Source organism: Euprymna scolopes, chromosome 19 (genome assembly GCF_053919585.1).
Source record: "Euprymna scolopes isolate OS-2025 chromosome 19, ASM5391958v1, whole genome shotgun sequence".
NCBI classification, from domain to species: domain Eukaryota; kingdom Metazoa; phylum Mollusca; class Cephalopoda; order Sepiida; family Sepiolidae; genus Euprymna; species Euprymna scolopes.
Window position 1 is genome coordinate 116,236,143 of NC_136500.1, and position 144,179 is coordinate 116,380,321.

Here is a 144,179-nt window from a genome sequence, read left to right on the forward strand (position 1 = left end):
GTGGACAACCAGACTTTGATGCGAAAGTCGAACAATTCATCAATTGTGACTTCTATATCAATGACTGTTTGAAATCTTTACCTAGCATTGGTGGTATAGTGTCCCTACTTCAAAAAAACTCAGAATATACTTGCCGCTTCTTAATTGAGGCTACACAAAATCATCTCAAATAAGAATGAAGTAATTACTGCCTTCCTTTTTGAAGACCTCAAGAATTGGACTAAAGCAAAGATGTCCTTCACACTCAGTGCAATATTTGCCTTAACTGGGACATCAAATTGAATATCTTTATCCTACTACGAGTGTCAGATATCAACAAACAAATGACAAGACAAGACATATGGTCAATCCTGAACAGCCATAATGACCGACTAAGATTTGCTCTCCAATAAACAATTGAAAGGAAACAAGGAAAGTTAATCTTAAGAAAAATCAACACAAAGAATAGGACGTTCCTCTAACTAAAAAACGAGAGGAACTCTGGGTCATGTGGAAAGCATTCTTAAAGGCCTTCAATAACACTGCAATTCTAAGGGTTCTCACAAAATTTTCCCCTTTAAGAGCAACACACAAAAATTATATATCTTTTCTGATGTTTCCACAAAAGTCGTGACCGACCTTAGAGTAATGGAACTGTGGTGTGACTGCCTCAGGGAGTGATATAGACCCCCTAAAACACTGAGTAAGGCTGGGTAATTATGCTGATATTGTCTGCTAAGGATTATTTGGATGCTCAGACAACGGCGGGTAATCTATCTGAAGGGATGAATTTATTGTGTTTCTGTAAAACAGGCATATATTTTATTGTTTGAGAAAAATGACAAAAGATGCCGTTTAGGAAAGCTATGATATCAACTTGGCTTAGAGAAACGTTTGGCTTCTGAGTACAAGAGGTCAAAGTATCAACCTTTTGGGGTGTGTGAGTGGATTTGAGTTCTGATCTCAGATCCGCAAGCCTTGCAGGTTTGCACACACGCAAGGATTCAGGACTTTCCCGAATAACGTGTTGAGTTATGATTGGTCTGGGGGACAGCTTACCCTACCCCATCACCTTTCAATATAAGTAAATGCCCAGGCCAAAATTAGCAGATTGGAGCTAGATCTCAATGCCAGAACACTCACCCAAGAGAACGCCACCCAACCCCCCTTTTTCATCATGGTCACCATCATGGAGAACGAAGAATAAGATTTCAGACTGTTTTCTGGTGTAATCGAACTGAACAATTGTACATATGTAAAACACCTGTAATTTTCATGAATTAACTTTTAGTAGACTAGAAACCTCTAAGTTTTTTTTCTTTTGATCTGCATGAGAAGCTAATCAAATTTCAGTGGATGCCGGCATTGGGAACCGACAACGAGGCCTGCGATACGAAAGAATCCTGTAAAGGATTCCTGGAAGAAGATGATCACAGCCATTGCAGTTTCGACAGGGTCAGAGGCCATATCTGCTGACCTGCGGCGGGAGTTCTTACAGAACTAATCAAATACAATTCATAACGAGAAGAGCAAAATTTACACCTCAGACTGAACACTTGATTTTCAGACTGGAACTTTGCGCAGTCAAACTAGTTACTTCAGAAGTCGATTAAAAAGACAGATGGCACCACATTTTGCACTAACAGTAAAGTGGTTCTCATCTACATTCACAATGAAACTAGACGATTTTATGTCTACATAAGCTATAGACGTTCACAAATCTGAAAATCTTCCTAATCAATGTACAGATTTAAACTTTGCAGATTGTGCAACCAAATCAGTCTCTGATGCCGACCTCAAGCATAACTTAACTTAGCGGCCCCACTTTCCTCCAAGACCCTCTTTTAGAACGCTGTGCTAAGACAAGCTTTGATTTCATAGAACCTTCTCATAGATGCCTCTAGGTGTCCACCCTAAGTACATCTTTTTCGGTACTTGTGCATTTAACGAACCAGACGTAACTCAGCATTTGCTCGGCTTTGTCGACGCATGACGTCAACAGCCGGATATAACCGAGCGAGCAGACGAGAATTTCGCTATCAATTGGAAGAGTGTCACAACTCAAGAAACGCTGAATTGAAGAAGGTGAAAAAAAGTTTTGTAAAAAGAAGCGACGAAAAATATGAATATTATAAATCTTGCGAACCAGCTCCAGACCCCAGAAGCTGTACTAAACTTTTGCCAGAAACGGAAATTGTTGGCAGAAGTGAAAAGGTGTTTCCACTGCGGCCAGGATTGTTTACTTGCCAAGAGAACAAGCCTTTCTGCCGGGTACGGTTGGCGGTGTTGAAATGTAAAATACTGCCGTTGGACCTCCATCAGGATTGGGACCTTTTTCAAAAAATTGAGACTAACTATCGCATGTATCATAAAGCTAATATATTTATGGGCATTCGAGATGGCCTTGACAAAAAATCTCCATCGAGAATCTGGGTTACGTTCTCGACACACAATTGTGGACTGGAAAAATTTCCTGCGTGATATATGCAGGGACTATTTTCTCAGGAATCCCCAGAAGATTAGAGGCCCAGGCCATACAGTAGAAATTGACGAATCTGTTTTTAACCGCAGAAAACACAATGTCGGCAGACTTCTGACACCGGTCTGGGTCTTCGGTGGCTACGACCCCGCCGAAAAGGAAGGTTTCTTGGTCATTGCACCAAATAGGAACGCGGAAACCCTCCTTCCACTAATAAAAAAATACATTTTGCCGGGGACCACGGTCGTATCAGACTGCTGGAGGGCTTATAGCAAAGTGGGAGGAGAGGGGTATCTCCATTTGACAGTGAACCACAGCCTGAATTTTGTTGATCCCATAACATAGGCAACCACAAATCATGTGGCGCGGATGTGGAAGGAAGCTAAGCAACGAAATAAACGAGAATGCGGTACCAACCGGGAACTTTTGGACACATATCTTATTGAGTTTATGTGGAGGCAGCCTTTTGACTCCATATTGACCTATATTATGACGAAAGCTACGTAATTGGAAAGGAGGAGCTTCGGCAGGATTGCAGTTTACAGGGAAATCAAGGGATGCAACTCCTGCCAAACTAAAAAGGACGCAAACAGAATCACCGGGGGGCACCTGTTTCAATTTTTAAATTACGAATTTTAACCGAACCTACTACACGTGGAATAATATAACAAGTTTTAAGATTTCTTTTGAATAGTTCATTTCTTTCTAATTCCTTTGTTTTTTATTCGTTTTACTTCTAAATTATTTTCTTCTTTAATTTTTTGTTTTTACAATCTTTTATTATACTTTTATTCTTTACGTTTTTATTTTTTTTACCAAAATGAGAACTACTATCGTTGACCACGTTATGTCTACGACTGAAGTGGAAGAGCAGAAGTGGACCTATGAGCATTTGTATAATTTGCTGCCACCAAATAACGAGGTACAGTTACAAACAGCGGCCTCATTGGGACTCATACCGAATAGGAGTTTCTGCAGCTCGTGTGAGAGAGATCGAATTCTCTATAAAAACGGAGCCAAAGGGGATGGTTTTGCGTGGAAGTGTCCTGTCTGTAAGAAGGGTGGTTTGCCAAGGATGGGTTCCTTCTTACAGAGAAGTCATCTGACAATAAAGCAGATTTTAGTTATTTTGCTCAGTTGGAGCATGGAGATGCCGCAGATTAAAATTAAACAGGAAGCAAGTGTGAGTAACCATACAATCCTAGATTGGATGTCATTCATAAGAGAAGTCTGTGAACAGGACATGCTGGACCATCCCATCATGTTAGGTGGGAGAGACAAACATTCGACACCTAAAGAAGTGGAGGTGGATGAGTCATATTTTTTCCGACGAAAGTATAATAGGGGACGTGTGAGGAAGGGCGTTTGGCTTTTTGGCGCAGTAGAAAGAGGCTCGAATTTGTGCAATTTCGCAATAGTGGAAAATAGGGATCGAGATACCCTGTTTCCAATCATAAATTCATGGTGCCTGCCAGGAACAAGAATTATTTCTGACGGTTGGGCGGCTTACCAAGGACTTGATCGACTCGCTCAAGGAATTTATGAGCACGACACTGTCGTCCACGAAAACAACTTCGTTGATCCGTTGGACCCTTCAGTGCACACACAGACTATTGAAGGACTATGGTCACACGCCAAAAAACATATACGAAAGTTCGGGAATCGACAAAATATGTTCGGCTTGCATCTGATGGAATTTTTATGGCGAAAAAGAGAGAAGGGTGAATGTTTTCCACGAATCATCAGATGCATCCACGAACAGTATTCGTTTTAAAAATTAACTGTTTAATAAAGTTCTATGTTCTTAAAATAATTCTATGTTCTTCAAATAATTCTTTCTTAAAATAATTCATAACTGTTTTTCGTTTTAAAAATTAACTGTTTAATAAAATTCTATGTTCTTCAAATAATTCTATGTTATTAAAATAATTCTTTCTTAAAATAATTTATAACTGTTTTATAAAGTTCTATGTTCTTCCTTTGTTAAAAAAAATAACTTATTCAAACAGTTCATTTAAATTAACAAGAAAAAGAAAAATTGAAACAGGTGCCCCCCGGTGATTCTGTTTGCGTCCTTTTTAGTTTGGCAGGAGTTGCGTCCCTTGATTTCCCTGTAAACTGCAATCCTGCCGGAGCTTCTTCTCACAATCGCTACCTCTTCTCCGTCTACTTTGTCATCTGAAGCCCTCTAAAAGTCTGAGGAAAATATATCCTCCTAAAAAAAAATAAATAAAATATGGAGGAAATCCTTGTTCCTGGCCCCCCCCCCAAAAAAAATCAACAAATAATTCTTGTTCCTGCCTCTCCCCCAAATGTTTTTAGTGTCTTTTTTTTTAAGATTTTTTTTTTTTTTACGTGTTTAACAAATAAAAAATGTTTTTGTTCGTTAAAAACTAAAACAAAAAAAAAGGTTCATAAAATGGAAACAATTTTGTTTTGTTAAAACTGAAAAAAGAAAATTTACTGTTAAAAAAAAACTGGCTTTATATGTATTTATTTTGCAAAGAGAAAAAAAATTCAAACAATAACACTAATTAAAAAAAAAACATAAATGAACAGTAGGTTTTTGTTTTTATTTATTTTTGGATGTTTCTACATTTTACAATTTCATTTTACAGTTATTTTGTTGTAGTGTTGATTTTATTTTATCGGCAACGCTCGGTTTTATCCGGCTGTTGACGTCAGACAAAGCCGAGCAAATGCTGAGCTACGTCTGGTTCGTTAAATGCACAAGTACCTCTTTTTTAAATATCCAATTTAGCACTCAGTTTCAGTAGATTTTCAATTTGAAGATTGCTCAACCTGATCGTATCATGTCTGATCTACATCAACCTCACCTATCAAAAAACTGATACAACATTGGCATGGCAGCACAAGAAATAGCATCACTGCGAACATACACCATCACAGAACTCACCCAGCCAAAGAATGCTATTATATGGGCAGTACAGGAGGAAACATATACCCAAGAAATTTTGAGCATCAAAATTCGCACAAAGATTCAAAACTTTGGACCTTTCTATTGATGCGAGTTGATGGCCAGATTAAAAGAGCCAAGCTCAAAGACAATGAAAGACATCCTATGGTCATCTCAGACAAACATCACCTAGCCGCTCTACTGATAAGACATTGCCACAAAGAAGTCTGACACCAAGGCAACTTTCTTACCGAGGGGGCTATCCGCATGGCAAGATACTGAATAATTGGAAGCAATAGGCGTGTACGTACATTCACCATTGCTTCAGATGCAAGAGAAACATGTAAGGTAACCATACTGAGAGGATTTTATTTGGACAACAAACACGTTATTCTAAATATTTAGTCAAGGTTTACTTGTAGGAAGGTATCCTCATGACAATCTACCATGAGGATTCATATGTACAGAGACTTTGAACGTTCATGGACAGTGTCTAGTAGGTGACCAAGTATACATGTGCATGTGCACCCACATAATAAAAAGTAAACAAATTACAATGTTGATTAATATTAAAATGGAGAAATCCCAAGGTGTTCAATAAGGGCTGGTAAGTAAACGACAACTACATTCCCCTTTCACTCTGAAGAGAGAGAAAGAGTTGCCTGCAGGAATAATTATATATATATATATATATATATATATATATATACTCTATAATACTGTTATTATCAACAATTTGGCTTTGCATTAGAGGAGCAAACCAACTGCTGTGGACGGAGATGAAACACCTAAAGATATATCTCCTTTTCATTATTTTTTTAAAATCCTATTTGAATTTATCTGTTGTACAGACATGTATTTAAGAAAACAGAACATTATGATACGTTCAGTATAGTGTGTTTGGCTTACAGCAGACATACATGGGAAATGCTTTCATTGGTAAAAATGTAAAGTCAGTATTTTCTGCTTTGATTTAGGGGAAACAAGGAAATGCATAAGGAAATTGAAACGGATCAAGAGAAAAATATGTAGACATAAGTTGTCCATCATATTTAATGAAACATGTTTACAGAAAATACTGCCTAGATATACACATTTTAAACCGCACAATCCTGCAGCAGCTTCCCAAGATACTGGATGTCGTCTCGTGAAGAAAGAGATAACAGTCAGTAAAGGTCAGCTTATCAATTTATACGGATACACGTGGGAAATGAAATTTCTCGGCCAACAGACACAAAATTGTACTCTTAAGCTAAACACAGTTATCGTCCTTTAACTCTGGTAACACACCTTGCCACCAGAGGGCAATGCAATTACATCACTTTCTTTTTTTTTTTTTTTTTATAGATTTCTTCCTCTTTTCGCTGGACTCTCAACAAGTAAAGATGTGACAATGACGTGCTCCGGTTGGCATAGCCAGCTTGCTTCCCTTACCGTGCCGTCAGCCTCTCAAACAAACACGATAATGCAAGTAGTGTTACTAATCAATGAAGCCGATAGGTCTCTATGATGGTTATAGTCTTGGGAAAGTGTCCGAGGAGTGCTTAGAAGAGATTCACTTGTGAACAGTCTAACCCTGTAGTGCATCAATTTGTCACTCAGTGACAGACAAAAGAGTATTATACTGAATGTGGTGCTAATGATCAAATCTCATTTTAGATATCTTAATCTGCTTAAAAAATATGATAAAAGAAATTTTTCGACATTGAGCTTACTTATGGCTTGAATATATTGGTGTTGATGATTCCTGCCTCAAACCCAAATTTTTTTATTTGAATTTTTATGGTTTTCATAAATTTGTCTTAACCACATTCTTCCAACAAGCTCTCACCACATTCCAATCTTTGTCCAAACTGAAAGAGCAATTATTTTTTTTTTTTTTGCACTTTACGATAAGGAAATCTGACCCACAACCCAAAAATTTTGAAAAATTTCAACTTTTATAATTTCAATAAATTCATTCCAACTATATACTTCCAACAGACTCTCAATTACTTATCAGAAACAAATCTGGATTCAGTTGTATTTCCAAACTTATACTCCTCTGCATCCACTCACTTGAATTATCAGGTTTATCCTCTCATAAGTTGATTCTAAAAAAAAAAGAATGTGCAATCCTATGTACAAGAAATATGGATTCTTCATATTTATGAAATGACATCAGACCGAGTGTTGAAAAATCTGATAACATTGTAGCAGTTATAGAGAACTATTTTCTGTGGTGAATCTGAGTTCTTTGGCCAGAGGCTGACCTATCAGCTAACAGAGCGCATTGATTAATCTCCCTAAAAAGTCTTGAGGGAACGTCAGTCAGTCGGAACCAGACCTTCAGCCAAGCAACACCTATCCTCTTGTGCCTTGTCCACCAGACATCTTGCTTTAGCATCAACGGCCTCCACTGGAGACAACTGCTGTTAGCTAATTAGATATATAACCTCTACAAACTAACCCTGTAACATTAACTAACCACGCGGGGTCGCAGAAATACCTGAATTAGGACCCAGGCGCAGAGCAAACCCTCTCAGGGCTGATGGACCCAGTAGATCTTCCCAGATCATCCGTCTAGGAGAAGGAAAACTCTGAAACTAAACCTAAGGGGAGGGAGGCCTCTCCAGTCTTGGATGACAACCTTCCTAGAACTGGTGACTCAAACAAATTACCGGTCTGCAAACCTAAACTGCTTAAGGAGTAGATAGGCTCTGTCTATCGCCCGGCTTCCATACTCCTTTGCCTATTTATTCAGGTGCAGAGACGCTATCACAGTTTTGGCAAAGCATTCAGTGGTAGATCTTGTTTCTTGACTAGGGCAATGAACACCGTTTTCCCCACCCCGACACATCCCACCCCTCAAAACTAGGCACTTGGGAGTGCTTGAGTACCACATATGCCTGTGCAATTAGATTGGGTTGACCTTCTGATGGGTTGAGGGTACCGGATTGACAGTTCCTGGCTGTTGTTTTCGACTGGTAGTACAGGCGTCCTAACTTTTAGCGGCTGCTCCATCAACAGTTGTATAATATCGGGATGCTTGTAGTGCCATGTCGCGCATAGAAAGGAACCCTGCACTCATCCCCGATGGGCTTTCCTGAGGCCACAGTCCTAGTTGAAGAAAGGTTAGCTGATGGTCTACTTGTGTTGCATGTCTGATACTCTGCATAACCTCTTATTCAGCTCCCCCTTACCTAACTGAAACTCTTTAAAAACATGACAGTACAATCCAAAAATAAGCTTAAACCAGGTGTAGGATCAAACAAATCCAACTTGCCTCCTCCCTTGAGGCTTGCATTCACGAACATCTGTGGGCTTAGAACTAATTTAGCTGATGTTGACGCATTTCTCCTAACAAACACCCCGGATATCTTAGCACTAAGTGAGACTAACCTACACTCCTCCATCCCCTCTAACGACTTTAACATGCCTGGATATCTCCCACTCTGTCGTAAGGATTCTGACAGACATGCCTGGATATCTCCCACTCTGTCGTAAGGATTCTGACAGACATATGCACGGACTTGGAGTCTACATTCGTAACACTCTCCCCTTGACTAGAGAAACAAACCTAAAATCGGACAATCAAGCCTTTATGTGCTTTAGACTAAACATGCCACATAACATTAGCTACTTTTATTTTCTCTACCGCTCTCCCTCGACCCAGGACTGCACCATAATAAACAAAGTCTTTGATAGCATAAACACAGCACTCTCCCTCAACATTGGCGCACAAGTACATGTATTTGGCGACTTTAATGTCCACTACAAAAACTGGCTTGGATTCTCTACTAACACAAATTCAGCGGGAAGCACGACACATAGCTTCTCTATATCTCACTCCCTATCACAAATCATTATGTTTCCAATCCGTTTCCTTGACCAGCAAGAACAACACGCATCACTTCTAGATCTGTTTCTGACCACAGTTCCCGATGATTATATAACAAATGCTGACAGCCCACTCAGGCACGCTGATCATGCAGTGATAATGGTCGAAATTGCCCTAAACTCTAGACCTAAAACTGCAGAGCCAGTGCTCAAAACAACAAGATATTATAAAAAGGCTGACTGGGAAGCCATCAGAGATCTTATCAGAGATGCCCCATGGGGAAATATTTTTTCTCTTCCTGCTGAACAGTGTGCAAATGAGACCACTGAATGGTTCAAAATGGCAATTGAAGCATATGTTCCCATGCAGAAATTTTATAGCAAGCCCCACTTTCCCTAACTTCTACTTGCGCAACTGCCATTGCTCAAAGGCAGCATGCATACCGCAAATTTAACCGACATAAGTCCTGTTCAAACAGATAGAAGTATATAGAAGCTAGAAGTAACGTTAAGAAAGAAATAGCGACAGCTAAGAGAGAATTTACTGAAACCACTAAAAAACGCATCGAAGCACAAAAATTAGGAACTCGTGACTTCTGGAAAAGCTACAATAGTGTAGTAAATAATGAGCAATCAACAATTCCCCAACTATCCAACAATCATGAGGTTGTTTGCTCAGCAACTGAGAAGGCTAACATGCTTGCCAGTTGGTTTGCCTCAAACTCCACACTGGAACCTCCAACCACCCCCTACCTGACCTTCCCTTGCGGACAGATGCCACGCTAGACGATCTGAAAATCACCCCTGCTCAGGTGCATGCTATCATAAAAAACCTTGACACTTCAAAAGCATGTGGACTCGATCTCATCCCAGCTGTGCTATTAAAAAAGTGCTCAGCTGAAGTAGCTCCAGTTCTCTCCAAACTCTACAACAAATGCCTTAATGAATCTTGCTTTCCAGGCTGTTGGAAAACTGCTTCTGTGGTACCAGTATTCAAGAATTCTGCCGAAAGAACTGACTCATCAAATTATCGCCCCATTAGCCTCCTCCCACTTTTTGCAAAAATATTTGAGACCATAATTAACCATGCTCTAGTCCATCACCTTACAGATGCTAAAATTCTGACTGACCAACAATATGGATCTAGACAAGCCTGTTCCACAGCAGACATCCTCACTGTAATCTCTGAACGTATATACTATTCACTAGACAAAGCGGGGGAGGGCAGAGCGGTAGCCCTAGATATATCTAAGACTTTTGACAGGGTATGGCATGAAGGTCTCTTTAGGAAAATTAGATCATATACATTGGACAGGCTTGATTTATTGGGAGAAACCACGGTAAGTTATGTTGTGTGTCAAACAGAAAGAGAATGTTGTAAACCAAGGTAGATGTACAAAACATAAAAATGTTCTGAATTAATGGTTCACCATCCTCAGTTAAAAAATTATATAGTTGATACAGTGTTAACATTAAAAAATTATATAGTTGATAATATACATAACAACTACTCATCCAATGGGTCACAGTTTTGTTTAGTTGTTAATAAAAGTTGTAGAGGAATATTATTTCCAATGTTATGCTGTGAAGTAAGTGATTTTATTCTATGAATTGTGAAGAAAAAACCCCCCACAAAATAAACAATTCAATAAATCATGAAAGTGATGGAAGAATAAACTGGCCTAATAAAGGAATACAAAGGATACAATAGTCCAGTTAATCCATGAAAGTTATGCCTCGTTCTTAAACTGATGTACCTTGAACAAGAACAGTGAATTCAGGAAGAAAAATGTTAGAAAATTAAATCAGAATAAGAATCTGTACTGTTTTCAACCGAAAAGAAATTCAACTATGATAATCCAAATGGATATTGATATCACCAGAGTGATCCTGGTATTGATTCAGAAACTTTCTACTTGAGAAAGTGGAGAGCAAGTGCAATGGTGGTGGCCAAGATGGAGGTGCTAAAGAATCATCCACACACCTTGGAGGAAGCATAGAACATAGCAAAGAACCATGCTTGGTTGCAAGAATGAATAGTGACCGGGGGGCTCCCAAAATAGAAAGGACTCCCTCTTTGAAAGAATAAGTAGATTCCCAAGAGTGACTGGGGATTACTACCGGCCAAGGGAGTTAAGCGATCTCTTTACCGAACTCCAAGCAGTCAAAGAGGATGGTGATCTTCCCGGGCTTGCCTTCCTGGATACCGCGCGTGGCATCAGACCAATAGTAGAGAAGCTGCAAGACCAGTGAATCTCCCATGGCACGCTTATAAACAGAAACATCAAGTACCGTTTCTCCCATTCTTTGTGTTCACAAAATTCATTAAACAACAAGCAGACGATAAAAACAACCTTAGTTTTACTCTGATAACAAATACTTGGCCTTTGGAACCTCAGCTCGGAAGGAGGTTTCAGCGCATAAAACCAAAGCTGCAGCTAAAATGTGTTCTATCTACAATCTGCCTCACCCATTTCGCAGCTGTCGAGTTTTCAGAAAGAAAACTTTTCCTGAACGACAAGCCTATCTATGGCAAAACCATATTTTGATCGTGATTGTAGATCCCAACTGAAATGTGCGGAAGTGGCTGTCACAACACTGCCCTTCACTCCGAACCTGTTATGCAAGCTCTACCTCAAAGAGCCATGCAAAATTATGACGGGGAGAGTAACAGGGTTACGACCCACTGCACACAGGTTTGTGCGGGTAACTTATTTGCTAAATCTTGCTCGAAAATTTGTCTGATCAGTGTGCTCCCCGAAAGAGAAGCACACAAGGGATATCAGGTACCCAAAAAGTCTTTGCCAATTTCTGTTGACTTAAATTAGGCCCTCTTTTTCATTACTAACAAGCATAGTTATGCAGAAACCAACTTGTATTGACAAGTATATTTTTGAATGGTTTCAGTTTTTATAATTTTTCATTACTAATGTTATTTTATTTCTTATTTCAAACCTTAAATATAACTGATAAAAAATTGATAATTTGTGCTTGTCTATTGCATGAGTTTAAACTTGGCACAAGTGTTTCATCTGCTTCTCGCAAGCTATGCACAGTGTTTGGTGAAGGTGCAGTAAGTGAAAGAACTGCACGAAACTGGTTTCAAAAGTTTCGTTCTGGCAATGAAACCTTTGAAGATGAGCCTCGAGTTGGACGACCAATATCTCAAAACAATGACGATTTAAAAGCAGCTATAGAGTCAGATTCATGTCTGACCTGTCTTGAACTAGCTTCGAGGTTTCATGTAAGTGATGAAGCCATAAGATTTCATTTGCACCAGCTGAGAAAGAGATGGAAAATAATCAGATGGGTAGCATATGAATTAACGCCAGCAAATAAACTGCAAAAGCTTGCCATATGTTCTTCTCATCTCAGTAGACAAAAAAAAGGAACACGTTTTTGATCAAAAGATGACGTGATGAAAAGAGGGTAATGTATACGAACTTAAGAGGAAACATCACTGATCATCGTCGGGGGATCCTTTGCCATAAACTTAAAAAAAAACACTATTCAAAAAAAAAAAAAAAAATGCTCTGTTTGGTGTACATGTTAAGGAATAATTCACTATGAGTTCTTAAAAACGGGAGAAGCCATTAATGCTAACAAATATTGTGAACAACTTGTAATAGTTCAATAAAATTTGCTGAAAAAACAGCCCGCATTAGTAAACAGAAGACAAGTTTTGTTTCCCCAAGATAATGCTTGACCACACGTTGCAAAAATTACCCTCGCCAAGATAGCAGAACTAAACTGGGAGATCATGCTCCACCCACCATATTCACAAGACCTCTCTCCAACAGATTTCAACTTGTTTTTGAGCTTAGATAATCATATGAAGAACAGGGCATTCAATATTGAAGATGACTTGAAAATGGAGGTGCATAACTTTTTCCAGGGTAGAACAAAACTTTTTCAGAAATGGAATTACTAAGCTGCTGAACCGTTGGGAGAAGGTCATAGAATGCTAGGGTTCATATTTTGATGAATAAATACACCTAATACTTAAACTGTGAATGCTTAATTTCCTTCATAAAAATCGGCAAAGACTTTTTGGGGCACCTGATACAAAATGTATGCTATTATTGATGAGCATAGCAACAGGTCACTTGCTCACCCCAAGTTCTTCGACATGTTTTACGACCATGGTCCCCCATCTTATTCACTCAGAAAATGTGCAGGTGTCATGGAGATGGTCGGAAGAAGAACCCATGGATACAGAATCGAATCTATGGATGGATGCATCAGTTTCCCGCTTCCCACACTCGTGCCGAGGTGCCCAGCAACCATTTGGAAATCTCAACGCCTGAAGCGACGCATCACCACAAACACTTCGCTAGCATAGCAAAGGACATTTCTGAGTGTGACAATATTAGGGTAGGACCCTGATCTGGAAGAGTTAACAGACAGTAATTACTTGGCTGGGTGACTAGGTTCAGAACAGAATTTGGATGGCGGTAGTCATTGCCAATCCTGGGTAAATAAGATAAGAAAATTGAGATGAATGGCCAAGGAAATGGAATTTGACGAGACAGATGCTGAGTTAGCCAAAGTTATAGATAATGACTGTTTTGAAAAAGGTCTTTTTCGTTCTTCCTGGGACATATGTTCCCGTGTTGATATAATTAATGGCCGGAGGGAAGCCATTGCAATAATGTTATTTTGGAAAGATATTTTGGAAAAAGATTTGTCGGTCAGAAGCTGCAATAAGCAGCCGCGTGTTGACAGGTAATGGCCATATGTCGGCCACCGAATAAGGTTGTTTGGAGGAACTGTATTTCCCTGTAGAAATCAGATAAGGAAATATTAATTAGTATTAATATAGACCCCCGCCTGTTCGCCCACACGATCCGAGGATCTAGGGTGGAAGTAGAGAATCGCCAGGGTGACGTCACTGGGAATAGTGAGAGGATTAATTCCAAGGTGGTTGGAGAACCAGGACCAGCCCCTAGCATACGTCACCGGTGATAGTAAGAGGATCGACTCCACGGTAGTTGGAGGTGAGGGGACCGCCCCTAGGGTTATGACGTAAATAGATATTAAGAGGGAATTCCCCCTCGTACCGAGAGTTTTGGTTACCTAAGCAGATCTATATGATAAGAGCCCTGAGTAATGTAATTTGGCAAGAAAATGACATCTGAAAGGAATTGCCAGGCAGGGTTTTCTTATTTAAACAAACCGTTTTTCGGATCTGCGCGCACTTTCAAACTGGTCAGCCAGCCTCCCGGTCGGTTAGATTGAGAAAACGAATTTACCATCCTAATCGTTGCCGATCATTCCCGAAGATAAGCTGCCCTGATATCGGAACCACAGCCAAGTCGTCATATTACCAGTTAGACACTCACTCCCTTCGTTTGACTGTGCAGTTATTTTGAACATTGGAAACAGGATAAAGATTTTTATTATCTATATATAGAAAACAGTGTTCTGTTTTATTTTACAAGTGTGCCAGCGTCTCCGGTCGTCCGTGTGTTTAACCTTTTCCTTGCAGGGGTGAGACGTTGCTGCCTTATCACTTAAAGAAACACAATGTGGCGTGGGGCAGTGTATGGTCACTTCACTGGAGGAACTCGAGCTGTCTGGCGCCTGCGTTGCGGACGGCGAAGGCAGACCGGTGGACGATTGTCGACGAGTCAACGCCAAAGATGATCAACGCTGACCACTCGACCAGAAGAGAACAACAACAACTTCCACGCGGAGATGGGGGTGGTACATTTTGGTGCCGTGACCAGGATTCGATCCTTGGGGGAATCCGACGCGAGACAGTCAGAGAATTCGACCCTTGAGATAATCAACACTTGAGACATTCAACAGTTGAGACGTTCAACAGTTGAGACATTCGGCCAATGAAAAGATCCAGCACGTGAGGAGCACAATCCACAAGAGGACAGTGACAGGTAGAACACCTTTTGGTTTCCCCTTTGATTCTTTTTTTTATTTTCGTTTCATCTGGGACAGAGCTCGCCGTGTCTTGTCACTTGTTTGTTTTTTAGCTATTGAGAAAATCGTGTTGTTTCTTTTTGATTATTGTTGTTAGGAAAATTTTGTTGTTGTTTTTTTTTATTATTATTGCAAATTGAAGGCCTTATTACTTGTTGTTTTGGATATTGTTGCTAAGGGAATCTTATAGGAACAATGAGTAGGGAAGGGTCGATAGAGACAGATGTGCCTGGGGTGGAGGAAATAACCAGGGAGTTTAAGACGATACCAACGAATGTGAGAATGTCCTTGTTTGGGGGGGACCTGTTGAAGTTAAACGATTGGCTAAAGGCCATTAGAAAAAAAAAGTATATAATCTGTCGGAAAGAGAGTTGGTTCTGTTGGCCTTTGAGACAGCAGAGAGGTTAGTGTCCGATTTCATAGACAAGGAGCTGAGTGAGGATCCAGGGATAACCTGGACTCAGCTTCAAGACAAACTGAAGATGGAGTATGCAGGGGAGCCGTCCGCAATTCAGGCCATGAGGAGCCTGGGGCAGGTTAGGCAAAGAGAGGGAGAATCGTTTGCCGAACTGGCCAAAAGAATAAAGGGATTGAGATTGTTGGCCTTCCCTGAAGACGAAATCCGGGCGAAACCTGCGCTTCAAACCCGGATGGCTGACTGTTTCATAGATGCCCTCTTAGATGAGGACATCAGGAGAGAGGTCTTAAAAGATAGACCTGACGATGTGGCCAGATGTGTGCAGATGGCCAGACAGAGTGTGAGTGTGATAGAGAGGGCACGTGATGGGGGTTCGGGGGCAAGGAAAACCCCAAAAGATAGGCAGAGAGTTTACAAACCTCCAGTAAGGAAGGGGGTAGGATATAGGCGGCAGGAAAATTGGGAGGAAGAGGCTGACCCAAGGCGCCAGAATTGGTCAAGATGGCGTGGGTTCCATGATCCACCCCAGAGACGCTCCGGACTGATATGTTGGCAGTGTCGGGGAGAGGGTCATCGCTCCATGGAGTGTCCATCGAGGGACAATGGAGGAGGAAGATTAGTAAATAGATCCCCTGAGAGAAGGAGAGAACCTTCCTCAATTAAGCCCCTCTCTAAACAGAGAAACCAGGGAAACGGGAAGGGGCTGTCCCCCCAGAACTAAAAGGGAGGGTAGCCCAGTGTAATATAGTCAGAAAGTGTTGGTCTTGTGGTCAGACTGACCACGTAGCCAGAGTTTGCAGAGAAAAGAGATGTTGGCAATGTCGAGGAGTGGGTCACCTGAAAAAGACTTGCCGTGCAAAAGAAAATTGGGAGAAATTCTTATTGCCAGCTCCTACAGTTGTTCTCAAAATTATTCATACCCCATACAAAAAAAATTTCTTGTTTTGATTATTCATTTCTGAAAGGTATTATGATGGTACTTCCTTTGTATCTTTTGTCTACTTGTTATTGCACATAAATCCACATGTGAGTTGGCTAAACCTTATTTTCATAATAATAGATAGGGACCAAAGTTATGTTTTGCACATGTTCAGATCAATCATACCCCTGCCAGTACCTAAACAAAAATGTACTTTTATGATCAACCCCATTCTTTTTACTTCCTATTAATGTGCTACCCCTTGTAATCTTTGTCTTGTAGTTATTTCAAGATGTTTCAATTGAATGAATACCTTTTTCGATGTCAATATAAATAGATTAAAAAAGTTTCTTTGTCCACAGGTTCTGATCATCATGGGGAAGAAAAAAGAACTTAGCGAAGACCTACGTCAACGTATTGTGCAAGCCCACGGTGAGAGAAAGGGTTACAAGGCTATTGCTAAGCAGTACAATGTTCCTGTGGCAACCGCCCAGAGTATAATTAATAAGTATAAGCGGTTCAACACTGTTAAAAACCTCAGTGGGCGTGGCAGGAAGCGTAAGGTTTCAACCAAACTTGCAAGGAAGATCTGCCGAGAGGTCAGCAAAGATCCCCGAACCACAACCAAGGTCCTACAAAAAGAACTTCACCAGGCAGGGACGATGGTTTCAAGGTCCACTATCGAGAGAGTTTTGCACAGAGGGGGTCTCCATGGATGCAGGCCTCGAAAGACACTGCTGCTCAAAAACAATCATGTGAAGGCTCGCCTGGCCTTTGCTAAAGGCCATATACAGCAAGATTCCAGCTTCTGGTCAACCATCCTGTGGTCTGATGAGACGAAGTTGGAGTTGTTCGGCCACAGAGATACTGCATACATATGGAGGAAGACAGGAGAAGCATACAATCCAAAGAACACAGTGCCAACCGTCAAGCACGGTGGTGGAAATATCATGCTATGGGGATGCTTCTCTTCCCACGGTACAGAGAACCTCGTCAGGATCCAGGGAGTCATGAGAAAGGAGAACTATATCCAGATCCTTGATGAAAACCTGAAGGAATCTGCAGAGAAGCTCAAACTTAGCGACAACTGGAAGTTCCAGCAAGACAATGACCCAAAGCATACTGCTAAAGTAGCCCAGAAATGGTTCAAGGATAATGATATCAGCGTCCTGGAGTGGCCTAGTCAGAGTCCTGACCTCAATCCCATAGAGAACTTATGGCGGGACTTAAAGACCCGAGTGATGGCCAGGAAACCAACTAACCTGACCCAGCTTGAGTCTTTTGCAATGGAAGAATTGGTTAAAATCCCACAGGAAACATGTAGTAAGCTTGTGGACACCTATAAAAACCGACTAGAAGCAGTCATAAAGAACAAAGGCTATGCTATTGACTATTGAAGAAAGAAAATGGACACTGTAAACATAGGGTATGAATAATTTTGAACATGACTTTTTTTAAAGATCTTTGAATAAAATACGCCTGAATATTTTTTAATTTGCCTATTGCTGTTATGCTTTCACCTGTTGGTTGCACATAAATCATAAACAAACTTAACAAAATGCTTTCATTTCATCACAACAATGAATTATGTCAAAAATCAACGAGGGTATGAATAATTTTGAGGCCAACTGTATGTCACGTGTATGGAAATATAGGAAAAGGAAGAATACAGTGCGTTACTTGCTTTATTGCAGATCATATTTTATTTAATAACTTTCTTAATACTAAACATAATTCAAATTTATTACAGCCATTGAACACACTTTGACAGGTTAGTCTATAAAATTTTATCCAAATATTCTTACTAGTTCAAAAGTTATACCAATTTTTGAAAAAGATGAAATTTTTACTGTTTCTCGCTTTATTGCAGGAGTTCTAAAAATGCCTAAAAATGGACGATTGACTGCACCAGAGAAGAACAGGATAACCGCAGGTCTTGCAGAGGGTCTTACAATTCTCCAGTTATCAGAAGAACTTGGTAGAGATAAGAGAACTGTGGCATCCTTTGTGGAGAAGCCAAAGATTTCACCACGTAAGGATAAGGGCAAAAGAAAGGTCATTTCTCCTCGTGACATGCGAAAAATAAGCAAAGAAGTCAATAAGGACCCAAATGACACCAGCAGGTCTATTTTTATAAAAGCTGGTGTTGCTGCAATGTCAAGAAAAACAAGATGTAGTATTTTAAACGAAATTGCAAGAAACATAAAACCCATTTCAAAACCTCCTTTGAACCAAACCAACATGAAAAAACGCATAGCTTAGGCACAAAAATACATGAAAACAGACTTTCAACAAGTTTTATTCACGGATGAATCGAGAGCCATGCTGGATGATCCAGATGGATGGGCTAAAGTTTGGAGTCCTAAGGGAGATCCTATGCCATATCGTATCAGGCGTCAACAAGGAGGGGGAGGAGTTATGTTTTGGGCTGGAATCGTTGGAGATGAACTCTTAGGACCCTTCAGAGTGCCTGACGGCGTTAAACTTACCAGCCAAACATACATCCAGTTTTTGGAGGAGCATTTGTCACCTTGGCTGGACGACCTTCCACTTCTTCGTCGTAGACGCCTTACTTTCATGCACGATAACGCTCCATCTCACGCTGCAAAAGCTACCAAATCCTACCTTGAGTCTCTGTGGATCAAAGACGAAACTCATGACCTGGCCGCCTTGTTCTCCTGACCTGAACCCAATAGAGAACTTTTGGTCAATTCTGAAAAGAGGGGTTTATGAAGGAGGGCGGCAATTCACATCAAAAGATGCCCTTTGGAATAAAATTCTTGAAGTGTCTAGGACCATAACACCTTCTCAAATAAAAAAAACTAACCTCATCTGTTGATAATAGACTGTTTAAGTTGATTGCAAGGAAGGGAAATTATGTTGATAAATAATTCGTTTTTCGTTAAAATGTCACGCTTTGTGGGTTGTATTTGATTTCTATATGGCTATATATCTGTTATTGTTACTAATTTGAATTAAATTAACAAATAAATTCATACTTTTATTACCTTCAAACTGTATTTTCAATACGTTGCAATAAAGCGAGAAACAGTAAAAATTTCATATTTTTCAAAAATTGTTATAACTTTTGAACTAGTAAGAATATTTGGATAAAATTTTATGGACTAACTTATCAATGTGTTTTCTATAGCTGTACAAAATTTCAGTTAATTACGTTTAGTAATAAAAAAGTTATCAAGGAAAATGTGATCTGCAATGAAGCAAGTAACGCACTGTAGAGCAACGGTCTATTCGACACTGACAGAGCTGAGCGAATTAAGTTGTGAAGCCTATGTTCAAGGTTTTAGGGCAAAGGCCTTGATCGATACGGGCACTTCAGTCTCGCTAGTGAATAGTGAGGTGATAAAGAGGTTGAGAGTTAAACAAACTCTGTTACAATCTGATCTGGATGTTAGCCAGGCCGATGGCAGCCAGATGAGGCTAGATGGGAGGATAGTATGTCCCATAAAGGTAGGGGGTGTGAAAGTTGATCACACCCTGTATGTGGCTCCAGATGTGTGTGAAGAACTAATCCTAGGAGAGGATTGGTTGAAAGCCCGAAGGGCTCGGCTGGAGTTTGAACCAGCAAAGCTAATCTTGGATAAGATAGAAGTTCCTTTGGGAGGACAAGAAAATGGTACTCTGGTGGTAGTAGCGAACAGAGATACAAAGATACCCCCAGGGTGGTGGTATCCTGTGAAGGTCAGATAAGGGGTATGGGGTTGGATGGTGAGACCCATCAAATAATACCCGTAGATAAATACAGTGATAATGAAGAAGGAATAATGCTGTGTGAATCGGTGGTGCAGGGGGAGGAGATAATCCCTGTGCTGTTAGCTAATACGTCCGGTAAAACCGTAAAGATACTGAAGGGTGAGGAGATGGGGTACGCCTTACCACTACGTAACATTAGTCAAATACGGTGGGACAGGAAGGGAAGAAAAGAATTGACAGAACTTAGGGAAGAGGAGATACTAGTACCTGAGAGATATCGAAATAGAGTGAGAGATCTGTTAAAAAGAAATCGGGATGTGGTGGCTAATGATGATAGAGAATTGGGACAGACTCAGACTGTCTCAATGAAAATCGATACTGGTAATAATCAGCGCATAAGGTTAAAGCCTTATAGGACTCCCATTCATACGAGAGAAGTGGTGGAAGAAGCCGTAAAGGATATGTTAGAGGCAGGTATAATTGAGAGGTCCAAATCACCTTGGAGTTTCCCGATAGTGGTAGTGGAAAAGAAGGATGGGGGACATAGGTTCTGCGTAGATTTTAGGAAATTAAACACTATCACTAAACCTGTGGCCATTCCCCTGCCTTTAATTGACGATATATTGGCATTGTTGGGCAAGTCAGTCTGTTTCTCAACATTGGATTTGAGATCCGATTACTGGCAAGTGGCCTTAGACGAAGTAGACAGGGAGAAGGCAGCCTTTACCTTTCACTTAGGGCTGTTCAATTTTAGGGTGATGCCCTTTGGCTTATCTAATGCTCCAGGGATATTCACCCAATTGATGTCTATTGTTTTAGAAGGATTAGAGGGCTTTGCTATAGCCTATCTGGATGATGTGTTGGTGTTCTCCAAAACACCTGACGAGCACATTAAGCATTTAGAGAAGGTGATGGAGAGGTTGAGAGAACACAACCTGAAAGTAAAATTGCCAAAGTGTCAATTTATGAAAGACGAGACTAAGTATTTGGGATTTATAATCGATAAGGAAAGGATAAAACCTGATTTGGATAAAGTAGAAATAATCAGGGCAATGCCTGCGCCCAAGAGTGTTAGAGAAGTGAGGGGATTTATAGGTGCCATTGGGTACTATAGAAGGTTTATCCCTGCCTTCTCGCGATTGGCCGGACCACTGATAGCTCTCACCAAGAAATATGCTAGATTCAGGTAGACGGAGGATTGTCAGCGAGCCTTTGATTGTCTCAGGGAACAGTTAACAGCGATTCCACTTTTGACTTACCCAGATTTGAGCAGACCTATGGTCTTATACACTGACGCCAGTGATAGATGCATAGGTGCGGTATTAACACAACCTTGTCCAGACAGGGACGGGCCGGTGCCAAATATACTGGAGGAGGTCCCTGTGTATTTTTTGTCACATTGGCTCTCAGAGACACAGCAGAGATGGCCGGTGATAGAAAAAGAAGCGTATGCAATTATGTACGCAGTACAAAAATTAGACTACTACCTTAGTGGAGCCGTGTTCACGATCAAAACTGATCATAAACCCTTGAAATATCTGCTGGAGGCAGAATGGACGAATAAGAAGATTCAGCAATGGGCGCTGAAGTTGAGTGGCTATAACTGTAAAATTGAGTACTTAGCGGGTAAGGATAATACTTGTGCTGACTTATTATCCCGAATACCTAAACAGTTAGAAGCAGAATCGATACATTTAGAGCCTGGAGTAGATGACAGGGCTTACCAGGTGAATGTCTTAAATGCGCATACCTTGAAGGGTAGACCTGAGTTAGAGGAAGATGAAACGGGTGGTTCAGTGATTGTCAGTGACCCACACTGGAAGGAAGTAATCGAGAATAGTCAGAGGGATGAAGAGATACTAGCCTTGAGGAAAGAAGCGGAGGCTGGACAAGCAAGGAAGTTGATAGTGCATGACAATGTGTTGTATTACCTATCTGGGGCTGAGGAAGAGCCCAGACTGAGAATGGTTGTCCCGAGAGCGCTTAGAAGGGAAATCCTCGTACAGTGTCATGAGAGGATGGGACACATGGGAATTGATAAGACCCATGAATTAATCGGCCGAAACTACTACTGGCCAAAATTGTATGTAGAAGTCAGAGTATATAAATGGCTGTCAGGTATGTCAAGTCCAGGGTAGGAGGCAGCGATTGGCCCCCTTGAGGGAGACTGACATACCGAATTTTCCATTTGAAAAAGTCAGTATGGACATATCAGGTCCATATGGAGAGACCCCCAGGGGAAATCAATATATAGTGAGTTTTGTAGATTGGCTAACTAATTGGCCAGAAGCATATGCCCTCCCTGATAAAAAGGCACAGACCGTGTCAGATGTGATTTTAACTGAAATCTTCTCTCGCTATGGGTCACCTGTGCAATTAGTCACAGACAATGGAGCCGAGAATGTAAATAGAATAATGCGTGAGGTATTGGAGAGTTTGAGGGTGGAGCATGTGACGACATCTCCATATCACCCGCAGAGTAACGCTAAGGTGGAGAGATTCCATAAAACCTTAGCCGATGTATTGTCCAAATTGGTGAAGGGCAATGAGGAGAATTGGGATTTATATTTAACTCAGGCACTAGCTGCAGTGAGATTTTGTGAGAATGAAACTTCAAAATTCTCGCCATACTATACGAAAGTACATGGGTGAAGATCACCATAAATTAATAATTGAGAAGCAGCATAGAATATTCGCGCAAGCGAGGCGAAGAATCGCTCGTGCTCAGAAAAGGCGTAATGCCAGAATTAATAAAGGAAGAGAGGAAGTAAAGCTGGGAATTGGAGACCCAGTGTATTATAAGGTTAATCTGCGACAGGGCAAATTGAGTGCTAGATGGGAGCCTTATTATAGAATCGTAGATCAGACCGGACCAGTCACGTTTGTGATATGCGACCAAGTTTCAGGGAAAGTGAAACGAGCCCATGCAAATGAGTTAAAGTTGGCTAGAATAAATACTTGGGAAGGACCAGAGTTAAAGCCAACACGACAAAAAAGGAGAAGGGTCACTTTAGCAAATTCTGAGGAGGAAGAATCAGGCGAGGAAAGTGATTATAACCTGATAGAAGACCCACGAGTCTTCGAAGTAATGGAACAAGGAGATAAAGTGATAAAGCCTGGAGATTGAGAAGTCAATGAACAGCCGCAGATGTCAAATACTGGAAATAGAACCAGTGGAAGTGATTGGGAGTCAGAGGATGAGATACCTCTTGCCCAACTTCGTGAGAGGTGGCAGAAAGAAAAAGGGATCCCTGAAACAGGAGATACCCATTAAATATCGGTTGAGGGGAGCCAAGAATGCTGAGCCCCAAGATTAGATTGAGTGAGTGAGGTATTGCAAAGTAGACGCGTCTTGGATCGGTTGGGGTTGGCGATACTCGGATAGGCTGGTGGGTGGAGAAGGGCCCCTCCATTCATTTTGCTTCAGGTGTGGTGGATCTCATCTGGTCCTTGACTATGTCTCAAAATAAATTACCTGTGTTATAGAGAATTTTAGCCGGCTAGGGAAAGATAAATACTTAATAAAAAGGTGTACACAAATGAAGAATGAATTGTTCTTGCATCTCGTTGCAGGAATGGACCGAAGAATTTTGCTGATGATTGTGATTGCGATTTGCTCGGCAAATGCGTGTAGGAATGAACGAAATACTATCTTTAAGAAAGTTAGTGAAGTCATAATTACCAGGTCGAAGTGGCTAATTACCTTAGTGGTGGACCTTAAACCTTACAGAATGCTGTTGGACGGGTTAAAAGATAAGATCGTTGCATTGGGTAAGGCCAGAGCACGAGTAGCCAGTAACTATGTACAGGAGGAAGGGTACATGAAGCTATTATCTTCCTTAGAGCAAGAAGCTAGGGTTATGGAATATCAATGGAAGGAGATGAATTTGTATCTAAAAGGCATTGGGCTGTTACAAGCTAGATCAAAGAGAGCAGTAATTCCTATAGTGGGAAAAGCGTTAAGTGTGTTGTTCGGCACAGTATCCGAGGATGATGTGAAAATTATCAGGCGAAAGTTGCTTGATGTGGAAAGGAATCAGAAAACTTTAGCTCAGGTGGCTAGAGAGAGCGTATCGATATGTCACGAGAATGGAATTAGCCAAAAACCGAGTAAATATAAATTTAAGAGACGCTCAAAGGTGCAGTGAGATGCAAGCTAGAGGCACCCGGAAACAGACACTGGAAGAGTAGCGGTGAGCCGAACAACAGGCGTAGAAAAAGAAAAAAAAAAACCAAAACAGTTGTAAACGAAAAAGGGAAGAAAAAGGAAAGACAGAAAAGAAGATAAGGCCATAGCTTATGGGGGGAGAACGCGATAACGTTAAATTGACCATGACAGCCCGGCGCCGCCCGCTGAGCGCGTGGGTGGCGGAAGATACCAATGAAATCCCAATTAACAAAGCGACCATTGTCGACTGCCCTGGGCGGTAAGTGACCCTTATTGAAAAGACACGTGGCCTTTGTGGAATTGGATTCAGCGGTTTTTATGTTCTCTCAAAAATAATTAAGTAAGACATTTCTGTTTTTACGACATGTCAAGTTCCATTAGGCCCGCACCGGCCGAGATTGAGAACGCCCGAATGCCAACAGAGGAAGAAAGATAGCTCCTTTTTTGGGTATAGGCCGCCTGGCGAAGATTTGACGGACAGCGAGCCATTAATTCTGATTGGCCAACGACCCGAAACGGGAGGAGACCCAGTCCACGCCCCCACAATATAACTGGGGAGTTTTGAACACCACGAAAGACAGAGATTTGGTTCCTTGGGTCCAACGAGCGAAGATCTCCCATCGATTGACCCTATCACGAAGATAATTGAGTTTTCTTTTTGTCGGAGATAGAAGAGAGAACCTCGCAGTTAACAAGTGGCCAGTCCCTAACTTAACAGCTATTAATTACGATTGTACCCGTAATTGAAATACAAGGAATTTTGAACAAAAGAAAACAACTATTGACTTGGTTTTTTCAATTGTTTTGCATGACGAGTCTGTTACAGGAAACCGGCCGCTGACAGTCTCATCAGGAAACACCAGAACCGACAACCGGGGTCATTCCACCACTGGACGACGCGCGGGTGACGTAAGTGTCACAAATTGGCTAACGAGAAATCTACGAGAGTTACAAGTAGAAGTATCTAATATTACTGAGTCAATGAAAACTGAATTGCAAGAGGTAAGCAGTTTTATGCAGCAGTATTTCCAATTGTTGTCAATTACAGCTAGGGTGCGACAAACTAGTCAATCATTGATAACCCTATTAGAGCATGTTAGAGCCCAGTTAGATTCACTATCCTTGGGACATCTATCACCTAGTATAGTGACCCCAAGCTATCTGAAGGCAATATTGATAAAAATACAGACCGAACTATCTCATCATTTACGTTTACCTATAGATCCTACAGAGGAGTTATGGAAATACTATAATGCATTGGGTTGTGTGACCCTGATAGAAAACGAGCAGCTAATAATAGTAATGGCAGTTCCATTATTGGATAGAGATAGTACGTTCGAAATATATCAGATAATAAATCTTCCCATTCCCTATCCTAAAGCAGACCAGAAGCTGGGGGCTGTGGCAAGGTATAGGTTGGAAACTGAGCTTTGAATTTAGCAAGAACTAAGTTCATGATGTTACCTGAGAGAGAAGCAAGCCAATGCAGGGCTGATGCATTGAAGACTTGTACTTCTACCAGCCCCATATATGTGGCTGGTAATTATGAATTATGTGTGTTAGAACTGTTTAAAGGAGATAAGGAGGGTATTAGGAGGAATTGTCAAGTAGGAAATCTTGGCTGATGTAGTATTACCACAAACAATTAGTGTATCGGATGGAGTCTGGGCGGTAGCAACCCAGGGAGAAATAGAATTATCGATGGTTTGTGAGGGTAAGACTACGAGAACAATAAGGGCAATGCCCCCATTAACAATGGTAGAGTTGCCATTAGGTTGTTCCACATTTGGAACGTCAATGTCCCTCCCACCTTATTACCAAGCTGAGGAAAAGTTTGAAAGGATAAAGTCCTTTGGGAAATTAATGGAAAATAATCTCAGTGATTGGGCAGGATTGTGGGAACCGATAGTAAAAAGATTCCCTGATGTAACATTGAGTAAGATTCCTGAAATACTGAGGCCTATAAAGATGGGATTTGAACAATTAAGAGATAAATTGGATACTGTAGGAAAAACCAGTATAGGCTGGATTAGTGGTACCAATATCTTGTTGAGTTGGTCGACCGTGATTGGGACCTTGATTATTATAATCCTGGTAATATTAGTGGTACGAGCACTAATGAAGCGTAGAGAATTAATGGTAAAACGCAGGACAATGGCGAGTACTCTCCTGGGTGGAACAGGGGAGCCAATTGGTGTTCTATTTGAAAAAAATGCAGAAGAAGTGGAAATTAAATCTTTGGGTGGAATTGTGACCACCCCTGATTCGAAAAAGACAATTGAAAAAGAGAAAACAACTAAAAGAGACAGAAAATGAGTGGCGAACAGTTGCAATAATTGGTAAGAGGTGTTGAGAGCCTCTGATCTTGCATGCGAAAACCTTGAAAAAAAAAAAAGAGAAAAGACTTAAAAGAGCCAGACAATGCATGATGGATAACCATATGTAATCGGAGCAATCGGAGTAATTAGTAAGAGGTGTTGAGAGCCTCTAATCTTGCATGTGGAGACATTGTTTTGGAAAAATATACAGGACAATTACTCATTGAGAACTTTTTTTGCATGAATTGGATATTGACTAATATTGTAATTTGATTGCTGTGTCAATTATGGCCAATTGAGAAAAATGAAGGGGAGTGATGTGACAATATTAGGGTAGGACCCTGATCTGGAAGAGTTAACAGACAGTAATTACTTGGCTGGGTGACTAGGTTCAGAACAGAATTTGGATGGCGGTAGTCATTGCCAATCCTGGGTAAATAAGATAAGAAAATTGAGATGAATGGCCAAGGAAATGGAATTTGACGAGACAGATGCTGAGTTAGCCAAAGTTATAGATAATGACTGTTTTGAAAAAGGTCTTTTTCGTTCTTCCTGGGACATATGTTCTCATGTTGATATAATTAATGGCCGGAGGGAAGCCATTGCAATAATGTTATTTTGGAAAGATATTTTGGAAAAAGATTTGTCGGTCAGAAGCTGCAATAAGCAGACGCGTGTTGACAGGTAATGGCCATATGTCGGCCACCGAATAAGGTTGTTTGGAGGAACTGTATTTCCCTGTAGAAATCAGATAAGGAAATATTAATTAGTATTAATATAGACCCCGCCTGTTCGCCCACACGATCCGAGGATCTAGGGTGGAAGTAGAGAATCGCCAGGGTGACATCACTGGGAATAGTGAGAGGATTAATTCCAAGGTGGTTGGAGAACCAGGACCAGCCCCTAGCATACGTCACCGGTGATAGTAAGAGGATCGACTCCACGGTAGTTGGAGGTGAGGGGACCGCCCTTAGGGTTATGACGTAAATAGACATTAAGAGGGAATTCCCCCTCCCCCCGTACCGAGAGTTTTGGTTACCTAAGCAGATCTATACGATAAGAGCCCTGAGTAATGTAATTTGGCAAGAAAATGACATCTGAAAGGAATTGCCAGGCAGGGTTTTCTTATTTAAACAAACCGTTTTTCGGATCTGCGCGCACTTTCAAACTGGTCAGCAAGCCTCCCGGTCGGTTAGATTGAGAAAACGAATTTACCATCCTAATCGTTGCCGATCATTCCCGAAGATAAGCTGCCCTGATATCGGAACCACAGCCAAGTCGTCATATTACCAGTTAGACACTCACTCCCTTCGTTTGACTGTGCAGTTATTTTGAACATTGGAAACAGGATAAAGATTTTTATTATCTATATATAGAAAACAGTGTTCTGTTTTATTTTACAAGTGTGCCAGCGTCTCCGGTCGTCTGTGTGTTTAACCTTTTCCTTGCAGGGGTGAGACGTCGCTGCCTTATCACTTAAAGAAACACAACGTGGGGTGGGGCAGTGTATGGTCACTTCACTGGAGGAACTCGAGCTGTCTGGCGCCTGCGTTGCGGACGGCGAAGGCAGACCAGTGGACGATTGTCGACGAGTCAACGCCAAAGACGATCAACGCTGACCACTCGACCAGAGGAGAACAACAACAATTTCCACACGGAGATGGGGTGGTACATGAGTTAGATCCCGAAACCCCCATTCTGCTGCTCCTGGGTTGTGACATTATTGCGACCAACCAACTTTGAGCCGTGTCCCAACTCGTTCCAGATCAGAGAACAACACACGTGCGAACTAGGTAGTTCCGTGTTCCAGTTGAGCAAGGCAGACAAACAACTAGCTTGCTCTATAGAGGATGAAATCTTCCTTGATATCATGGACAAGGGAGTGACGAAAAGCAGCAACAGCAGCTGGGTAGCGCCTCTTCCATTTAAACCATACCGACCTCGTCCCTCGAACAACTGACAGCAAGCAGTGAATCAACTCAACTTACTAACTCACCAATTACAAAAAAGGCCACAACTTCGAGACGACTTCCACTCCTTCATGCAAAGAATTTTTGATAATGGTCACGCAGTGATTGCTCCTCCACTCAAAGTTGAATGGCTGAGCAAATGTTTTTCTATTTTCTTGTGAAGAAAGAATACAGAAACTTTCTGCGGTTCCTGTGGCACAAAGATAATGACTTCAACAGGGAAATAGTGGAATATAGGATGAAAGTTCATGTATTTGGCAACAGTCCTTCACCTGCACTGGCAACATACTGCCTCAAGAAATCAGTTGATGAGAAACGCCTCAATCGCAGCCCTGCAGTTGTCCGTTTTGTGAACAGAGACTTTTATGTTGATGACAGGCTGAAGTCGGTACCCACCGTAACAGATGCCATTTCCTTGCTGAAGGAAACTTGTGAAGTTTGAGGTTGCATAAAATAACCTCCAACAAGAAAAAGGTTCTGGATGCCTTCCCTACCGAGGACCTCGCCAGTGACATCTAAGATTTGAATCTGGATGTGGAGGCACTACCTGTGCAACGTAGCCTGGGACTTGATTGGGACCCCAAAAGTGATTGCTTCACCTTTAATGTTGTCCAAGAGAAAAACTCTACACTCACAGAGGCATCTTATCAACCATCAATAGATTCTACGATTCTCTTTGGTTTATGGTGCCTGTCATCATCCAGGGCAAATTCATCTTAAGGGAGTTGGCGTCTGCAAAATTTGATTGGAATACTCCTTTACTGTGATTCCTTACAGGAGTTACACAACCTCCAAATACGAAGGACATATACCTCAAAAGCCCCATCTTCAGCAGCCTTCAAACAATTGTGTGTCTTCTCAGATGCTATAGCAGCTGTAGCCTACCAAAGAGTTATCTACCCGGATAGTACTTGCAAGATGGGGTTTATTATGAGTAAAACCAAACTGGCACCACATCTTGAGATTTCAGTACCTCAACTGGAACTATGTGCAGCCGTCCTAGCAGTGGAATTAGCTGACATGATTCTCTCCGAGCTGGACATGCAGGTCGACTTAACCCTTTTCTTCACAGATAGTAAAGTCATTCTCAACTCCATAAGCAATGAACAATGTCGCTTTTATGTTTATGTCAGCAATCGTGTGCAACATATCCACCAGTCCTCACAACCCAAGCAGTGGAGCTATGTGCCTACTAACAGAAATCCAGCTGACAGTGGAACCAGATCTATTCTTGCCACCCAACTCTTGACCGCAACCTGGCTTAATGGTCCACCATTCCTGGCGAAACCCACCTTCAAAGCTTATGATTTGGAATCCTACGATCTTGTTGATCCTGACAGCGACACTGATGTCCGCCCTGTGGTTGCATCCTTTACCTCCCACTGCTCCCCTTCGCCACTTGGTTCCTATCACTTCACAAGGTTCTCCACCTGGAAGACTTTAACACGGACAATTGCCCACTTGGTCCACATCTGCCAGTCATTTCATAAGGATAGTAGGACAAATGATTGCACGGGTTGGCACTACTGCAAAACACCCCAGTCGGCAGAAGTGCTATCTCAAGCAACAAATTTAATCATCCAGTCAGTGCAAAGAGATGCCGTGGAAGTCTCCTGCTTATCTGAACACAAGGAGCTTCCCAAGAGCAGTGCACTTCACAAATTGGATCCGTTTATCAACAACCAAGGTCTTCTCAGAGTTGGAGGTCGCACACGTAGTCACGCTTGATCACAGCGATATGCACCCTCTCTGGGAGTGTGGGAGAGAATGATAGGAGTATCTAAGAAAATCCTGAATTCTATGCTACTGCAACATGGGAGCATCAGACTAACCCATGAAGTTCTTATCACCTTCCTAGCTGAGGTTGCTGCTATTATCAACAACAGGCCACTGGTCACAGAGGATCCTGTTCTGCTAACACCTTCCACACTCCTCACCCAAAAAATGGGATCCATCCGGCGCCCCCTGGAAACTTTGACCTAAAAGACTCATCCAGACGACAATGGAGACACGTTCAGCACTTAGCGCAAACGTTTTGGTATCTGTGAAAAAAACAATATCTGCCCCCTTTTACAAACTCGAAGTAAATGGACTTCATAAGTTTGAAAGCCTGGTAGTACGGTCCTTGTAAAGGACAAGGACGCTAAAAGAAACAAATGGCCTTTGGGACTGATTACCTGAGTTATCCCCAACAAAATGGCAGAGTCCGACAGGTTGAAGTAAAAGTTTGCAAAAAAGACTTTATTAAACTGTTTCTTAGACTGTGCTTCTCCTCCCCTCAAATATCCCTGCTCACAAAACAAAAAAAAAAAAATCTTTAATATCCCCATTTCCTTTCCCATTTGCTGCAACTTAGAGACCCTTTTGTCTGTTGTCACCCTTTATCTTATGCCTTTATGTCCCTTTCATTGAAATATTTACCATTATTATTATTACTTCAATTTATTTCATATTCCTCTTCACTTCTTACATTCCCAAACCTCACAACTCTATGCTTCCCTTCAAGAGACTTGCCAATGAACTCCAAATCATAAACTATATTAAGCTAACCTACCAGATGGATAGGGTGACCTTAAGCGAGTCCGTGGTCCAAGGGCTGAAGACTGTTCCAATACTGGTGGTCAACACAACGAACACGACTGTGACTATTAGGAAATGGGAGAAGTTAGCCTACACCTGTCCAATAAGACAGGTTGAGCAGGTGCGAATAGAAGCAACTGTTAACAAGACAAAAGATCTCGGGTGCGGTCAGCTGAAAGATGAGGACATTATTGTCTCGGACAAATATAGGAATGAAATAAGATGGATGTTGAGGCCCAACAGAGATGTAATAGCCTTGATGGATAAGGAATTAAGGCAGAGTAGGATGGTGTATATCTCTGTGCTTCTAAAAAGTGAATTACTACTAAACTATCCATTCGCACATAGACGGCACTTCCCACTGGACTGACAATACACACTCTCTACTTCGACCAACAAACTCTGCCAAACGACATCATGGCACGTAAAAAAAAAAAAGAAAAAAAATATATTGTATTGTTTAAAAAGAAAATTCCTGATGAAGGCTTTATAAGCCGAAAATTTTAAACTTTAAATAAATTTTTGTTTATTTAAAAAAATACAGATACGCACGCGGTTGTCTTTCTAATCTCATATTTCGAATTCCGTTTTCTCCGTGCTTCTAAAAAGTGGATTACTACTAAACTATATATAAGTAAGTAAGATCTTATTATATGTTATATGATTTTCTTAAGTAAATGTAAACATCTGGACATTATTCCCAAAGGTCTTACTATTAAGAACATCTTTCAATTCGGAAACAACAACTTAAATAAAGAAAAAGCTCAAGACACCACAGAGCTTCTGCACAACTACGGAAACTGGCAATTGATAATGCATACACAGGACAATGCTCACTTCTTTAAACTCGAGAAAAAATATATAATTTTCTCCACATTTCTAGTAACACAATGCAACAAATTTCTCAATTCATGAACTGCATATATCAAAAGAAATTATGTACACTCCTATATAATAAAAACCACAAACTGAACAATCTTATAAACAAAGACCCAATCCTCAAAAACATACCCAACTTACAAAACCTGAAACAAAAAAAAAATATGCACCCCACTCACAAATAAAACAATCTAACGTTAACACCATAAACAAGCCCTCTATCGTCAACCTCTCTCAATATACTCTCACCAATGATGAAAAATCTCTGGCAAAAAGATTCTCTTTCTGCCCCACGCAACACCTCAACCCAGTCAACATATGTTTTGACATGGAACATTACCTACGCAGAATTAGATTAAAACAATATTTCAAAGACCACAATAACGACACACCCACCAACAACCAGTTTCCAGATAGTAAGCAATTCGAAAAATCCAACAACTCTAATATTGTGGACTCCATCCAGTGGACGAAACCTGGACATAGACCAATATGCTAAAACAGCTAGAATACACCTAGATGAATTTCTTCACAATAAAGAATATCTCAACAAAAGCCAAAACATTTCTCTTCAAGAACGGCAAGCTATTCACACCCTAAAAAATAACTATGATATCACAATCAAATCAGCAGACAAAGAAGGAGCCATAACCATCATGGACACAGAAAAATATATTGAAGACGCAGAAACCCAACTCAAAGACACAAATTTCTACAAAACACTCCCGGAAGACCCAACATTCAGCTATAAACTAGAACTCACGAATTTTATCCAAAATCTCACTCGTTGTATCTCCAAGATCATTACTTCCCTCATCCCTACAAATCCTAAAGCAGCTAACTTTACACTAACCCCAAACCACACAAGCTTCACAAACTTATAACAAACACCGATGCTACCACCGCTACACCTCAAACATTGGCCCTCAACCCCGACACTATCTATGAATTTGCCAAATCCCTTAACATCTTACCCTCTGGTAGACTCATAATATCAGGTATTGTCACCCTAACAGAATATATATCTGAAGATATAGGCCAAATTTTAAGACCCTTTTATTATCCAACATCCCTAGCTATATTAAGGACACCATTTTCTCAACAATATTGGACAAATCAACAATCTTTCACAAGAAAGTATTTTAGTCACTTTAGACGTATCAGCACTAATATCCCTCATGACGAGGGAGTGCAAGCCTGTAAAACATCCCTCCTTCACAATAATTTCCCTAATGACAAAATACAAGACATTTGTAACTTTATATACTTTATCCTCACACATGACAATTTTAAATTTAACAAGCAAAATTATCTTCAAATCAAAGGAATCGCCATGGGCACTAAAAAAAATCAACAAGTGGTTGGAAAGAGTCAGCGCAAATTCATCAGTGAATGAAACCACTGGTACGACCTTGAAATATGTATATATAGTGTCATAATAAATATTGTATCTTCAGCTCCCACATCCACGATTGAGCACTTTATTGGATTTTTTTCATCGCCTCCTGACATGCTATACAGCTCCTGCGGTTCCGATTTCTGTATCGTCTTGACATTGGTCGATTACGCGGTTGAGCACTCTAGAAAATAAATCTTGTACTATATCTACAACTTAAAGGAACAATTAGGAAAATAAACAAAAAAGAACTCGGATATTCTCCAAAAGACATTTCGACGCCCAGCAACACATTCTATCTGAAATCTCTTATTAATAAAATGGAAGATGTTGTGAAACATATCATCTTCTACTTCTATGGAAGACCCAAATGTAAATAACCACTATGGTCTGAAATCCTACAAATATCCAGACAAAGCCTCTGAAATGGATGCCTTTGAGAAAGATCTGCTGGATTTAATTCCCAAAATCCGTTTCACACGAAATAACACCACCTTTCAAAGAAACTTATCCACCGACACCAAAAAGCTTAAATCTAGTGAATACACTTTCACATTTGCAGATAAAACCAGAAACATCTACAAAATTCATAATAAAGATCTTGCCTTAAACAGCATCACAAAGCAATATCAAATCGCGTCAAGCCGCACCTTATCCAATATAAACAACAAAGCCTCAAACCTTGCAGCAAAGCTGAAAATCGATTACAGAGCCAATCAGCTAACACAGAAAACGGCCTTCATTACCTTGAAGAATCACAAACCCCATTTCCATGGCAGACCAACTTGCAGACTAATCAACTCAGCTAAGAATGAAATGGGTCTAACAAGTAAATATATAATCAGGAAAATTAATAAATATATAAAAAATAACTCCAACCCCCGGAAAATGGGTGGTGCAGTCTCAAATTTGAGATTAGGTCCAGAAAATAATATACAGGATGTCCGTAAAGTTACTATACAGTCTTATTGTTTTATTGTATTATATTTGTATTAATAGTTAATTATGCTACAGCTGTCCAAAATTTACTGGATGAGACATTTCCTGATAAATGGATCGGCAGGCGAGGGCCCATTGAATTTCCTCCACGATCTCCAGACATAACGCCAATGGACTTCTTTGTCTGGGGAGTCATCAAAGACTCTGTGTATTCGAGAAAGCCAAGAAGTGTTGAAGATCTTCGACAATTTGTTATTGGTGCATTTGCCAACCTTGATCGTGACTTGTGCACCAAAGTTTTGTCACGTTGTCAAGAATGTATTGGAGCTGAAGACCTCCAATTTGAATATTTGTCATAGAAATTGTTTGCCTTGATTGTTACAGTCTTTTCGGATGTAACACATGTATTTTCTGAGATTTTTATAAACATAAAGGTGATATTTCTTTTTATTTCTTTTGTTACAAATAAATATTTTAATACAATATCTTACTGTACTGTTAATATATTACAGGGTGTCTGTATAGTAACTTGTAAGACTGTATAGTAACTTTACGGACACCCTGTATATCGACCTCCCAGCCTTAGAAATGGAACCGCAGGTAGCCTGACTCAATCGTCCACCTACCAAAGGGCAGACGGGTGGAAACCCATAATATGCCACTACTGCAGGAAAGCAGGGCACATCGCACTAAACTGCCCAACCAGGAAGAATGCCGACTCTATGAAGGGACCCCCTAATAAGCCACAAGGATTCGTCACCCCCCCTCCCAAACTACGTGCAGAACATGACGGTAGTAAAGTCAGAGAGGAGTATAGACCATTTGTGTCAGAAGGCTTGATACATCCAGTAGGTGACCACACAAACCAGCGGCAGATAAAAATTCTGCGAGATACCGGGGCAACCCAATCATTAATTTTAGAGAAGGAGATGCCAGTTGGGTCAAGAACAGCCACTGGTGAATTTGTCATCATCCAGGGAATTGGTGGAAACTTTATCGACGTTCCACTCCAACAAATCTCCCTTGATTCATCCATTATAAGTGGACCAGTTGAAGTGGGCGTTGTGGCTAATTTATCGATGAAGGGCATCTCAATGTTGCTCGGCAACGACTTAGCCGGTGAGAGAGTTGTACCACACCCAAGAGTGGTGACCGAGCCGAACCTAGTAGAAAGTACTGAAAGGATAGGAGAGGAACACCCAGGCATATTCCCGTCGTGTGTAATTACCCGGACACAGCCCATGAAGAAGGCCGCCGAGGAAAATACGGGGAGGAAAGAAAGGCTCGAAAGTGATGTCATAGACCTATCTGAATCGTTCTTGAACACTGAGATAGAACCAGAGACCCCATTAACAGAAGTGTGCAACATACCTAACAAAGATGGACCTGTCCAACCTTAACCCCAGAACCCGATAAGTAGGGAACAACGAGCAGATGAGGAAATTTTCCCATTGTTTAGGGAGGCACTATCCGAGAAGGAACTAGAGAAGGTACCTTCCGGATACTTTATTAAAAAGGGTATATTGATGAGGAAATGGAGACCTCCGCATGCACCCGCATCAGAAGATTGGTCCGTGATACATCAATTGGTATTACCACGGACGCGCAGGGCTGAAATATTAGAGACAGCTCATGAGACCCCTCTAGGAGGACACCTGAGTATCCGTAAGACATATGAGCGGATTGCCCGACACTTTTACTGGCCGGGGATATGCAACGACATAACCAAGCATTGCCGCACGTATCATACATGCCATTGTCGCATTATAACTGATTGCATAGGCCCACTCCCCAAAACACAACAAGGAAACCAGTATATACTGACGATCATGTGTACATCCACCAGGTTTCCGGAGGCAATCCCACTCAGAAATATATCTGCTGGGAAGATCACAACAGCCCTCCTCAGTTTCTTTTCCAGATTCGGGTTGCCAAGAACAATACAATCTGACCGGGGATCAAATTTCATGTCTAAGATGTTTTGTCAATCTATGAATACACTGGGCATAAAAACAGTAGTGTCAAGCGCTTACCATCCCCAATCTCAGGGAGCCTTGGAGAGGTTCCACTCAACCCTCCAAACGATGATGCGAGCCTACTGCCATGATCACCAAGGGGATTGGGATGAGGGTATCCCATTCCTGATGTTCGCGGCGCGAGATGCTCCGCAGGAATCCTTAGGATTCAGCCCCCTCGAAATGGTTTTCGGTCACTCTGTACGCGGTCCCTTGGCCCTGCTAAGAGAAGAATGGAAGGTTCAACCCGCGAGTCCCTGTTAGACTATGTGTCACGGTTTAGAACCAGACTTAATGAAACTACCAAGCTAGCACGTGAAAATCTTTGCATAGCCAGGGGAAAGATGAAGAGACACTACGACCGAAACACTGTCCCCAGAAACTTCAAGGTTGGAGACAAGGTGCTCGTCCTACTCCCCATACCCGGCCACCCACTGAAAGCCAAATTCTATGGCCCTTATAGGATTACCCGGAAACCTAGTGATCTCAACTACATAGTACCCCTGATCGTAGGAAAGCCACGCAACTGTGCCATGTCAATATGTTAAAGCCCTACTTAGAGAGGGGTGAGTCTAATTCCGTCATAGCTGCAAATATATCTGTTCAGACGACCAAACACACAGATGATCATGAACTAACCATACAGAAAGATGGTCATCTACCAAGACTATCGAACTCTGAAGTCTTGGCCAACCTTACTTCCAAGGTATCGCACTTGAGCGGTAGCAAGGGAAGCGACATAGTCACCCTTATCCGGGAATACGCAGACCTATTCCCCGATGTCCCCAAGCAAACAGATGTCATCCAACACGATGTAGACGTAGGAGTTACTACTCCCATCAAACAACACCCGTATCGCGTGAATCCAATTAAGGCGAAAATCATGCGACAGGAAGTCGATTACATGCTCGAGCATAGCATCATCGAACCCAGTCAGAGTAGTTGGTCATCGCCTTGTGTACTCGTTGACAAGCCTGACGGATCTGTCCAATTTTGCACCGACTACCGCAAAGTAAATGCAATTACAAAAGCAGACTCCTACCCTATCCCCCGGATGGATGACTGCATAGACAAGATTGGCGAGGCAACAAACATCACCAAGCTAGACCTGCTGAAGGGATACTGGTGTGTCTCCCTGACAGAGTGCGCTAAGGAGGTATCAGCCTTCGTTACGCCGCGTGGTCTATACCAATACAGGGTCATGCCCTTTGGGATGAAAAATTTGCAGGCGACCTTCCAGAGAATGATAAATTCGTGTCTGCGAGATTTACCTTGTGTCAAGACTTATATCGACGACATAGTCATATACTCGAGTAGCTGGGCCGACCACCTCATATCCCTGAAGAATGTCTTTAACAGGCTTAGACAGACTAACCTCACCGTCCACTTAGCGAAGAGCGACTTCGGAAAAGCCGAGGTGACATACCTCGGGCATAAAGTCGGAAACGGCAAGATATCCCCTGTTGAGGCCAAGATTCAGGGTATTTTGGATTTTCCTGCCCCGAACAACGTGAGGAGCTTAAGGCGGTTCCTTGGCATGGCTGGCTATTACAGGAAGTTTTGACGGAATTTCTCTGAAATAGCCTCACCACTTACCCAACTATTTTCGAAGGGATCAAAGTTTTCCTGGACAACCTCCTGCCAAAAGACTTTCGACCAAATCAAATCCATGCTGTGTTCCCACCCCATCTTGAAGGCCCCAGACTTCTCGCAGCGACTGTGGCATCGGTTCTGTCCTGCTTCAGACTGATCACATCGGCATAGAACACCCAGTCAACTATTTCTCAAAGAAATTCAATGTATACCAGAAGGGTTACTCTACCGTTGAGAAAGAGGCGCTGGCCCTGATCTTGAGTCTGAGGCATTTCGAAGTGTATATATCATCTTCGTGCCAACCGACCCTAGTGTATACTGACCATAATCCCCTCATATTCTTGCATAGGATGAAAAACAAAAATGGACGTCTCCTCAGCTGGAGCTTAGCCCTGCAAGAATACAATTTACATATTCAGCACATCCGAGGAACTGACAATGTCTGCGCGGATGCTCTGTCCCGCACTTAGTAAAAATAAAAATAGTGAAAAGCAGAGCAGATAGTCACCCGATATACCCCGACCCTTTTGGAAAAGCATTGATCGCAATACATTTCATTTTTGGTAAGGAGGTGTTATATAATTATAAGGAAAGTTTAAAGTTTTTTATAGAATATTTAAAAGTCGAGCACGCATCATCCGTATTTGTTATTTTATGCTTGTTTTGTTTTTTTTTTAACTTGTCCGCGAGGAAGTTTGAAAGTGAGGGAATAACGAGATATACAGAGAAAGAGGGTGGGGAAGTACAGAGAGAGAGAGAAGGAGTAGACATGAACAGAAAGGGTCGGTCAGCTGCAACTATAAATGACTACGACGACAATTTACCTTGGCCGACATCGCAGTAAGCACACCTGGGATAAGGCCCCCTCCCCCTCCCCTTTGCCATGCGCAGTGGAGGAACAGAAAACGGATTTTTGGGAGCCCTCTTCCTCTTTTGGGGTCGGATCAGCGACGGAGCTAGATGCATGCTGCGTAGCTCTCACCTAACGAAAGAAATTGCGAGAATTTTCTGTGGATGATGCTTGCTTTATGCGATAACAACACGAAAGAGGAATTGCGACCGAAGTGAGAAATGAACAAAAACAGGACAATACACCAAACGCGCATATCGGCGAACAGTAAGCTACCTTTTGCTATTTTTTCGAAGTACCTGTTTATCCAAATTACTTATAAATAAATGAGATAGCATTAAAAAAAAAAAATTTTCTGCAGATAATACATTAGTTATTAAACTGATATAAGTCAAAAAGATCAAATACTACCACTAGACATTATTAAATTTAATATAAATTAACGCAAAACTTTAAAATAATAACTATTTTATTTATTTATTTCTTTATGCGTGCATGAAAGTACTTTTGTGTACGGAATGAATAAAAGTATATATTAACCGAAACTATATACGTCCTATGGAATTGGGGGTGACTAATAATGCAATTTTCTGCATCTTAATCAATTAGGAAGTGAAATATTAGTGAGCAAAATAACAATGACCGCTATAATAACCAATAAAATTAATTACATAAAAATACATAAAATATTAACTATATAAGAATCAATTTTTTGAATTCATAGTAATATATTACAAATACAATATAGAAAATTTAAACGTATTATAAGATAATATTTATTTCAAACTAATTTTAACATGAAAACATACAGATTGTTTTAAAACTTTGTATATAACTTTTTTATATATTTTTTTATATATCTTTTAATAGACTTATTTTCCATGACTCAATTAACTCCATGACGCGCGTATAATCTTCATTTTCTATCCCTCCCCTTCTCTTTCTCTGAAAGTCTAGACTAAATTAAACCATATGACAGGCAGCGGATGGTCAATCGCTTCCTCCTTTTTCTTTCTTCTTCTCTTTCCATTACGCGCAGCCGATTGTCAGTTTATTTCCTTCTCTCTATATCCGTATATTTCTCCCTCTTCTTCCTAGGTTAGCAAACGCGTGTCAAGTCATTTACAGGTAAGAACGTGCATATTTAGGTGTGTGTGTGTGTATGTATGTGTGTGTGTGTGTGTGTGTGTGTGTGTGTGTTGTTACGTCGGATTACCGGACAGTCGTTAAGTGTCATAATGTCCTTGTTGTTTTTTAAAAATCCCTCCCCTACTAACTTAATCCCCACCCTCTCTATAAAATGTATTAAGTGGATTGCTACTACCACCCCCTCTGGTTTTTGACGGTCGGGACCAGATTCTTTTTCTTTCTTTATTTCAGTATCAAAAATGTCTAGTTTAGATGCTTGAAAATACCATAAGGTTGAAATAAATTATTGCATCGACAATTATGTAATTTCCGTGTTATATTTTTATGTTATTGCTCTGTTTACCACATTGAGCTCTCATACCCGGAGTTCCTCCTGGAATTATTCCATTATAACACTATAATTGGCTCCACACCGTGTTGAGCTCTCCCAGGAATTCTAGTATCGGAATTACTTCAATTTTGAACTGAAGATGGAAAAATTCACATCATCGTATTCGCTGAAAAATATACCTTTTCCCAGCTTACACAGCTTCACTTTCTCTCTTATGGACAGAATAACAGATTTTACCAACAGACTGAGATGGAAAGCATATTTCTATTTAAGAAATGAGGATTCTAACTTCAAGGAAACCTATAATTTCAGATCACAGAATACCTGCAAAGCCATCGAGGCTTTGAAGCCCTTTGAGGCTGATCTATTTGACTTAGTTAAAAGAATTAAGTTCCGGAGGTATTCAAACAAATTTCCGTCAATCCTGAAAAATGACATCGCAGAGATTAAAAAGTCTAACAAAGTGTGGGTGAAGGCTGATAAATCAACGAATATTTACAAGATGTGCCCATCTGAATACAAGAAAACTATTCTGGAGAACATCTGTAATAGTTATAAAAAGGATAGCCTCGACACTGAAAATACAATCAATGAAGAAACCAAAGAGAAATGCATACATACTCATCAAGGACCACAAGAAAAATTTTCACATCAAGAAGCAGTCTAGACTGATCAACTCCACTAAATCGGAACTCGGTCATGTATCTAGGGAGATTATCAGAAACATTATTAATGTAACCCTGGAGGCCACTAAATTCAATCTTTGGAAGGATTCTTCGGATACTATCGAATGGTTTAAATCGATTGAAAATAAGAGGAATGCCTGTTTCATCCAATTCGATATCATGGATTTCTATCCCTCCATTTCCAAGGAATTACTCATGAACAGCATTAATTATGCTAGGAATTTTGTGGATGTATCCGAAGATCAGGTAAGATTAATTATGGCTTGTCGCAGATCCATCCTTTTAAACAATCAGGAAACATGGATCAAATCGAACAACAACGAATTTGACGTCCCAATGGGTGCTTTTGACTCAGCCCAGATTGCCGATCTAGTGGGCATATTTATAATGTACACAATTAGCAGAATCATAGAGCCTAATTTAGTAGGATTATACAGGGATGATGGACTAATTGTTATCCCTAATAGTGACGGCCCCATGGTACCGAAAATACATAAAAAATTAGTAAGAGCATTCAAATACCTTGGATTTAAAATAGATATAACCCCAAATTGTAAAGAATTATCTAGATATAACCCTAGACTTAAGAAAGGGGATATACAAGCCCTTCAATAAATAACACACCATCTTATATTAATACTAGATCTAACCATCCAAGTTGCATAATTAAACAAATACCTAAAACGATTAACACTAGGATTAATAAACTTTCGGCTAACAAAGAAATTTTTGAAGCAAACAAAAAATTATACAATAGAGCGGATATAGTGAAAAAGTCACATATATTAAGAAGGAAAATAAAAATAAATCTAAGAACAGAGGCCGGAAAATAATATGGTTTAATCCCCCGTACTGTCAACTATCCAACATAAACATAGGTAAAGTATTCTTGAACCTAATAGATAAGCATTTCACCATAAATAATTCACTTAGGAAGATATTTAATAGAAAAACCATTAAAATAAGTTACTCGTGCACTAAAAACATGGACAGAATAATTAGCACTCATAATAGTAAAATATTAAACAACTCTAATAAAAATAAGGTTACAGTAGACAAATGTAACTGCCAAGTGAAAAATAACTGCCCACTGGACGGTAATTGTAAAGTTGAGTGCGTGGTTTATAAGGCCACGATCCACCCAGATGATAATAACAGGGACAAAAAAAGTTTACTTCGGTATCTCTGCCGGAAACTGGAAACAACGTTTTTATGACCATAAACATTCTTTCAATAACCCAGAACTTAAGAACAAAACTGAGTTAGCTAAACAATGGTGGTTATTAAAAAATGAGAACCGATCCCCAGTGGTGTCATGGTCAATCCTATGTTATTCGGATGTTCCAAACGGCTTTAGGCAGAGATGCAGTTTATGCCTAGAGGAAAAAATAAGAATCCTGAAGTACAAACACAATAATCTCTTAAATAAACGAGATGAACTGATAATAAATTAGTTATTAAACTGATATAAGTTAAAAAGATCAAATACTACCACTAGACATGATTAGATTTAATATAAACACAAAACTTTAAAATAATAACTATTTTATTTATTTATTTCTTTACGCGTGTGTTATGTATTTAATTTTTTTTTTTTGTTTGTATGGAATCCATCGAAAAAAAAATTGTGACATTTAGAACATTGTATTGGAAATATCGATGGACCGACAGACGAAACAAGATTGAAAAAAAAAAAAAAAAATGGTTAATTGTAATTATGTTATGTAATTAATGGATGGCTGGAACCATTCGATACATAACTGGAAACAAAAAACTTCTTTAAAATAAGATAATAAAAGATTTAAAAAGTGGGCATCGAATAATCGATTGTCCACCAGTCGAAACGAAAAAGTGATTACGTCGTAAACAGAGAAATCGGACAACGATTTTTTTGTTTACAAAACAAGGAAACATGACATTCCTTGTAACTTTGGGAATGTATATAAAGTTAGCATGAGAGATAAATTCACGTGTATCAATAAAGCCAATAGTCGGTCAGCGGAAGAGAAATCGGTCACGATGGCTCTAGGTCAGGAGGCGGCGAAAAAATTGTCAAAACGTGACAAACAAACGCGTGTTCTATTATCGAGCAGTATGATTGACAGATCGCGTGGATTGAAAAAAAACAAGCGAAAGACATATGCTAATATAAGAGGTGATTTTTGAAGTCTAACCAGAAGGAGGAGAGAAGAGAGAAGAGGTGGAGGAGAGAGAAGCAGAAGAGAAACGTGTGATTGTCGAGAGCATAACGTTTCACTCCCCCCTCTCCATCACTGAAATGAACAGTAAGCCACACTGTTAAATTTTGAACAATCAAAAATCTCTATGTAAAACGAGAATATAATTTCAAAACAAAATATATCTTTATATAAAAGCCAGCGTGTCTTACGTCTTGATTTGGTATGCTGAGTTACGTCTGACCTTTGTATGCATGTTAATTTCTTTTTAGTCGGAATCGTTATTATGACAAGGTTGACAGGTACATAAGTCGAGAGAGAAAAAAATGCACAGTCAAGGGGGAAATAACTCTGCCGTCTTAGCCGTTACCATAACAACAATAAAACTAAACAACATAGACGATCAATAAAAGATGGCTACTTGGTTTTTGTTGCAGCGGGGAACTAACTAACAACGACCGTTCCCAACCTAGGGGTCCTGGCGCTATATAACACGTGCATTATGTACTTTTGTGTACGGAATGAATAAATGTATATATTAACCGAAACTAAATACGTCTTATGGAATTGGGGGCGACTAATAATGCAATTTTCTGCATCTTAATCAATTAGGAAGTGAAATATTAGTGAGCAAAATAATAACGACTGCTATAATAACCAATAAAATTAATTACATAAAAATACATAAAATATTAACTACATAAGAAACAATTTTTGAATTCATAGTAAAATATTACAAATACAATATAGAAAATTTAAACGTATTATAAGATAATATTTATTTCAAACTAATTTTAACATGAAAACATACAGATAGTTTTTTAAAACTTTGTATATAAATTTTTTTTATATATCTTTTAATAGAATTATTTTCCATGACTCAATTAACTCCATGACGCGCGTATAATCTTCATTTTCTATCCCTCCCCTTCTCTTTCTCTGAAAGTCTAGACTAAATTAAACCATATGACAGGCAGCGGATGGTCAATCTCTTCCTTCTTTTTTCTTTCTTCTTCTCTTTCCCTTACGCGTTGCCGATTGTCAGTTTATTTCCTTCTCTCTATATCCGTATATTTCTCCCTCTTCTTTCTAGGTTAGTAAACGCGTGTCAAGTCATTTACGGGTAAGAGCGTGCATATTTAGGTGTGTGTGTGTGTGTGTGTGTCTGTTGTTTCGTCGGGTTACCGGACAGTCGTTAAGTGTCATAATGTTCTTTCTGTTTGTTTTTTTAAAAAAATCCCTTCCCTACTAACTTAATTCCCACCCTCTCTATAAAATGTATTAAGTGGATTGCTGCTACCACCCCCTCTGGTTTTTGACGGTCGGGACCCGATTCTTTTTCTTTCTTTATTTCAGTATTAAAAATGTAATTGTCTAGTTTAGATGCTTGAAAATACCATAAGGTTGAAATAAATTATTGCATCGACAATTATGTAATTTCCGTGTTATATTTATATATATATATATATATATATCAGGTCATCCCATAAGTTCTGTCTGAATTTTTACCTTTGTTTTTAAATTGAATTAAACTTAAAAAATATTGTGTATATTGTGTAATTTTTAGATTTTTATGTTTAGATGCATTTTAACCAATTACTTTTTTTTTTTTTTAACAAAACGATAAAATTTAAATTTGCTTGATTACAACCTACTAACATGGAAGTACCTAAGAATCATTCGAGGCATATAACGCTTTATGAGTTGAAGAAAGGAAACTCAGCAACCAAAGCGGTTAGAAATATTCACTCAGTTTATGGAAAGGAATGTGTGAATGAAAGAACTTACAGAAAATGGTTTGTGAAATTCAGAAGTGGAGATTTCACTCTGGAAGATAAAGATTGAACCAGACGTCTAGTTGGGTTTGATAAGTTTCTGGAAGCACATTTTGAAGAAAATCCAGCTTTATCAGTTGAGGAATTGGCAATAAAACTCGGTTCAAACCATATAACTGTTCATCGTCATCTTCAACAACTTGGAAAAGTTCCTAAACTTAGAAAATGGGTGCCTCATGAATTGTCTGAAAACAATCTCAGATCCAGTCGACATCTGCTCTTCTCTCCATTCTCGTCAACTTGTTAAACTTTTTTGGATAGACTTGTGACTGGTGACGAAAAATGGATCTTATTGAAATGTTAAACATCGTAGACAATGGCTTGGTGAAGGGGAAAGACCTCAGCCAAAGCTGAAAAGAGAACTTCATGGGAATAAGGTTCTTCTTTCAATATTATGGGATTGCCAAGGAATAATTCACTTTGAATTATTACCACCTAATGCAGCAATTAATGCTCAAATCTACTGCCAGTAATTAGAGCGTTTGAACCAAGCTTTGCGGAAAAAAAGACCTGTTCTAATAAATCGAAAAGGGGGATGTTTCATCAGGACAATGCACAACCCCACACAGAAAGAATCACCTCACAAAAGCTCGAAAGAACTTGATTGGGAGAAAATTCCTCATCCACCCTATTCTCCTGACCTTGCTCCTGCAGACTACCATTTGTTTTGAAGCTTAGAAAATCATTTGGAAGGAACAGCTTTTGTAACACAGAAAGATGGTGAAACTGACATTTGTGTGTTCTTCAAATCAAAGCCAAAAGGATTTTACAGTGATGAAATTAATAAGTAGATAGAAGGAAGTCATAGGTAATCAGGGAAAGTATATTGACGATTAAATGTTTAATAAAATGCAACATTTGGTTACTTTTCTTTATTCATAAATTCAGACAGAACTTTTGGGATGACCTGGTAGAACAATAGTAATAGATAAAAACAAAAAAGAACAAAAAAACTCCTTGAAATTTAACTATACAGTAGAAACCTAATAAAAGGTATAAATACATGGGCAGCAACACTCGCAAGATACTCTGGACCGTTTATAGGTTAGACCAAAGAAGAACTGAGGCATCCGAACCAGAAGACCAGGAAACTCATGACTATGCACTACACTTAAAGGATGATGCTGACCAACTATGTGAAAAGGAAAGATGGAGGAAAAGGGCTGATTTGTATAGAAGACTGTGTGAATGACACAACAAAAGAATTAGAAAAATACATAATGAAGAACACTGAAAGAATAATTACCGCAGCAAGAGACACTGAAAAATTGAATACCGAAAAAAGATGAGGGATGAGACGAGAAAAGAAAAATGGGAAGAGCAGCAGCTACACAGACAATTTATAAGAGTGACAAAAGATGAGAATAACGAACTTGGGCATGACTACAAAAAGGAAACCTAAACAGAAAAACTGAATCCTTAATAACAGCTGCACAAGATAATGCGATTAGAATTAACCACGTCAAAGCAAGGATCGACAAAACACAAGAAAATAGTAAATGTAGACTCTGTGAACAAAGAGACAAAACAATAAATCACATTAAGTGAATGCAGCAAACTATCCCAAAAAGAATTTTTTTTTTTTTTTACATGGAAGTCACCACTTATCAAGGCCCAGAGGCCACTCGAAGATGAGGGTTATTGCGTGTACAGTATCAATGGGACAATGTCGTAGCAATTGTTAGTAATGGAGATTTGATAAATTGGATTACTTAAGGGAGCGGTTTATCAGGAATTTGTTTATGTTGGACTTGAAGACATCCAAGTTGTAGTCAGGTGGGAAACAAGCAAACGGAAGAGAGTTCCACAGATGTGCAGTTCTAAGAACGAAGCTTTGTTCATGGAATCTACGTTTTGATTTAGGCACAGATAAAGAGTGGAGAAAATTATTGACAGTGGTTTCAGCTAGACGAGGGTGGACCGGAGATTAGAGCTTAGACGAGCACTGGCCATGGAAATAACAATAAAACAAAAACAGGCTCGCAACGTCTCTTCTGTGGGGAGAGGTTGCAGGGAAGAGAAAAAGGGTATTCCTAAATAAGCTACGAAGTCTGTACATAATTCCTTAAGTATAAACATCATTCAGAAACTTCTGGAAATGTATTAAAAAAAAAAAAAAGAAAAATGCATGCTGGGATTAACTATCTGCTCCTCCTGCTTTTACCTATATAATTCTTAGAACTCGTTGACATAGAACGATTTACGAGTTTAAGTGATGTGAATGAAGCCATTTCACGGTTACTTCTTGTCCCAGCAACATACAAAGAGGAAATGTCGACTTATAGTGACGTTAAAATGTTTTTTTTATTATTATTATTATTATCTAATATGTAATCTCTTAAGTGTATCACATTACAAATCCCCGTGTTAATATGGGAGGGGAGACTATCTTCAAATATCATCCTAAATTGGAAATGGAGCAACGAACTTATATTAAGTAGATATTGATAAGTCATTCATACCTAATTTCTTCTTTTTTTTTTCCTTAACCTTTTTATTTATTTTAATATACATATAGACACAATCAAGTGACGAAGTCAATACACTAGAAATTATCCAAACAAGTATTACAAGCACAGTACTTGAAAATGAAAGTCACAAAATCCTATAGAACATGGATATACAGACGGATAAACATACCCAAGCAAGAATGGATGTCATAATTGTTAAGGAAAAGTTGTGCCAGATTGTAGACTTTACCGTTCTAGCAGATCACAGAGTTAAAATCAAGGAAACAGAGAAATACCAATAATAGTAGGAGCACTAGGAACAATACCAAAAAACTTTCAAAAAAGACTGGAGAGATTGGAATCAGAGGGGTGGCTGAAAAGATACAACGGATAACAATGAAAATGGCTAGCAAGTTGGACATATAGAAACTGCTACACAAAGAAATACCACATGGAAGCAAGAAAACTGAAACTATAATCGTAAGCTAACCCACCCACATCACCCCTCCCAAAAAAGAGGGAGGTGATTGGCATCGATAGGCAACATATCAAAGAGTTGAAGAGAGTCAAGGAAGATGAAAAGACTGAAGAGAGAAAGCACTAGCCAGATCTCTGCTGGATGAGTGCGAAGAGGACTGGGACCTTGGGAAGCTTATTGCCACCCAAATTCCAGTGAAGATTAATGGTCGCAACCAACGAGAAATCAAAAGGCAAAATCAACACCTCTTTCTCCTCTTTCCTCCTTGCTCTGCCTGGCACAGACCTTGCTTGGGCTCTTTGGCCCCAGGCTAACGTGAGTGCAACAAGCTAACATGGGTATCTTTAAACACCCACTTCCACGTGCGGTACACATACAAACTTTCTTTATCATGCTACAGAACTGGTCTCATCGATACACCAACACACACTCCTAGTACTCACTACAACACGCAAAACACTGAATACTTTTCCCTTTTTTTCTCCTTTAACCGGCCTCCTTCGTCCCCAACGACTACTGGCTACAACATGCGTATAAAGAACTATTCTCCTTCAACAAGCTGGAATAATATTAAATCTATCTTTACACACAAGAACACGTCCAGCCATTAACCTGTTTCTCTCTTGTACATCCTACTAACGAAAATGACAAATAAAGTTGTTTTTAAATATTAGAATGAGACTTCCTTTCTTGTCTTTATTCTATACTTTTTTCTCCAAATTGTCGATATAAGACTGTAGCTTGGTTTGGCAAGAAGAAATCGCAGAAAGGTTTTTCTGACTTAATTATTTTAAGTTCGAATGAGGGCTATTATGATTTCAATGTACTGGCAAGACAGCCTATTACTGAAATAACAAATTACAAAAATAGGCTTGGGAATGTAATTGCGATTGGAGACTATCAACGAATGTGTTGAGATTGATCTAAGGTGGTTGAATAAGTGTGTTTTTTTTAAGCGATAACACCTCACTGAACTAAAAATGTGTCAGGAGAAACACATGACACTGAACAATCACCATTTTCTCATCATGTCAATTCTCTCATATGTCTACAACAACATCCATATCTTTTATAGAAATAGAAACGTTCAATCACAGACAGTCCAGTTCATAGCATCAAACCAGACACGAACACACTCAGTCCAACAGCAGTCAGTGGCGCGAACAACAGGTCAATTTGTCAATACAGTCACCCCAACAGTCAGCGGCACTATCCACTGGTCAATGGGATAAACATTAACTTTCAATATTAAACTAAGAATAAAATATATAAATTCAATTCCTTTTTGTATTTTTCTTGCGGCCATATGCTTATTTATAACAAGTGTAAAGTCATTCTGGAAATAGAAAAAAAAATTTTAAATGTAAATCAAGTTAGAGAAACTTTTTCAGACAAAGAATTAATCCAGTCATGATCAGCAGAAACAGTGATCTTTTTGTGTTTAGATGAAAAAGTATCAAAATAAATTGATTCTTTCTTATCATACGTTTATGAATAAAATCATTCAAATATTTGTGGTCATATCCTCTTAGCATGCCAGAATTATTGTAACGCTAAATTTACATGTAGATGTTTGCGCTACAGGTGGTACAATTTTTTAGAGCAAACTTCTGCCTCCCACACCGCCAGCATCTGTGGATGCAGGAGAAACTTCCGTCGTGGACACCGCCTGGCGCGGATTTAGTCTTTTTCAAATTGACTGGCATGCGAGACTGATGTTGTCTTCATTGGGTCAATAGCAAAACAAAAAGAGGTAAGCACATGAAGTTCTTTAAATTTATCCAATTCTAATAATCTGTAGCAGAGGAGAGATCTCCCTGTGAGGTCGAGTGAGAGTTGAGCTAAAATTTACATATAAATCGGCTCAAGCAAAGAACATAAAACCAGTCGACATCTAAAGGCAAACATCATATTATTTGAGTATCCACCGCGATGAACAGACCTCACTAAAGTGGTGACCCCTGACGTGATGATCTGGAGTCAGACGCATCAATGTCGAATGGTGGTGATATTCCCACAACCGTTCTTGGTGGAGAACTTTGTAGCAGAGAAGAAATCTCCCTGTGAGATCAAGCCAGAGTTAAGCTAAAATTTACATATAAATCGACTCCAGCAAAGAGTATAAAACTGGTTGCCGTCTAAAAGGCAAACATCATATGCTATCTGAGTATCCACCGCAACAAATGGACCTCGCATATTTTCATATTTTACTTTATGGTGTTCCCCCCCCCCCTTTCGAAATATTTATGAGTGCTTTTGTGTTCATTTCAGTTTTAACACTGAGGAATGCGCACTTGTTTTGCACCAAAATAAAACTATATTCTTTATCAGTTATGCTATCGTCCTTTGATTTTTGACCCAATTCCTGCTGTAACATTAAGGTTAAAATAGATTGCGTTCTGTGAAATTTGCTAAGTTGCAAGTTTTTTAACAAACCTAGTGAGAGTAATATGGCACTATAATAAGGAAATGTGGTTAATGCCCTCCAAGATTTCAGTTTATTAAAGTTGAAATATATTCTTAACTTGTGGAATGAATAAGTTCTGTTCCAACTATTTTGCATTTTAGATCTAAAAAAAAAAAATTCACATTTTGTTACACCCCGACCATCAAACTTTTATTTTAGCTTAAAAAAATATTCCATTTCAGTGCTACTGCTATTTTTTTTCAGTCTGTTCCTACTCTAGACTGACCTGCTTGTTTCTGGAAAAAAGCGTGTCTTTGTTGTAAGAGAATTCAGAGAGCGTTTCCTCAGGTTTACCAAAGGTGTGTTTTTTTTTAATGTTCATCCTATCTTTTTTTTTTTTTACTACTTGGTAGTAACCACATATCAAGGCCCAAAGGCCACTCGAGGATAAGAGCTAATTTTCACCCGACCTTTATCATTCCTGCTCTTATCAATGAATTCTTAAAGACATTAATTATTCAAGAGATATTTAAGGAGGATTGAATACCGTATTGTAATGATTCAAAGTGTGAATTGGAGGTGGATAATTTAACATGCTGAATGGCATGGTCGATAAAAAGCCCTCAGATTCCTCACTGCTACAAATATTTGATCTTGTGCTAACTGTATTGTTCATTTATATCAGGAAAGAAAAAAAAATTAATTTCATTTTTTTTTAAAGATGCATCCAAATTAAGTAAAATATTAACAGACTAATGAAACAGATTATTTTCTTTAACAATTATATTTTCACAATTGTAGAAATTATGATCTATACATTATTACAATAGCGTGCGTGTTATTTTCTGTGTCACGCTTACATTGGAGTCGTTTAATTGTTATGTACTTCCATTTTTTGTCATAAATCTATTTTTTTTTATAAATAATTTTATCAAGAATTCTCCATAGGTTTCGGTTATGGCTGAAGGAACTCAAGTTATATATATATATATATATATATATATATATATATATATATATTTTTTTTTTTTCATAAGTTTTTATTTCGGTTTCGATTCAAGGTAAAACATCTTATTTAAGCATACTTTACGACCGGGCTTTGCAGATGTTCGTGCTAGCTTAGATAAATACTTTTGTAGTTTTAACAAAAAAACTACAATAATATCAGAGCATCTCCATTTACACTGAAAATTCACAGAATGCCAGCATCAATATATTCCATATGAATGAGTCCCTTGTAGAATTTCCACAGGTCACACAAGTCTTTTAAAAAGAAAAAAAAAATCTGCTTTTTAATGAACAAAAAGTATTAATAGTCCAATGTAGGTTCTAATCTATCCAATGAATAGCAAAGTTTCCTCAATCAAAACTATGTGACATCCTTTACCATTGAACAAAAGATGTTAAAATTACAATATGTGATTAAAAGTAGCACAAAAAAAAGGTTACAATATTTAAATTAAACATAATTAGTCATACCATATCTGAAAATTTTGAATCCAATAAAATACAAAAAAAATCAAATAATTTTTTTTTAATTAAATTGATGCGTTGATCATTTTCTCTTCAATTTGGATGCATCATAAAATAAAAATTAATTTTTCAAAAATTAAATTGTTTTCATAATGATTAAAAGATGCATCATAAAATAAAAATTAATTTTTCAAAAATTACTACACTGAATATCTCACACTGATAAAATAGAAAGAAAATTGTGACAGTTAAAAAAAAAAAACCCTCTTCAAATGAACTTTTAAAATTCTTGGTAATAAAATATGATAATTTCAACATTCATAATTTGCAAATATAATATTTCTACTTCAAAGTATTGGTCAGTAAATTCTTTTGCATACCAAAGCACTAACCAAAGTTAGATAAGAAAAAGTTTTAAAAATAAAATTAAATGTGTGTCATGCTTTAAACATGAAAAAAAATTCAAAAATAAATTACAAAAGAAATGTCATCATAGAAATGAAAATAGAGGAGAAAAAAAAAGAAAAAAAAGAAAAAAAAAAGAAAGAGGTTTAAAGCAAACCTCAGTAAAAATTAAGAATCATTACTGTATTTTCCGAACCATACTGTTGAAAGCTCTGGCAATATCATTGACTTGATCAAGAATCCGATCTCTGTCCGATTTGAGAAGTCGGTCACCAAAGTGTTGGGTGAATTTGTCTGGATGCCAACGTCGTTGCAGTTTCCTCAGCAACATCTTGTTGTCACCAATGTTCATTTTCTCTAAGGCCTCACCAGTGATAACTGCTCCACTGCTATCCCGGGGCCAGGGAATATTACCAAATGAAAGGGGTGTCTCCCTGTTGTTCTTTAGCAACGAATCATATTTCTTGTTGCTCAAAAGGAAATCGGCCAACTTTGGGATGTGTTGTTTCACATTCGGGGAGGTGAAGGAAGAGGAAGTTGGGTTTTCTGAAAAGGATTGTTGCTGCTGTTGTTTGTAAGTTCGACCAGGATTATATGAGTATCGGGTCTCTTTGCTTTGACCAGACCGATCCTCAAATGTTGTCCTACCACTTGGCTCAGATATTTTTCGTCCAAACAGCCATTTCCGTTGGATAGATTCTTTCCATCGTGCAAATACACCAGAATCTCTCTTGCGTTTATGCTCAGACCAAATTCGATTAGCCCACGTGTCATAAGTTTCAGGTTGTGAAGTGGCATCAGAAAAATCTGTAGAAAATAAACAACTTTTGTCAACAATGATAGATAATAAAATAAAATACATTTCTATTGTTTAAGATTATTAATTATCTAAACTATGAGAACTCTCATAGTTATTGTTTTTTCATTGAAATTACATTCTTTGAAAAATCAAAACACAATGAAATCTAAGAATAATTTTAGACGATAAAAACAATACAAAAAAAATATTCATAGTAGATTAAAACTTGTAACAATATTTTCTAATAATTACACTTTATAAAAAGAGAAAAGAAAATGATAGAGAAAAGAGAAAGTGAAGGAGGAGAGAAGAAAAAAGACGAGAGAAGAAAAATAACGAGAAAAAGGATCATAAAAAGAGAAAGAAAGAAAAAGAAAATAAAGGAAAAAGAAAAAAGATAAAAGCAAAAGGAGAAAAAGGAAAAGAAAAAAGGAACAACAAAAGAAAAGGAAAAAGAAGAGGGAGAAAAGGGAAAAAGAAGAGGGAGAAAAGGGAAAAAGAAGAGGGAGAAAAAGGAAAAAGAGGGAGAAAAAGGAAAAAGAAGAGGGAGAAAAAGGAAAAAAAGAAAAAGAAAAAGAAGAAAAAGGAAAAGAAAAAAGAAAAAAGGAAAGGAAAAGAAAAAGAAAAAGGGAAAAAAGAAAAAGGGAAAAAGAAAAAGGGAAAAAGGAAAAAAGAAAAAGAGAAAAAGAAAAAGGAGAAAAAGAAAAAGGAGAAAAAGGAAAAAAGAAAAAGGAAAAGAAAAAGAAAAAAGGAAAAGTAAAATAAAAAGAGAAAAAGAAAAAAGTGAAACAAACAAAAAAAAAAGCAAAGTAGAAAAAAGATTTATTGAATGAGTGAGACGCATGGTGGTCATCCATAACGTTATAAGATAACAAGCAAAAATCGAAATACAACTTGAATTATTCAGAATACTTTTCTAATCTTAGTTGCTATATTTACAACATTTCAGCAAATATAACTTTGATCTTCAGTTATATTTTTTCTAAAGTTTGATACTTTCTAGTTGAACTTTGAAATCTAGACAAAATTAGGTTCAAGATCTGCAAAACTAGAGCTGTCCTCATAAAGCATTCATTAACAACCAGTTCTTGCGTTTAATTCTTGCTACAAATGTTACTTGAAACAGACATTTGCTTGCATGTGTAAATTAAATTATGAGTCAAGGTGTACATAAAAAAAATAGTAGTTGGGAAAAAGAAACAAAAAGAGAATTAAATTTATATTAAAAAAAAAAAAAAGATCTTAATTTGGGATTATGGAAAGAAAGAATGAATTACTTTATTTTTACCTCTCATCCACTGTACCTATTTACAATGCTTCCCCACGGGACAGAGTTAGACACCAGGGTCGTTTTTTAGCGCGGAGAAAAGGTACAAAAATAAAAAATTGTCTCAGTCGTGAAGGACTGCCCCTCCACCGAAAGAGAACAAGAAATGGAAGTGCAGCATCTGAAGAACAGATACTACACTTTGATCTTTATATTTAATTTATTTCGTTTAAAGATAAAGTTACAATTAAAAAAATTCCAATATAAAATTAAAACATTTAAAAAAGTAAAATCTCCAAAAGACAAAACAAATTTAGGCACAAGGCCCTATAAGATCTGGGGAGGGGAGTGTTGCAGGGTCTTTGTAACTAAAGTAAAAATGGAGTCTTTGGCGACTTTACTCTTGACTGGCAACATTTACCACAATACCTCATTCACTCTGTAGAATCTAAACTAACTAATGAAAACCCCAGCGTTTTTACAAAAAGGATATATATATACAATTTCTGTATGTGTGTGTGTGTGTGTGTATTTTTTTTTTTATATATATATTAAAGTGTGTGCGTGTGTGAGTGTGTGTGTGAAAAAAGTTCAATGCATTGGAAAAAATAAAATGTTCTTGAATTTGGAAGAAAAATAGTTTGTGTTGGTGAGTGGGAAATATAGAAAAAATGTACAAAAAATAAAATTAGTGCATTGTTAGTAAGGTCCCTCCCTAAGCTAATCTAAGTAGTTAGATCGCCTACTGTTTTCCGGGGCACCGAAAACAAGCGGGGAGATCCCTAATGGGGATTGGGAAGACTTCATATCAGGTGTTCGGAGTAAAATAAATAGATTGTTAAAAACAAAAGGGGGGAATATATTAGGTGGCGACCTTCGAGTAGGGGTTGATCAGGGGATGATAAAACAAAAAGATAGGGGGTAGTGGTAGGGTAGCCTCGGAAGGTTCTCTAGTGCCAAAAAAACAAAAAATCGAGGGACAGGATCTCATCTGTACCACCAGTCAAGAGCCTCTTTACTTTTTCTTTGTCTAACCTAGTGGGATGGGCTCCGTAGGACCCAGTACCGCATGTGCCATGCCTATGGTGGTAACACGAATTCAAACTTGGCGCCTCGTCGGATGCACAAGCTAGTGTCATGCACCCACCTCTTGTCAAAGGTCACTCGAGGCAACCTCTTCCAATCGCATCTGATCTTTACTTTAAGCAGATGTTTAAAGTAGACTATCAGATCCCGATCCGGAACAGATATCCCTTCGCGGACTCGCTTGAGGCGTGTGATCCATATGACCATCCTTGCTACTGCTAGTATCGCTAGAAAAACCATTCTTTTCTCCCTAGGCAGCAGCAGATCAATGTTCTCCACAAAATATGATTCGTCGAGTTCAAGCCAGAGCTTGGCATCGATGCGAGCCGTTACCTCGTTGACGTACCCTAGGAGGGTCTTGAGCCTGCTACAGCGGAAAAAGGCATGACCGGCCGTTTCTCTCATGTCTTCGTCGCAGCGCAGGTAGTAGACCCGGGTTTCTTCATTGTAAAGGTTGAGTTCCTCAAGGAGGAGCAGTGCGTTCCGGACAAGTCGCCAGGTAAGGTAAAATTCCGAATTTGTAAGAAAGTCCCGTCCCGGCGCCCAACTCCACTTTGAGCGGACCTCCTCCAACGACATCCCCGTCCGTTTCACTACCGGTTCCTTTTTGCTACGCCCCACTAGCTCCCGATAAAGCCTGTTCCTAGACTGTTCGAGGACACTGGTCCCCAGCAACGCTCTAAGTGCGGACCGGCATTCGGCGTAGAATGTTTCTTCCCCCCTCGGTCTCCGCCATGCTTCGACCGAGGGGTCAGGTGTGAGATTGGAAAACGAGCTTTCAACCGCAGTGACCCATGGAACATCTCAGGAAGGCCAACCTCTCTGCGTGCTTGTGACACAGGAGATCGGGCAGTCCCAAGCCTGCTTCGCTCGGATTTCGAACACAGACCTCTCTTCAAACATAATGCTCACCCTCGTTCCACAAGAGTGTGTCGAGGTGCTCCTGTAAGCTGATTCGTCGTTTTGCAGGGAGGGGAAGTACAGACAGACGGTAAAGGATGAGCGGAAAGACATATGTAGCACACGCCTCCGCCCGACCCTTCAAGGACAATTTTCTTCGAACCCAAGTCTTAACAGAGGATTCGACCTTGGCCTCTACTTCCGACCAGTTTTTCTTCAGCTGGAGACCCAGTCCGAACCACACACCAAGAATCCGGAACGGGCCGTCAGTCCAACTGAAGATGCCCGGAAGCGAATTTACTCCGGTCCAGGCACCCAACCGCAGACCCATCGACTTACTGCGATTGAAGACGGCCCCCGTAACATCTTCATATCGAGCGAGCGCCTTGGTGACAACTTGAATGTCCGTGGGGCAAGACACGAACACGGTGACGTCATCAGTGAACGCGGAAACCCTGGCTCGTGTGCCTCCAGGGAGAGCTATCCCGCGCAGGACTGGTGTAGTCGCCTCGTCCCTTAACTTGCGAAGGAGCGGTTCCAATACCAGGACGTACAAGAGAGGCGACAGCGGACAACCCTGTCGCACCGACCGGGAGACGGCAAAAGACTCCGACAGCTTACCGTTGATCTGCACCGCTACCGTCGGCCTGTCATACAGTACAGAGATCCACTTGCGGAAGTCTGGATTAAATCCGGCGGCCTCCAGCACAGATCCCAGGAACCTATGGTCCACCCTATCGAAAGCCTTGGACTGATCCAAACTGATCAGCGCTGCCTCGGCGTCGTCTTCTGTCCCCTCTATGATCGTGCGTATCAGATGAAGATTGTCCTGAATCGATCTCCCCTTCACAGTATAGCTCTGGTCTGGTTCGATCAAGTCAGTGATGACAACCTGCAACCGATTCGCAAGAACCTTGGCCAAAATCTTTAACTCTGTGTTTAGCAGAGTCAAGGGCCTGAAATCGTTTAAATCTTCCTCCCCACCATGCTGTTGACCTTTCCTCAGCAATGTGATCACTCCCTTGGTCACCTGCCCAGGGATGGAGCCCTGAACAAACCAATGGTTGAACATATCCTTCAGAATAGGGACCAACATGGGCGACAGCCTCAAGTAGAATTCGCAGGGTAGACCATCAAGCCCCGGGGACTTGTTGCAGCCGACCTGCTTCAACGCAGTAATGATCTCATGTTCCGTGACAAGACCATCACAGCTAGCCGCTCGAGCCGCCATGAGGCGGGGCGAGTCGGCCAAATAGCTGCCAAACTCTTTGACCCTGAGTCTGGGTAGTTGGGTGAAGCGCTCCGATAGATGCTTTCGAAACCCCTCGCAAATCTCCCACGTCGACACGAGGGCGTGCCCTTCCAGGTTGTTTACCTTTCGAATGTACCCGTCCGAGCCGCGCCTTAGAGCAGCCGTACACTCAACAGCATCTACATTAACAGCCTCGTTCGAGACTTTCATTAGCCTAGCCCTAACTATCTGGCCCTCGTACCGCTCGCTAGCCAAGCGGCTGAGGTCTTGTTTAGCTAGTACTATCTCTAGGGGGTCCCCACCCTCTAATGCCTGGGTCAGCCTATTCTCTGTACGCTTCTTGGCCTTAGCCTTATCTAGTGCGAGGCGTTGGCTGTACTTGACCGAGAAACGTCTAATCTTAGCCTTGAGACTAACCCACCACTTACTCCCGGTAACCGCCCCCACTAATGCCCGTTGGATTATCTCTGTAACCTTCAACCGGTAGTCCTCCAGCTCCAACAAGGTACTGTTGAACTTCCAGTATCCAGCCAGTCTAGGCCTAGGGCTCAAGTTCAGACGGGCCATAACTAGTTTATGGTCCGAGTGTCCTAAAAAGTGGAATGTGGGGCAAAACAGGAAATCTACATCGCCTCTTCTAACATCCGATCCAAGTAAGTACTTGGATAGGAAGGCGTATTAGGATGGCACGTCCACATCTCCCGCCCCGGGTGATCCAGGCGAAATCTGTCGACCAGGTCGCACGAAGCCATCAGGTGCTTGTTAAGCTATATTTAACAAATCGATTTTTTAAATATATCGTTTTAAGCAAAAAAAATATGTACTTAATTGTCATGTCGAAAATAGTAACATATCCAAAAATTATGAAAATTCATTGAGGAGAACAACTGCTATTGTGGTTTTAGTAAAAATGGTCTATCGCTACAGTCAACAAATATTGCAGCCATAATGCAAGTAGTGGAAAATATTCGGTTCAGAGTTATGTCCCCTGTGTAGCCTACGATTGTCTAAGAAAAATGCGATTTTACCCAATTTTCCATAAAAATTACTCTTAACTAGAAATAAATTTCTACTCAATAGTTTTTCAGAATTTTTGATTACTATTTTCGACAATTTGATAATTAAGTACATCATGTTTTTGCATAAAACAAAATATTTAAAAAAAAAAAAATAACGATCTGTCAATTATCTCTTAAAAAGCACCCATTTTTCTAAATGTAACTTTTTAAAGAAAATAATCCTGTTTTTTTTTTGGGGGGGGGGGTCACAAATATACTGTAACAGTTTTTTTTATTAATTAAAAAAATCATACTTCAATAAGAAATTATTTTATCTTACAGAAATTAAATTTAAGACTTTTCTTTCTTTTTAATTTTCTTTATTATATTCAGAAAATCTAATTGTCGTTAGCTATTATGTATGTTTGTATGTCTGCCTAAAACTTTCGACAGAGGCAACGGATTTTCACAAGATCAGCATCATTTCAGACCACAAATATCGAAAAATTGGTCAAAAACATTAATTCCTTCACCCTCAACTGGCCACTTTTCTACAAGGAGGGTCGTTTTTTTTTTTGGGTCACCATTTTTGCAAGTACTGCAAATTTCAACATTTCGAACTTCTGGTCACGTCATGGAGTAGGAGTAAGACGTCAGGTTTTCCTTCACTTGAAGTGTCATCGAGATGCTGAGAGGCTGGCCTTCCTGAGCCACTATATGCAGGAAGACCAACCGTGGCACCCCGTGGTTACTGCCGCCTTCCCCGACCTCGTTCTCGACCCTTCCATCGAGAGCCGTCACAGGCCGCGAGGAGAATCTGCCTACATGAAAGAGTGCCGAGCCGCGCTAAAACGACTACCAAGGTCCAGTGACCTTGTGACTGCTACCCGTAGGGAACTCCACAGGGATCTAGTGAAGGGGGCCGCTGACGACCCGCTATGCGCGCGTTTGGGGTGGCAGCAGAGTGAGATCTGCTCCGCGTGGGGCTGGGCGCCGGGTTCGAGTCATCTGAACAATTCGGAGTTCTCTCTGACCTGGTGATTGGCCCGAAGTGCACTTCCACTCAACAACATACAATGCAGTTCCGGGTTTTTGGAGTCGCCTGATTGTCCCCGTTGTGGGACAACGGCCGTAGAAACTACAGATCACGCTTTCTTCGATTGCCGCGAACTCCGCCAGTACTGGTCGTATGTCAGCGGAGTGACGGCTCGCATCGATCCTGAGCATCCTCGCCCAATTACTGTATCCAATGTGGTGGACAACTTGAGGCCGCCGTGGGACCGAGAAAGACAAATGGTCTACGTTACGATCCTGGCCGTGGCGAGAATGGTGATTTGGACGTCGCGTCTGCAAGGTTGCCGGGGGGGGTGTTGTCTTTTTCTGATCAAGATCTGATCGCGTTCTTTAAACACCAACTACGGGTGAAGATCAGATGTGATAGAAGAAGGCTGCATCGCGCGGCATTTGACAGAAGATGGATACATGTGGCAAGTCTGTGTGTACGAAGAGGAGCCAAATTTGAATACGTGTTCCCCGCCTAGGTGTGGAACGCGCAGTTCTGTAAAGTAAAATTAAACAAGTAGTCTCTCAGCTAGCTGAGTGTGTGTTCCATCCCTCCCCGATTAGGAAGCCTCCAAGATCCCTCATCCCCTCTTACCTGCAATTTTTGTTTTCACCCCTTCCTCTAAATTTTACCCATCTTGGAGAAAAAGAAATACAAACTAACCTCCATCCCTTACCCACAAAAATTTTCTTTTCTCCATTCACCCCCATCTAGAGAGCATCCCCACCTAGAGACTGACCCGCAGAAGCGAGGTTCCTTTTACAAACCTAGTGGAACGGGCAGTCTATCAACTAGACGGGGTTGGGAGGGTCCTACTAATCACCTTTTGTTTTTTCTTCCCCCGCCCTCGACACAAATGAATTATTGTTACCATTTTATTATCTTTTTTGTTTTTACACGTCAATAAAAAATGTTTTAAAAATTGGGAGTTACTAGGACGTCCCCCAATATGAAAGGGTGAATGCGGTATTATGGTGAAAGAAGATACTAGCTGGGAGAAACTTTTGACTTTGTTTAGTTCTGGAGTGACAAGGATGACCAACGACCCCCAAAATCCCCCCTTTTGAGTTGGCCATGTGCCTAAGTTTTTTGTTCATCGTTGATTTTTTTCTGTATTTTTTAACATGAATAAAAGATTTAATATCTCAAAGTGTAGTATCTGATCTTCAGATGCTGCACTTCCATTTCTTGTTCTCTTTCGGTGGAGGAGAAATCCTTCACGACTGAGACAATTTTTATTTTTGAACCTTTTCTCCACGTTAAAAAACGACCCTGGTGTCTAACTCTGTCCCGTGGGGAGGCATAGTAAATAGGTACTTTGAAAGTAGATAATTACTTGTTTCCTACTGCAGTAAGATATGACACAAGGTCAGAAGATAGTGAATGTCAAAGTAAGAAGTCTAAAGAAGTCTCACTCTGTCCTAGCAAAAATTGCCTCGGCAACCCCAGGTGGAGGGGCGCCTCAGGCAGTAAGCTATGAACATACTCCATTCAAAAACATGGTGGCAAGGCCTGGAAGAGCGGCATAGTTCAGTCTGACAGGTACTGGATCAGTTCCTGGCTCCACACTTGTCACACAGATTTTTTGACTGGTACATCTATTCAAGTCTCCAAGCAACCGAAGTAGCAAGGAGACCCATCCTACTCAAATGACAAGCATGTTAAGAGGGTATTTTTTTAAAGTATGGAAACATCGATAAATATAAATATAACTGAAAATACATAAAAAGAACACATTTTGTCAGTAAGTTTACTGGATATTTCTAAATGACACTTTTCAAACTTTGTCAGGTAACTATTGAAGTGAATGTAATGTTTTTATGAGGTTGTTGTTTCAAGTTTAATAATATTGAAACTGATCAGATACTCAAACTTGATTTATCGTTTGACTGAATTATTCTGAGTGATATTTGCCAGTTAACAATACTATTAAATGCAATTGTTCTTGAAATTTTTTAATTTCTTCCTATAAATTTCACCTGTACGGTCTTAGAAGATAATTAAATAAAACAAAACTTCACCTGGAATTGTTTTATTCATAACATTAGTGAAACAAGCTCCACATACGTGGTCCCCCTCTACGAGCGAAATGTAAGGGATGGATGACCAAAAATAACTAAGTTGTGGTTTATGAGGCAATTTTTTTGTTTTCAATTTTTATCAAAAAAACAGCCTGTAAAGGACACAAACCAGAATTTTGCCGGGGTCAGCGATACTGAATGTATATTTGGAACAATTGCTTTCACATTTTGGCCAAGTTTCAGTGAAATCTAATGAACGAATACAAAGTTATAAAGCCAAAAGGGTCATTTTTTGCAATTTTGGGGCATTTTTTACCCCTTTTGAGTCCCTGGGGGCACAACGAGAATCTTGTTCAAAAAAAAAAAAATTATTGTTGTGCACATTTAAAATGCAAAATTTCAGAAAAATGTAATGGACGGTTATCCGGGAATTGTCCGAACTAACGGACGCCACGGAAAACATAGGTCCCTCCTCCATAATTTGGGGGACCAATAACATAACATGAGTTTGGCTAGTAACTTTTCTATTTATCTAATAAACGAAAATATTCAGTTGTCAAAGATCAAGTAAAAGTAAATTTGTTCATAAAGCCCCGTCATCTCATGCAAATTGTCCATATTTTGTTTATCTAATAATTAAATTTCAGCTAAAATTCCTGACATATTTTCTTTTGTAAAATTCCTTTTCTATTAAAACATTTTCTCTGAATACTTTCCTCTGCATAACATTTAACAATATAAATATGAATAGTTCAGGATTATATGGAATTGCCCCGGAACGCTAATATAATACTACACAAGCTCTAGTTCAAAACCACTGATAGAATACATTACACATATATACATACATACATACATACATACAGATATATTATTCCAGGTAAAATATGTTCAAAGATTTAAAAAAAAAAAAAAAAAAAAATAGAATGAAATTAATGAGTTTATGCTGCTCAATAATGAATTTTCTAAACTGAAGGTTTTCGTGAAGGAGATAATTTTGTTTACATAGTTTTGCCAATTAGGATTTTTGGCCAATTTTGGGGAACTTTGCTGTTTATACACGTTTAGGTTACTGGTAGTGGGTTCGTTATTGAATCTGCGGATAACATTTTCTAATTTGACTGCTATTTTGCATTTGTTATTAACCTTTTTTGTACCAATGTTCCTTAAATGGAACATAATTTTCAACATACTATAGAAATTGTAATTTTGCTTTAAATTCAATTATATAGGTTATTTCTATTAAAGTAACTCCATTTTACTCCAGATTTATGAAAACTTTTATAAATTATTCTTATAGTTATATTTAAAGCAAAATTACAATTTTTATAGTATGTTGAAAACTATGTTCCATTTAAGGAACATTGGTACAAAAAAGGTTAAACTAGGATGAGTTGATTTTGTTTGATGGGGAGGTTTTTAGTATCATTTGATTGATATATCTGATCTACCTCTGCATTCCATGTTTAAAAAGGATGTGTCCTCTATAGTATCAGACCTGACCGAATGGTTAATTGTAGGCATAGACCAATTCATACCATCCAAAAAATTCCAACTTTTGTTGGAATTTTTTGGATGGTATGAATAACAGCCAACCATGATTCTCCCCAGAATGTGCTGCTGCCACCATGCAAAGAAATCACTTTTTCCATAGCTACCAACGTAATAGATGTACTCAGACTAAAGCTGCTTTCAGGACTGCCAGCAACCATTGTAAAAGAGTAATAAAAAATGCAAGAGAACTATATGCTCAGTCCGTTAAATCCAAAGTAGCTGAGCAGTGGCTTGGTTTCCACGAGATTTGGCAAATAGCAAACAGTATCCTGAACAGATGTGTTCTATCCCAACCATCATCAATGGACCTGAGGTCATCTCATCAGCATCAGACAAGGCCAAACTATTTGCCAAGAACTTTGCATCTAATTCTACCCGATACGACGAAGGGCATCAACTCCCTATATTTCCTCCTATAACAGACAACACACTATGTAACATAAAAATTTCTGTGCATGATGTTGCCAAGCTAATCAAGAATCTTGATTCCAGTAAAGCAATTGACCCTGACGGCATTCCAATTATAGTGTTGAAAAAGCTTCAACCAGAACTTGCCCCCCATACTTACAAAACTGTTTAAGCGTTGTCTTAAGGAGAATTGCTTCCCAACACCCTGGAAAACCTCATCGGTATGGCCTGTATTTATAAATTCAGGTGACAGGTCATCTCCCTCTCAGTACAGACCAATAAGTCTCCTGTGTGTCATGAGTAAGTTGCTGGAATCCATATTAAATAAAGAAGTAGTCAACCACCTCAGCAGAAATAACCTTCTTAGTGACATGCAATATGGGTTCCATTCTGCTAGAACGACAGCAGATGTGCCAATGGTTATATCTCATAGGATCAGTGAATCTCTGGACAAAGGCTTCCTTTCTAGGGAAATTGCTCTTGACATATCAAAGGCCTTTGATAAGGTATGGCATAAAGGCCTACTTCACAAGATTTCCAGCTACGGTATAACTGGAAATGTTTTCTCAATTATTAAATCATTTCTCTGACAGGCTTATAAGAGTAGTGGTTGATAGGCAGAAATCAGAAGCCCACAGTATTAATGCTGGAGTCCTCCAGGGGTCCATACTGGGCCCAACTCTCTTCCTGATCTACATCAATGATCTCCCAAAACACATACTTAAATCATTCGTTGACATCTATGCTCATGACACGACCATCTATGGCAACACATCAAAGGCCGTAAATGACAAAGTTCTCTTTGATTCTCTCTCCTCTGATCTTGAGCGTGTGGTAATGGGGGAAGAGGTGGCTGGTTACTTTTACTGCATCTAAAACCAAGCTTCTATCTTTAAATCATCAACGCTCTGATCCCCATTTGGCATCAATTGAAATGGATGGCTCTCGTCTTGGGGAGGCTCCATGTTTTGACAAGCTTCTGGGATTGACCTTTGCTCCTGATCTGAAATGGAACACGTACATCAAATCTGATGCCAAGTTTGCTGGAAAAATGGTGGGATCCTTCTACCACTCCAATAGATATCTCACTGCTGATGCAATTCTCTATCTATATAAAAGCCAAGTACGTCCAAGGATGGAATACTGCTCCCATATCTGGGCAGGAGCTGCTAAAAACAACCTATCCTGCCTTGACAGAGTACAAAATAGGCTTCATGGCTTAGTGGGGGATTCCCTTTTATCTTCCCTGCAACCTCTCTCCCACAGGAGAGACGTTACGAGCCTGTCTTTGTTTTATCGTTACTTCCACAGCAAGTGCGCATTTGAGCCCCAATCTCTCGTCCCCCCTCGCCAATCTCTCACGAGGAGCACCCGTCTAGCTGAAACCACTGTCAGTAATTTTCCCCACTCTTTATCTGTGCCTAAATCAAAATGAAGATTCCATGAACAAAGCTTCTTTCATAGAAGTGCACGCCTGTGAAACTCTCTTCCGTTTGCCTGTTTCCCACCTTACTACAACTTGGATGTCTTTAAGTCCAACATAAACAAATTCCTGATGAACCGCCTCCTTAACTAAGATACTTTATCAGCAATTACTACGATATTATCTCATTGATTATTGTACATGCAATAACCCTTATCTCCGAGTGGCCTCCGGGCCTTGATAAGTGGTGACTTCCTTGTTAAAAAAAAAAAAAAATTAAGTTTGTGTGAAGCATTTCATTGGGTCTGATCTTTTGGGGTTATGGACTAGTCTTAAATTACACAATGATTTAAATTGCTGCCAATCAGATTTGTTTATTTTCCAGTAGGATGTTTTGTTATCACTGACGTGCTGAGTGATTTCTATTTAAGTCATCAAACTTGTTTTGTGTTGTAGTTCTTAGTCTGGAAATTGGTTGTGTGTTTTGGTCAGGTTTTGGTTTTTCCATTACTTCTGCTTGAAGTTTTGGTTCTGGAGTTAGATTGATACTTTTATCTGTTTTGTCTTGAGTTTTTTTTTCCTTTTCGTTTCGGTAATGATTGATGGGTATTTTCTTTTCATTTTGGTAATGATTGATGGGTATTTTCTTTTCGTTTCGGTAATGATTGATGGGTATTTTCTTTTCGTTTCGGTAATGATTGATGGGTATTTTCTTTTCGTTTCGGTAATGATTGATGGGTATTTTCTTTTCGTTTCGGTAATGATTGATGGGTATTTTCTTTTCGTTTCGGTAATGATTGATGGGTATTTTCTGGTTTTGATGTATCTGTTTGTTGATTTGGACTATCTCCATTTCACTAGCTGGTTCAATTTGTTTATTAATGGGTATTTCCTATTTTATTTTTTAGATGGTTCTGCTTTTTCTGGAGAAAGTGTTGAGTGTTTTGCTAATTTGTAGTTTGACTTTGGTAAAATTTAATCTTCAGCGGGTTTCTTTTGTAGTTAGGGTAGCAATTGATATTTTTTGGTATCTTTTTTTTTTTTACTGGTTTTGTTTCCTATAATTTTTGGAGGTGTAGTAATTAAAAAATTTCTTTGGAAATTTGGCCATACATTTAGTTCCAGGTGTATAAGTTTTTCTATGCAAGTTCATGGTAATTATTTGTCTGGTAAAGGATGTTATTTTTTTTCTACTTTTTTTACAAAGGTATTATTTTTCATATATCCTTCAACTATTGCCTGACCTCTGGGTAGGGTCTATTTCTTTTGTATTTTATTCCTAAGATGTTTTTTTCTTTTATCCAACATTCACATATTTTGGAGTAAGCAAGGTGTCACCTTTGTAATATGTGCATTTGATTTTATGACATTCTTGTTCATTGTGGTCTACTTCATTTGATCCACATTTGGTGCATGTGGAGTGACCTCTGCAGATATCTCCATGATGTCCAAATTCTTGACATTTAAAACATCTCAGGGAATTTGGGATGTACATTTCTACAGGTTCTATATTATATCCAGTTTTGATTCTTTGTGGGATTTGGGCTGTGTTGAATATGAATATGTGTTTGTGGGTCTCTTTTTATTATTTTTCCTCGTAAAAATTCTTTCATGGTTTAACTCCTTGATTGTTTAATCTGTTCTGAATTTCTTCAGGGGTGACAAATGATAATTCTCTGCTTTTGATGACTTTGATTGATTTAGTTTTCTTGTTTTTATGTGGAGTAGTTTTGTCATTGAGGTTATGGAAATTTTTCAATTTTTCTATTTTCTCACTTTGATATTTTGTTTCAATTTCTATTAGTAAATTTCCATCTTTTTTTTTTTTTTTTTTTTTTTTAACTGTTTTCAGTTTTAAGCATTTTTTCAATAAGGAACGGGCATAGTTTTTTTTTTTACATAGGAGTTTCTTCTCGTGATTCCATTACTTACAATCTGGAGAATTCTATGTTTTCTTCACTTTAAAAATCTAATAGAATTTGTTTGGTTTTTTATTCTGTTTTATCATGGGTTTATTTTTGTTTTCCCTTCTTGCGCTCCCCACCCACCTTGGAGCCCAGTAATGCCTTGACAGATCAGGACTATACAAAGCAAAGCAAGTGAGATACCCTGAGCTACTAGATTTATACACCACCTAAAGTTTAAGTGAATCAATAATTAGTTTGCAGCCATGTCTGGATTTGTGTTCATAACTTAATGATTGACTCTTAGTCAGCGCCTTCTATCTTCTACTTGTAGTTAGAGTGTTATGTAATTTCTCTGCATAATATTTTGAAGAAGAATTACTGTTTGTGTATTTTCTTTTTCCAATTTATGTTTTTGGTGTTTTTTTAATAGACATTAGGGCTTGACCTGACCAGCTGATTGATCAATTCAAGTCTCTCCAACCTCCTATCTAGCCTGCGTAAGGGTCAAAGTGGTTTGTTGGGAAGTGGAGGTGCTTACCCCTGACCTCCAAGTCCCTCACCCACCAAGATTCTCTTCCTAAGGAATAATAGATTGCCACCCATGGCCAATAGGTAGCCCCATTGATTTACTCTGAAGGAGTGAGGGGGGGCAGCCAGCATATTCTAATGCACGACCAACAGAACAAAAGAAAGCTTTGGTAGAAATGTCCTGAATATAGCAATCAAGACGAAAATAGTGTGGACAATCTAAATTATTAATCGTCTCAAAACTTCAAACAATAGTTGTTATTGAAATTCGGAGATTACAAGAGTTTATGAATATTTGTATAACTATGTCAAGTAAATTATTAGTTTACTTAAAATTTAATAAAACAGAAAAACAAACCAAACTAAAAAACAATATATATTTTTTAATTAAACAAAAAAAAATATGAAATCAAGTGGAATAGAAACAAATTGTAAAAACATTTACCTTGTTCATATCTTCCCCAACATCCACTATATTCATCACATGCCTCCTCAGCAAGTTTCTCATTCCATCTACCTGAATCATCCTCTTCATAATCTTCTTCCTCCTCTTCCTCCTCTTCAGAATAGTCTGAAGATTCACTGCTTGACTCCGATGACTAAAAAGAGAAATTTTTAAATACGATTAGCAAATGGGGGTTTTCTGTCAACTCAGTATCTTTATAGGTTCTGTCAAAATAAGATATTGGCCAATCTATAATAATAGTTTGGTTGACATGTTAGCAGAACTGCCATCTCTAACTTGGAATTATGGGTATTTGTACAGTATAATCAAGACATTAAAAAAATGAAAATATCAAAAAACGTTATATTGTATGTATCCGTTTTGAACTGAAGATCTCCGAAAAAAATTTCACTTAATTTGATTGAGTAGGGTTTTTTTTTTTAACAGCAGAAAAACAACTTTTTATGAGCGCGCAATGAATTTTTTTAACAGTTTACGCGGAAATAACTTCATGTAAAGCGCCGACACTCCCTCCTCATCTTTAATACTAGCTTTTCTTCCTAAAAATTGACTATATAACTACCTTTTGCACGATATCATAACTACTTGTTTTTTCGCTGTAAAAAAAAAAACAAAAAAACTACTCAATCAAATTAAGTGAATTTTTTTCAGTGAACTTCATTCCATAACGGATACGTATAATATAAACTTCTTTTCCGATATTTTCATTTTCTAATGTCTTGATTAGACCATAATTCCAAGTTAGAGATGGCAGTTCTGCTAACATGTCAACCAAACAATTGGCCATTATGAACTTGTCTCAGATTCAAAGAAACATGTGGATCACTTATTTTATTGAATTTTTTTTTTTTTAGTTTGAAAACAAATATTTCTTTTAAGTGTATCTTTTAGTCATTACGTAATACCAGAAAAATTTTAAAACAAAAGAAAAATATATTTAATCATTTTACTTTCCTGTAAAAACATAGGTATAAACAAGCCAAGCGTGTGGAAACCTCCTCCACAAGTAAAAAATTTACTTTCACCATGACTAAATTTTTTGAACTCTGACGTGTGGTTATTGAGAAAAGTGTGAACAAACGAACAGATGAACGATTTTGAGACAATTTTACTCCTATAATAGTCCCTAGGAGAGCAACCAAAGTTATCCCAGAAAATCCATTCCGGCAAAAATTTACTTTCACCATGACTAATGTTTGTGCAAAATTTCAAAAAAAATCCAAGACATGGTTACTGAGAAATGCAGACAAACTAACAGAAATGATTTTCAGGACATTTTACTCCTATAATGTTCCCCTAGGGGAGCAACCAGAGTTTTCTCAAAAAATTTGTTTTGGAATAATTTATTCTCACCATAACTAATGCTTGTGCAAAATTTTTAAAAAATCCAATCGTATTTTCAAATTAAAATCAAGTTTTACGCATATTAAAACAAAAGTTATGTTCAGCAGTTCACAAACTTCACAACATTCATAAGCGTGTAAGGACAAAAAGAAAAAAAGTGTATGCGTTTTCAGCATCCCGCATTCATTTTTCAAAAAATGATATCAAAAAATAGAAAACATCTTTTAACCCTGTTTAAAGGCAAAAGCTGACTAAAATACATGTTTTCAAAAAGATGTTAAAAATAATAAAACGAAACATCTGCCGTAAGGTGGGTGTGAACGCAAAAATTCATATTTCTGAGACAATCTTCTAACCATTCAGCCACGGCGATAGTCATAGCATGACGTTGCAAATTTATGTACTTAACATATCTGAGACGTGAAGCAATTCATACATGCACAGATTTTAAAATCGTTTTAAGAGACATTTTTTATGTGACCCCTCCCTCCCCATCAGATTCTGCGGTCGGTATTTATTTGCTCCCCCACCAAGTAAATTAGGCACAAGGCCGATTTTTAATGTGAGGAGTGAAGGGGAGAGGGAAGGGAAAAGGGGACCAGCTCCCGAGAGGTGAGAAATGAGAGTTGGATAGTGATTTGCCAGCTGGCCCCTACATGGCCCAGAAGATTGCCACAAGGGCAATGGTCTTTGCTTGCAGCATCTGCCGGAACAGATACTACACTTTGATCTTGGCCCGAAGGCCACAAAGGTGCCCCCGAAGGTAAAAAAAAAAAAAAAATTAATATTTTGTTCTAAATTTCACATATTATCGCGTCAATGTAACTTTGATAATTATGCATGAAATTCTTTATTTAACACTAGCAAGGCTACCTGGTGTTGCCTGTGGAGAGCTCTACAAATGTTTTGGTAGGTAAGTATGAGGATCGAACCTGAACCCTTGAGGCAAAGTTGTAAATTAAAGTGTGAAAAAAAACAAAAAAACGTGCCACGTTAACCATTGTCCCACCGTGACATGCACGACGGAAACACGTTTGAATTTATTTAATTACTTGGATTTGGCAGGTGCTCGTTTTAATGAGTTAATGAGGTCAAGTTTGACTGCGGGATAGTATTTCATTTACTGAACGCTTTCCCCTCCCCCTCAAGATGTTATAGGAAAAAGACTAACCCATATGCGGTGAGCGAAAAATGTTGAATATTTATCTTCCTGAAATCGAGAAAATTAAATAGACAGGCGAGCTTCATTGTTAACTGTGAGATATTACGATTTATATGCGATATAAAAATTTTTAAAAAGTTGTGAAGCGACCAACCGCTTCTCTGAAAAAAGCCTTTTGTAGACATACAGAAAAAGCGAACACACATACAAACATACATATATTTTCGCTTTTCTATTTATAGATGAGCAAGACAGTCTCTCCCTGAGTCTTCATAAAAATTGATTCTTTTTTTTATTCAAAAATAAAATTACTGGATCAATTTATATGATTTTTGGACTATGATATTTTTGTTTTGTAATAGGTCCATACATCATCTTTATTTTTGTGTTTTTAATAAGGAGGAATTCTGTACAAAAACTCAAAAACAATATTGTTTCAGATTTAAAATTTTGAAAAATTGATCCCTGCTACAAATAGAATAAGTTTATGCTTAATTTTATTAACAAATTAAATTATTTGGTTAAGGAGAATGCCTGTTTAGTTTCATCAAGCACACTAGTAGAAACTTGCTTACTGTTGAAAAGTCTTCTTTGTGTAAAAACCTGGTGATTAGATCTGCAACAGCAGAGCCATTGTTGTTACTTTCCGTTAATGTGTGGGGATACGCATCAGCAAGGGGCTTGATAAGTTCTGTGTAAACTGAAATAGAGAAAAATAAAAAAAAAATACATAAAAAAGGAAAATACAACAAGTAACAAAATCCCGCCCTTTCACTGTAGAGATTCCTAGATGCCAGAAAGCCTTCTATTCTAACATTTTCCTTCCTCAAACTACTAGACTTTGGAATTTCCTTCCAGTATCCTGCTTCCCTGACTGTATCAAGATACTGTAGTTTAAATATAATACGAACAGGCATCTCGTTGCTCAACTCCCTACATAAGTGCCCCTGTAGATATGGGACCAAATAGTAGCCCCTAACGTTCAAGTGGCATTTTGTCTTGCAACGCATGACGGTGTCAAAGTATACAATCGTTTTCGATCGGAAATCAGATTCAGTGTCCCTCCAGTTTCTTCCCATTGCCATCAAATCTCTCTCAATCGTCTGCTTCCAGTTCGTTTTTGGGCTTCCTCCTCTTTTTCTATCAGAAGTCCATTAGAGGACTTGATTGGTAGTTCTTTCTAGAGCCAATGTTAGGGTATGTCCAAGCTAACCTTGCAGATTATTAATGGTACCACTTGTTAAGTGCAGTCTGACTTCTTGGTTGGTAGTTCAATCCCTCCATTTGATCCCTAGAATGTTTATAAGGCATTGGAATCAAACGCAATTTCTTCTCTTGACTGATTTTGAGTTTCACAACAATATAGCAGTGTAGACTAGCTGCTGTTATAAAATCCTGATTTAGATTTGAGGATGGAGTTTTTGTTTCTCTAAATGCTGCTGAAGCCGTTACCTATACTGTACTGAAACTCAGTCCTTGATCATAAAACTTCCTAAGTAGGTGAAGTTGTCAAAAAGTGGATAGGTACTCCTAATTTAGATACGTATTCAAGAGTTTCTAATAAATTAATATTCTGTAATATAGATTTCTAATTTGTGTCGTCATATTTCCTTATATATATATATATATGCAATAGTTTTGTCAATAATACAATTATTATAATTATTCGTAATAACTTAAATGATTTAACAAAAAAATAGGATAACATGTTAAAAACTTCTTAAAATTTCAGCTTCTAGTTTAATAATATGGCACTAGGAAAAACATCTAATGTTAATGATATGTTCAGAACGATACTTTTTTTTTTTAACCAAAAAAATTTTTTTACAGTCGTTAGAATTAAAATAGAGCTAACATGACAAATTGTTAATAATTTAAAATTAAAAGTAAATAAATATTAATCAGGGAAGTGAAAGTTAATATAAAAAGAAAAAAAGAAAAAAAAAAGATTGGAAAGTCCCAACCAATTTTATGCTGAATGTTTTCAGTGCTCAAATTCTCTTAAAAAAAACTATTAACACAAGAAAAAGAATTACACATTTAATCCAAAAATAAAACATAATAATTGTCAGTTAAAATTAAAGAAAATTTCACTATATTTATCCACCTCTGCACTCTAAACTAGTCTGGCTTGTGATGCATAGTAAGAATAATAATGAATAACAAAACTATTTCTCAGAAGTGTGCCATAAATATATTTATTGGGATGTCTAGTGTGTTGTGTGTGTTACAGAATCAGAGGCAAGATCTCATTTCAATTTATTAAGTTTTTCTCATAGATAACGCCTAATTGATAGAACCCTATTCCAAGCTAACAAAAGCAAAAATAGCAGTGAAGACAACACCAGCAGAAGCAGAAAAACGATTTCAAAAACAAAAATAATAGCAAGCAACAAGAAAAGCAAGAGCAGAAACACGATTTTGGTAAAATACTCAATTTTCATTGGTTTATGAGATCCCTTCAACCAATCAGGAACAATTGGCATGGGAGCCGATGACGTGTCAAGCATCTCTATATAAGCACAACAAGAGAGACGGAGAAAAGCTCACTAAAAGAATTCGTCGGTCAAAACATGAAAACTCAAACATTAGCAGACAAAACCCAAATTAACTCTGAACATTGAGCCAAGGGTTTTCGACAATCAAGATAATCCATGGTTATCCAGTAATAAAAAAAATGTCTTCATCATTCAGGAATCAGCTATCAACAAATTGATAATCCATAAATAAATTCCAATGGACATCTATCCTTGTGAGTTTAAAGCCCACTCATGCAACCAATGTGAATCTAGAAATGTGTTATCTTCATTGACAAATGAATCGATAACTCTAATCACAGTCTCCAAACTGTGAAGAAATATCTCATTTCTCCCAGTACACGAAAGCTGACTATTTGCAATGAGAAACCACAAAATATTATCCCACAACTGACTAAGAATTACCAACGCAATACTGTTATCATGCTTACTTTCAAAACGTGTGTTGCATATTGGAGGGGGGGGGATGTCTATATGACTGTGTCTATACAGTACTAAATTAATATACGTGTGTATATTGTTGAATTGTGCGTGTTTATATGCGTTTGCAAAGTATTTGCATCGCGGAGGGGGTTCTATATATGCGCATACTGTTTGCATTGTGATGCGTTAAATGTGCACGTGTCACTAAATATCTTTCGTATTCTTATCATAACAGACCATATGTATGTCGCTACGCACATAGTGTTGTGTAATGAAATGTCGTCCTCGAATCCTTAATGTCTATTTTAGATTGTGACTCGTCTGGGTGTTGGTGCGTGCGTGTCAGAACATATAACGCAGGACATATTGACGACATACGTGTTTCTACTGTTGGCCGCCTCTTTCTTTTAGCCCTGCGGGGGGGGGGGGGATTCGTCAATCATCTTTAGGGGAGCTGAAACCTGTTGTAACAAAGATGCTTCAAGACAAACCAAAGAAAACTGATTGTTTTTATATATTTTAATTCATTCCTAGACATTTCCTCACAGCAGAACTGAAGTGAATTTTGGCTTATGGTGTCTCTATGCCTTCATTCTGAGACATCCCAGTCTCCTTCATAGTATAGTGGCGCAGGTTACCTCAATATTCCATAAGAATCTTTCACTTAGTGATACAAGCACCAAGTGAAAGATTGGTTCAGCAATCTACCCCACTATAGGGAGACTTTCTTAACCCGTCTGGTTCAGTCAGTGTCTCCAACCAAACTCAATACTATGCTTGTGCAAACCAGAACCCATGACATATAATGTCTGTCCCCATTCGGATACTTTCCGGTGCAAACTGACCAAGTCACAGAATTTGATATGTTTGACAACCTGCCAAAACATGGCGACTCCACTCTCTGTTGTTGACGCAACTCAAGATAGATAGATATTTATAGAGATAAATTAACAGATAATTTACTGCTTCTGCCTGGCCACTCTCTAACACATGTATCAAAACAAACTTTAACAAAATTGCTGTCATTAAACTAACAATTTTTGTCCCCGTTTTATTATCAAAAAACAAGTGATGAAGAACTATCAAATTTTTATTATTATCATTGCTAATACTTTATCAAAGCATGAATAAAAACTTTAATAAAATCTTTCACATTGAAACTATAAATTTTCTTTCAATTTCATCTAAAAACATAAATGATTGAATATAACAATCACTGTGTTAGTTTCTTTCTCGTCACCATACACTTATCAGTAATAGATGTGCAGATTATCAAAAATAGTAAATTACTACCAACTTACAAGCTCTAGAACTCTTGGTTAAATGGCACAAAATTTGGTAAAGAGCCCTTGGTATGCTAGATGTAAAAAAATAAAATAGAAAGAATAGACTGTAAAGAAAAACATAAGATTAAAAAAAGATAACATCTGCTCACCAGACCAACCCCTGACAGGATCATCAGAATTGATAGCTTGCTGCAAAGCACAATGCACAGGAAGGTTTCCATGGTCATCACGCGCAACTGGATCAACACCATGTTTGATAAGATACCTGTAATAAAAAGCAAAAACAGAAAATATTTTATTATTTTATTGGAATTTATTAGTGAGATGAGTATTATTAATTTATTTATCGTGGACTATTATCCTCATCTTTTTTAGTTGTTGTTTCACGTTTCGGCCAACTATTCCTCTGGCCTTCGTCAGGTGGTAACGGTTTCAATCCTACCCAAAGCCGGCCAGAGGCTTACTTGGCCAAAACGTGGTGAGATGACAACAACTATGGAAGGCAGTAATTGCTGAGGATGCCGTTAGGTTGGTTGTTTTTGTTTTACGGCATATCAACCCTTATCAGGTTATTTAATGCCGAATCCAAAGATTCGGAAGAATCTTTTTTTTAAATAGAATATATTTGTTGTTTTCAAGTCGGTTTCTATTTAACCCATAGTTGGGACCCTAACAGGTACTACCACTCCGGGTCAGAGTGGACCTGGGAGCAATGGCAATTAAAGGGTGGCTCCACACTCCCTAAGGCCTGCAAGCTGGGGCCTCACCACCGGATATAGTTTAAGGTGATATCCAGGACTGATGCAGTTAGGAGATTTGGAGTTCCTATCCCGTCATGGTTACCACCTGACGAAGACCAGAGGAATAGTTGGCCGAAATGTCATGAAACAACAACAAAAAAAGATGAGGATAATAGTCCGTAATAAATAAAATATTTTATTCAAAACAAATGAATATAGAGCAGTTCAAATTCAGAAAAAAAAAATATTTTCAACATTTATTTGGTTTTTTTATTTTAAATCTTACAACTGCTTTCTTTCACAATTTTTTTTTTTTTTTGTGGGGAGGGGGTATTCACTAACAAAATGTGCACATCCGTTTCCATTTGTTCGACTACTACTAACCATGATATGACAATGAAAGACAAATGGGATGAGAAGTGGTGGGAAGAGAGGGGGAGCATATTATAATCTCCATGTTCCGTTCAAACACAAATTTCACAAAATGATCTCCAGGGAGAAACTGGTAACGTAAATAATTTGTCACATAAAAATGTCACCTATTTTTTGGTTTTTATGCTTGATTTGTTTGAAAAACACGTTTCTCTGCGTCATTTCTGATGTGGGGGAAGGGGTACACTATTAAAAACATTACGCTGCATCCTCTATGACCGAGGCTTCATCTTTGGGTCCGTCAAACTTCAGTTTCCGATTGCATTTTCATCATTAAATGAATGGACGCATCTTCACAACTTTTTAAAAATTTTTATATCACATATAAATCGTAATATCTCACAGTTAACAATGAAGCTCGCCTGTCTATTTAATTTTCTCGATTTCAGGAAGATAAATATTCAATATTTGTCGCTCGCCACATGTGGGTTAGTCTTTTTCCTATAACATTTTGGGGGCGAGGAAAAAAGCGTTCAACAGTAAATGAAATCCCGCAGTCAAACTGACCTCATTAACTCATTAAAACGAGCACCTGCTAAATCCAACTAATTAAATAAATTCAAACGTGTTTCCGTCGTGCGTGTCGCGGTGGGGAAATGGTTAACGTCGCACGTTTTTTTTTTTCACAACTTTGCCTCAACGGTTCGGGTTCGATCCTCATACTTACTTTTTTTTTCTTTTTACCCCCACCCCAACACCCGGACAACACCGGGTACCCCTCGCTAGTCTATATATATAAAAGGAAAAATGCGTGCGCAAGTTTTTGTATGTGTCCAGCAAAGGCTTTTGGGGGGTTACCATCACTTAGAACTTCTTATACACCGTGTAGATCATAATATGTATGAATTGCGAACGCGCGTCACGGCTAGATTTATTTACGTCGACTTTTACACAATTCTTGCTACTTCGGCTCCTGTCGTGTTAATTCGGCTTTTCGTATAAAAGCGAAACTGATATGAAACTAAATACAAGCGGTTCTCGGCCTACAGGCTGGGAGCGTCCAGAAAGCAATGGACATTTGATCAATGTCGGTGAACACCGTCATATCAGACAATTGCTTTCATTCAGACACTCCCCTAATAAAGGGAGATTTGATTTTCCCCAACACAAAACAAAACCAGACAAAGTTGGGTAAAAAACAAACCCCAAAAAACTATCCCGTAGTTAAAATTAAGTGCACAATTTAATTTCCTTTGACGTAATTAAAGTCGTGCGCACCTGCCACTTTCTGCATTTAAAATGTTAAATTGAAATTCGTTTCAGTTACTTTCGTTTTGTGGGCGAGCGGTAACTTATGTTTTTCGTCTCAACATTCCGGGTTCGATCTTACCTACCTACCAAAACTTTTTTTTTTTATTTTACTTTTTCTTCTTTTTACATCAGGTTTGCTGTTCTTATTTTGTTTTTCTGATTTTTTAAAAGAAGTTTAACATAGGGTTTGGATCTACCCTCCCCCGCAACACACACACTTACAGAAAACTTTTTTTCGCTGTTTATTTTTTTTGTTTTTGTTCATTTTTTTTAATATTTATTTTCGAGCCTACCTTTCTACCAAAACTTTTTTTTTTTATCTCCAACCCCAACCCCAGCACACAGACACCTACAAACATCCGGGCAACGCCGGGTATCCCCGCTAGTATATATATATATATATATATATATAAAAGGCAAAATGTGCATGACAATTTCGTGTATGTTTCGCAAAGGCTTTTTTGCCGACGCTCCCAGGAGGGGGGGGTACGATCACTTAGAACTATTTATATACCCTCTAGATAATAATATCTAGGATTTAGGAACGCGGGTTGCCTCTAGATTTATTTACACCAACTTTTATGAAATTCGCGCTATTTTGCTCTGTCGCCTGTTTGTCCTGCTTTTTAGTATAAATAAAGTGAAACTAAATTCAAACCAAGAGTTCTCGGCATCGCGCCGGAAAACCTCCAGAAGCAATCAGCTTTGATTAATATAGGGCCAAACTCCTTATATCAGACAGTTGCTATTCAATCTGGACAATGGGGAGCTGGTTTCCCTCTCCCCAACATCTTGGGGAAAAAAGTAGTCAAAGCTGGGTAGACAAACCCAACAAAAGTTAAGTCCACTAATTCTATTTGACCTCATTAATCAAATAGAAGCAGCAGAGTTAACTTTTATTGCAGCTACTTAAATAAATAAATTCAAATGTGTTTCCGTTGTATGTCGTGGTGGCCCAGTGGTTAACGCTGCACTTTTTTTTTACACTTTAATTTCCAACTTTGCCTCAAGGGTTCGAGTTCGATCCTCATACTCACCTACCAAAACTTTTTTTTTTTTTATTATTTTACCGGAGTTTTGATTTACCCAAAACTGCACACACCTCCAAACACCCGGGCAACGCCGGGTACCCCCCGCTAGTCAATTATATAAAAGCTAAAATGTGTGTTTGTGTGTGTGTTTGTATGTCTCGCAAAAACTTTCGACATAGGCAACGGATTTTCGCCAGATCGGTATCATTATCAGCTCAAACCTTCAGACGACAAATATTGAAAAATTGGCTAAAAACACTCATTCCTTCATCTTCAATGGCTCGCTTTTTTACAGGGAGGGGTGAAAAAAATCGTTCCTTCATGACAAGAATGCGTGTGAATAAAATTAAAAAGCGGTTTTTAATACAACTCCCAACATGCCACAGTGAGTATTTTAACAGCAAATTTCCAACAATATTTAACATGTATCTCTTTAAAAATAAACACCATGATTTTTAAAAAAAATAAAAAATTTTTAGATGTGATTACATGTCGACATGACCTAAAAGTAATCATTTGTTTCAAGTTAAATGTGAATTATTGTGGATTTAGAACCAAAATGTCAAGAATTAATGTTTGAAAACATTCAACATTTTAGTGATTGCACTTTCATCTTTATTATGATCCATTTTGTAGTCTGACGGGTCATGTGTGAGGTGCTAGACCTGAACACAACCAGCTCCTCTCAGTAATTCAAGTTTCTCAATGTCACTCTACTGCAGGCCTGTCCAGTGTTTGAAAAAAAATTATTGTACACACACACACAAAAAAAAATACAGAAAATAAGGTAGTAGGATTTTGATAAAAGTACTATTAAGAGTCAACAAACTTCGGACGACAAGACCGCATGATGTCTTTATATCAAAAGGGTTGGTTGGTTGTTTTTGTTTTACGGCATATCAACCTTTTTCAGGTTATTTAATGCCGAATCCAAAGATTTTGAAGAAAAAATGTTTTAACAGAATATATTTGTTGTTTTCAAGTCGGTTTCTATTCAACCCATAGTTGGGACCCTAACAGGTACTACCACTCCGGGTCAGAGTGGACCTGGGAGCAATGGCAATTAAAGGGTGGCTCCACACTTCCCAAAGCCCGCAAGCTGGGGCCTCACCACTGGATATAGTTTAAGGTCATATCCAGGACCTTATATCAAAAGGGAGATAATCTTCTGCAACATGCTTGACGCAAATGCTATTTCGGTAGTAAATGAATTTTATTTATTTATTTTTTTTTTTATTAAATTTCTACTTGATAATTTTTTTGTTTACATTAATAAGTATATCCATTAAGTTTTCCTGCTATCACATTTCGCATGTGTGGCACAATGAAGGACACCCCTCTTGATGGAGCTGGGGGCTTGTACATTAATGAACCTTGTGCCTAACTTGTCTGTACTTGTGAGGTGCAGATGTGTTTTGCGATTTTGAAAATGTTAGAATATAGCAATCTGGTATGACTCAAGCAAGAATGACAGTTTGTTTATAATATTGAACCAAGTCAAAACAATATAAGACCTTAGAATTTGAAATGTCAAACCAGAAAGAACTCATGAATACAAAAACAAAACAATGTTTAAACGTTATGTCATTCTCTCTCTTTCTCCCCTTTTCTCTCTTTCAATGAAGAAGGAGAGAATTAAATATTATGCTATCGTTTTAAAACAGTTGAAGCTTCCATTCTGGGGTCGACGGACGCGACATAGCAATTTTAGCTGCATGCATCTGGTTTCAACCAGTCTTTATAAAAATATGCTTCCTACTAGTTAAATCTTAAATTATATATTTTTATAAAAATGCCTTTGTTCGCTATTTTTGTACAAGCATTCGATTTCAGCATAAGGCCCCAGCCAGTAATGCCGACGATGGAAATGTTGCCTGTAACGACACAATGAAGACAAGAAGCGACTCTTGCCAGCCGGTTATATCTGACAACATATCGACCCGCTGTGTTGATGTTTCCATGTGCGTATCGTTTGATATCGTTTAATCACCTCGGGGACCTGGTTGCATTCCCAGGTCGTTCCTCAACCAAGTAAATTTCCCCGGGAACGATAGTACCATATTACATACCAGGAAAAAGGGGCGCTCTTCATTGTATCACACATGTACTCAACATAAGTACACACCTTATTTGATGGGTAAGGATTAAAAAAAGAAAAATTCTTAATGATATCTAGTAATAAAATTAGCATATTTACACTGTTTTAGGCTTCCTATCCTCCCATAAAGAAGAGATATATTCTCGAAATTTGGGGGAAATTCACACACCTACTATCTTGTGCAACACACTATGTTCAGAAAAAAACGTGTGTGTAATTGAAAATTGAAATGCCTTCAATATTGTCATCGTTATTCATTTTACTACATAGACTGTTTCCATACACTGCATTGCCATAGTCCTCAAACACAGCTCTCTTTCACTTTTTTTCTTTTTCCAAAACAAACCTAATGTCCACTCTGGATTTAAAACCGAAGAAAAACAAAAAACAAAACAATTTAAAAAAACGCAGTTGCCCATAAAACGTATGTGAAGACCCTTGATAATCGCTCTCCAAAATCAAGAATTAGATTCGTTTTACTATTGTGTCAGAGATGGGTATATTTGCTGACGAATGTATACAAATCTAAGACCATGGCAAAATCTTTAGAAAATGACTTCCAGATAGCAGCGGAATGAGGTTATAAATAGATGGTAAAGGTTAATGCTAGCAGAGACTAAGCTGCTTTCCTTTAACAATTACAAGAAGCCTCTTCAACCACCAATGCCCATGACAAATAACACTACCTGAAAATTCTTCCTTCAAACTACTTGGTAAACATTCACAGGAAATATGAACTGGAATAAATACATTGAGGACGTTGTGGGGGCTGCTGTGGGAAAGGTGGGTTCCCTCTATCATGCTAGAAGACTACTCATATCTGAGAGTGTCCTGTGTACCTCTACAAAGTCCCCCATCCGCTCATGCATGGAGTGTTGTTGCCACACCTGGGCTGGTGCTTGTACCACTAGTCTCTCCCTCTGGGACAGGGTCTAAAAAGGAGTCTTCAACCTAATAGGCCCCGCTTTATCAACTAAGCTCCAACCCCTGTCTCATCACCACAATGTTGCATCCCTGTGCCTGTTTTACAAGTATTTTAATGGAATGTGCTCTGATGAACTCGTTGCACTTGTGCCCCCTTGACGTACATACCTCCGACAAACCTGCTTAGCAACAAAATCACACCTCTTCACTGTTAAAGTCCCTAAATGCTAGAAAACTTTCTACTCTAATAATTTCTTCCTTTGAACAGCTAGACATTAAAATTCCCTTTCTGCTACCTGCCCCAACCCCACCACCCGCTCGCGCCCCCAATGTAAACAGTAAAATCTTCGAAAAATTTTAAATAGTGTTCTAATTGGTAAATGTCGGTGCGTTGTCGTTACTTACGGAAAAACGGTTAACTAAACTGCAGAAGCACCTATTAAGCTACATAAGTTCTATAATTGAATAATCATCCACCCGCAAACAAAAAAAAAAAACAACGAAAAACAAAATGTTTGGTGCAATCAATGGTGCTTATGTTTTTGTAAACCGCATTAAAAACTACGCGAGACAAAAAAAAAAAAAAGGTCCCCCAATTTGTTGTACTTTTCTTTAATTGTAAGTCATTAAAAAATGTCAGTCCGTAAATTTTTGATTGATACGCCATGTGAGAAGGCAGTTTTCTTGGTGAAGCAAGCCGTCGTTTATGCGGCAACGCACGAGCCGCTCCGAGCGTTGCATTAGCAACAGAAGCTGCAAAATGGTGGAAAGTAGTTCGTGGGTTAATACCATGCAAACGGTGGATTTGCCCCAAGTTTGACTATCAGATTCGTAGTCAGCGACCTCAATTACTTATAAAGAACCAAATTAGAGTGGTCGGTGTTCTGTTGTAGCGTATCTGGATATTTACCTTTTTATTATTTATTTCCTACTTCGGCCATAGTTTAAAATACTGCTTTGTCTCTCTGATTCTAATGACAGGTGTCTGAAAAAAAAATGGCGTCTCCATTTTCGGCGATAAACTGTACAAGTACCTTATGCTCAATACGGTTTAATAACATCGCTAAAAATCGTAATTTTTTTATTTCCTTAGCTTAAGAGAAAACTACTTGATCGATTTACGTAATTTTTGGAATATGACATCTTCGTTCTTAACGAGTACGTACAAATTTTCTGTATTTTCTTTACTTTTAATTGCCGCCATAAGTGTAAATCTAGATAAGATCGAAAAATTAACACTCATACTCGGTTACGACTGAGAGAATGAAGACAATCTACTCTCGCGGATTAAATAAGTAAAACAATAATTTAAAACATTTCTTTCCATTTTCTCAGGTTCGAAAAGATACTGCTCTCTCCTCTGAAGAAGGGGGTCGGAGATTACATCGATCGCATTGTCGAACATCCCAACAAAGACAAATAGTAGACATTGACACAGTAACATCTATTGAGTGGATTTTGTATATTATTTTTCGATTTTTGAGTGATTATCGACACTCCACAGATGATCGTATGTCATTTTGTTCTCATTCTAACTTAAGAACACGGCTTACTGCTAGAAACTCGCCCAATATATATTACCGTGACATGCTGACATATATTGGGTGAGTTTTTAACAATATTTTGGATGATTTTTTAGTTTGAACTCATTTTCCCAAACTTACCGTATTCAACAGAGACCTCGCCCTTTTCAAATATATCGATAAACACTATGATTTTCGAAACCGTATAAACATTTTACATTATCTTGCTTTTGATAAGATTTGTTTTTTTTTTTGTTTTTTTGTGGGTTTGTATTACTGTACACATAGATTCGAAAAAGTTGTCAAAAAACAAATATAGAACAAATAAATGTTATCAAAGGCAAGATAAGTTACTTTTCTACCTAACTGGATATATTTTTTGTGTTTTTATTCAGTGTAACATGTTTATTCAGCTCGAAAAACATGCAGTGTTTACCGATGTATTGGAAAATTCAAAATGGCATCCGACTCTCTCTCAGAGAGGGTACGTTTGGGAAAAGGTATTATAAATAATAAACTAGACAAAATACTGTTAGAAATTCGCCCAATATATGTTACCGTGACATAAGTTGACATGTATTCGGTTGTTTTCTAACAGTATTTTGTCTAGTTTATTATTTATAATACCTTTTCCCAAACGTACCCTCTCTGAGAGAGAGTCGGCTGCCATTTTGAATTTTCGGTATTATTATACAAACACCGTGACAGCGTTAGGGTTAGGGTTAGGGTTAATTCGCTGTCACGGTGTTTGTATAAATTTACCGAATTTTCCAATACATCGGTAAACACTGCATGTTTTTCGAGCTGAATAAACATGTTACATTTGTTACACTGAATAAAAACACAAAAAATATATCCAGTTAGGTAGAAAAGTAACTTATCTTGCCTTTGATAACATTTATTTGTTCTATATTTGTTTTTTGACAACTTTTTGGAATCTATGTGTACAGTAATACAAACCCGAAAAAACTTATCCACGTATATAGAAGAGTAATTTATATTGCCTTTGGTAACATTTATTTGTTAAATTCACACACAACTTTTTCTTTTGTTTTTTAGTTTTCTACTACTATATGTCCGAAATAGTTCGAATAATTATAATAATAATTATCTGAATATTTTGGGGGGGTATTTTTTTTTTTACGACATGCCCCAGTATAGTATAAACACCCCCAACCACCCCATGTTAAGAACGGCATTCCGAATACCCCCCTCCCATGTTAAGAACAGCTTTCGAGGTTGGTGTTTATTCTGAAAGCCGTTCTTAACATGGGGGGGCGTCATAAAAATTATCTTTTTTGTATGTGCTGTTTCTGTTTTCTGTTGTCAATTTTTACGACGCGCCCCAGCGTCCAGCGACCCAGCGTAAGTACCATGTTAAGAACGGCTTTCGGAATAAACACCCACCCCAACCTCGAAAGCCGTTCTTAACATGGGGAGGTTGGGGTGTTTATAATATGCTAGGACTGGAGCACGTCGTAAAAAATTTGTTTTTCAAAAAAAAAAAAAAAAAAAAAAAAAGGATGCGGTCTCTATTCTGAGACTATGAAAAGTAATTACCTGAATAAAGAACCAGAATTTGCGTATCCACAGCAAATATGAAGCAAATTTCGTCCGTCTTCTCCGACGATTTCCTTCAGGAATTTCTCCAACTTGTGTTTCTTGCAAGATTCCCGAACTCTCTCCGGACGATTATGACAAACATATTTCACAATCTTGTCAAATTTCTTCTTTAATTTACTCCTGCTCGGGCTCATTTTAGACATTATGTATATAAAATAGTAGTGAAACTATAACGTCGACTTTTTTTATGCACTTCTATTTAAACAGAATAGATTTTAAAATATTTAATCATGGATAAATATTTTTTTATGATTAATCCTAAGTTTTCATTCTTGAACCTAAAAAAACAAACAAAAAGAAAACTATGGTTTGGTTTAAGGCAAATAAAAATGATTTAAAATTTAATATTTAAAAAATATGACTTTCTGGGGGATGGGATCGCGTTTTTAAAAAATGGTGACTTCACTCAAGAGAAAAGATAGTAATTGTTGTAGTCGTTTTTTGAAGAGAATTCTCCAAGACATTACGGATCTCCATGTTTCTACAGGGTGAAAAATTCTCAACTGAAAACGGTGAGGATTTTTATTCTTTTTTTTTTTTTTTTTCAAAAAATGTTGAAAAGAAAGAAGAGCGTTGTTTCCAAGGGGCCATAATTCAAAATGCCGGTAATTAATAATTACCTCCCCACAACTAAACGTTAAAGATACAACGTAAAGATACAAGGTTGATTTTTTTTTTAGATATCAAATCGTTTATTCACGCGTTAAAATATAAAAAATACAAAAAACAATGAACAAAAAATGTAGTCATAAGGCCAACTCAAAAAGGGGGGGGTGATATTGGTTGGTCAATCTTCTAGAAAGACAAGATTGACCAACCAATATCACCCCCCCCCCTTTTACAAAAATTTTCTTCTTTTACCATAATACCGCGTTTACCTTTTCGTACGGTAGAGTGAGGTCCTACTTAAACCCATCAGCCCCCCCCTCCTTTAACGTACCGGTCACGGAACAAAAATTTTATATTCCAAAAATCACGTGATACAGTAGTTTTTGTTTTTGGTGCTAATGCACTTACTGATCCGCGCTATTTTTAAAATCGTATTTCCAAGTTTAATTAAAGTTTTATTATATGTTTTTTGGTGCTAATGCAGAGTGATCGATCCGGCGCCGCGCTATTTTTTTTAAATCGTATTTCCATGTTTAATTACAGTTTTATTATATATATATATATATATATTCAATTGTAAGGTTAAAGTACAGAATAGGTACAAAACACCCTCCCCTCCCCATGTTAAGAATGGCTTTTTAAGTAATAACGTTATAATTTCAGCACGGAGCAATAAGTGCATGGAGTTCCGTTTTTTTTTTTTTATTTGATTTCTATTTCTGGAGAGGTCGTTAAGAGGAAGGTAACCATTGACGAATTTTAAAGATTGCGAAGCGAGACATGCTCTCCTCGTTTCCTCATAAAAGTTGCTTTTTTTTTTTAGTTAAAAAAGATGATAGGTGCTTGTATCAAAATACATTAATTCAGAGGGAGTATAATTACGCCCACTCTAAAACAGGCCTGATCACTGAAAAATAACTCCATGCCTGAGGTACAAGCAACAAAATTAAGCATTAGTTATCTGAACATTTATTGAATTAAAAGAAAATTCTGAAAGTGCCTTTATTACGAAAGTTTAAATTTTGTAAAAACAAAAATTGTTTTCAAAAAGAAAAAAAAAAAAGTTTTATACTTTCCAATAACTGTTCAAAACTATTTATAAATTTTAAAAGCCATACATTTTCATATATGTATAAAGGGAGGTATTATCAATGATATTTAAATCATTTAAATAACATAGACTCCTTTATAATAAAGCAAATAAAATAAAGTGTAACACTCAAGGACAACAACAACAAATAGCAATCAATTCGAACACGGCATTTATATGTACTAGGGGTGTTGGGGCTTTGCCCAGGTATAAAATGCTCTTAAATAGGATATTTTAATGTGTCCCGATTTTGTATATTTTATTTCAGAGTCATGATTTCAAAAGTGAAAAAAAAGTAAGTATTTAGGTGCCATCAGTTAGAATCGAAACCAAAACTAGCATTCAAGGCTGATGACGTTACCACTGTATCAACATGACACACATATAAACCGACTAAAAATTAAAAATAAACTAAGATGAATGTACAATTTTGACCCATTTTTGACCCATTAAAAACAATTAAAAGAACAGCCTGTAAAATTTTTTGGACCCATTAAAAACAATTAAAAGAACAGCCTGTAAAAAAATCCAATCATTTGAGGCTCCTAGTGCCGCTCAGTGACTTTTAGTTTCGGAGGAGATAGAGTTTGAAAATATGGAGATAGACAGACCGATATACAGACAGACATATAGCCGTTTATAGATTAAAAAATAATTTTATTTAACTTAGTAGGTTTATTTTTTTTATTAGTTGTGTGGAGTATTAACTTTCTTTTGCATGGTAATCTGTTATGACATTAGGAAGATTAATGTTCATTAATACGGAATTAAAATCCATTATAGTTTTTTTTATTAGAACATGCTTAGCAATTAACGAACTCTTCACTAAACCCATCAGATTAAATACAAATGCATATGTAGAGTCCTAGCGATCATACAAGAAGTTACAAACATTAACTTTATTTCCAAAATATTCCTTTCCTGAACATTTTAGCATTATCACTTTCATGACTCTCGTGCTAAACCAGCACACGCACAAATAAAAATACATTAACACAATAACATCATTCGCCTTTCTTATATTGTTAAATAAAAAATCATGTTGAACTTTTTAAATTCGGCTTTGTCTTAATGTCATTTCTGATAACCTTTTATTTTCATATTTTTGTGTGGGGATTGGGAAACGTTTACCTATCCTCACATCATGACCGTGATACAAGGCATCGGTGAATGTTGACCAAGCACCACACAACTGGAAGAAAACACAACATATGGTCGCTGGAGTTTTGACAGGACACTTTATTTCTTAATACTCTCACCACTTGAGGATCCAGGTTGCCTTGCTCTTAGACCACTTCTGCTGATTTCCTCATGTAGAAAATAGACCATTACTAAAAGTTCCACAACCCTTGAGGATAAAGAAGGGTTAAAGTTCCTTCATCCATTAATATATCTATATTCACGATAGCGTGTGTGCTATTTTCTGTGTCATGCTTACATCCAGGTCGTTTAATTGTTATGTACTTCCATTTCTTGTAATAAATAATTTTACCAAGAATTCTTAATAAGTTTTGGTTTCGATTATGGCTAAAGGAATTCAAGTTATATATATATATATATATATATATATATATATTCATAAGTTTTTATTTCGATGTCAATTCAAGGTAATGCACCCAAGTCATATGAATATAATTTTTTTTATTTTTGAAATCGCAACTTTATAATATATAAAAATCGATAGAACATTTACTCTATAATAATATATACAAAATCTGCCAGAATTAAAATATCATATTTAAGTGTATTTTACGAGCAGATTTTGCCGGGCATCCCTGCTAGCTTAGATAAATGCTTTTGCAGCTTTAACAAAAAAGCTACAATAATATCAAAGTGTCTCCATTTACACTGAACATCTACAGAATGCCAATATATTACATATGAATGAGTTCCCAGTGGAATTTCGACAGGTCCCACTAGTTGTATAATGCCACTCACCCATTTTTAAATTTTTATTATAACCTTCATTGGGATAGACTATCCTTGGGTCTGGTGGGTTAGTAATTTTTTTTTAATATAAATTCTTTTGGCCTGGCATCTTTCATTTTTGAAGAACATTTAAAAGTTCAGTTTCACATGCTCCCCTCTTAGTGAGTGATTTGTCAAGCTGGATCTTCCCTGGCACCATTTTACAGACACTCAGTTGTACTGCATTTCATGGTGCAACAATGTCAACCCATAAACGCTCATTATCAACTAGTTCAGTTGGCTGCAATGCTTCAATAATACTTTTGTTGTCCACAAAAGCTGTGATTGGTAGACTGCTCAGCTCTAGAATTAAAACATTGGTCATCAGCTTCCTGTAGTATATTGCTGCTTTTAAACCGTTTAGCAAAACCAAACTTGTTGCTATTGTTGATCTAACAACTCTCCTTATCTTTTTAGTCTGCCAGGCTCTGGGGCAGCAATTTCCAAACTTGTCCTTCAAACATAACAGGTACACCCCAACACTGCCTTTTCTATCATTCATTTTCCCAAGAGCAATATCTGTAAAAACCCTCCCCCCAAAAAACTCCCAATCATTCGCCTCACTGTTAGCTTGGGTAGATTTGATTTCTTTTAAGTGTCCAATTGTTTTTATCATTTGAATCAAGTCACTGACTGTCACATGACTGAGTTTGTTGTTTATGTCTTGCACCATCTTCAAGGCCATATAAGCCATGCCTCTGTTTCCAAATGATACATTTGGGAGTGTTGCTCTCCACTAGTTGTTGAATGTACAGATCACGGTCAAGTTTCTCTCCTTGCAGGAATGCAGATTTAATATCTGTTGTCTTAACTCTGCATGTTCTACTCAAGGTAATAGTGAGAAATATTCTGGTTGTTGGGCAATCCTTGACAAGGAAACGATATTCCTAAAATCCTCGAGCTACCAAACATGCTTTAACAATGCCATCTGTGGAGGTGATCACTAGGGCTATGACAAGAACATATTCTTTTCATTATTTTGACTCTCGAGTATATATCAGTTAATATCTTATATGTTTTTAGATAGAGCGATGTGGTTCTCAATTGTCTGTGTCGGATATATACTCAAGAGTCAAAACAATGAAAAGAATATTCTCTTGTCATAGCCATAGTCATTATAAGGAATACAGCATTCTGATTCACTGAAGAGTTATTTCTGATGTTATAAACCTTAAAAAGGTATATGCAAATCATCCAACTGATTAACTGTGTCGGATATACACAGGCAGCAAAAAGAAAGTCTGCACTTGTAATTTTTTCAAAAACCACAAATTTAAGCAAAATTTAACGCAACTGTTTAAACAAACTATACCTCATTTGATTCGCTTTCTATTCTTCTATAATTTTACCTGTTCATGTTTGACTTTTAATTTAAATATTCTAGCGTCCACGTCAATTTAAAAAAAATAACTTCAAATTGAGGAGGCAAAAAGAAAGTTCGCACAATGGAAAATTGTTATTTAAATGTAACTTTAGGACATTAATGCAACACAAATACAACAGGGACATAATGAACAAGTTAATATTTAGTAGCATAGCTCTTATGCAATTTGACAGCCTGCTATCTTTTGGGAATTCCTTTAATTAGACTTCAGCAATACAGCAATTGTCCAAAGTTCTTCCAAATTTGAAATTTTATCATTGCGTAGCTGTTGCTTGATGTAATGCCATACATTTTCGATAGGATTGAGGTCTGGAGATAGTGCAGGCCAATCCAAACACAGAATATTATGTTCTTCCAGGAACCTCTTGACATTGCCAACTGTGTGAACATTATCCTGCATGAAGATGGGATTATCATCCAAATTCCGACCAAAGTAGGGTAGAAAATGCTCAGTCAACATATTAATTCGACCTTGTAAGCAAACTATAGGCCCTGCACCATTGGTATTAATAATGCCCCGCACAAAAACTGATTCTCCACCATCTTTCATCGCTAAAAAGCACTTTTAACCAATATGAAGAGTCATGATCTTCATTGCATCTGACGAAGTCCAGACGGCGCTTTCTGTTCTTTACAGAAATCATTGGCTTGCGTCTTGCAACATATCCTCACAAATTAAATTCCTTTAATCTGTTCTTGAAAGTAGAAAGAGAGCATTTTTTAACACTGTTGTTTGATTTGGGGAGCTGTTTCAAATCTGTTTCTTAGGCTGCAGATCTTGATAGCATTGTCTTCCCTGTTAGAAGTAACTCTAGTGCAATCAGATTTAGGGGCATGCACAGTCTTTTGTACCGTTTTCTCATCACATTTCAATCTGCGACCGATTTCTCGTTTGGATAAACCAGAAAGGTGGAGATTAATGAGCTCCTGAAGATCACTAAGAGAAAGTCGTGGCATATGCACTAAATGTTATGATGTATGACCTGGAACAACAACAATTACGATTAGAGATGCTTTGTTGCCTGTTGGTGGATATTTTAAACTGATTTAGGGGCGATAATTTAAGCTGGTTTTAAGCAAATTTGTTGCTGCGGACTTTCTTTTTGCCTCCTCAATTTGAAGTTATTTTTTTAAATTGACGTGAGCACTAGAATATTTCAATTAAAAGTCAAATATGAACAGGTAAAATTATAGAAGAATAAAAGGTCAATCAAATGAGGTATAGGTTGTTGAAACAGTTACATTAAATTTAGCTTAAATTTGCAGTTTTTGAAAAAATTACAAGTGCAAACTTTCTTTTTGTCGGTACTGTATACTCGAAAGTCCAAACAATGATAAGAATATGCTCTTGTCACAGCCCTAGTGATCACCCATTTAGGGGATTGGTATTTTATCTTTCACTTCATTGTATATGCAGAAATATGGTTGGTTGTTTTGTTTTACGGCATATCAACCCTTTTCAGGTTATTTAATGCCGAATCTGGTGATTTTGAAGAACGATTTTTTAATATAGTATATTTGTTTTTTAAGTCGTATTCTATTTAACCCATAGTTGGGACCCTAACAGACTCGTCTAGCTGTAAACACTATCAATAATTACCCCCACTCTTTATCTGTGCCTAAACCTAAACGTAGATTCCATGAACAAAGCTTCTTTCTTAGAACTGCACGCCTGTGGAATTGTCTTCCGTTTTCCTGCTTTCTGGCTGACTACAATATGGTTGTCTTCAAGTCTAACGTAAATAAGTTCTTGATGAGCCGTTCCATACAAGTTATCAAATTTTCCAAATTTTCATTACTAATGATTACTATATTGTCCAATTTCTAATGTACAATCTTTAACCCTTATCCTTGAGTGGCCTCTTGGCCTTGATAATGTGGTGATGCTTATGTAAAAAAAAAAAAAAAAATTCCGGGTCAGAGTGGACCTGGGAGCAATGGCAATTAAAGGGTGGCTCCACACTCCCTAAGGCCTGCAAGCTGGGGCCTCACCATCGAATATAGTTTAAGGTCATATCCAGGACCTACAGAAATATAATATGGACGAAATTTTAAACAGAACCCTTTATGTACTTCATGGGAGTAGCATGCTCTTGTTCTATCAGCCATAATAATTCGCAATTGTATTTTTCGGTCATCAACACTGAAAATTGAACCGCCACCCTTCAAGAGAATATCACTTTTACAATTTAAAATTCGATCCAAATTCCAGAGTTCAACAGAAACACTCCCGAATTTAACAAGATCTACCTGAAGAAGTTAAGTAGTTACATCAACCGAAACGTTGTGAAAATGATGCTCAAGATAAGAAAAGTAGTCTGAAGAATCCAAATAATAATATTAGAATATCACATTTTAAAAAAGATTTATTAAAATCACATCAAATATTTTTTGCAATTATATAAATTTTTTGTGTGAAAATATTGAACAAACAATGCTTAATTCAATGGTAATATCGGTAGTTTGAAAAATTAATTTTTCTCTAGAGTATATGAATTTTATTGACATATAAGGCTTTTTTGTAATGTACAAAAAATATTTAAAAATTACGATGCTTTATTTAAAAAAAAAATGTAAAAATAAATCCATGTATTTTAATACTTAAAAATATAACTTTAGTAAAGGTGTTTTTTACACATAAATATATTTTCATTAAGATAAAGAAAATTAATAGGTTCATTATATTCTGTGATCGTTAATAAATAAATACTGAAAATTTCATTGAAATTGGTTAATTTCCTGAAGAAAATAAGCATCATATGAAAAGAGATTTTGGAAAATACATATAATTTATCAGATGAACGAATTGAACAGATGTTCATCTTTAATGATAAACGTATCATTTTAAAAGGTTTCTGACTTGGATTAGTGAAAACATTTTATCGAAATCTAAGATGTAATAATAACATTTTTTTTAAATTCATAAAGAAATATTCATTTTTAAGAGAACCAGTTGGTACTAACCTGTTTTGTTGAGATCCAAATTTTATGGGGGGTTTTTTCCCATGATACTGAAAAAAATGGATCTGTCGAGAGAGAAGGATAAAAAAAAAAAAAATGAAAGTTCTTGTTAAAATCCAGAACTTGCATCTTCGATCATGTCAGCATCCATAGGTTTGTTGGAATCAAAAGTTCTGCATGTTTTCATTAGGTTGCTGGCCACCATTATATGTCATATTATCAGGTACCAAATCGATGTATGATATATAAAATGTTCTTCTAATGAATGTGTGTATACAGTGTATATACGTTTGTATATACGTGTCAGCCATCTATATGATGTGTATATATACCTGTGTTTGTCTTGAATATCCTAATTGCTCTGAGATATCACCTAAAAAATTGCAGTGGAAGAAGTAGCATGCTGGAAGGAACATAGCATGTGTTCTGTTACAGTAGGTGCTATAATATTCAGGCAAGATTTTGTGAACTTTGTGGTTAAAAGCAGGATCAAATGAGGATCTTCAATGCCCATCATACAAGAATCGTAATGTTGTATACTGGGGGGTATATATAATGTATATGTGTGTCTTGTGTGTGTGTGTATATATAAATCGACTATCAGCAAGGCCACCTGATGTTTCCCAGCATAATATAACATATATAGAGTTATGGGTAATATACATCGGAACTAGAACCTTTAAAAGAGAACATTCTCTTTAGAGACAAAAAAAAAAAACAACGATTAACAAACCCTAGATGAACAAATGACAAAAATTATGGAATTCTTGCACCAGAAATAAATTACATACAATAACAGAACAAATTGGAGAAACAAATGACACTAATGGATTGAATAGAAAAGAACAATAATATCAAAACTGTGTGGGTCACTCTAACATCACTCATTTTCATCTCTTTAAGAATTAAACCGCTCCAACCTGTATACTATGCCAGAAGGCCTGTACAAGATGCCATGTTTTGACAAGTTGTCTAGACTTCAAATGAATTTGCTAAAAGTACTACAACGAAACAAACCTAAAAGAAACATTCCTCCAAGCAAAACTTTTTAAAATACTTGATTATATAAAAGAGTCTAGATAGAAATACATATTATTTGCATTCTTCGAACTTGTCGCGGCTAGGCCGCTAACAACAACAACAACAACAACAACGACAGCACAACAAACGACCAGCCTTTAACAGCCTCCGCCGAAATCAGCAGTAGCAGTAATGTCGGCGGCCGTCACGTGACTCCAGCGCCCCGTTGTAGGAAAGAAATTTAAAAAAGACATCTTTTCTACAACATAACAAAAACAACTAACTTTAATTTCCTGGAGAAACTTCGTGAAATACACACAACGAACTCCTCCAGCATCGACTGTTTGTTAAGAACATATCCGAGAATTAATATTAACTGTTGTTTAGAAATAGAAACAGCTGCCTGCCCGTCCCCGGTGACTGGCAGCCTCCTGAACATTTCGGCGATATTTCCACCGTTCGCCAGCTTGGTTCTCGGCAAAGCTCCGCACTTGCTCACGGTTCCCCTACCGTTCGACGCTCGCGCAACTACTGTGACTCCAGTCCTTACACTGTAGCAGTCCAGTCCACCACCACTACCGTGGCTCGGGTCTCCACACCGTAGAAGTCCACCACCACTACCGTGGCTCCGGTCTCCACACCGTAGAAGTCCACCACCACTACCGTGGCTCCGGTCTCCACACCGTAGAAGTCCACCACCACTACCGTGGCTCCGGTCTCCACACCGTAGAAGTCCACCACCACTACCGTGGCTACGGTCTCCATGCCGTAGAAGTCCACCTCATCACCACGACTCTGTCCGTACCTGATGAACACTGAACCCTCAGTGTTGCCAATTCGCCGTCCGTACCTCTCATACACTGACACCTTACTCAGTGACCGTCCGATCTGAGCGCCTGTCCGTACCTGATGAACACTGAACCCTCAGTGTTGCCAATTCGCCGTCCATACCTCTCATACACTGACACCTTACTCAGTGACTGTCCGATCCGAGCGCCCGTCCGTACCTGATGAACACTGATCCCTCAGTGTTGCCAAGTGTCCGTCCATTCCTCTCTTAAACCCGAGGCTAACGCACCAGTACTATCCCAGTCGGACCCAGGTCGACCAATCACCCGCACCAGTTATCACGCCGACTTCTCCGACGTCATCTCAGCGTTCCAGCCTACGGCGAACCAACAAGCATCCCCCTGTCAGAGTACACCAGCAACGGATCCCGGACCAACGTCGCCCAGTGAGAAAATTCGCATTTTTGCCACCCTTTCGTTTGCTTAAATAAAAGGCGAATCGTCGTTTTTAACTAAACCTCCCGAGTTTTGTCATTCTTCTTTGCCTAGCATGCTGTTCACCTTTTGCCTGTGTTTATTTTGTTAGTTGCTGGGTCGATTGTCTCCGGACGGCCGGCCCCCGCAACAAACTATTGTTCTCATCTTGAATGCCAATTTCACGTTTTGGTCCATGTAACCTCTGACCTTATCGAACTTCGGAATGTTTCTAATGAACTTGGGAATTTGGACGGAATTTCAAATTTACTTCACAGGGGTAGCATGCTCTCGTTCCAAGTCTGAAGTAATTCACAATTGTTCACCAAAAAAATAAAAATATACTTACAAATTACTTAAGACTGGCTGACGGAACGAGAGCATGCTATCCCTATGAAGTAAATAAAGGGTTCCGTTCGAAATTCCCGAGTTTGACGCATTCCTGAGTTTGACAAGCTACACCTAAAGAAGGTTGGAGGTTACATCGACCAAAACGTTGTGAAAATGGCACTCAAGATGAGAGAAGTAGTCCGAGGAATCTAAATGATAGAAATAACCAATTCTCATCTCAAAAATTCAGAGACGTAAGATAAAAATAACCTATTATATAAACTATTGTTTCATGATAGCATCTGTGAGTTTTCCAAATATCCTCGCCAAGACACTTCAGAATACAAAACCAGGATCATCTCACTAACCCTAACCCTTGGGACCATATTTCACATTCTATTTGTTATTTCTTGATGGCCTCCTTATTTTATTCTCCTTCTTTTCTGCCTCGAGTGATTCACAAACCCTTTTGCCATTATCACAGTCTCCCACTTACATTGTGTTAAGAAGGTATATTTCTGTCCTTCTCCAAAGTCGGAAAGTGCAACCGGCTCCTTAGGCCTACATTGGGTGATGTCCGCATCTGTGTTGAAGGATATCTTATCTTTCAAGATCGAGCATTTACAATCAGCCGAAGCTCACAAATGACTCATCTGCAACTTTACGCAATGTGAAGTAACGTCACTACGCTTGCTTCTAATCGCAGCAACAATCAACAGTTAGCCGATAGCCGCATGGAAAAAACCCGGATTTCCACTCATGAAGTGCCCAATTTTTTATTCACATTTATCCTACTCGAAATCAAGGAAAATCCTTAAATAAAAATAATTTCACAAGCTACTCTTCAAAATAATAAAATAACTTAGCGACACCTTTTACATTACTGACCATTAGTTTTTTTTTTTTTTTTAAATTCTATTCTTACTTTTTTTAAAAAAATTCTAATCTTGCTTTTTTTTTTAAAAATATTTTACTAAACGGCATTGCAAAAAACTACAATGCATAGCATTTACAAAGTACACAACATTTCATGCAAAATACAAAACATTTCACGGACCCTTAATTCCCCCCCCCCAAAAAAAAAAAAAAAAATTTACAGGATAAAACAGAAGTTCATCATTAACACAGTTTCTGTTTTTTTTTTTTCGGGTGTCCACAAGATTAAAAAAATTCACAGTTCCCATGTTGGCTGAGTCAGCTGTTTGGATCATTGGACTGAAATAAAGACTTTCAACTACTTTGAGAGAGAGAGAGAGAGAGAGAGAGAGAGAGAGAGAGAGAGAGAGAGATTTATCCAAAACGTTGATAATCTATATAATTATAAAACTCAAATGACCTTGTAACGAGTGATGTAACCCACTTTCCGGTTTACGACATCCGGTTGCACAATACACTGTAAACAAATAAACACAAATTGCTACTTTTGCAGAATTTGACCTGCGCACTGAAACATTAACGTTATTATATAGAAATGATTATTTAATATGAGAAGGGTGAGGATGTTTTGCAACTATTCTGTATTACAAGTATACTGTCGCAATTTTCTTACAAATAAATCAACTTTGACCCGTTGACGACGTATTGTTCTACTGTGTACGTTTTCAGCGACCCAATCGTATTTTTTTTTTTTTGCGTTTAAATTTTCTAAATAATTGTTAATACTTTCTGCATTTTTTTACATTGTTCATTTCTGTATTACGTTTAAGTTATTTTAACGCAATTTTTTTACAAATAAATTTACTTTAACCTTTGACAACCATAAGAGCATTTTACAATTGTTTTACTGTGTACGTTTTCATTGTCCCAATTGTTTTTTTTTCACGTTTAAATTAAACTATATATCAAAATTTGAATAGTGCAGATTTACCTATAAATATGGCAAACCACTTATAATTCAATGGTTGTAAGTTTTTTTTTCTTCAAAAATAAACAATTATAAACAGAATGACTTATAGAAATCTATTTATATTCTTTTTTATTTTAATATATTTTCATAGAAATGTTTCTGTTATGTCACAAAAACTATTTTCTTTACGTCACAAGTGTCACGCTCATACATGAATTCCATAGCTAATATAACATACTGAGCCAACGGGTCACGGGTAGCCTAGTATATACATAAAGGTCTTTATGAAGTTGTGAAAACAACAACAACAACAACAACAACAACAAAAATCCAGTTCTGTTCACAACTGAGACTTTTATAATTCCTCTTTCCCAACAGACAGTCCAACCAACATTCACGTATCAAACACAAGACAAAATCATTTCCATTTTATAAACCTTTCAACAGCAGTGACTTTTTACAGAGTTTCAAAACACTATGCGAAAAGATCAACAAATTTGACCCATCAACTTTGAAACAATCATTTTATAACGTATCACGTTTTCTTTACTTCTTTCTCTTAATTACATGAGGGTTCTTTCTTTCTTTTATATATGTGATTTACATGTGAACCCTTTATTATTCTTTTCTATTTCTTGTTTGTTATAATAAGATTGAGGATACATTTTCAAAATTGCAACTTCAGACAATTTGTTAATTACCTAAAGACGTTTTCTTTTTTTGAGTGCGTGTCTATATTTTCTCTTACTTTTTTTCTTCTTTAAGCAACTCTCACTGACCACGTATCCTTTTAAGATACACGTCAGCTTAAAGTTACCCCTACGTCAGATTGTTCGAAGTTAAGCTATTTTTAAATGTTTGTTATTCCAAAACCTATTTGCTTATATTATTTATGTAAACATTGATTATTCTAGTTTATTCCAATATAAACATTTATCTCAACAACAATTTTTGAATCTCAACAAATTTAATCTATCCTAACTTACATGGTTATCCGGCATTGCCCAGGATTGCTTTATGCAACACTTCTTGGTCTTTTAAATGACTTTGGGAATAAAATTTTCTTTGAGATGAGTATATTTGCTGATGACATCACACTCTATAACAGACACAAGAGGAAAAAAATTAACATAGATTCAAGGCAATAGTGGAAACCCTAGCGGAGGACCTCCAATCGTATTGGAATGGGGACAAAAATGGATGGTAACATTCAATGCTGCTAAGACTAAGCTTCTTTCCTTTAATAATTACAAGAAATCTTCTTAATCATTGATAGCTATGGTTAATGATACTCTACCTGAAAGTACTTTGTTCAAACTCCTTAGCTTAACGTTCACATGGAACATGAATTGGAACAGATACATTCAGGGCATTGCCAAGGCTGCTGCAAAGAAGGTAGACTCTCTCTACTGTGCTAGAAAGTTACTTATGCCTGAAAGTATCCAGTACCTCTATAAGGCCACCATTCGCCCATGTATGGAGTACTCTTTCCACATTTGGGCTGATGCATTTGCTACTAGTCTGTTACTCGTAGACAAGGTTCAAAAGAGAATCGCCAACCTAATAGGTCCCGAGCTGTCACCTAGGCTTCAACCTGTCCTATTGATGAAATGTTGCTTCCCTCTGCTTTTACAAATATCTTGATGGTAGGTGCTCCAATGAACTACATGCCCTCACAGCCCCTTGACCCCCAACAAACAGCAAAATCCCACCCCTAGATAGTAGAAATCCCTAGATGCCAGAAACCCTTCTACTCTAATAGTTTCTTCCCTTCGTCAATTGTTTCATTAAAAACGGCCAGTAGCTACATTATGAACTCATTTCATTAGAGGTTAACGCTAAGATTAGAGTACTGTTCTTGTTACTTTAAAAGTGAGGAATATTTAATGTGAATGGTGGAGTAACCAATGTGGAGAGAAAAAAATCAAAATTTGATGATGAATGTCAGTTTTAGAACTACGTGTGATCATCAAACCATGATCGTCAAACAATCACTTGCCTGGCAATTTCCATTTTTTTTTTTTTTTTTTTTTACTCATGTTCACCCTTTCCAAAGCATATCGCCACTTGGACGTAAGGGGCTACTATTTGGGGCCCACGTCTAGGAAAGATTAACAAGATATTTGTTTATATTACATTTAAACTTATGCATATCAGTACAGCCAGGGAAGCAGGCAATGAATTACAAAGTCTAGCTGTTTGGGGGAAGAAACTATTAGAATAGAAAGCTTTCAGGCATTTAGGGACATCAACAGTGAAGGGGTGAGATCTTGTTGCTAAGCAGGTTTGTATGGGGATATGCATGCGGGGGGGGGTACAAGTGAAACGAGTTCATCAGAACACACCCCATTAAAATATTTGTAAAACAGGCACAGTGATGCAACATTGTGGCGATGGGACAGGGGCTGGAGCTTAGTTGATGAAGTGGGGCTGATTAGATTGACAACTTCTTTTAGACTTCATCTAAGATGGAGAGACGAGTGGTAGATGCAGCAGCCCAGATGTGGCAACAATACTCCATGCATGGGTGAATGGTGGCCTTGTAAAGGTACAGGTTACTCTCAGGTGTGAGTAGTCTTCTAGCTCGATAGAGGGAACCCACTTTCTTTGCAGTGTCCTCTATGTATTTGTTCTAGTTCATATTGCCCGCAAATGTTAGGCCGAGGAGTTTGAAGGTAGAATTCTCAGGTAGGGTGTAATTTGTCATGGATATAGGGGGTTGGAAAGATGTGTCGTAATTGTTAAAGGAGAGCACCTTAGTTTAAATGCTACCATCCATTTGCGGTCCTATAGTCTGGAGGTCATTTTCTAACGATTCTGCCATTGTCTTTGATTATGCGTTTAAATACACACACACCCATGTATATATACAGGGTGTCCATAAAGTCCGTGTGCGCCTTAAAATATTTATAATTTTATTTGTAATTGCAATAGAAATAATATGTAAAAAGGATTTGATTTTGGAACAATTCATTTTAAAATTGCACACGGACTTTATGGACACCCTGTATATCTATCTATCTATCTATCTATATCTATACTCCTTTAAATTCGTTTTTCTTTTGTGTGTATTTATATTCATATTAAAAACCCTCTTTTCTATTTATTTAAATATTTATTTAAGAAGAAAAATCACAAATTTTACAGAATTTTAGGGTTAAAATTATATAAAACAGGCAACTAATTCTTTTTAAATGTGGTATGAGGCCAGAAAAGGTGTGGGGGGGAAGATGGGTGTCGGGGGTCGTCCACTTGTCTATTCCCTATCACTAGTTGCAATCACCACAATACCGCATTCACTCTAGGAGTTGGATCTACTTAAAGCCCCAGATGACAATATGTACAATTTTTTTTTTTTTTTTTTTTTTTAACAATAAAATTATATACAATGGCTTTTTTTTTTTTTTTTTTTTGACTTTATATTTACAATGAAATAATGACAAAATGAAAATTGTGATGTGTATGATATATGAGGATGAAATTGTGATGTGTATGATATATGCAGATGATGGGCGGGGATAATGAGAGCCTTAAAAACACCCCAAAATAAAGAAAAATAACAGTAATAAAAAATAAATGAACCAAATAAAACGTTAAACGGTGAATGTGTTAGTACTGACCCACCCTTACCTATTTGATTTTGAAATGCTTCCTGTTTTCCGGTATCGGCCGAAAACAAGGGAGCACTTCCTAAGAGGGAGTGGGCACAGCTACGGACAAAATAAAGGGGGGGGGGGGAAGGGATATTCGGTGACCTCCAAGAAAAATAACATCGGGACGGGTTGGGACTAAAATAAATTAATCAGGACTGGGCTTCTTTGGAGGTATCCTAACACCTAAAAATAAAAATTGGGGACATGGAACTCATTTATACCAACTAGCTAAGGGACTGATCCACTACGGGATTATCTTGATCTGGTCTGGGGGTTGCTTTTACGGTCGGCGTGTGCCATGCCTAGGCAGGGAACACGTACTCAAGCTTGTTTCGTACAAACGCACATAAACTAGCGGTGTGAATCCACCTCCTACTAAACTGTGAGCGAGATAACCTCCTATCGTATCTGATTTTGATTTTAAGTTGGTGTTTAAAATACAAAATCAGACCCGGATGAGAAGGTGGCTCCCCCCCCCCACGCCCTATCTCTATGCGTGAAACCCACACTACCAGTCTAGCTACGGCCAAGGTCGCTAGGAACACCATTCGTTCCTCCCTAGGCCACAAGGGATCTGCATTGTAGACAACGGATGCTAAATCCAGGATCGTCACCTGATCGGGGACGATGCGAGCCATGACCTCACTGACATACTCCCAGAATTCACGGAGCTTGGAACAAGTATAAAAAGCATGTTCTACGGTTTCTAAGCTATCTTCGTCGCACCGTGGACAAAAGGGACTAAATACCATACCAATTCTAAACAATATGTCATTGAGGGGTAGAGCGTTTCTAACCAATGGCCAGGTCAGGGAAAATTCGGAATTGTTAAGGTATCCCCGGCCTGGCGCCCAATTCCACAGAGAGCGAACCTCCCCCTCCGACAGCTGCAGCCGCTCCCCAAGCGGGTCCGAAGCGGTCCCCACCACTAATCCCCGATATAATGCCCTTCTAGGCTGTGCAAGGTCCAAGGACCCTGGCATCGCTCTAAGCGCATTTCGGCATTCGTTGAAGAATCTTGATTGCCCTCTCGGCCTTCTTTGGCATTCAATTAAATGATTGGGGATAAGGTCGGGAAAAGCTGCACCGACCGCGGGACCCCAATCAGACTCCTCAATCAGAGTTCTACCCAGGAACGCCAACCTTTCGGCATTTTTGTGGCTAGCCAGGTCAGGCATCCCCAGGCCCCCATCTTCAAGACGTTGAGTGCAGACCTGTCTACGGACAAGCGGCCGTCGCTCATTCCACAACAGTAAGAAGAGCGCACGCGTTAAGGCCGCCATGCGGACCGCAGGCAGAGGAAGTACAGCCAATCGGTAAAGGATCAGCGGAAACACATAAGTGGCGCATGCCTCCGCCCTACCTTTAAGGGACAATCCCCTTCGAAGCCAAACCCTGACAGACGCTTCGACCTTGCTCTGTACTTCCGACCAGTTCTTATCTAGACATAGACCGGGTCCAAACCAAACACCCAGAATACGGACCGGGCCATCCGTCCAGACAAATGCGCCAGGCAAAGCATTCGAGCCCCGCCAAGCGGCCAACCTCAGGCCAACGGATTTGCTGAGATTGACTACGGCCCCTGTAACTTGTTCATAACGCTTGAGAGCCTTAATCACCGTAATAATATCAACGACGCTCGAAACAAATACGGTGACATCATCGGCAAACGCGGAAACTCTGGCTCGCGCACCGCCAGGAAGAGCAATTCCGCGCAGGGCCGGTCCAGCCACCCTGGTCCTCACTTGCCTAAGGAATGGTTCCAGCGCGAGGACATACAGCAAGGGCGACAACGGACACCCCTGTCGCACCGACCGAGAAACCGCGAACGGCGCCGACCGCACCCCATTGACCTGCACAACTGCCGTCGGCCAAGCGTACAAAATGGAAATCCATCTGCAGAAGCCGGATCCAAATCCGGCGGTCTCTAAAACAGCCATCAGGAAACGATGATCCACCCTATCAAACGCCTTGGACTGATCCAAATTAATCAGCGCGGCTTCAGTGTCGTCTTCTAAATTTTCTATGACTATACGTATCAAATGCAAATTATTTTGAATTGATCTTCCCTTCACAGCGTAATTCTGATCCGGTTCGACCAAGTCAGCGATAACAATCTGCAAACGATTCGCCAGCAGTCGGGCCAGGATTTTTAAATCCGTATTCAGCAACGTGATTGGCCTAAAATCATCTATCCCCCCAACATGTGTGTCGTTCTTCTTCAGAAGTTTGACCACTCCTTTGGTAACCTGACTCGGGATAGATCCCGTGTCAAACCAGTGGTTAAACACACCCGTCAGAATCGGAACAAACATGTGCGACATCCTCAAGTAAAGTTCGTAGGGTAGTCCATCCAGTCCTGGTGATCTGTTATAGGCGACCTGCTTCATAGCAGCTATGACCTCACACTCTGTAACCCGACCATCGCAACCAGCCGCTCGGGCCGCCTCCAGGCGGGGCGAGCCAGCCAAATAGTTGCCAAACTACTGGACGCGGAGTCTGGACAGCTGCGCAAAGAGATCTTCAAAGTGCACTCGAAACCACTCGCAAATCCCCCGAGCCGACACTAAGGAGTCCCCTTCCGGGCTCTGAATTTTACGAATGTAGTTATCCGATTTGCGCCCGAGCGAATAGACTCGTTCGGCTTTGTCAACATTCACAGCTTCGTTGGGCATCTTTTTAATTCTAGCCCTAACTACCTGGTCCTGATATCGCTCGCTAGCCAAACGACTCAGGTCCGCCTTAGCTAACCCTATTTCTAGGGAATCCCCCCCCAGCCACCGCCCGGGATAGTCTATCCTCTAGACGCTTCTCTGCCTTGGCCCTATCTAGCGCGAGGCGTTGGCCATATTTGACAGAGAAGTCTCTAATGCTAGATTTGGCGTTTACCCACCACTTACTCCCGGTAACCGCCCCCACTAATCCCTTCTGTATGTGTTTAGTTAGCCTTTCCCGAAAGTCACCTATCTCCAGTAGGGAGGTATTTAACTTCCAGTACCCAGCTAGCTTGGGGTTGCTATCTAAGTCTAACCTGGCCACAAGTAGTTTGTGGTCAGAGTGGCCTAACCAGTGGAACGTGGGACAAGATATGTATTCTATGTTGCCTCTTCTAACTAACAACCGATCCAAGTAAGTACTTGAAGCGGAAGGCCTGCTAGAGAGCCACGTCCACGTCTCCCGCCCCGGGTGATCCACCCGATACCTGTCTACCAGATCGCATCTAGCCATCAGGTCCGACAGACTGGTTTCACACCCATCCGTCCCGCTAGTCCCGCCCACCTTATCTGCCCTGGGGTCAAGGATGGCATTCCAATCACCCACTAGTATTAACCGTTCCGAACCCCCGAGAAACACCTCCAACCGCCGAAAAAAGGAAACCCGCTCCCGTACGCAATTGGGCGCATACACCACGACGACTCGAAACGCTCTATTCGCCACGGCAACATCGGCCACGATCAGTCTACCATCAGCATCCGCGTGAACAATGCTAACCGTTGCAGAAAGGGTGCGCCTAACTAACAAAGAAACCCCCCTACTTTGACTATCACCGTATGTTGAAAAGACATCATAATGCCCCTCCAGCACCCGATGATCGTCAACGCAATCGTAGTGAGTCTCCTGTAACGCAGCCACATCTATATTCATCGACATGAGGTCCCTCAGTACCCTAGCGGCTTTGCTTCGGCACCTCATGCCCCTAACGTTCAAACTACACAAGCTCAAGGACGTGGCCATTGTGTCTAGATATCCGCAACCACCGACCTAAAGTCTTTGCTAGAAAGAGTGCCGCAGGACTGGGCGAGGTTGCCCGAAAGCAACTCGGACGTTACTCGTCCGTCTCGCGCAATACCTCCGACATCCAGGGGAAACGTTAATTTAAGGGCCCTATACAAACAAGGGTGGACGTAAATAGGAACCCTACCTTCGCATCTCAGCGCCAGCTGATCGAGGGAGTCATGCCTCTCTTCCACCAACTTTAAATCTGGAATCGCCCCCCTGGCGTCGTCGATCATATTCCACATGGCCTTCGTGCGTCCAGTTTTTGTATGGCGCACAAAGGTCATGACTAGGGGGGCGTCTGGGAAGTTTTTAGGGTTGGTAACACTTTTCCCGTCGATTATTTTCATTTCTCTAAGCGGCTTAATCAGGCCCCTATGGCGCTGCGTTATATACGTTTCAGCGTGAAGGGGGTCTACTTCGCAAATCCGGTCTCCAGGAAGGTAGGGGAGCTTTTTCGTCTTTTCACTCCTTACAGGAGATACAGAGGCGGCTCTTCTACCGCTGTTGGTTTTTGTCACCGGCTTCTCCCGGGACAACGAGCGGACACCGGTTGGGGGGGTATCGAAAAGGGATGGGGATTTTGGTTCAGCCGATGAGGTTAGGGTAGGGGTTTTGGGTGGCTGCACCGTAGAGACAGTCTTCTCTACATTCATAGGGGACGGGGAACGAGACCCTGCCTCCTTGTTTTTTCTCGCCTTCTTTTTAGTTTCCTTTTTCGGCACTTGGTACTCTACCACAGTAGCCGTTTCCTTATCGTGCTCCCCTTCTGAGTCAGACGAGGAGACCAGATGCATTCTTTTCTGGCCGCTAACAACTTCTTTAGTGGTAACGTTGGTGGAAGAGACCGTTGACGACACTGTGGGAACCGGCTGACCTTGTACCTCAGGGGGCTGCTCTCTTGTGGAGGGGTTCTTGGTGGTTCTGCCATTCTTCTTTACCACTGTAGTCCAGCCGTCCGACGTTGTTGCTTCTTTGCCCCCTCCGGTTAGCTTCTCAGGGGCTGCTGGTACCACTGCCGCCGGCTTTGCTACTACTACTACTGTCTGTGGGTTTCTTTTCGGACATTCCCGTGCCATATGGCCCTGCTGTTGACAATTCCAACAGTGGGGCCTGCGACCTTCTACTATAATGCTCATCGACCATATGTCGCACCTGAGCATGGGGGGATGTTTTGTAATCCTTCCTTGTCAACACGCATTTTTAGGTTGTAGTCCCCTACCATAAGGTTACGGGGACCACGGACAGGAATGACGGACTCTACGTCCCCATATTGACTCATAAAGGCCCCTAATTGCTCAGGGCCGAGAATACAGGGGACTCCCAAAATAGACACGTTCGTCCGCGTCTTACTTAAATATTCCGGCTTAAGTCGAATATGTCGCCACATGTGTTCCGATTTGAATATATTGACGGCGTCTTCCTCTTTGGGCAGTAGTAAATCCCACACTGCATAGCTTCTACGGCAGATATAGGTTGCGGGGATATTTAATTCCCCCAGAATTTTCGCCATGTCGTCTTTCGGCACACCGGTTAGCGCTCGTTTCTTTGTGTCTATGGAGACTAACGATATTATTCTCTTTGAAAGTTCTTTCATAGTTTTCGGTTCTACTCTAATAACATTACCGTCGGTCAAATCCTTATATTTTGTATCGAATAACCGGCGGTAATCCCCGGGAGTTAGTTGCGACTGGGGGCCCCAGTCTTTGACCACTGCCGCCGCGGCCGTCTGCGGTGTTGATATTATCGTCTGTGACACTGTTAACAGCGGTGATTTCTGTCCCGGGGCAATAATAGAACCGGACGAGTCTATTGTTTGTGAACTCCCTGGCAACGTCGGCCACTCTCCCGGCTTCTCCCTTGGGGATGACGGTTTAGGGGTCAGTGCCGGTTCTTTTGTGGCTGTGGCACTAGCTGCCCCATTCTCTCTTTCAGTTTGAGCAGCCCCCTTTCTTTCTCGTTAACGCGACTTTCTTGCTTGTCGTAGTAGCAGTTCTTGTCTGTTGCATTCATCAGCGCTACTGTCGCTGCTACTAAATTCTATGTCGGCTTGCCTCGCGGCATTCAACTGTTCGTCTAGAAGCGTTAACATGTTAATGGCCTCTTCCCTGTCGTCCGGCAACCCGTTCGAAAACGTCTGTTCTGACTCGGTGTTCCTCAATATTGAGATATCTCCAGAGGTTGCTGGTTTAATTCCCGACCCTAGGGGGTCCGTTCTCCCATGGGCGGGAGGGCTGACAGTTAAAGCCCTCTTCCTCGGGTGATTCCACCGAGTCGGAACACCTCTTTCAGCTGGCCTAAATCTACTGCTACTACTATTACTGCCGGGAACAGCAGTACGACTAGTTACGTGAGAGTCGCTGCCTAACGCAAACGATTCCCCTAGATTAGCGGTGCGGGGGACAACACCGAGTTTTGTGCGGGGGTCAACACTAATCCATCCTAGTGGTCTGTCTACTGTGCCTGAACCGGCGGGCGTGTCGGGGACACGAACGCCAGAAACCGGGTTAGGCGGGGGGTCGGAACTCGGACCACGTGGCGGTAGAATTTTTCCAAGGCCTAATCCTGTGCTCAGAGGTGGCCGAAGCCCCCTCTGGGAACCGGACCCCGGGCTAGGCATGTCTGCACTACTGGAGCCCGGACCAGCTACCCTCCTCCTCTGCGTCTTCTTCCCGGTTGGCCTGGCTGAAGTTTCCGTTGGATATGACTTCGAACAACCACCTCAGACGCAGACCGGTCGAGTCGGAAAAAGAGACAACCTGAAATAATTCGTAAACAAGACAGTTAATAGCCTCGCGGGGAGGCAGAAAAATAAAAACAAGGCTCACCCGCCCAACAGGGACCGGCAGCCGGTCTTTGGACAGCAGCAAAACGAAAACACAGCCGAACTCAACGCTCTTTTATATCTATTTAAAAAGAAAATACAATTTTCTTATATATGGGACATGGAATTGAATTCATCTGCAAAAGATCTAGCTAATTTGCATATTCTTTTAAACATTCATTTTAATTAATTCCCTATTAGTTGCTTCGGTTTTGTAATGGGATAATCATCTTTAGTTAACTATTACCTGTAATTATATTCATGCAGATATTCTACATGATTTATACTTGCATAATATTTGCGAAAAAAGTTTATAGTAAACAGAAAATTGTTTCCATATATATTTATGTATGTGTATATATTTTTGTTAAACAAATCTATCTATCTATCTATATCTATATATCTATAAAAGTGAACGTGTCTGTGTATCTGTGTACATTTCCCTACGCAATAACTCTGTCAATTTTTAGTCTACAGACTCAAAACCGCGGAGGAGCAGTCCTTCACGACTGAGACAATTGTTATTTTTGTACCTTTTCTCCATGTTAAAAAACGACCCTGGTGTCTAACTCTGTCCCGTGGGGAGGCATTGTAAATAGGTACAGACTCGAAATATGATATACAGGTTACTGAGATTTGGGAAAATCGATGTGGTCGGTTTTTGGCCAGAAATTTGGCGATTAAGGGGTTAAAGTTCAACGATTTGACCTTTGAGAACTCTACCAAACTCCTCCGACAATTTTGGGTCTATGCACTTGAAATTTTAGATATCAGTTCCTTGGACATGGATCTAACTTAATAACTTGATTTGAGCCCAAAACAATAAATTTTAAGGGGTCATAATAGGGGTCAAAGTTTAAAAAAAAATGACCTCTGCGGTCTCTTCCAAATTACTCAAGACAATTTCTGGTCTAAATATTTGAAATTTTACATAAAGGATATTCAGAGATAGGACAAGCTTTTTCATCCATTTGAGTCGAAAATTTTTAGTTACCAATATATTAATGTCTGTTTGCATGTCTGCCTTAAACTTTCAATACGGGCGACAGATTTTACCAAGATCAGTATTGTTTTAAAGTTCGACCTTTCCTACGACAAATATTGAAAAATTAGCTAAAACATTAATATCTTCCCCTTCAACTAGGCACTTTTCTACAGGGGGAGGGGGTCACTTTTTTCACCGATATTTTGGAAAGTTATCCTCTCCTTTAGATTGTCTAGCCTTACTTTTAAAAAATGTTGCTTCCGGTTTGGCAGTGGTCGTAACAGCATAAACGTTAGGTTTTACCCCGTTTTTTTCCTCCTTCGCAGTATGGGTTCGAGCCTGCCTTCCTACTACCACTTTTTTTTTTTTGCTCAACATACACATCCAAACACCCGGGCAACGCTGGGCTGAAATGCTAGTATATATATATATATATATATATATATATTCCTATAAAGTTGAATTTTTTCTTGCTTTGATTTTGGTATTAAAACCCTTGTTTTTCTATTTAAAAATTATTAAAACGAACTTCTTAATTTTTTTTTTTTTTTGTATTTAACGGCATGTCCACCCTTGTTGGGTTCTTTTATGCCGAATCATGGTTTAATGCTTAAATATTTTTTTTTTTTTAAACAAAATTATTTGAATAAATATATTTATAGCTGAAGTATAGTTTGCACCAAAATTTGAACTTCTAAATATACTCAGTCATGAATATGTGAGCGACTAAATGCAGGTTAACTAATTTGCATATTCCTTTGATTATTTATATTTTTTATGGTTTCTTATTAGATGATTGGATTCATTTTACTATTACGCTGAATTTTATTTATGCATAGTTTCTCCATTCTGCATAATGGCGTAGAATTTAAGATGAAAATTTTCTAGCACACACAAATATATATAAGTGAACTTGTTGGTGTGCGTGTGAAAAGTCTCTACCAAACTCCTCTCTCAATATTTGGTCTACTGAGTTGAAATTTGATATATAGGGTATTTGGACATGGTGCACACTTTTGATTTGGTTTTTAGCTGGCAAAAATTGCTGCTAAGGGGTTGAAATTGAAAACAATACAGTTGAATAAAACATTACCTCTGCTGTTACTTTTGCGCAAAATTAAGCATTCATAGCTCAAAGTCACTACATTTTTAGCCTTTTGTATGCATGTGTTGGTAGTTCAGACGATAATAATGTTAGAGAGATAAATAATGACTCAGGCTGGAGCACTTAACATTCAGATTTCTATTCTAGTGAATGATAGCCATGTCATATTGTTTTATAGCTTTTGAAATCGTAACTCTATATTGGATAATAGCCAATAGAGAATTAGCTCTATAATAAGATATCAGCATCAATTAAAATCTAATATTTATGCATATTTTATGACTGGGCCACCTGCTAGTATATATATGTATGTGTATGTGTATGTGTGTGTATTAGTACATAACAACCATAAAAACAAAATAAGATCGTCTGATCACCAAAGATGTTATGTTAAAATATAATTGTTGATGTCACTGTTTGCGAACAATGAAGTTTTACCCATTTTAAAATGAGTTCTTCCAAAATTAAATAAGATGTCATCTTCTACAATATAAATCTCACCTGTCTGTTTAAATGCATGTATGTATGTTTGTATGTCTGCCTAAAACTTTCCACAGAGGCGACGGATTTTCACGAGATCGGTATCGCTTTGAAACTTGACCCTCCAGACAACAAATATCGAAAAATTGGCCAAAAACATTAATTCCTTAGGGGTCGCTTTTTTCGCCAATATTTTTGAAAGTCATCCCTGCTTTTTGATTGACTAGCCTTAATTTAAACCTTTGCCACTTCCGGTTTGGCGATGGACGCAATGTTTTTTTTATTTTCACATTCTTTTCCTCCTTTGTGGTACGGGTCCGAGCCTGCCTGCCTGCCTACTACCACTTTTTCTTTTGCTCAACCCACTTCCAAGGCTAGTAAATAATAGATCACTCAATAAGACCCAAGCCTGAAATACAGATAGTGTCACTAAAAAAAAAAAAAAAAAAAAAAATCCATGCATTTTCTTAAGTGCTACCCTTCAAATCTTAATGTATCAAATTTTTTTTACCCCAATTAAATTATTCATGTATAAATTGCAGCTACTGTTGTATTTTCAAAACGATGAAAAAAAATCTGAATTTTGAGTGTTGATAAAGCATTGCTTTCTGATGGGAAAAATACTGTTCAAGCAAAGCAATATCTTGATAAGTGTTATTCGGACTCTGATCTGTTTAAAACAATGGTTAAGAGGTGGTATGCTAACTTTAAATGCAGTTGTACAAACAAAAATTATGCAGACGGCTTGGTCACCTAAATTTGACGGTTACCTTGCAATAAAAATACAAAAAAAAAAAAAAATTCATAAACTCGTTTTGCCTGATTGGAAACTTAAGTTGCATGAAATAACAAAAGAGTGGAAGATGTCAGAAGGCATTTATGTATTCACCATTTTGCATTGAAATCAAATCATATGGTATTACTGGACAAATACTTAAGATAATCAAGTCTTTCTTAAATAAGATTGTTCTCAATGGTTGTACTTCAAAACACGAAATAAATGCAGGTGTGTCTCAGGGGGTCAGTTCTTGGACCTTTATTATTCCTCTTATTCATAAACTAGCCTGGGTAAGTGGTAGTAGGCAGGTAGGCTCGAACCTGTACCGCGAAGGTGGAAAAGAACGTGAAAAAAAAAAGACGTGACCTCTTTGCTGTTGCACCTATCGCCAAACTGGAAGTGACGTAGGTTTAAATTAAAGCTAGAAAATCGAAAAGTGGGGATAACTTTCGAAAATATGGGTGAAAAAAGCGATCTCCTCCCTGTAGAAAAATTCCCAGTTGAGGGCGAAGGAACTAATGTTGTTCACCAATTTTTCGATATTTGTCGTGCAAAGGGTCGAGCTTCAAAACGATACCGATCTCGTAAAAATCGGTTGCCTCTGTTGAAAGTTTTAGGCAGACATACACACAAACATTTAAACAAACAGGTGAGATTTATATTATAGACTAGCGAGGGGTACCCGGCATTGCCCGGGTGTTTTTCGGGGTATGTGAAAACCCCCCGAAGCGTTGACGACGCGCAGTTGGAAAATAGTAAAGTGTTAAAAAAACAAACAGGTGTGCGTTTTTGATTGCCGTGACAGCGATAGGTATTCAGCAGTTACGATTTTGTGCGGGACAGTTTTGAATAAATCGGTGTGTTTGTTTTTAAAAACCCGCTTCCTGTTTATTAGGAGAGAAATGAAAGCTACAGTCTGATATGACGAAGTCGACATTGAACAAACATTACTTAGCTCTCTTGAGACAACTGGCTTTCGGCCTGTGATTAGAGTCGAGTTTCGCTATTTTTTTATACCGAAAACTGAATGTAACGCGTGCCAATGCGGGAAATGTGGAATAATTAATGTTTGAAAGTCAATAAAATTAAATAGACAGGCGAGCTTCGTGGATAACTCTGAGATATTACAATTTATAGATGATATAAAAAGTTTTAAGAAGTTGTGAAGCGAGCAAACGCTTCTTTGAAAGAAGCCTTTCGTGGACATTGAGGAAAAGCGAACATACATACACACATACATTTTCGCTTTTATATATATAGATAATCTCATTGATAAAATTGTCTTCGAGGTGGGTATATTTGTTCATGACACCACTCTATAACAGACACAAGAGAAAAACAAATGAATACAGACTCAAGGCAATGGTGGAAACCTCAGAGAAAGACCTCCAGTCTGTATTGGAATGGGGACAAAAATGGACGGTAACATTCAATGCTGCTAAGACTAAGCTTCTTTCCTTTAATAACTACAAGAAATCTTCTCAAACACTGATAGCCATGCCTAATGATACTCTAAAAGCTCTTCGTTCAAACTTCTTGGCTTAACATTTACAGGGAACATGAACTGGAACAAATATATCGAGAACATTGCCAAGACTGTTGCAAAAGTGGGCTCTCTCTACTATGCTAGAAAGTTATTTATGCCTGTACCTCTACAAGGCCGCCATTCGTCCAGGCATAGAGTATTGTTGCCACATTTGGGCTGGTGCATCTGCTTTTAGTCTCTCACTCCTAAACAGGGTTTATAAAAAGAATCCCACACTGTCAACCAAACTTCAACCTCTGTCAAATAGACAAAATGTTGGGTCCTTGTGCCTATTTTACAAGTATTTTAATGGAAGGTGCTCCGATGAACTACTTTACCCAACAAGCAGCAAAATCCCACCTCTATACTGTAGTGATCACTAGATGCTGGAAAACCTTCTACTCAAATAGTTTCTTCCTTTGAACTGCTAGACTTTGGAATTAACCTTCCGGGTCGCTGTTTCCCTGACTGTACTGATATGGAAAAGTTCAAGTGTAATATGAACAGATATCTTGCAGCTCAACTCCCTACATAGTATCCTTGCAAATTTTGTTTCATATACATCCAAGTGACACTGTGCCTTGTTTGGAATGAAAAAGCAATAAAAAAACATTTTTTTTTTTTTAAATGGAAACAATGCCAAGATAAATGGAGAACAAAATACGTAGAAATCGACCCAATAAATGTCACAGTGATATGGTGGATTTCGGCCATTATTTTTATTTATTTCTGGGTTTTAAGGCATTCTCAAAACTCCAAAGGTAGCAGCCTGGTGTTTGTCATCTTTGATGCTTGACATTACTTTTAAACTGAGGTGGGGGGGGTATCTTAGAAGTTATAGTTTTGTGTGTAAATTTCAGGTAAAATCATCTCCCATTTCTGTGTCATTCTAACCTTTTGGGTAAGTAACTAAATTTTTTACCACTAAATAAAACCAATCATAATCACCTGAAGAGGTAGAACATCCCCCCCCCCCCAAATGCACAGAATTTATCTTCAGTAGGAAAAAATTTAATTTTTTTTTTTTTTTTTTAATTTATCAAATTTATACACAAAACTATAAATTGTAAGATATGTTTCGTCTAAGTTTTTCGGAGTTTTCACATATCATTGCTTAAAAAAGTAGAATCTCATTTTTTTTTTTGAGGGGGGGGGTGCGATATAACTGAGAGTGTTAATCTACAATAATACTGAGAAAAAAAAAAAAAAAGGCGTATCTAATATTGAAAAGAGGAAAATCACTGAAAACATAATTTCTTAAAAGCCACTATTGCAGATTAACGCAATATTATATACATTTATATTAATGAGGACAACAGCACACTAATTAAGCCAGTAGCTGAAAGGAATGAGTTTAGCACGTCACCAGCACTATATCAGATTTTACTTAAAGGTCACATTTTTTTTTTTAAATTGATGATAGTTTTTCCATTTAGAAATTTTGGTGCAAGTCTAGAGTTCAACCTAATCAACAAAAAACAAAAAAATCTTTATGATATATGTAGTGATGGGACAATTCCAATATTTTTCCTGATTCCGATACAATTACCGACTCCGAATCGTTAATAAATCTCTAAATATTTAACTATAAAAGTGTTATTTTGTCCCAATTACTGTAAAAACACATCTTAAATGTGCCTATATTTTCTCAAACGTAAAAACACACTTGTGAGGAGATAATCTAAAGATTTTCGTCTTACTGGAAGTTTAAAATCGATAAATATTTATTTTATTATTACCGCAAGCAATGGAAGATGTTTCTTAAACCAAAATCAAATAAAAAAAGATAATTTAAGGAATCAGTTTTGGCATTGGAAAATAGGGTAAAATTTTTCCGACTCTAATACTAATTCCAATACCCCAAAAAACTCCAATTTTTCAGATTCCTGATTAATCGTTCCAACACTAGATGTATGTACCCGTCACAGAAGGAACATGTCATATTCCCAAAATCATATAAATTGATCAAGTATTTGTTTGTAAATTTCAGGTAAAATCATCTCCCATAAAAAATTATATAGAAAATCATTTTTTATGAGATTTAGTGATTTTAATAGTACATTATAGCCTTTACAGGGCAGATTTTGATCCTGGTAGTTCGAATTGAGCTGTCTACCTTTATTTATTAAACATGGCACATCAAGACACAATGTCTTGCTTCCTCATAAAATTGCATTTTCTTAGTAAAAATAACAACAGAAAAAAAATCTACTTTAGTAATTTTAGTGATTTTTGGAATATAGCAGCATCAGTCCATGATGGAACATATACATCATAAAAATTTTCCTGTATTTTTTTTTTTAATTAGGTTGAACTCTGGACTTGTACTAAAATTTTTAGTTCTAAGAAAAAAATAAATTTGATATATAAATATGGTGATTCAATTTGACAAGATTCATTTTATTAAAATACATATACCTATTTTTATATACAATTATTTAAAGGCGAAATTCCAGAAATTTATGCCCAAATAATAAGTAAGAGTCTTTCATATAACAATCAGGTTTTTAAATTCTTTAGATGAGGATCAATAATTTCTATTACTTTAGAGTACTATTCTCATCTTCGATATCATTCTCATGTTTTGGGCAAAATAACCTCTGACCTTCTCCTGGTGAATTATGTTTAACTCAGAACACATAGCGCAACAGATAAAAGTGTTAAGAAACAATTTTCAAGAAGTTGAAGATGAAATGTTAACACGTGAGGGTTGAGAACTTAGATAATACTAGCTTACAATAAAACAAGCCGAGCATGCGGGGCTCCCCTCCAAGAGTGAAAAATTTACTTTCACCATAACTAATGTTTGTGCACAATTCAAAAAAAAAAAAAAAAATCCAAGGAGTGGTTATTAAGAAAAGTATGAATGAGCAAACAATTTTGGTGGAATTTTACCCCTATAATAACCTGTAGGGGAGGAACCAGAGTTATCCCAGAAAACCTGTTCTGGCAAAAATTTACTTTCACCATGACTAATGTTTCTGCAAAACTTAAAACCAAAAAAAACTCCAAGGTGTGAGAAAAGTGCAAACAAACAGGAGTGAATTACTAGGTTTAATCCATCCTTTGTCGGGGGACCAATACATATTGCTTACTTGACACTTCTACTCAGTCATGGTGGATGGAATAAGAACAATCTACCCCTATGGATGAAATAAGGAGTTTAGTTCCAAATTCTGTATAGATTCTAGAGTTTGACAAGATGCATCTGAAAATCGGAGGTTACATCAGCCGAAACGTTGTGAGAATAACAGCTAAGATGAGGACTGTAGTGCAAGTAATTTGTTCCATTAAAAAGTTGCTAACCTGATTGTCTACCAAAGGAAGAATCTATCAGACATTTTTACATTGTGATGGTGTATAGAAGTGAAACCTAGCCTGTGAGGGTTGAGGACATGCATTGCATGGAGAGAAATGATACGATGGATATGTAACGTGGATTTTATAAGCAGGCTTGGTTCTGATGATCTCAGGAAGACCTGGTGTTGAGAAAGTATATCTGGATGGCAAAGCTATTGAGGTTATCAAAAAGTTTTAATCTTGGTGATATACTGGAGCACATGGTGGAGTAGGTGCTACCATGATTGCATGAGTTAAGAGTGGATGGAGTATGTCCAAGAAATTTCTGCCATTACTAACCAGCAAAGCATTACCACTGTCACTCAAGGCATGCGTATAAAGCATGATGTATAGAAGTGAAACCTAGTCCGTGAGGGTTGAGGACATGCATTGCATGGAGAGAAGTGATGAGAATGATATGATGAATGTGTAATGTGAATCTTAGAGACAAGCTTAGTTTTGGTGATCTCGGGAAGATTAAATCTGGACAGTATAGGGAGATGTGTGCAGAAGAGTAGACTTTGATGGTATGGTCACATTGAAAGAATGAATGAGAGTTTTTAAGTCAGCAGATGTATAACACTTAAAGTACGAGATTTAAGTTTACGGGAGAAGGCTAGCAAATACACGAGAATAGGTGATAAAATGGATCCGGGGAAAAGAAGGATAAATAAAGACCTAGCCAATGACTTTGTCACTTTGGAAGTCATTTTTTTTAAGGCTATCCAATCTGAGTAAGAATGTAAAATGAATGTTACATTGAATATAATTTTTACAAAAAGAAAATTGATTAAAAATTAAATAAATTGAAAGATATAAGCAATTAATATTTTCAGTATGGAATTTAGGATGAAAACATTCTAGCACACAGACATATATAAGTGACCTTATCTTGTGGGTTTGTGAAAAATCTCTAAGATACTTTTCTCTGAATATTTGGTATACAGACTTGAAACTTGATATAGAGGGTATTTCCGCATAGGGAACACTTTCAATTTGGTTTTTAAATTGTAAAAATAGATGCTAAGAGGTCAAAATTGAAAACAAAAAAAATTATTGACCTTGGAGGTAGTAAATTGGCCAACTTCTGAACATGCATACAAATACATTTTAGTTGAAGTTGCTTTAGTTTTAGCCTTTTTTTTTTTTTTTAAATCCATCTGGTGATAGATCAAGTAGCAATGACAAAGGCTGTAGTGTTAAATAATGATTTTATCTGGGGTACTGAATGTTTTGGTTTCGATTCCAGCTGATGACATCAAAGTCATTTTTTTTTTTAAACTTCTGAAATCACTACTATATGTATTGGGTCCAATATAATAATCGATCAAGCATTTGCTCTATAATAAATACAGAACCTGCATAAATTAAAATATCATATTTAAGCATATTTTAAGACTGAGCGGCCTGCTAGAAAATATATAAAGCAAAAAAAAAAACAAAAACTAAAAACAAAAAAAAAGCAAAAAAAAAAAAAAAAAAAAAAAAAAACTTGTAGGTAAATTAAGGTCTACTTTTACCCCTTTCTTACCATACACTCCAATCAGTACTTATCCTTGTTAGCGTACTCCTGTATTTCAGCTATTGTGGAAATATATTACCTTTCAGTGACGGAGGGCAAGACTTTTGATGTCCGAAGTTTAGCTGTGTTGTGACTGATATACGCGTTTTCAAGTAAATTGAAAAATGTGGAACCTGTATATGAACTTTGCGCTATGGACAGTGTTGAGCACGTCTTGCCATTGTGATTGTGAAGTGGAGCTCTAGCCATATACAGGCAAGTTAGTTTGGAGCAGAAAGCAGATGCAGAACCACGTACACTACCATACTCTTCTCTGAATATTTGGTATACAGACTTGAAACTTGATATATAGGATATTCCACCTAAAGAACACTTTCAATGTAACATTCATTTTACATGCTTACTGAGATTGGATGATTTTAAAAAATTAACTTCCAAAGTGGTCTGTCATTCGCTAGATCTTTATCTTTCTTTTACCCTGGGGCTATTTTAGCACTTCTCATGTATTTATTAGTAGCCTTCCACTGTAAACTTGCCTATAATGCATATTACCAGTTTCTTGTCGGCAATGGGTACACGAAAAACACCCGACTAGCTGAAACTACTGTCAATAATTTTCCCCACTCTTTATCCGTGCCTAAATCAAAACGTAGATTCCATGAACAAAGCTTCATTCTTAGAACTGCACGCCTGTGGAACTCTCCCCCGCTTGCCTGTTTCCCCCCCACCCCCGACTTCACCTTGGATATCTTCAAGTCCAACACAAACAAATTCCTGATGAACCGTCCCCTTAAGTAATGACACTTTATCAAATCTCCAATACTATTACTACGATACTATCCCACTGATTACTGTACACACAATAACCCTTATCCCCGAGTGGCTTCTGGGCCTTGATAAGGGGCGACCACCATGTAAAAAAAAAAAAAAAAAAAAAAAATTAGCTGCAGCTTCCAATATGTCATACCTAAAATTAATTAGGTGTTGTCATTGCTTTTTTTAAAAAAAATTATTTTTCTATTATTCAGCAGCTTAATCCTATTAGACACGTCAGCATTTTTTTTTTTAAGGCAAATAATTTTTGCACTCATTACAATTTTCTTTACAATTCTAAAGATACGACATTATTATTATTTGTACAATAACTTTCACAAAAGGGTGATAAATCGTTTGTAAATTAATGTGCATATGCTATATCATTATCAAGAAAAGATGAAAAACAAATAGGTTTGTATTATTCAATGTTATTTTTATTTATTTTTTATTACATTTTCACCCCAAACAAGGCACATTGCCACTTTGGTGTAGGGGGCTACTATCAGGGGCAGCAACTACTGGGGCACTATGTAGGGATTTGGGCAGCAAGATGTCGGTTCACGTTGCACTTGAACTTCTGCATGTCAGTACAGTTAGGGAAGCAGGAACCTGGAATGGAATTCCAGAGTCTAGCGGTTCTGGGGAAGAAACTACTGGAGTAGAAAGATCTTTTACATCTAGGGATCTCTACTGTGTGGAGGTGGGATTTAGCTGCCTGTCAGGTTTGTCGAGGGTGTTTACGTCGTGGGGGCACAAGTGTCTGCAGTTCGTCAGAGCATTCACCATTAAAATACTTGTAGAACAAGCAGAGGGATGCAACGTTTCGTCGATGGGACAGAGGCTGAAGCTTAGATGCCAGTTTAGGGCCTATTAGATTGGCAACTCTTTTTTGAACCTTGTCTAGGAGCGAGAGACTAGTAGCAGATGCACCAGCCCAAATGTGACAACAATACTCCATACATGGGCGAATGGTGGCCTTATAGAGGTACAGGATACTTTCAGGTGTCAGTAGTTTTCTAGCACGGTAGAGAGAGCCTACTTTTTTCGCAGCGGCCCTGGCAATGTTTTCAATATAATTGTTCCAGCTCATGTTTCCTGTGAACGTTAGGCCAAGCAGTTTGAAAGATGTACTCTCAGACAGGGAGTCACTGGCCATTGCTATTGGTGGCAGAGAAGGTTTCTTGTAATTATTATAATGTGGTGTCATGGTAAAAACGTTCATTTCAACCGTTAGTATAACTTGTATGCTAAACATAAACTAGGTTCATCACTTCTAAGCCTATCTCTACCAATCTAACATATACAGTGGTCGAATTTTCAAAGTTAGACCTAAACAGCATTTAAACTAACAAATCAAACTTTTTTTTTTTTTTTTTACATAGTCTCCACTTATCAAGGCCCGGAGACCACTTGAGGATAAGGGTTATAGAGTGTACAGTAGTCAATGGGATAATATTGTAGTAATCATTAGTAATGGGAATTTGGTAAATTGGATTACTTAAGGGGGGGGCGGTTCATCAAGAATTTGTTTATGTTGGACTTGAAGACAACCAAGTTGTAGTCAGCTGGGAAGCAGGCAAATGGAAGAGAGTTCCACAAGCGTGCAGTTCTAAGAAAGAAGCTTTGTTCATGAAATCTACATTTTGATTTAGGCACATATAAAGAGTGGGGAAAATTATTGACAGTGGTTTCAGCTAGACGAGTGTTTTAATTCCTATTTGTTATTGTTCTACCATGTTATTAGCAATATAACATGCTTAATTACTGTTTATTTAAAAGAATAACAAAGTTCAGCCCAGATGGTGAATATGAAACAGTTTTAAATCACATAGAAATAAAAAAAAATAGCAAAAAGAATAACTTACATTTTAAATTGAAGATTATAATGGGAGCTATTTATCTCATAACTAAAATTTTATTTATTTTTCTGTATAAGTTTAAAAATGTGTAAACATAAACAATTGAAATTATTTCACTGTATCCCAGATAACGCCAAGCAAGTACAGGGAATTAATTATGAATTGCATCTTGTATAAGATTTCCATTTCTTTTTTCAGAAATGCTAGTTGAGCATCCATCACTAAAAAAGGGAATGCAACAGAACGGTGATGAGAATATGGCCCGAAAACTACAAATTTTTTTACCATACGTGCAGAAAGACAGTGATGATATGGCCATGTTGAAAAAAATGGATGAGAGTTCATGGGTTAGTAAATGTAGAACAGTTGAGGTGGCAGGGTCAGTTCATAGGGGAAGGGCAAGACAAACAGACTTCAGTAAAAGGCTAAAAAAAGATTTTTTTTTTTGACTTGGGGTTACTGCTCTCTAGGATAAGGATTAATGACTGTAAGGTAGACAGTGTGACAATACTATGATAATCAGTAATGGTGTAACTTGAGTAGGGTTTAATTCTTTAAGAGGATGGCTCAAGAATAACTTGTTTACATTAGACTTGAAAACAATCATGTTACAATCAGTTGGGAAGCAACCCCACGGTATTGTGTTCCATAGACAGTTCTAGGAAAGAAGCTTTGCTCATGGAGATTTTGTTTAGTCTTAGGCACAGATAAAAAGTGATGGAAATTGTTGATAGTTGTTGTAGATAGACGAGTATTTGTTGCAAATGTTTTAGAGGCGGGGGGGGGGCATAGATTGAAGGGAAATCAATTTCTTAAGCATGTAAAACGGATGTTAAACCGATGATGATGATCGTGATGACATGGCAGCTACAAAATTTTAGTTGATAGAATTCTAATATCATTTTTAGGAAAGTGAAACAATCGTTTTGCAGTAAAAAAAAAAAAAAATTCATAAGAGATTGACAGGTTTTTTTTTCATAAAATCTTTTCAGTTGAAAAACTCATAAGAGGAAAATGGCAATAATTAATTGGCACAAAAATGAAAACAACACAAAGAATTCAAAATCATCAACAATCATAACAACCTGTGTATGTACCTCTCTGTAAATGATCCAGCTGGTGCCAATGAAAGGAAAATGAAATAAGAAGTGATAGGAGGTCATACTAAAAGTCTCAGAATCTGAAGGCTGTAGGTTCAATCCCTGTCTAGGGCAGTACATTTTCAATTTCTCTTCACTCACACACAAAATATAAATTCCACTAAACAATATCTGAGAAGAAACTGATGATGGGAATATTGAAATTAATGTAAATATATTTTATCGCTTTATAAATATGTTGCCTTTTGTTTTTTTTCAATGCTTGATTGATTTGTTTAAAAATGTAATGTATTTTAACAGAAAAGCCTGTCTAGAACATTAATAAAATACTATACATAAAAATAAATAAATAAATAAAGTTATTTGTGGATTAAAAATTTTGATTAGGGCTTTTAAAAAAAAACAAAAAACAAAACAAATTAACTCCCACCTGCACGTTGATTGAAATTTGCTAAAAACAGTGTTCATTATGGGACTATGAAAAAAAAAACCCCAAAAAAACCCATTAAAAGCAATACTTTGAAAAAGAATTATCCAACAAAGATGAAAAGCTAGGAAGAAATAAATGTTTTTCATTCCCCTCCAAATGTTCAGTGTTAACATTATTTTAACTGTTGGTATGTGCTGGACAGCATTTAGAAATTGACTTCTAAACCAACCTATCACTGGGCATGTCTTTATTTATTCAGGTTTCGTTCAAGTCCATCCTTATTACTTCCTGTCTCGTTTTTCTTACCAACTGACCCTGCTACCTCAACTATTAACTCAAGAACTGTCAGCCATTCTTTCAATGTTGTCATACCATCAAAGTTTTGTTCTGCCCATATTTCCTTATAATGTCTAGATTTCATCTTCTTCCGAGATCTTCACATGTTGTCATTAGTTTAATAAAGTAATAAAATGTCAATTATTATTGAAAAGGTAATAAATGATATGTATGCATATATGTGCACGTGTAAAAATAGAAGTATCCGTGTCCTGACAATATTTGAAAAAAAAAATAAAATAAAAAATAATGATGAAACTAAGAATTATAATCTCGCAAGTAAAATGTCTAGAAAGATTTTTTTCATGCAAAATATGAAAAAATATTTATCCGCAATAATGAAAAACAAGTAAAGCATGATTAATCCCCCCCCCCGTGAGTGCACAATGCACGAGGCAGCCCCACCCCCCATTTAGACCCAAAAGTTCTCAGGGCACATCAAATCCTGGTGAAAATGAACAAAAGGTGCAGTTTTAGGCCTTAACTTTGAGTTCTGCACCATGCAAAACTGCTAAATAGACATACACAAAAAATTTTGGACAAATATGATAAAATAGTCCCAAAAATGGAGTGTTTTTATTAGTCCTAAAAGAGACCATGGGGCACACCCAAGAGTTATCGCAAAGTATAGACAAACAAAATTATATAGAAATCAGTTAGTTACAACTTTTCAGAAAGTTTTATAAAAATCCAAGGCATCAATTTTTTTTTTTAATAATCACAAAAGTGTTAATTTTAGCCATTTTAACCAGAAAGCCACCCCTAGGGTGGGCAACCAGAGTTTTACCGGAAAATCTGTTCTGTTACTTTTTTTACTCATATCATGTTTAATGTTTGTGCAAAATTTCAAAAACTTCCAAGGCGTAGTTATTGAGAAAAGTGCAGACAGACGAACAGACAAGGGTGAATTTACAGGTCCACCCTCCTTTTGTCGGGGGACCAACTAAAAAAATAGATATTTTTAGCCATTAAAAACAAGAAGTAGCTAAAACAGATTGACTTAGGAGTCGTTCATGCCAAACTGATGGCCAAATATAGTTAAATCTGTACTCATTTTTGCATTAAATACTAATCCCTAATTGTGCATACCATAATACTTGGTTCACTGTACCTTATCAAAACAAAGGTCCATTCAAAATTTCAGACAGATTAGCCCAGTAGTTTCTGATAATAATCCCTGTTAATCCTCAACTGTGCATCATAAAGGGCATTATAATATAATAAAATAAGTCAGAGAGAGTAGCAACCTTGGTTGAAGTGAGTATCCCTAATGATGGAGGTCTGAACAGAGCTGAAAGAGAGAAACAGACCAAATATCAAGGTCTCATGTATATGAAAAGAAATTGGAATCGTAGGGAGATATCAATCATACCAGTTATCATAGGTGCCACAGGGCTTATGAAGAAGAATCTGAAGTCCTACCTAACTAATATTCCTGGTGAACCAAGTGCAAAAGAGATCCAGACAATTGCACTTAAGGGAACAACGAGGATACTAAAAAGAGCTCTCGGTTGGTTTCAATAAAAAGCAGGGCAATGTTGGCAGCTGGTTTGACTGCCCCATACCCAGCATTACAATCTTCAAAGAAAGAAAATGAAAAAAAATAAAAAATAAAATACTGCATCTCATCATAAAGGTTTATACAAAATTTCAGTCAGATCGGGGCTATTAGTTTAGGTTTAAAAAATTATTGGGGCGGAGTGATATTCAATGACACAGTGTGTGCATGTGTTTTCAGGGCCACGTGTCTTTTCTTTTTTTAGTTTATCTATGTATTAATAGCATAGCGTGTGTTATTTATTTTGTGTGCCACGCTTACGTATGAATGATTGCCATGTAATTATTATGAATTTCTATTTCTTGTAATGAATAATTTTATCAAGAATTCTTTATAAGTTTTGGTTTAAGCTGATGCACCAAAGTTATATGGATATATTTTTTATTTTTGAAATCGCAACTTTATAATATATAAAAAAAAAAAAAATTGAAAACGATAGCACAATAACTATTATATACGAAATCTACAAGAATTAAAATCTATTTAAGTGTACTTTACAACCAGGCTATGACAGGTGTCCCTGCTAGCTTAAATACCTTTACAGTTTTAACAAAAGAGCTACAATAATATCAGAGCATCTCCATTCACACTGAACATCTATAGAATGCCAACATCAATACATTACATATGAATGAGTCCCCTGTGGAATTTCCACAGGTCCTGCTAGTAATTAAATAAAAGAATAAAATAGTTAATTTGTGTACAAACGAACTGAAATGCATTATGGTAGAATTTAATTTTGGAATTAAATTAATCTGTTAGGGTGAATCCACAATGTAAAAATTACATACAAATAGAACTTTGCACGGTCATTGAATTAGAAAACAATATTCTAATTTGTTAACTTTAGGATGTCGATCATATACACATCATCAGTATATTAGAAAGCTATTGTTTTTGTCTATTTTTAATATGAATTCATCATTTTATTCTGATTCCCAAACCTTGATTGACGTGAGTGCCCCTAATGACAGAGGTCTGAACAGAGCTGAAAGAAAGAAACAGACCAAATATCAAGGTCTCATGTATAATATGAAAAGAAACTGGAATCTTAGGGAGATTTCAATCATACCAGTTATTATAAGTGCCACAGGGCTTATGAAGACCTATCTAACTACACCACACAGGGCTTATGAAGAAGAACCTACCTAACTAATATTTCTGGTGAACCAAGTGTAAAAGAGATCCAGACAATTGCACTTACGGGAACAGCGAGGATACTAAAAAGAGCTCTCGGTTGGTTTCAATAAAAAGCAGGGCAATGTTTGCAGCTGGTTTGGCTGCCCCATACCCAACGTTAGAATCTTCAAAGGAAGAAAATTAAAAAAAAAAAAAAAAAATTCCCAATGATGTAACAGAGATAGATTAGCATTTGACAACCGTCAGTCGATCCCAGAGAAATCTGCTCATTTTAGAATGTATTGAGTAACATTTGTCATCAGCAGCAAGTTTCTGAATTTTTGAGATGGGGCTTGATAATTCATATTTGGATTATTCGGACTACTGTTCTCATCTGGAGAATTATTGTCATGTTTTAGTCAGTGTAACTTCCAACCTTCTTCATGTATATCTTATCAAACTCAGGAATCTGCATGAAATTTTTGCAGATCGATGGCATACTGAATAAAGTACTAGTTACACTCTTCTGGAAGATGAAGGTTCAATCCTCAGTGCGGACAACGTTGTAATTAGAATTGTGAATCACTAGAACTTTTACTCTGTCGTAACTAATAGAACGAAAGCATACGACCTCCGTGAACTAAATAATATGTCCCGTTTGAAATTTCATGCAAATTCTAGAATTCGATATGATACACCTGAAGAAGATCAGAGATTACATGTACTAAAAACGTTAAAATAACTAGTGATAGGACGATTCCAATACAATTACCGATTCCAATACAATTACCGATTCTTTATAAATCTCTAGATATTTAACTATAAAAGTGTTATTTTGTCCCGATTACCGAGAAAAAAAACAAAAAAACAACACACTTCTTAAATGTGCCTAGATTTTCTCAAACGTAAAAAAAAAAACACTTGTGAAGAGGTGTTCTGGAGATTTTAATTTTACTGAAAGTTTAAAATCAATAAATATTATTTTATTATTACTACAAGCAATGGAAGATGTTTCTTAAACCAAAATCAAATAAAAAAGATAGTTTTAGGAATCGGTTTTGGTATTGGAAAATAAGCTAAAATTTTTGCGATTCCGATACCCCAAAAAGCTCTGATTTTTCATATTAATTGTCCCTAACACTAAAAATAACACCCAAGATGAAAAGAGCAGTATAAAGAATACAAACAGACAAGCGTGTTTTTCATTTTGAAGCATAAAATTGCATTTTACAGTTTAGCATTGTTTTTATGCCTGTCGTAGTACTAGTTAGTAAAACAGATATTAAACCAAGTATGATGACTTTGAGTTACACATGAGAAGGGGTGCATAATCTTTTAGCATTTTACAGCCTTGGAAGGTCTTAGTTTGGACCAATATATTTGATATGATCATTTCAGCCCGGGTGTTTGGAGGTGTATGTTGAGCAAAAAGAAGAAGAAAAAAAAAAAAAAGGTTAATTTTTTAAACTTATGACTCCTTAAAATTTATTGTTTTGGGCTCAAATCGAGTTATTAAGTTAAATCCATGTCCAAGGAACCTATATCTAAAATTTCAAGTGTTTAGACCCAAAATTGGCGGAGGAGTTTGGTAAAGTTCTCAAAGATCAAATCATTGAACTTTAACCCCCTTAGCAGCCAAATTTCTGTCCGAAAACGAATTGCAAAGATTTTCCCAAATCTCAAATTTCGAGTCTGTAGACTGAAAATTGACAGAGTTATTGCGTAGGGAAATGTACACAAACAGACAGACACTTTCACAGATATATAGATTCCACAATCAATATCAATTTCTACTTCCCTGGCCCTCGCCCTTTGGGGCCTGGGCAACAAGCGTCAAGCAAAGACCAGCAAGACCATGGTCAATGTAGGGGCAACCCTTCATACCAATTGTCACTATCCAGCTCCCCTACTCCCCGGGGAGCTGGTCCCCATCTCCCCTTCACTCCTCACTTTAAAAATCGGCCTTGTGCCTAATTTGCTCGGTCGGGGAGCAAATAAATACATCAATTTCTATTTCAATGTATTGACATTTTCCTCTGGCAATAAAAACAAATAAAACATGAATTATCTCCCCCTGCAATCCCAACTGCTTAATAAGCAAAGCAAAGCAAGAGTTGTCTAAACAACCGTTAATCACAACTTTGTGCTTTTTGATGTAACATTCCGCATTACCATAAGTAAAATTCAAATTTTAGGAAATACATACTTGTTATCACAATTCAAAACTTGTAATCAAATTTTACGGAAAATAATTAACTAGGTTTTATTTTTAATCATAAGATATTTTTTAATCAAAGATATTCAATTTATTGAAGTTTTGTTGCTTACATAAATTTCAGTAAATGTGAATTTACCATTTGTACCATTACTATCGATTACTATATTGTCCTTTTGACTACTGTACACTCTTTAACCCTTATCCTCGAGTGGCCTATCGGCCTTGATAAGTGGGGACGCCTATGTAAAAAAAGAAAAAAAAAAAGTGTTAACCCTAGCAACAGAAACGAATTATCGTATGTAATAAGAAAATGGCAGCTCTCAAAGCATTTAGTTAATTGCTAAAGAACATTTGCATTTCTTGAATAATGAAAAACTACTGAATTCTTTTGTGTAAAATTTGGTTACCGGTTTTTTAATCCTCCTAACATGTATGTATTTCCAAAAATTGTTATTTTATTTAGTGTATTTAGCGGGGAGTGTTACGCCAAGAAACACCAAAGCTTTTGGTGATTTCTTTTTTTTTTCTTTGGAGTGGGGAGAGAAAGGAGGATGTTAATGGTTTTTTTTTGGGGGGGGGGGGTATGAAAGTTGCTCCTCCGTGAAGTGCAAACCAAAATCTTCCTGGGATCACCAATAAATACCTCTTAACCATTAACCCTAACTTTTGAGGGAATTTTTGAACAAATATGAATGGAGAAGATTTACAATTTTAGAGGGTAGAGAACCCTATAAAAATCTGACTGTTAGTTTCTGGCATTCATAGTTGTAGAAGTTTATTTTGTAAGAAGTTAATAAATCATAATGAGAACAGTGAAGTCACTGTGAATCCTTTTGATTAATATACAAAAAGAAGACTTTGAAAAAGAAGAAGAAAAAATTAAAAGTCGCAATCAATTAATCAACAATGAAATGCTAGGCTTCCACTAAGTCTTTCTGAGGATGCAGACAAGCGATATGACTATGGCTCAACAGATCTGGTGTGCATCTTGATGACAAAGTTAGTTTCCATTCCGTGCTTTTGAGGCTGAAGATGCCTAGGCGTGATTCTCTGTTACAACCACCATGGTCATATGGACATGTCAAATAAAGCTCTGCTTAAATAAGTGAGGGAAAGGAAAGCCAAAGAAGACTTGGAATGTTTCAGTCAAGGATGACTGTGAGCAATGAAACATCTGAAGCAATGTAAAAGATAGGATTTCATGGAGAAAAATCATTTTGTATCGCAATGATCAATGTGGAATTCAAATTTTATGTAAAACGAAGATATCTGATGTCAGTTTGTAACAAAAACTGCGTTACAAGTGAAAATTTATTCTCAAAGATTTTTAAAATTTTAATGCAAATGTAAAAAAAAAAAAACAAAATTGTTAAATTTGTAATGAAAAGTTAAGATTTTGTTTAATTTATCTCTTCATTAAATTTAATTTAAAAAAAAAGATGTAAATAATATAAACAAATAGAACTCAATTTACAAGAATTGATTTATAACAAAATATATATATCACAGATAATTTTACGATTTTTGATTTGTCTATGGAAAAAATTTGAATTAAAAAATACACGATTGCATCTTAAAAAACATTTTGTATACAAATAAAACTTTTCTCAGTTAAAACTTTGTATAAAAAATTTTAAATCATCAATTTTACCCTTAAAAGGGCATCGAGCTTGTATCACCCATCGTTCTTGACCAGGAAGTTTGAACCAGAGATTAAAAGTTCAATGCACATATTACTTAAAGCACTGTGAATGGTATGCTCATCCTTCCCTTCCTCCATTAATTATCTAGGTTTGTTTTCATTCAATATTTCTAAGCAGTTAATATTTTAACTTTCATAAAGGTTATCATGACGCAATAAATAAAAGACACTTTTCAGTGTTAGTCATTCATTAAATGATAAACATTTGCATAGATGAAGTGCGGAATATGACCAGTAAACTTCAAATCTTGTCATCATGATTATTTTCTATTCTGCACTTTTGCAAAAGATACGAACACAGATAATGAAATTCTGTTTTTTTTTTTGTTTTATGCAATTACATGTCAACAGCTGAATATATATATATATATATATATATAATTTTACAATGGGGGAACCACTTTAATAAATGTAACATAAAATAATCACCTACTTTACACCAGACAGTATAGAACAGAATGGGTAACCATTATTTTCAACATGGCCACCACACAAAACTTTACTTACAAAAAATAAAAATGTTTCTATATATGATTATCTCAAATTTACAGTTAGTATTCAGGTTATACACCCCATTCATGCAAAAAAAAACATTTGAGTTATTTTCACACTGTTCACTAATCCCAAGTTTAGAGTGCCGGTTGATGAATAACACATTTCATTAATCCGGCCATATTAGAAATAAATAATTGGTTATCCATTGTCCTCTACTATCTGGCCAAGAAGTGGGTGATCACTTTATATTAGTTTTACTATATAAAGTGATCTCACACTGTAAAGTCAAAAATACTTTGTTCGTATGCTGAAAAGCAGACAAAACTCAACTACAATTATAGAAACTTTTTCCAATACATACCAGCATCTAAAAGAGACCTTAAACCGAACATAATGATATTAAAATAACGTTTTTTTTTCCCAGATATATTTCCATTTTGTTCACATGTAATTGCGTGTAAATCAGATCAAAGTGTAGTATAAGTACTGTTCTTGGTCAGAGGAGAAGTCCTTAGCTGGAGCGATTCTTACTTTTATTTTATCCAGAGTACATCTTTTTTGCCCCCCCCTCCCCAATCTTGTCTTTGTCCTTATGGGGAGGCAAATAACAAGCCACAAATTACACTTTGTTTCAGACTAGCCAATTTTTATTTGTTGTTAATATAATTAACATTTATTTCAAAAATTACTTTGTTCAACGCAGATCACTGCTAATATGTAAGTTTTAAAATAACCACCTAAAAATAAAAACCAGCAAACGAGCTAACTGATGTTAAATATGAGAGTTGTCTACCCTGAATTTAAAAATGTGCAAATAAATAAAAATTAAAGTGACTTCATTGCATCCCAGGCAGGTAAAGTTAATAATAAAATTAGTAACTTCTTCCAGCTCTACAGATGATGGATATAATTTAAACAAATCTCTGCATCAGAAGTCACAACTGTATTTCAGCTGGACCAACATTTTCTTAAGTTCAAAATGTCATGAGAAGAATTAAAGAAAGCTTGGAAAAATTGCTTGGATAAGCGGAAATGGTGAGATTCAAACGGTAGACATTTGCTGCAAAGCCAGTTTATACCGTTGAGACATTTCTCAGTTGATAGGGGCACCTCAGGCTGTTAGTAATAATCTCACTCCTTCTCAATGTGAGATGGCAAAGCCTGGGAGGGTAGATCTCCTAAAATTGTACAGAACTAGACTGAGAGGGGGGGGGGAAATCACAGCTTATAGCTGCCATCTGCCTCAATTTGCGATAGAAAGGTTCAACTCCTTTGACCAAACAGAAGAAAAAAAATTCTTTCTAAAGAAAATTTGTGAAAATATGCAGGGCTTTTTTTTTTTTTTTTTTTTTTAATACAATCACACCATGTAAAAAAAAAAAAATGTATCTGATTTTTTTTTTTTTTTTTAAATATAACCAAATTTTTTCAAGTTTTTTTTTTTTTTAATGAGTCGTATTGTTTGTCTTTGTAGACAACTACACCAGCCTAAAATGCTCACTATATTTGACGTTTAAAAGGGACAAAGTATTCAAAATAAAATTCATAAGGAACCAAAAGGTCAAACTAGTAGAAGTGTTCGTGCTGCCATAATTTAATACAAAGACAAACGATATGGTGACACTTGTCATTGTATCATTAAAAAAAAAAAAAAAAAATCAAAGTGCTTGTACAGTATAACAGATTTTTGAACCAACACATTTCAAGTGAAAACATTAAATATTTACATGTTATGCCGAAATTAGAATAAATTCCAACAATTATGAAAAATGATCCAATAGAAAAATAATTACAATTATTATTTATTGAATGTTTTAATGGGAAGAGTTGTGTGACCAGTTCAGTATGGAAACTGATCTATCTCATTTGCTTTCCTTGAAATTTGCCATTGTAAAAAGATAGAAAGTGTCCGACTGCTAGGCTCTACGATTTTATTCTGGAAAATAGATATAACACATCTACTGGATCAATTTTACCAATTTTTGTAATTTATACTCATTTCGACATAACATGTTAGTACGTAATAGTGATTTTACTTGAAATTAATGTTTGCAAACCCAATATACTGCACAAAAAAAAAAAAAAATTGTTTTTTTTACCAAAATGCAGTTTCTAAACATCTTCATGATAGAAAAATGTCATCATATGTAAGAATTAACAGTTCTTATTTAGAATTCAACTTAATTAAAAAAAAAAAACACCAAAAAATCTTTGTGCCACAGAATGAAGATGTCATATTCCAAAAATCATATAAATTGATCAAGTAGTGTTTTTTTTTGAAAACTATAATCAAATTTTATGATGAAGCAATATGGCAGCTGGCATACGTCTAAAAATTTAAGGACGAAAACTTAATTCGACTACAGAGATTTTGTTTGTATTCAATATAATTAAAACTTTAATTGCTAAAGATTGTACATTTTAATTTTCTTTGTTAAAAAAAGAAACTACTTGATCAATTTACGTGATTTCTGGAATACGACATCTTCGTCCCGTGATGGGTACGTACATTATAAAGATGTTTTTGTATATTTTTTTTAATTAAGTCAAATTCTAATTAAGAACCAAATTAACATCTGAAATCAGAAAACAATGTTGAATATTATTCGAATATACACAGATTCTAAGAGTTTATCATTTTCAGAGATGTGAGTAGCCAACGGCAAAAAAAGCTGAAGTCAACATGAATCCCCCTCCACTCCTACCATTTGTAGGGAAGTGTGAAAATCAAAAGATTTTTTTTCCTACACTGCAATCACTTTCAAATAAGTCAAAATTAAGAGACATTTACTGACATGTGGTAGGAAGCTATTCTACAGTGAAATAAAAGTTGCCTAATTCCCCTACACCCATTATGAGTTCTTAGCCTTCATGAAAAATTAACACTTTCAGAGAGAACTATCATGAAAAGGAAAAGACAAAACAGAAAGAATAAGAGAGGAAAAAAAAAAGGTGAAAAATATAAACTGAGAGAAGAATTAAAGAGAGAAAAAGAACGTGCAGCCAAATAGGGATAAAAAAAATGAAGAGATAAACCTTTAGCAATTTTGTAAAAATTAGTTTTTCTTCTTAAAAATAAAAAAAAAGAAAATGAAACTAAAATCAATGGTAGACTTTAGTGATTAAAGTGGAAAATTCATTTTTTTTGTTGATAAAAAAAAAAAATTTTAATAAAAGAAAAAAGAGGGGGAAAAAAAGAACACCCCTGATTATTAAAATGCACTTCTGCTCTAATAAAAAGGGAGGAGTCCTATTTAAAAAAAAAAAATTAGACAATCTTTTTTTTTTTTTCATGGGGACGTGATTGTAATGAGGTATCTTGAAATACAAGATTTTAATATACATCTCTAAAATTGACCCAATATAAAAATGGCAAAATGATTGCAAAACAGCACATTTGCTGCAGCAAATGCTTAATATGTAAATGTGTCGAAATAATTTTACTGATATGAACGAAGAAATAATTGTATTTCAAAGGCGTATAGAAATACTTACTCAATTGCTTAGTGTTGATACAACTGCAGAGATTCAATTGGAGCGCAAAAGAGAGAACAAAAATAAAAATTGCTGAATGTCTTAAAAACAAAATGCAGTTTCAGTTTGCCGAGGATAAAATCAATTCTTTCAGGTACTAAATATCAAGAAAGGTGATAATGACCTTCAAAAAGATCAAACACACATCTCCAAGAAAAGATTGTTTTAGAATCCTGTTCTAAAAAAAAAAAAAAAATTGGTTGTTAATTCACACAGCCTTTCTTTCACATGAGGCAATCAATGAAATTATCAGTTGTCAGTATATTCTACAACGTTCTGCAACAAACAGTGGTGAAACAATTTTGCCACATAAACAACAATGTATCCTAGGGAATCCAATGTCCAATTGAATCTTTTATATGCATTCTTTTGTTTTTTGTAAAAAAAAAAAAAAAAAAAAAAAAAATTTATGCATCTTTTTGTTTGACTATTCCACTTTTTAGCTTTTTCTTTTTTGTTAAATTTTCGTATTTGAAACAAAAGATCAAATATTTTTTTTCATGATTTTTTTTTTTTCTTTCAATAAACAAAGGTAAACAGAACAAATTGAGAAAATAATCTCAGATGGTTTTCACATACAGATCCGATAGAATTAGAGATATGTCTTGGCTCTGATAGCCAAGTCTAAAACCACATCCTTGGAATTGCATTGTAAACAATAAAAAAATTGGTAAAAAAAAAAAAAAGAAGATATTTTCTGCAGGAACAAAACTCCCAATGTATAAATTTTCCTTGGAATCAGATATGAGAAAATTTTTGCCTAAGAAAATTGTCCAAATGTTTTAATGTACTTTGTATAAATCCAAACTGGTCAGGGTTATATAAAAGATATCAATACTCAAATTTGAAACTGATGATAGCATCTAACAAATTTTAGCTTTGCAGACAACAGACAAATCCAACGACATTAGTTTTAGAATGAAATTAATTCACAAGCGTTCTGCTTTTAAAGGGACTCATTTTAAGCAAGACTCAAAATTCCGTGGAGCCCTTGTGGCAGGTGAAAGATGAAGTATTCTAGATAAATCCATTCAAGGTTTTTAATATTCACAAAAGTAATCCTCAAGCAAAAACGAAATTGCTGTAAAAGCTAGTCACATGACCAAATATCACATGTTTGAGTATTTTCATGAAAAGCCTGCATGTCAGATAAATAGATGCAAACCTGTTGCTTATTGTTTTCTTGGTCCATTGGATTTCTTTACTTTGTTTTGATTGATAATGTGCAATCTACCCAATACAGTCCCATTACACAAAAAGAGAGTCAGGTTTTAATTTATCAAAATAAAATAAAATAGGAAAAATAAAATATCAATTAAATTGAGTATTTTAATTTCTTATGGAAAGGCTATCAATAATTATGACTGGTATATATAAAAAAAAAAAAAATAGTCAAAGTTTACTTTACAAAAATGCCAATAGTATAAATATAATTGAATTTAAATACAAACAATAAAAAGCTCTACAAGGAGATATAAATGCACAAAATGAAATTCACAGCCTTGTTCTATTCAAAAAGATTTCTGATGAATTATAATTTAATCTTATAAAAATAATGAGAAAATGTTGATGAGAATAACTTTTTAAAGAAAATTATGTTTTTTTTTTATATTAAAATAGAATAAGAAAATATATAGTATCTAAGTATAAAAATAGTATTTATAAATAAATGTTAACATAAAAATATATTTTGATTACAAGAGAAAGAAAACAAAAACAAAGTTGTTGATTTCTTTTTCCCTCCCCGGAGATGTATGTCAAGCTGTTTAGGTTTAGGTTTAATAAATGGTGGAAATAACAATCCTTTTTCTTGGATTCCACCAAAAAGAAATTATATTGCACACTCAGAAGAGAATGAAACACACAGACTTATAGCCACAAGTTGTTGGTTGTGTATTATATCCATTGCAAACACACGCACAAACTTTGGCGCCTTTTCTACAAGAATACTGCCAAAAACGTGCTTCCAGTAGTGAAACAGTGGACGTTAAAACTTCCACCACTTGGCAAAGTTGATCCAGCGAAGTAAGTATAAACTTAACACAAAGGAAAGAATCAATTAAGATTGGAGTAAAAATAGATCCTCAGGAATAAAAGTGCAGATGCAGGCAAAAACTCCTCTGAAGAAAATATCATATCCAAAATGTAGAAAGAAATTCGGTCGGAGCATAATATCAATATTTTGTAAAAAGAATTCCAAGCCTTTTTTTTTTTTTTTTTTTGAATATGAGTAGATTTTTCTCCTTTTTGTTTCCATATTGCAAAAAAAGGTTTCAACACGTTCAAACTCATTTCAAAAATGAGGAACAAGTAAGCGCAAGAGAAACAATTGTAGACGTTATCAATTTTTGATGTTTTCGAAACAAATTTTTTTCATTTTCTCTTTTTTTTTTTTAAGAAATATTATATCCAAATTTCTGAATGTAGAATTATTCTCCATTATAAAAATGAAACAGATCAGTGAGGAATTCCAAAAATAAAACACAGAGGGGGAGGGGAGAGCAGTGAGATTGAGAGGGGGGGGTTCACAAAAAAATGAGGGGAGCAGATTCCATTGAATATGATGTAACCAGAAAATAACGGTTTTTTTTTGATTTGTAATAGATTTTCACAGCTTTCACAATTTTAAAGCAAGAATTTCTTTGGTTGTGTTGACAAAGGGGGGGGGGAGGAAAGGGTGTAGATTTCACGTTAATGGTATCAAAAGGATGCTCGTGGGAGAGAACAAAAAAGTGGAGAGGGGAAGGCAGCTGTTGGTGTTGTTGGTTTAATCTTGTTTCTGTTTTTTTTTTGTCATCTCCTTTGAGAGGTTGTCATTTTCAAATGAATCTCCTTTCTTGCGAAAAAGAAACATCCTAGGAAGGAGAGTTAACATCTCCGGAAACAGGCAGGGATGAAACGACGCACGAGAAATTCCAGCACACAGAAATTTGCACAAGTTTATTTGTCACTAGGTCAAAAAAGATACAAGTTTTCAAAAAGATGCGATCAGAGCATCTCAATCAGATATATCAGAGTCACAGTTTCCCGAAATAAACGGGAGCAAATAAAGATTAACAAAATCCACAGCTACATAATTAGCAATGTAGTTGGGCACACAACAAGGCCCCGAGGAAAAGAAGTGAACCCTTTACAAAAACAGGAATGCCAGCTCAGCCAGTGAAAACAAAATCTTGGTATTAGCAGCCAATTCTGGAGAGAGCGAGTGAGAGAGACAGCACACACGATGGAACAGGTCTTGCCGTTCAGGTTTTCTCTTCTTTTCGGCTCTCTGCTCAGGAATCCAAACAGATTAAATGGAAAGAGTTTAAACACATACATAAATATACACATATATATATATATATATATATATATATATATAAATATAGGTGTATAAAAAGAAACAAAAAAAAAAAAAAAAAAATAAAAAAAAACAAAGTACTTATGAAACAGTTAACATATGTACACTATATACATAAATACATATTTGTGTGTGTAGTCATAGCAGATTGGTGTCTAGGCAGCATTCATTAATTTAGGCAGGTTTAATTAAATAGGACTGATATCTGCTTTGGGTTTAATCTTTTGTCCAATTTTTTTTATTTTTATGTTGACTATTGATTCTGATTTAGAACTCCCTCCATATTGAAAAACAAACAAAAATAATAAATCTGTATGATGTAATGAAAATATATATTAAAAATTATTTAAATGAATCAAATTTTTAAATAAGAAAACCATTTTTAAGCGATGAATGAGAATTCATAGGCATCTTTAAAAATAAAAATACTTTATCAATTTATGTGATTTTTGGAATATGATATTTTCTTTCTGTCACAAATACATATGACATACAGATTTTTTTTTTTTTTTTTTGTTTTTTAATACAGAGAAAATTCTGAACAAGAGCCTTGTCGCTTTTTTATTTTTTTTAAGTGAGCAAAAACCATTTTAAATTATTTAAAAAGACATTAGCACTTTTAACATTGATGTATTGCTGTAATGGTATTTAAAAAAACAAAACAAAAAAAAACAAAATGGGATTCAAGACAAATGTTGAACAGTTTTTTTTCTCAAATCCGAGAGAAAAAAAAATCAACTCACGTGATCACAAAAATGAAAAATTAGATAAAAGATTAAACCAGAACATATCAATCACATTTAATCAAACAGGTTTTAGTATATATATATATATATATATATATATATATATATATATATATGTGTGTGGCACTTGTACAGTTTAATCAAGACATTAAAAAAATGAAAACACCGTAAAAAGGTTATATTATACTTATCCGAAAAAAAAAAAAAAAAATTCACTTAATTTGATCTAGTAGTTTTTTTTTACAGCGGAAAAACACGTTTTTATGACAGCACGTTACAAGAAGATATTTTGGAATTTTTTTAACACGCCATGGGGAGATAACTCTATTTAAAGCGCTGACAGTCCCTCCCCATCTCTAATACTAGCTTTTCATCCTAAAAATCGAACCTTTTGCTCGGTATCATACATTGTTATTTTCGCTGTAAAAAAAAACAAAACAACTATTTGATGAAATTTAGTGAAATTTTTGGGGGGAGAACTTCATTCCATAACGGACATGTAAATTTAAACTTTTTTCAATATTTTCATTTTATAATGTCTTCATTAAACTGTACCATATGTATATATATATATATATATATATATCTCATGAAAATCAACTTCAAAATTGGAACAGAACTGAATCAAGACAGTAGACCTTACAGATTACGACTCAATATCCTTTCAGATAGAGCTTTATAACAATAACAACTAAGTTTTATCTCACCATTTTACTGCAGTTTCATAGTTCATACAATCATCAGAAGTGTCTGAGTAAAATTCTGAACATTTCTTTACATTTGAATACAAATTCCAACATCAAATATATTGTAGCATTTGTATGATCTAAGAAATTATAAAACCGTTCCTTGAATAAATTAAGACTTCTAAGGATTAAATAAACCATGGAACAGCAGTAAAGTGTTAACATAAGCCACATTTGTCATTGTTATATATATTTAAATATATATATATATATAGATATACTACCTATACACAACAGCATACATATTTGCATAAATTAAAATTATTAGAGCATATTACATATATAAGCATGTCTATATGTATATATAACTTCAATTACTAAACAGCATTTTTATTCAACTAAAAATAAATCACTCAAGTAATTAAAAATTTCCAAATCTGGAATAAAGAATATAAAATTGATATCAAGCTTAATAATTCAGGGAGAAAGATTAATGTCTCCTCAGAGATGAATGTAAATTTTGCTTTTATGTAAATAGACATACTTATATATGTATTACCAATTTGTGGCGGTATATGTACTCGTTATGATACGTATAAGTAACAACAAAGAAGATGGAGCCAGGAAAAAAAAACATTTTCTATAAAGTTCTTTTTAGATTCCAAACCAACTAGAATGTGGTTATGGTAAATAAGATTAAAAAAAAAAAAAAAAAAAAAAAGAACCCACATTTGTACCAATAAACTTGATAGAGTCAGTGAGAAGATTAGTTTTTTTTTTGTTGTTTTTTTTTTTGTTCATTAAAACAATTGATTTCATCATCATGGTAAGCTAGACATTCTTTTTTTTTTTTTTTTAAATCCTTCTAACTTTCTTAAAATGTCCCAAGTAGAAGATGGAGTCCACCATAAACAAATGATGTTTTAAAAATCTACCAAGACCATTTAAGTAAAAAGGCAATGGTATGAAATATTCCTCATCTACTCCCAATTGTGCCAATCTAAGTACAACCTTCAAATCAGAGGCAATGATAAAAATGAATGTTCAAGTATAGCAAACTAATAACTAGCAATGCATGGAATCACATATTAGAAAACCCTTCTTTCTGTGGGGTAGAATCAATAAGATAATGATGGCAATAGAAAATGTTAAAAGTGCATAAAAAACAGACCAACCACACTGGCAGTCTGGGTGGTCAATTACTGGGAATTTACTTGGACAAATAACTATGAACAACCAACTAAAACGTGGTCAGAATAAAGTGAAATTCTATGCATATCAGACCGACTAAAACGTGGTCATGGAAAAACGTTAATGATGTCAAAAAAAAAAAAAAAAAAATTTGTTTTTTTTTAATTTTTTTAGATGAGGCTTGATATTTTTTTTTAGGATTATTATTCTCATCTTGGTTCTTATATTGATAACATCTTGACCGATATAACCTCCAAGCCGTTTCGGGTGCATCATTTTTGAACTTGGGAAATTAAGTCGAAATTATGAACCTGGACAGAATTTCAAAAAGAGTTCAGTTTGAAATTCCATCCAGGTTCCAGAATTTGACCTAAAGATTCCCAAATTCAAAAATATGTATTGGAGAGAAAGAGAGGGGGGGGGGGCACCGGTTACATTGGCCCAAATAATCTGAATATAGGAACAAGATGTACTATAGCTTGAACATTCGCAACTACCAAAATCTCTGAAATCTTACCAAATTATATAAAAAAATAAAAAATAAAACTTCCATCATACTCAAATCTACATAGCTGTATATAAATATATAGCCACATAGAAAATATGGTCCTTTTTCAGAATTCTCCCTATATTAAAAAACAAAAGTAAAAAAAACAAAAACTGTATGTTGTACATACCCATGACAAAATGGAAATATTATATTCCATAAAAAAAAACAAACAAATTGAACAAGTAGTTTCATTTTTATAAAGAAAACCAAATTTTTAAGCAATTAATGGGAATTTGTAAGCATTACAACAAATTCAGTAAATATGAATTATTGTTAAATTATCTCCCTTAGTTTCTTGACATTTTTTAAAAAAAATGGTAGACATGACAAGTCACTCTTTGGATACTCATAAAATTTGTTCTTATATATAAAAATAAAACTACTTGATGAATTTATATGATTTTTGGAATATATTTTCATGGGTTTGTACATCATATAGATTTTTCTTTATTTTGTTTTTTAATCTAGTGAGAATTCCAGGCAAGAATCAAAGTTGCATACAATATTCATCAACAAACATTCTTTAAGAAAAGCAAAAAAAACTTCATAATCCAATGGGGATTTCAGATAGCTTTTCTTTTCCTTATGAAGAAAACTCTTATACTTTTTCAACTAGTTTTAAAAATACACTGTTATTGTATGCAGTCTTATTTAAAAAAAAAAAAAAGAAAAGAAACAGAAAAACAAGAAATCCCCAAGGGTTCAGCAAACACCAAATTATATACCTACTTTGTATATATAAAAAACATGGCAGAAGGGAATACGAGGATAAAAAAAAAATCAACAATAACAGGTTTGGGTAGGGTGGGGACTACCTTCCATGTGTCCAGGAACAACAAAGTTGACATTAACATTTCAAAAAAAAAAAAAAAAAAAAACGGAATGGAAAGTTCACATTTCTCCTTCTTCGAGCAGTACATACTCACATTTTAGGAGCTCAATTAAAAAAAAAAAAAAAAAAAAAAAGTATCAGCATCTCATAATGTTCTGGTCAAACTTCATTTTCTTTTCTTTTTTTTTTGAGGCCCTCTATTTTCTTTCTTTTTTTTTTTTTTTCAGATCAACTCATTTTTTTTTTCTTTCGTTCATTAGTTTTTTTTTTCTGCTGCTAAGGCTTTTTTTTTTTTTTTTTTTTTTGAATGAGACAAAATCTTTCGCTCTGTTTCTTAATAGAGTATAGCTGCCTTCAGTTGTGTCAAAATTCTCCATGCAGAAAAGGAAAGTCCAGAGTGAAGAGAGAGAGAGAGAGAGAGAGAGTTTGGTGACCAACAGATGATTACTGGATGTTCATAAATCATTTTCAATAACAAGTCCAGAGATAGAGAGAGAAAGAGAGAAAAAGAGAGGGTTGGGGGGGGGCTTCTGTAATAGAGCAAGTTTCTGGCTTCAGTGAAGACAGGAACACAAAATGGAGGTCAGAAGTAGAAAATGCACCGATGGTCTACGTGCAGACGCTGCTAATAGCTGGTCCCTAAAAAAGAAAATGGCACTTAGTAAAAAGCAATGAAAAGTTCAATAGAAAATTTTGAGTAAAGCATTAATCTGGGTTTTTTTTATCTCTTACTTGAATCGATACTGTATTTATGGTTGCATAAGGTATATCAGGACTGCGGAGCTGATAGTTAAAACATTGACTCAAATATGGGAAATTTTTAAATGGTCTAACTTAAGTCCAAGAAATATCCTTATAATAATAATAATAATAATAATAATAATAATAATAATAGCAGTTTGGTTAGTCAATACTTACATGGGTGATCATTTGGGGAATAACAGATGCCATATGAAAACTTAGTCCTAGTTGGCTTACAAAACTACAATGAACATGACAGACAGTTCTGGGTAATTCATTGTGACCTGCATTGACTTAACATTTGCCTGCGATGACAGATCGCTTATTTTTTATAAAGAGGACAGGTATGCTTTCAAAAATTTTATAAAAAAAAAAAAAATGTCATTTAATGCATGGAATGTAAATAATTAAAAAAATTAAAGTGATGAAAAATTTGAACAAAAAAATATCCAAATTTTTGTTATGACTGTACTGGATGATAAAAATATAGAAAGAAGAAAAAGTTAAAAAAAAAAAAAAAAGAGAGAAAAAGTAAAAAAAAAAAAAGAGAAAAAGAAAAAGTTTTCCTTTCAAAAAGTAAAAAAAAAAGAGAGAAAAGTGAAAAAGAGGAAAAAAATGAGAAAGAGAAAAAAAGTAAAAAAAAAAAAAAATAAAGGGAAAAAGTAAAAAAAGAGAAGTAAAAAAAAGAGAAAAGGTAAAAAAAAAAAAAAGAGAAAAGAAAAAGAGGAAAAAAAAAAAGAAAGAAAGAAAATAATCCAGTCCACCACTGCTTAATGATTTTTATATTTTTGCGTTTGGGGCATTTTTCATCACGTATCAGAGTTGAAAAATTTTAATACTTCTTAAGAGACTCATTTTCTCTGATTCCACAGCCTCACAAAATCACCCTTCATCCTACAAAGTCAAGTGTCAGCTCAGAGGAGTCCTAAAACTATAATGGCTGTTAAAGTTAACTTACAACCATGTTTAGAAAAGTATTGACTGCATTGACAGCAACATTTTTGCTAAATATCTAAAACAAAAAACATCTTCATGAAGATACACCCAGAGACATATAAACAACAATACGAAATAAGCATTGATTTTGGGGGGTGGGTTGGGGTGGATTTGTAGTCACGTATGAGTATTTGTTTTTAAATGGTGGGAAAAATGGTTTACAAGTAAATGAAATCGGGCAGAAACATTCAAATATTTTAAAAATAAATTTTTTTATGTTTATAAATTTTTAAAAATTTTGTTTTGAATGTCACTACAAAAAACAAAGCATTAAATAAATGCATTTTTTTTTTCACTTAAAATTTGATTGAATTTACAAAATAATCCAAAGTTATTCAGTAACAAAATTTGCAAATAATTAAAACCAAACTCAAACTATTTTCTCAACAACTTCAAACAAAACTTACAATATTTTTTATACATTTTAACAAGTTCTTAGATGATAAAATATTACATTTCTAGAATTATTTCTAAGATAATTAATAAATGAAAATGTTGATTCTATTTAAAACAAGGCCGATAGCCATTAGTCGCGTGCTCTCGTGTAATGAATGAATGAATGCGTGAATGTAGGATTGACATAAAATTCTTAAAGATAAACTAAAATGACCGAAAAATGGGCTGAAATGACTTTTTTTTTTTACACAGTGATCACCACTTATCAAGGCCCAGAAGCCACTCAGGGATAAGGGTTATTGCAAGTACATTATGTTAGTGTGGAGATTTGATGAAGTGTTTACTTAAGGGGGTGGTTCATTAGGAATTTGTTAACATTGGACTTGAACACATCCAAGTTGTAGTCCAGTGGGAAGCAGGCAGACGGAACAGAGTTCCACAGGCGTGCAGTTCTAAGAAAGAAGCTTTGTTCATGGAATCCGCGTTTTGATTTAGGCACAGATAAAGAGTGGGGGAAATTTTTCACAGTGGATTCAGCTAGACGGGTGCTTTTCGTGAAAGATTGGCGAGGGGGACCAGAGATTGGAATTCAGACGAGCACCTGCCATGGAAATAACGATAAAACAAGGATAGGCTCGCAACGTCTCTTCTATGGGAGAGAGGTTGCAGGGTAGAGAAAAGGGCATCCCCCACTAAGACTTAAATAAATAAAAAGTAAATGACTTTAATGAATTTAAGGATGAACTGAATGACCTTAAGAATGACTTGAATGCTTAAAAAATAACTGGAAAAAACAACTTGAATGAGCTGGAGAATGACTTGAATCGCTTTGAGACTGACTGGTTGTAAAGTGGGTGCTCATTTTACTTTAAATTAATACAGAAAAGTGATCCCCCACTTTATATCACAAAGTTACAAACATAAGTACAGCATGTAGTAAGAACAGATACTACACTTTGATCTTGGCCAAAAGGTCAAGAAAAGGGTACTTATTTGCTCCCCCACCGAGCAAATTAGGCACAAGGCCGATTTTTAATGTGAGGAGTGAAGGGGAAATGGGGACCAACTCCCCGGGGAAGCTGGATAGTGACAATTGGTATGAAGGGTTACCCATACATTGATCAAGGTCTTATATGTGGGGTTGCCCCCACATATGTTCTTTGCTTACAGTATCTGCCGGAACAGATATTACACTTTAAGATATTAAATCCTTTATTCATGTTAAAAATACATTGAAAATCAACACTGAACAAAAAACTTAGGCACATGGCCAACTCAAAAGGGGGGGATTGTGGGGGGTCATTGGTCATCCTTGTCACTCCAGAACTAAACAAAATCAAAAGTTTCTCCCAGCTAGTATCTTTCACCATAATACCGCATTCACCCTTTCATATTGGGGGACATCCTACTTAACTCCCAATTTTTAAAACATTTTTTATTGACGTGTAAAAACAAAAAAAGATAACAATAAAATTGGTACAATAATTCATGTGTCGAGGGCGGGGGAGGGGGAAAAAGGGGGGGAAGGGACGATTAGTAGGACCCTCCCAACCCGTCTAGTTGATAGACTGCCCGTTCCACTAGGTTTGTAAAAGGAACCTGGCTTCTGCGGGTCAGTCTCTAAGTGGGGATGCCCTCTAGATGGGGGTGAATGGAGAAAAGAAAATTTTGTGGGTAAGGAATGGGGGTTAGTTTGTATTTCTTTCTCTCCAAGATGAGTGAAATTTAGAGGAGGGGGTGAAAACAAAAATTGCAAGAAAGGGGGGGGGGGATCTTGGAGGCTTCTTAATCAGGGAGGGATGGAACACACACTCAGCTAGCTGAGAGGCTATTTATTAAATTTTACTTTAAGGAACTGCGGGTTCCACACCTAGGCAGGGAACACGTATTCAAATTTGGCTGCTCTTCGTACACACAGACTTGCTACCTGTATCCATCTCCTGTCAAATGCCGCGCGATGCAGCCTTCTTCTATCACATCTGATCTTCACCCGTAGTTGATGTTTAAAGAAAGCGATCAGATCCTGATCAGAAAAAGACAGGTACTACATTTTGATCTTGGCCAAAAGGCCAACCTTTGATCTTAACCAAAAAGGCCAAGCACAAAAGTGTTACGGATAGACCGACAGACTGACGGAGTGACTTATAGAGTCACTTGCACACGACTAATAACTTTACTCGAAAGATTTAAATTTCAAATGTTTATCTTTTTTCATGGGTCAAAAATGTTACTCGGGAGTGGGGAGTGAAGAGTGGGGTACAAGGTTTCTGTAAGCTAGTTTAGTTTTGTATTTTGAACTGTGAGTTAATTTTTCATTATTTCATGTGCTAGGCATAAGGAGCCATAATGTGGGATATATTTAGTTTAATGCAAAGAGGATAAAAAATGTGAAGATTCAGATATCTCCAGTTTTAGTGAAATTTTAACACTAGGTATCAGATATCAGTAAATATTTTCAAAATTCAGTTCCTTGGAAGTATTTTAAAGAGTTTTAAGGGACATACTATGGATACAACCTTCTGTTTGAATTGAATCTAGTCTTTACAATCAAAATGCCCTAAATTTGAATTTCTTAAGACTCCTTAAGCTAAAGTCGTGAATTTTACACATTTTCTAGAACTAAAATCATGTCAAGAATTTTTATCAAAATTGTAATAAGCATTCTGGACATAAGGTGTAGCATAATTATATCTTGATTTTAATCCTAATAGGGAGTGTCAGGTGTCCAGTGAAACAACACCATGAT

At 37.2% G+C, this 144,179-nt stretch overlaps 1 protein-coding gene and 1 pseudogene across 1 annotated transcript; both read right to left on the reverse strand.

Moving 5' to 3' along the window:
• Positions 1–51,422: 51,422 nt before the first annotated feature.
• Positions 51,423–84,867, reverse strand: LOC145239893 (NF-kappa-B inhibitor-like protein 1). Its single transcript, XM_080103511.1, has 5 exons — positions 84,265–84,867; positions 74,855–74,970; positions 71,035–71,159; positions 67,933–68,086; positions 51,423–53,088 (listed from the first exon to the last, which is right to left on the reverse strand). Exons 1-5 carry the CDS (start codon positions 84,468–84,470, stop codon positions 52,460–52,462), a joined length of 1,230 nt encoding a protein of 409 aa, XP_079959637.1. The 5' UTR covers positions 84,471–84,867; the 3' UTR covers positions 51,423–52,459.
• A 57,415-nt stretch (positions 84,868–142,282) lies between these two features.
• On the reverse strand, positions 142,283–142,420 carry LOC145240561 (U2 spliceosomal RNA; annotated as a pseudogene).
• Positions 142,421–144,179: the final 1,759 nt, after the last annotated feature.

What these genes read in the sequence shown, in the direction of transcription:
- LOC145239893 (XM_080103511.1), bottom strand. Translation starts at nt 84,470, where the DNA reads ATGTCTAAAATGAGCCCGAGCAGGAGTAAATTAAAGAAGAAATTTGAC. An exon ending in AATTCTGGTTCTTTATTCAG is followed by an intron (nt 74,971 to 84,264) that starts GTAATTACTTTT and finishes TTTTTATTACAG; the next exon opens with GTATCTTATCAAACATGGTG. An exon ending in TCCTGTCAGGGGTTGGTCTG is followed by an intron (nt 71,160 to 74,854) that starts GTGAGCAGATGT and finishes TCTCTATTTCAG; the next exon opens with TTTACACAGAACTTATCAAG.